Consider the following 144179-nt stretch of genomic DNA (forward strand, 5'->3'; position numbering starts at 1 on the left):
TTTTTTAGGACTTGTTTTCTTCAGTGTACTTTTTCCCCAGTTGGCCAATTGTAGTTTTTAATGACTTGTTTTCTTTGGTAACTTTTTGTCCTTCCTTTTCCAAGCTATTGATTCTCTCTTGCATACCTCTCATTTCTTTTCCCATTTTTTCTTCTACCTCTCTCATTTGACTTTTACAATTCTTTTTGAGCTCTTCTAAGAAAGCTTTTTGGGCTTCAGACCAGTTCATATTCCCTTTTGAGGTTCCAGATGTCAGTTTGTTGACAATGTTGTCCTCTTCATAATTTCTGCCTTGATCTTCTCTCTTCCCATAATAAGAATCTATCCTAAGTTTCTTTTTGCTTATGGTGTTTGCTTATTTCCTGACCTTTAAAGAGATTGAGCTCTCCTGCTGGGGAGCAGAGACACTGACCCAGCCTTCTTGTGTTGGGAGCCTAGGGCCTGGTCACTGGCAATATTGTAATCAGCCAGAAAGAAACAATTTAAATATCATGGAACCACTGTCAGGATTACACAGGACCTTGCAGCTTCTACATTAAAAGACCATAGGGCGTGGAATATGATATTCCATAAGGCAAAGGAGCTTGGATTATAACCAAAGATCAACTACCCAGAGAAAATGAGCGTGATCTTTCAGGCGAGGAGAAGGATATTCAACGAAATAGGGGATTTTCAAACCTTCCTGATAAAAAGACCAGAGCTCAACAGAAAATTTGATCTTCAAATACAAGACTCAAGAGAGACATAAAAAGGTAAATGGGACAGAAAGAAACAACACGTTATTAATAAGGGCAAACTGTTTGTATCCCTACAAGGGAAGATGACACTTGAGAACTGCATTGTTATTACACCATGTTAAATCAAGACATCTCCAAAGGCCTCATGATGGAAAATGCTATCCACATCTAAAGAAAGAAATATGGAGTCTGAATGCATATGGAAGCATACTTTTCCTTTTCCTTTGTTGCTTTATTGCTTAATTCTCATGGATTCTCCCATTAGTTCTAATTGTTCTTTACATCATGACTAACAGGAAATATGCTTAATATGAATGTATAAGTAGAGCCTATATCAGATTGCACGCCATCTTGGGGAGGGAGGTGAGGAGTGAGGAGGAGAAAAATTTAAAACTCAAAAGCTTATGGAAGTGATTGTTGATAAATCAAAATAAATTAATTTTTAAAAAGTGAGCTGCATGTAATCAAGATTTGTATAACCATATTCAATCATATTTTCCTGATCTACTTTGTATATGGAAATGCTTTTTTTTTTGTGTTTAAGTGTAGAATAAAAATTAAATTAAATTAGAAAAGAAAAAGACCAAAAAAAAAAAAGGAAGAATGACATCGGGAGAAGCTTGATTCTACACCTTCCAGCTCCAGGAGAGGAGGCGAGAGGGGGTGGTGTCAATTAAGCTTTGAGTTAGCATAGGGGAGATGAGATCAGAAGTGATGAGCTTGTCTTGGAAAGGGTATCCCGTTCCCTGGGGTAAAACCAGGCAGAGCAATAGATGCAAAGTGAGTAAGTTTCTCTCTCCAGTCCCACGTCACCAATTGTCTCTATAATATTTGGAACTAGATTTTCCATAGGTATCTAAGACTCAACATGTTCTGGACAGAACTTACTATCTCCCCTTCTCTTTATCCCACCCCACTTTTGAACTTCTCTGTTTCAGTCACTCAGCTTTACAATCTTGAGGTCATCCCAGAGTCCTCACTCCTCTACATAGGTAGCACAATGCATACAGTACTGGACTTGGAGTTAGGAGGACCTGAGTTTGAATCTTGCCTCAGACACTGACTAGCTGTGTGATGCTGGATGAGTCACTACACTTCTTTGTGCCTCAATTTTCTCATCTGTAAAATGGGGATAATAATAGCACCTATCTCCCAAGGTGGTTATGAGGATTAAAATGAGATACTTGTAAAGTGCTTTGCAAATTGTAAAGTGCTATGTAAATGCTATTATTATCACTATATTCAATCAGTTGTCAAATGTCATTGTTTCTTCTCCCATATCTCTCACATCTGTCCCCTTTTCTCTACCTACACAGCTATCTACTTCAAGGATTTATCATCTCTTGTCTTCACTACTAAAGTAGCATTCTAATTGGTCTCATGCCGAAAATTTCTCCTTGTTCCAGTCCATTCTCCAAAGAGATCCAAATATCTGCCAAAGTAATCTTCCTAAACCACAACTCTGACCTCTACTCAATGAACTCCAGTGGTTACCTATTACATCCAGAATCAAATATGAAATGCTCTCTATGGTATTTAAAGCCCTATACAATCCCTACCTTTCCAGCCCTATTATACTATTTTTCATGAAATGTACTGTCCAATCAATCTGGCTTTCTTCCTGGTCCTCACATAGGGCACCATATTTTTTAGTCTCTATGCCTTTGCAATGGATTTTTTTTTAATTAAAAAAAATTCTTATTTAGTATTTCCCCCCAATTACATGCAAAAACAATTTTTAACATTCGTTCTTAAAACTTTGAGTTCCAAATTCTCTCCCTTCTTTATGGCTGTTCTTCATGCCTGGAATGCACCCCTTCATTGCCCCTGACTTTTGGGATCCCTGCTTTCTTCTTTCTTTTTTGGTGAGGCAATTGGGATTAAGTGACTTGCCCAGAGTCACACAGCTAGTGAGTGTTATGTGTCTGCGGCCGGATATGAACTCAGGTCCTCCTGACTCCAGGGCCGGTGCTATATCCACTGTGCCTACTCAGCTCATGTGCCACCTTCTAAATGATGCCTCTTCTGATCCCCCAGCTATATTCTCCTCCTCACTTCTTCCTTCGTTACCTTCCATCTATTTTGTACGTACCTATATATGTATAGGTAGGGTAGCTAGCTGGCAAAGTGCAAAGAGCACAGGGCTTGGAATCTTCCTGATCCATTTCCTGAGTTCAAATCTGGCCTTAGACACATACTAGCTGTGAGACCCTGGGCAAGTCACTTAACCCTGTTTGCCTCAGTTTCCTCATCTATAAAATGAGCTGGAGAAGGAAATGGCAAATCACTCCAGTATCTTTGCCAAGAAAACCCCAAATGGGGTTATGAAGAGTCAGATATGACTGAAATAACTGAACAAGGACAACAAAAGTATGTATACCTGTGGTTCCCTCTGAGATGTAAGTTCGAGGGTAGGGACTGTTTTTCTTTGTTGTCATTGTATCCCCAAGCACCTCCCACAGCCTAGTCATAGTAGGTGCTTCATAAATGCTTGGTTGAATTCACCTCTAACCTTCTGTAATTCCTCTTTGGGAATATTCTTCTGACAAGACTACCTGAGAAACAGAATAGATTCAAATCGATAACTGTGATGATGTTACTTTGTCCTTTCAAACCCTTCCATAGTACTCCAAGGGTATTCTAACGCTATGTCTTATTGATGACTCATTTTCACCTATGTGGAGCTCCCATTTTACAGATGAGGAAACTTTGACATGTAGGAGGTATTGGCTGCTGGTCCAAAGCCTCCCATGGCTCGCAGGGTACGGCCAAGACTAGAACCTGACAGTCACGACAACAAGGTGCCATGACAGGGCAGAAACAGAAATCCTGCAGCTTGGACGGGATGTCATGGAGGCAGGCCTTGGGAAGTGGGCCACCATGTCCTTTTTTTCTTCCCCTTACCTCCTCCTTTCCCCCTCCCCCCTTTTACCATCTCCTTTCCCCCTCTCTTCTCATTCCCCCCTCCCTTCTTTCCCCCTTCCCGGAGCAGCTTGTGGCTCCGCCCCTTCATCTGACTCAGCTCGCGCTCCGTCCTCTCTCCCCTCACCCCCGCCCGCCGCCACGCCCGTCTCGCTGCTGCCATGGTAACCATACGCGCACTTCACGGACTAACGGAATCGTCGTAATCGTTGGTACCGACCTGCGGCCCCTCACATCACCCGGACCAAGGCACGTACTGTTCTCCGGGCGCGACGTTTAGGTAAAGAGACTAGGGGAGTTTGAGGACTACTGGGAAAGAGAGGGGGTGGAGTGAGGGTGGGGAGGAAAAGGTTGACCCTCCCTCGCCTCATCATCGCCCGGGCTTGGGCTCTGGGCACACAGTCCGAGGGTGCTGCGGGGTTCGGGGCTCGGCTTTGCGGGAGAGAGAGGGAAGCCCAACGGCATCGTACTGCATCATGGGAAATGTAGTTCGGCCTTTCTTCCGTCTCGCGCTCTTTTGCTGGGGGCGCTGAAGGCAGAGGACTACAAACCCCAGCGGGCATGCCAGGGCGGGGGGCAGCCGACGGGGAGATGGCTATGTAGGGATAAGCATTCCCATTTTCTTTTTTATCCACCTTCCTAGTGGCTATTTGGGTGGTCATCTAATACTGTAAAAAGGGAATGGAGGGGAAGTGGGACCTGGGTTGCTCCTTAACCCCTACTCCGCCATCCCTCCATCCTCCCATTCCACCGCAGTTGTTCTGCAGCCTCCCCCGGCCACCGCCCTCCACACTACTAAATGAACCTTCTCCCTCCTCCTTCCCCACGCCCCCAAGTGCACGCCCTTGGGTCTGCCAAGAGGCAGTGACCCCTTTTTCTGTTTGCAGAGCCTTAAGTGTGTTTCTTGTTGGAGGATAGGGGAAGACAGGATATATTTAAGGAGGCTTTTTTCTGATATTGCAACAGTTTAGTAGCTTACATTTGTTCCCGATTGCTTAAAGCTTTTCTAAGTATTGGTTTATAAGATTTAATAATAATCCACTTAACTCGTGCCAGTCCCCGTGCCCAGACGTGGGAACAAAAGCAAAGACAAAAACAAACAAAAAATAATAATAGCTTTTATGTAGTGCCTACTATTTGCCCGACAATTTACATATATCATCTCATATCCCAACAACTCTGGGAGCTACATGCTGTTATCCTTATCTTACAGTTGAGGAAACTGAGGCAAACAGAGGTTAAGTGGCTTGCTCAAGGTCACACAGCTTGTAAGTGTCTGAGGCTGAATTTGAACCCTTGTCTGCTTCATTCTAGGCCCATCCATTCTACTGTGTGCCCTAGCTGTTCACCAAAACATTTCCTAGCTCTCAAAAGGAGTACAGTCTAAGACAACATGCAGACACCACGTACAAACAAGATAATATGTACAATATAAATTGGAGATAATCTACAGAAGGAAGATACAAGCAGTAAGGAAGGTAGAGAAATTTCAGAGCTGGAAAGGCTTTGTAGGTCATCTAGTCCAACCCCCCTCATTTAAAAGATAAGAAAACTTAGATCTGACAAGTGACTTGCCCAGGTCACATGGCTAGTAGGTGGCAGGTTTGGTACTAGACTTTGTCTTTCCTGACTTCTTGTCCCATCCTCTTTCCACGCTTAACTTTATTCCTACCAAAAATAATCATTGCTAGAGTAGGAAAGCTTAAGAGTTACTGAGTTTTCCAGGTGGTGGAATACACAAAAGATAGAATAATCTGGTTATTAAATAGTGCATTGGTATTTTCCATCACTTCATAGTAAATGAGATCAGGGAGCCAGTCAGGGAGTCAGGAGAAATAACACAAAGCTATTCAGGGAGTGTCTGAACCTGTCACATGTTTTACCTACTTCTGGAGCTTGTGTTGGTGGAGATTTAGGACTGGAAGTCAGGAGTCTAGATTACAGCCCTAACTCTTGGAACTAATAATAAAAGTAACAGCAACACTGATAATTAGTAGTAGCAGCAGCAGTAGTTATGAGATAGTGCTTGACATTTACAATATGTTTTAAATGCATGATTTCATTTGAGCTTCAAGGGTCCTGTGACATAGGTACTACAGATATTATCAGCTCTATTTTACAGATAAGGAATAAATGAAAAAGCATTTATTAAACTCTTACTATGTGCACTGTACTAAGTAAATGCTGGAGATATAAAAGAAAGGCAACCTCTGCTCTCAAGGAGTTTACATTTTAATGGGGTAGACAACGCGCAAAGGGAGAGTGGTGGTAAGTTAGAGGCATTTTGGTTTAGAAAGTTACTGGGTGATGATTGAGATCACGGGGGAGTAAATTACAAAAATCACAGAAGTTTAGAGGTGATAAAGAACTCAGAGGCAATCCAAGCCAACTCATATATGATAGGAATACTCCTCACTATGAAAATTGGACAAGTTTTTTCAAGCCTCTGCTTTAAGACCTTTGAGGATGGCCTCCCTAGTCAGCCTATTCCACTTTGCGACAGCTTTATTAGGAAGCCTCAAATTCCTTCTTTGCAACTTCCACTTGCTCCTGGTTCTGCCCTCTGGGGCCAAAAAGAACAATTACAGGCGCTTTTCCACATGATAGCCCTTCACATACTTGAGCAATTGTTATAACTGCTTAGTGTTCTCCTCTCCCAGAGAAACATTCCCAGTTCTTTCAACCAATGCTCATATGACATGGGCTCAAGGCCTTTTACTCTCTTGGTTGCCTCCTCTGGACATTCTTTAGTTTATAAATATTTTTCTTAAACTTTGGTGCCTAGAATGCAGTATTCTAGATAAGCTACAGGGCAGAGTAGAGTACAGAGTACAGTACAGGATAGATCTTTAAGAGTGGAGTCAGAAAGACCAGAGTTCAAGTGCTGTTTTAGATGCTTATTAGATGTGTGGCCCATGGCAAGTTACTTAAGTCTGTCTGCCTTGGCTTTCTCATCGGTGAAATGGAGATATTAATAGCACCTACCTCGCAGGGTTTTTGCCACATTATCAAATGAAATAATATTTACTAAGGGCTTAGCATAATAATAGGTACTTAAAAGCTTGTTCCTTTCCTTGACCTCATTTCTAGAAGTTCTGCCTCTCTCTTTTTTGTTTTTTGGCTAGGCAATGGGGTTAAGTGACTTGCCCAGAGTCACACAGCTTAGAGAGTGTTATGTGTCTGAGGTCAGATTTGAACTCAGGTCCTCCTGAATCCAGGGCTGGTGCTCTATTTACTGAGTCACCTAGCTGCCCCGAAGTTCTGCCTCTCTTAATGCAGCCAAAGATCTCATTAGCTTCTTTGGCTACCACATCACACTGCTGATTCATACTGAGTTTGTAGTCCACTAAAACCTCCATGTCTGTTGCAGAACTGTTGCTGCCTCCTGCATCTTGTACTTGTCAGGTTGATTTTTTTTGTACCCAATTTCAAGACTTAGATTTACTTCTATTGAATTTCATCTTATTAGAGTCAGCCCAATGCTCTAGTCTGTCAAAATACTTTTGGATCCTGACTGTCATTTATTGTGTTAGCTGTTCCTACTAGCTTTGTGTCATTTGCAAATTTGATGAACCATTATTCGAGTCATTGATGAATTTAAATAGCACAGGGCCAAGTACTAATTTCTAGGGTACTCTCCTGGAGATCCCTTCCAATGTTGGTATTGAACACATCAGTAGCTGCTTTTTGAGTCTAGCCATCTAATCAGCTCTGAGTCCATCTAATTGTATTATTATATTATTATATCTTATTGTAGTCTAGTCTAAATCTCTCCATCTTCTCTACAATAATAGTGTATGAAATACTTTATCAAAAACTTTGCTAAAATCTAAGTAAAATCTATTTACAGTATTTTTCTTCTTTATTAGTTAGTAATCCTGTCAAAAAAGAGCATGAGATTAGCCTGGCTTGATATGTCAGAGGCAGCTAGGTGGTGCAGTGAATCACTATTCACTGGGCCTGGAGTCAGAAAGAGCCTAGGTCAAATCTGGCCTCAGACATTTACTAGCTGTGTGAGCCTGGTCAAGTCACTTAATCGCTGTTTGCCTCAGTTTCCTCTTCTGTGAAATGGGGATAATAATAGCACTTACCTTCCGGGGTTGTTGTAAGGATAAAATGGAATAAGAGTTGGAAAGTGCTTAGTGCAGGGCCTAGTACATAGTAGGCATGATGTAAGTATTATTATTATTATTATTATTATTATTGTTATTATATATTCTTGGTGAAGCCATGCTGACTTTTTCTAGTCACTATTTCGCTTTGTACATGTTTGCCAGCCATTTCTTCAGCACAGGTGTTCTTAATATGGGGTCTTTAAACTTGGATGGAAAAAAAATACATATTTATTTTTTCTCAGCTGAAATTTAGTATTTCCTTCAGGTAAGGTTAAAAAAAGTATATTCTGAGAAGGGTTTCGTAGGTTTTACCAGACTGCCAAAAGGTCTGTGGATGACAAAAAAAGTTAAGAATCCCTGCTTTAATGATTGAAACAGGTGTCCAGTAACGATGGTAGAGTTGATTTGATCATGGTTCATGGTTCCGAAAATGTGGGGTGAGGAGAGGGCAGGAGGAAAGGGTCGATGGAAGTGTCTAAGACGTTTTGGTGAGGCTGTGGAGGATATGGCCAGAGAGTAAAGAGTGAAGAGAATCAAGATATCTGGTGCTTTCTTGAAGTATTCCCTGTGTGTGTTCTCATGTAGAGAGGGGGCATGCACAGAGTAGTGATAAGCTGATAGACGCTCAGCTATTCTTGGTCCCTTAGAATAATGGAATCCTAGAGTTTAAAGTTACCATTCCTCTCCTGCAGTGCCCTGTCTGCTAGGACACCCTGTTTGGGGATCACATGCGTAAAAGATACACGCAAATGTGTAGGTTACTTTTTCTCCTTTATTGGGAACTCTTAGATCTTGTCATCAGGTCAGAATAGGAATTACAGTAAAAGTATGGATATGAAATTTAATTTCTAAATATTGCATACTCTTTTGGACATAGCATCAGTTCAGTATTTTGAAACATATCATCTGTTACTGAGCATACTAATGTCCATTCACATTTTGTTGAAATTTGCAGAATGTTAGCATGCACAAATGTCATACATACCAGGGGCCACGTTCCAATTTCTGTGAAAGAAAATTGTTGTGCTTTTGCAGAATATTTCTGGCTTATTTGGGCAGAAAGGAGGCAATTAAACATTCTATCATAATAACAGTTCTTTTCATCCGTGGTGGAATGTCAGCAAGTATATCTGTGACTTCTTCAAAATCAATTTTCTCCTGCTTTCTAAGACCATATTAGATAATGTATGCTGATAAGGATTTTCTTTTTGGACAAATATCTGGCTTGACTAAGAGGTTGTTAATCCATGGGATAGTTTTTCAAGGCAGGCTGTATAACTTCCTTTGATAGTATTTAAGATTCCATGTCCAAAAATAGGGAGGTGGACTAAAAAACCTTTTTAAAGCACATTTCCAACTTTGTAATTCTGCACGTTTTTAATTGTTTACCAAAAGTTCCTCTTAAGAAGCCAATTGAAATATAAACCCTAACTTGAAAGCTTTGTTTACATTAAACCTTTTCTTTGATTCCTTTTGGTATTCTCCATATACACTTTCTCTTTATGGTTGCCAAACACTATTTAGGTGCAAGGAAGTAAGCCTTTTCGTCATTGCTACTTAATGCTTAGTTACTAAATGTTGACTAAGATTCACTTCCAGATTAGGGTTTCTTAAGGGCACATACCCAAGGCCCTTAGCATATGAGAATAAACCAGACTCAGTTAAAATTTGTTTTCAGTTCCCTTCAACAGACTTCAACACAAGGTAAATATAAACACAGAAATGAGAAGTGTTTGTTTTGCTCTGAAAGAGTAATGCTTTATCTCATTTAAGCCTCGCAGCAACCCTGTGAGGTGTATACTACAGATGGGCAAACTGAGGCTTACAGAAGTTAAGGTCTTGCTCATGGTTGCATAACTAGTAAGTATCATCGTTAGAAGCTGAATGCAGGCTTTCCTAATTCCTGCACCCTGTCCGCTATGAGACAGAACACTACAACACACTGTCTCTCTAAGAAACCTTGGTGAATGATACATATGGAATGGTACATAACTTTAGAGGGGGAAAGGATTGTGGAGATCATCAGATGTAACAGCTTCATTTAGTGTGTCAAACAGGTCACTCAGTACAAGGTAAGGCAACCTAAATGTTAGAGACTATGTTCTTATTACTGGTAGAAGGAAATACAATAATTTTTCCAAATCAATTGCTTCTGTGATGATGACTGAAATAGACTAATTCTGATGAACTCTAGTATACGCTACAGGGTATCGAGATAGAATTTCCTTTAAGATATATCTGTGATCCTATCTATATAGATGTATATAAATCCAACTTTAGCTCGTGCTGTCATCTTGAAGATCTATCTGATTGTACATTCTAACAGCCATTTCTCATTTGGGATCTTTCTATAATGTTTGATAGTCTCGACCACTTTCTTTAATTCTGGATACTCTGCTGCCTTGACTACTGTGACAAAGCCACTTCTTCTTGGTTCCTTTCCTGGTGGTTGTCTCCTAAATCTGTTCTGCTGTCTTCTCTTTCTGCACGGTCTTCCTTGGCGATATCTTCCACTCATATTTCTTAAATTATTATCTTTATGGAGATGATTATAAAATCTGTAAATCCAGTTCTAGCCTCTAGCCCAGGCTCCATTCCCACAACTCCAACTGGTTATTAGAAATATCAACCTGAATGCAAACTTAGGAGACCATTGACAGATGTTTATTAAGCACCTACTGTGAGACAAGGGCAGGGGTGGGGAACTTGGGGCCTCGAGGCCACAGTGTGGCCCTCTAGGTCCTCAAGTGCAGCCTTTGACTGAATCCAAACTTCACAGAACAGATCCCCTCAATAAAAGGATTTGTTCTGTAAAACTTGGACTCAGTCAAAAGGCTGTACCCAAGGACCTAGAGGGCTACATGTGGCCTTGGGGCCATAAGTTCCCTACCCCTTAGCCAGGCACTGTGCTAAGCTCTGGGTAAAGAAAGGCAAAAGAGAGTCCTTGTTCTCAAGGAACTCAGTCTAATGGGAGAGACACCATACATACATATACACACACATATATGTTAAGTTGGAGATAACAGAGGGAAGGCATTAGAATTAAGGGGAATTGGTATAGGTTTCTTATAGAAGATGAGATTTTCGCTGGGACATGAAAGAAGCCAGGGAAGTAAGGAGGTGGGGATGAGCAGAGAGAGCACTCCAGGCACGGGGGCAGCCGGTGACAATGATATAAGTTTAGAGATGGAATATCTAGTGTGAGAAATAACAAGGAGGCCAAGTCACTGGAATGCAGAGTACGTAGGGTGGAAGCAAGAGCGGTGTACAGGGTAAGAAGACTGACGCAGTAGGAAGGAGCCAAGTTGTGAAGACCTTTGAATGCCAAACAAAGGATTTTATATTTGATCCTGGTGGTGATAGGGAGCTATTGGATTTTGTTGGGTAGGAGGGGAGATGACATAGTCAGACCTGTACTTAGGAAGGTTAATTTGACTGCTGAGGAGAGGATAGATTGGAGTAGGGTGAGACTTGAGGCTGAGAGACTAACCAGAAGGCTGCTGCAGTAGTTCAGGGGTGAGGTGATTAGGATTGTCACCAGAGTGATGGAAGTGTGAGAGTAGAGAACTGGAAAGAAATGTTACAAAGGTGATGCAATTGACAGGCCTTGGTAACTGATTGGGTATGGGGAGTGAGAGAGTGAGGAGTCAAGGATGATGCCTAGCTTGTGAGCCTGGGGGCCCAGAAGCATGGTGGTGCCCTAGACAATAATAGGGAAGTTTGGAAGGGGGAAGGTTTGGGAGGAAAGTAGTAAGTTCAGTTCTGGAGGTATTGAGTTTAAGATGTCTGTAGGACATGGAGTTTGAGATGGTCAGTAGACAGAGATGTGATATTGGAGGTTAGGACTGGATAAATAGATCAGAGAATCACTAACTGAAGGCTAGGAGAAGAGAAGAGGGTCCAGGACAGAGGTCTAGGGGATACTCATGGTTAGCAGGCATGATGCAGACAAAGATCTAGCCAGAGGGACGAAGGAGTGGTCAGACAGATCGGGAAAACCTAGAGAGAAGAGAGATTCAAGGAGAAAAGGGGGATTAGCAGTGTCAAAGGCTGCAGAGGGGACAGGAAAGATGAGGATTGAGAAAAGCCATTGGATTTGGCAATCAAGAGATCCGTTGGTAACTTTACAGGGATCTATTTCAATTGAATGATGAAGTCTGAAAGCCAGACTGCAGAGAGTTAAGAAGAAAGTGAGAGGAATGGAAGATGGCCTTCTAAGGAGTTTAGCCACAAAAAGGAGGAGAGATAAGAGATTAGTGGGGATGGGCAGATCAAGTGAACATTTTTGAGAATGGGGGAGACATGGACATATTTGTAGGCAGTAGGGAAGTAGCCACTAGACAGGGAGAGATTGAAGATAAGTGAGAGAGTGGGGATGATGGAGGGAAATGGGCAATCTGTTGGAGAAGTGCTGTCAAAACTGAATTCCCCATTGCCTTTAGGGTAAAATGCAAACCCGCATTTAAAGTCTTCAGCTGACTGGCTCCTATCAGTCCTTCCAGCTTGATGTCATACTACTCTCCTTCATGAGCTCTCTGTCCCATGCACACTGAACTACTATTTGTTTCTGAACCTGAGTGTTTATCTGTTACCTCTGTGCATTCATACAGCTGTCCCTGATGCATAGAATTCATTCTCTCCTCATCTACACTTTTAAAAATCCTGGACTTTTTTCAGAGTTCAGCTCAGGGGCTACCTTCTCTGGGAAGCCTTACTTCAGTCTTCCATTTAGTGCCCCTTTCCTTAATTACTTTGTCTTCTACTTAATTTTTGTAAATGGGTGCCTTTAGTAGAACTTATATTCTTTGAAGGTAGGGGTTTTTGTTTTTTCCTTAAAATTCTTGGTAGTTAGGTCGGTGCCTTTCATGTAGTAGGCAAAACAAATATTTATTGACTTGAACTTACCGTCTCCCCTAACTCCAGAAAACAACTTGGCCTGTCCTCTAACTCTTCAAAAGAGGGAAGAGTACAGCCTACAAACTCTAGGCCAGTGAGCTTGAATTGGATTCCTAGGAGTAGATCATCAAAAAGAGGATTGGTGAACATCTTAGAAAAAGAAGTGGTGATCACAGAGACCCCAGCAGAGCTTCTTTAAGAATAGGGCATCACAAACTGACCTCATTTCTCTCTCCTTCCTTCCTTCCTTCCTTCCTTCCTTCCTTCCTTCCTTCCTTCCTTCCTTCCTTCCTTCCTTCCTTCCTTTCTTCCTTTTTCAGGATTACTAAATGAGTAGATGGGGGGAATGTTGTGGATATAGTTTGCCTAGATGTTACCACTATTCTCATGGAGAAAAGAGGTGGGGAGGCATCATACAATTGGATGGTTTCAGAACTGGTTGGAGGACTAGTGGAGTACTCTAGAGATCTGGGCTTCGAACTGTTTTTTTTTTTTCCAGTGATTTGAATAAAGGCACAGATGACATGCTCATCTATTTCCAGATGACACAAAGCTGAGAGGGATGGGTAACACAATGGATGACAGAGTCAGGATCTAAAAAGATCTTGATCATTAGGCTGCATCTAATGAAATGAAATGCAACAAAGATAATGTAAAGCCTGATACTTGATTATAAAAAGCTTCACAAGTACAAGATCAGGGAGGTGTGGTTAGAGAGCAGTTCTAAACAGGACTGGAGTTTTTAGTGCATCTGCAAGCTTAGTATAGATCAGCAAAACTGATGAGGTCCTGGGCTATGTTAAAAAACCACTAGATTCAGGGGCAGCAAGGTGGCGCCATGGATAGAGCACCGGCCCTGAAGTCAGGAGGACCTGTGTTCAAATACGGCCTCAGACCAAACACTTGATGCATACTAGCTGTGTGACCCTGGGCAAAGTTACTTAACCCCAATTGCAAAAAAAAAAAAAAGGCATAACTTCCTGGAGGTGATGGCTTCAGTGTATTCTGCTATTGTGCTATTGTGAGACCTTGTATGGAGTAGTACTGTGTTGAGCTCTGAACACTATGGTTTAAGAAAGACATGATAAATTGAAGAGTGTCCAGAGGAGAACCATCAGGATGGTGAGGGCCTTGAGCCCATGTCATATGAGCATTGGTTGAAAGAACTTGGGGATGTTTCTTCTGGAGAGGAGAAAACTCATGGGGTTTATAGCAATTGTCCTTGAATATGTGAAGAGCTGTCATGGGGAGGAGTGCCTGTACTTGTTCAGTTTGGCTCTAGAGGGCAGAACCAGGAGCAGGTGGAAGTTGCAAAGAAGGAGATTTGGACTTGATGGCAGGAAAAACTTTCTTACCATTTAGAGCTGTCCCAAAGTGGAATGGGCTGTGTAGAGAGGCATTGGGTGGAGGCTGTCAGCTTTGTTATACTACACATTTGTTCCATCATATTGGATTAGATCTCCATTGAGGTTCCAACCACCTCCCAGATTTTATGATTCCTCTCAGTCATTCAGGCAGGGCATTGAACCCTCATGCTTGAAAGGAAAAAAATTAGGAAGGTTAATTTGACTAAATTTAAAAAGATGAAAGAAATTTCATCCTCTCCATAACCTCCACATCCAGGCATTTACTAAAGCTTGACATCAGACTTAATTCTTTCTTCTCTTACCCTAATCACTCTAGGATAAGTCCTTAGTTCTTTTTGCCTAAGCTATTATAACTTCCTAAATGATTTCACTTGCCAGCCTTTACACATTTGTTTGTCAAAATTATTTTCCAATGTAAAGACCTCTGTGTATCACTTCCTGCTCAAAAATCTTCACTTTTCACTGTTGACTTTGGTAATGGTTTCTAATATGTACTATGGTCCTCTGAGGGACTGAAAAATCTTTTTTTTTATAAGGTCTAGGATAGGGATAGTAGAACTGTGATTTCATTAGTATGTGAAATAACCAGGAGTCTCCCTTGTCAGTGTAGGTTAGCACCTTCTCTGAAATTTACTCTTAGAGAGCTCCCTGTAACATTGAGAAGTTAAGTGAGTTACTTTAGGTCTCCCAGCTAGCGTGTGTCAGAATCAAGACTTGAGCTGAAGACTTCTTGGCTTTGAAGCCAGCTCTATTCATTGTATCACACTGCTTCTCTTTGTAAGGAGGCTGTGAATCCACAAATACGTAAATGTATTTTTGTGGACTAAATAAATAACACATCTGTGCTATTGAGATGAGTAAGATATATTAAATATTTATGTAAGTCAGTTCATTTGTAAGTGCTAATGTATTCATAGTAGCTTTTTGTCATGATTTTTTTAATCGTTGGATATTACTAATAGGACGATTACTATGGGGTTCTAAACTTTTTTTAATATGAAAAAGATTGGGAGCTACTGGGATCTAATATCACCTTTACCATGCCATTTAAGGAGCCTACACAGTCAGCTTTTTAAAATAATATTTTATATTTTTTTCCCAATTACCTGTAAAAATAACTTTTAGCATTTGCTGTTGGGGTTTTTTAAGTTTTGAGTTCCAAATTCTATCCCTCCTTCCCTCTTCTCCCCCCTCCCTGAGATGGTAAGCAGTCTTTATACACGTGCAATAATGTAAAACATTTCCATATTGGTCGTTTTGTGCAAGAAGATTCGAACAAAAAAGAAAGAAAGTGAAAAATATCATGCTTCAGTATGTATTCAGACAACATCATCTCTTTCTCTGGAGGCAGATAGCATCTTTCATCATGAGTCCTTTGGTGTCTTGAATCATTGTACAGTTATCCCTTCATTTTGTGGGGGTTGGGGGTATGGTGCCCCTTCAATCTGGAAAATCCATGTAAATTTTTTTGGCCCAGAGAACAAGTCTGAATTTTTTCATTTTCTTTTGTGGGGTGTTTACAGTACTTCATTGTAAAATTTAGGTTGATAATATGCATATATATGTATATTTTATGCATTTCTGAGTTTCTAAACTTTTTCTGTGTCATCTGCTGGCCTTCACGTGTTGCCTGTGGCTTCTGCAAAACTCCCCCAGAATGCTCATCTGCTTTCTTATGCTGACCTGTGACATGTCAAAACTGAGATGGGGAAAGTCGCAATATGGAAGGGTTAACTGTATTGTTGAGAATAGCTAGGTCATTCACAGTTCTTCATTGTACAGTATTGCTGTTACTGTATACAATGTTCTGGTTCTGTCACTTCACTTTGTATCAGTTCATATAAGTCTTTCCAGGTTTTTCTGAAATCATCCTGCTTGTCCTTTCTTATAGCACAATGATATTTTATTACAGTCATATAACACAACTTATTCAGCCATTCCCCAATTGATAGCATCTCCTTGATTTCCAATTCTTAGCCACCACAAAAAGAGCTTCTTTAGATATTTTTGTACAAATAGGTTTTTATCCCCCTTTTAAAAATCTCTTTGGCCTTAGCAGTGGTATTGCTGGATCAAAGGGTATGCTTGGTTCTAAACTGTAGAGCAGTTCACAACTCTACTAGCAGAGTATTCATGTCCCAGTTTTCCCACATCCCCTCCAACATTTATTATTTTCCTGTTTTTGTCATATTAGCCAATCTGATAGGTGTGAGATTGTACCTCAGAGTTGTTTTAATTTGCATTTCTCTAATCAGTAGTGATTTAGAACATTTTTTCATCTGATTATAGATAGCTTTGATTTCTTTGTCTGAAAACCACCTGTTCATATCCTTTGACTATCAGTTGGTGAATGACTTGTATTCTTATAAATATGATTCAGTTCTCAATATATTTGAGAAATGAGGCCTTTATCAGAGATACTTGCTGTAAAATTTCCCCCTAGTTCTCTGCTTTCCTTCCAATTTTGGTGGCATTTGTTTTGTTAGTGCAAAAAATTTTTAATTTTATATAATCAAAATTATCCATTTTGCATTTCATAACACTATCTCTTATTTGGTCCTAAGTTCTTTCCTTATCCATAGATCTGACAGGTAAACTATTCCATGTTCTCCTAATTTGCTTATGGTATCACCCTGTATATGTAAAACATGTACCCATTTTGACCATATCTTGATATATGGTCTGAAATGTTGCTCTATACCTAGTTCCTGCCATGCTGTTTTCCAGGTTTACCAGCATTTTTTGTCAAATAATGAATTTTTGATCCAAAGGCTTGAATCTTTGGGTTTATTAAACACTAGATTACTATAGTCATTTACTGCAATGTGTTGTGTATCTAATCTATTACACTGATCCACCATTCTATTTCTGTATTGTTTTGATGATTACTGTTTTATAATACAATTTGAGATCTGGTTAAGGCAAGACTGTCAGTCTGATTTTTGTATTCTGTCCATGTAGATGACAGGCTCTTCCCTGCAGTCTTTCCTTCTTCCCACTTTGTGTTCCTGCACAGGCTGTGCCCTCTGCCTAGAATTCACTCCCTTTTCCTCTCTAGCACCCTCCTTTTTTCGCCTCACCTGAAAGTGATGTCTTTTCCCTCAAATATTCCTAGAGCACTTAGGAGCTTTCCTTCTAATGGAATTGTAGAAAGAGCACTGATCCTGGAGTCAGAAAGAATGATGAAAACATAATTTCTATGTGCTAAGAGCTGTGCTGGGGATTCAAATAAAAAAAGTGAAACTTAAAAAAATTAACAAAGGAATATTTACTTTGAAGGCATAATGGATGGAGTACTGGGCCTGGAGTCAGGAAGACACCTCTTCATAAGTTCAAATCTGGCCTCAGACACTTATTTGCTATGTGACCCTGGGCAAGTCACTTAACCCTGTTTGCCTCAGTTTGCCTCAGTAAAATAAGCAGGAGAAGGAAATGGTAAACTACTCCAATATTTTTGCCAAGAACACCCCAAATGGGATCACAAAGAATTGGACACAACTGAAAGGACTGAACCACAATAATAGCACTCTAAAGTGAACAGTGACATGGTACTTGCATGTACCTGTACTACTTGGTAACCAAAAAATTGAACATGATCTTAGGATGCATTAATAAATTCAGAGTGGTTAGAATAAAGAAGGGGCAGTCTTGTGGTACCCAAAGTATGATGCTTAAATGTAAGTGCTATACTTTAGGAAGTGACAAACTGGAGAACATCCAAAGGATGGTAACCACAGGGGACTTGAAACCATTCTGTAGGAGGAACAGTTAAGTTAGCCTGGAGAAGGAAAGATTTGGGCACAATGTGACGGCTGTGTTGAAGGATTTGAAGGTTTGCCGTGTATTAGAATCATTGGGCTTTATCTTAGAGCTCAGAACCAGGAATAGCAGATGCAGTCATGGTGCCAGTTTGAACCTAGCTGGGTTAGAAAATAAGGCCTGCTGTGTTAATGAATGTGTAACTGGTGTTATTGATTATTGCTCACACCAGAAACCTTAGGGACTTGTACAACTGTATATTTTCAATACAAATAGCTTCTATTCAGATGGGACTGGTTTTTTTTCTTCTGTTCTTTGGTGGTAGGGTGTGGGAAGCTTTTTCTAGTAGCTACTGTGTTAGATGGTAAACAGTTACCTTCGTTGCTTCTGTGTCTGACCGTTCCTTCCTTGGCACCTTACTCTTCACAGACCACAAACGTTTTAATTCAGGTATTCGATCTCTTTCAGCTAGACAAGTGTAATAGATACCTAAATTAATCTTCCCGGCATAAGTCTCTCCCCTCTCCACCAAAGTGATCTTCCTAAAGCACAGGTCTAACTGTTATGCCTCTCTTCAAGAAGCTGCTTTGGCTCCCTCATTTCCTTGGAGTAAAATATACGTTTGACTTTTAAAGCTTTTCAAAATATTATTCCATGCCAACCTTTTCAGGCTTATTGCATATTATTCTTCTGTAGGTATTTTATGTTCTAGGCGTATTGTTCTCCTTGCTGTCTCACACATGACATCCATTGCCCTGTCTCCGTGCCTTTGCATAGGCTGTTCCCCATGCCTAAAATTTCCTCTTTATCTCTGACTCTTAGAATACCTCATTTCCTTCAAAGCTCAACTCAGGTACCACCAGTTATACTAGGCCTTCCTTCATCCTCCTAGTTACTTGTTTGAGACCTAGGAAAGACCTTAGCTTGAAAAGGCCAAGGCTTGTCACTGCATCTGGGGCCATCTCCAGTCATTCTGATGTATACTTTGCTGCTGGACTCAGATGGCTCCTGAGGAGAAAGTGAGGCTGGTGACTTCACACAGCCCTGCCTCACTTAAATCCAGTTCACCTGCAAGTCAAGACCTCACCTTCCTGATGTCATTGGTCCTCTTCGAGAATGAAGGACAAACAACGACAAGAAATTACTAGTACCGGTCCCCAAATTACTTTGTATTTATTTTATAATACTTATTTGTTTACAAGCCGCCTCCCACTATTGACTATAAGTTCCTTAAGGGCAGGGCTGGTTGATTTATGTCTTTGTATCCCCCGAGCCGACCATAATGCCTGGCACGTGCTAGATACTTAATGAATGCCTATTGACTGATTATTTTGATGGCTTACAGCCACGTAGTTAATGTCAGCAATAACGTCATCTCGTTCACATTATACACAGTAAAGAAGATCAAAAAGGATTTAGGAGAATTAGAATACTATGGGTACTACTACTTTAAAGTCAATATGCAAATCTTTTGGTGGTAAGGTTTATAATCAGTAAACAAGGGAATTTGGGGACACACTATAATTACTGAAAATGCATTTGTTGGTTTCAGCTTATGTGCTTTTTAAATTCTCTTTTTCATATGTTTGAATAACTATACTAATCAATGGGAGTCAAAATAAATTTTACATGAAAAATGTTTAATAAAATTCTCTTATAAATCAGTTTGGATTTAGAGTTGTTTTTCTTTTTCCCTTCCTTTACTTTCTTCATTTAAGGTCATAAATACATAACAAAACCACTCCTATATTCTCTGTCTTCTTGAACTCCTTCCATGATGATTTTAGAATTTTGAGGGAACACTTGTATGATCTTCTCTTGATAGAATATAAACTTTATCTTTGTATAGTCTTTTCACATTGCTTACTTAACTTTACCTTTTTGTGTTTCTCTTGACTCCTGTTTTTATATTTCAGAGTTTATACTTGGCCCTGGTATTTTCATCAGGAAGTTCTCTATTTCATCAAAGGTCAATTTTTTCCTCTATAAGATTATATTCAGTTTTGTTGTGGGCAAGTTATTCTTCATTGTAAGCCTTTCTCTTTTGCCTTTTGGAATATTGTCTTCCAAGTCGACTGCTCATTTATGATGACAGTTGCCAAATCTTACGTAATCCTGACTGTGGCCCTTAGTTCTTAATTCTTTCTTTTTTGGTACTTAAAAATATTTTTTCTTCAACCCAGAACTTCTGGATTTTGTCAGTGGCATTCTTGGGAGTTCTCATTTGGGGATTTCTTTCAGGAGGTAACCAGTGGGTTCTATTTTCACATTTCCTACTGGTATTAATAGACCTGGGGAAGTTTTCCTTTATGCTGTCTAGGGTCTTTTAAGTATGACTTTTAGGTAGTCCAGTGATTCTCAAATTATCTTTCCTTGACTTGTTTTGCAGGCCAATTTAAAATTGTGAAATACCTTATATTTTCCCATTTTTTAAATTCAAAAGGATTTCTTGTCTCGTAATTAACTTATGTTTGGTTCATTCTGATTTTTAGGGTGTCTGTTTCTTGGATAAGGTTTTGTATCTCTTTTGCTAAGCTTCTAACTCTCCTTTCAAGTCTTTCCTTCAGTGCTCTGATTTCTTTTTAATTTTTCTTTCTTTTAGACTTATCATTTCATTTCTATTATAATTTTTAACTCTTAATAATTTTTGCTCCTTTCAGGAATTCTAATTGACCTTGTGGACAAGCTTTGTTTTTCTGTGAGACTTGGCTTGTAGGTATTTTGGAGTTATTTTCTACTTCTGGGTTTGTCTTGGTCATGCCTGTCTCCATAATAATTCTTTATCATCTGTATTTTTTCCTGGTTACTCATTTTTCTAGTTTTTCTGAATTTGAATTTTGTGATAGGGCCAGGCTGTGCACACTTCTGAAGGGAATGTTGGGGCCTTGTATGGCCCTGGTCTATATTATCTGGGATCCTCTTGCAGTATTCTTCCAGTACAGAGTGCTTCATCCTTTAAGGATTTCAGGGGTGGCTCAGGCCAAGGAGCTGCAAACTTTCAGTGTGCTCTGAGTGGTTTAATCTCTGGCAGTCTGATTACTGCCTTCCTGGTCTGAACTTTTTAGGCTTTTGACCCCAGTTTGGGTTTGGACAACACAACTGCAAATATGCCCGAGGGAAGAGCCCCATTAGGCAATTCCTGGCCCCCGCCACCATCAGTGAAGCTGGAATACTGTACTAGTTTAATCAGCTGTGGTGTAGATCTGATCTGGCTCTGGTGTCAGAGTGACAATGCTACATACAAACCCTCCTGGTTTGTGCCAGTCAGTTGAATTTGAGATCCTCCTCCAAGGTCAGAATAACAACAGTGAGGAGACCTGCCCCTGCTCCTCAGTTCCTGTCCTGGTCACTTGCCTGTGAGCTGAATTTGTGATCTTTGGCTAGAAAAAAGATCCACTGTGGTTTCTCCTTGGATATTCCCATCACTACTTTACATGGTACTCTTCCTAGATCTTTGTTAGAATCATTGTGGGAGAGAGCTGAGCTGTTCTGTTCTTTCCTTCTTTACTGTATTTACTGGACTGGAGTTATTTTCCATAGAGGTTAATTTATAGCTTGTCCAGTTTCTTTCTTTGAGGTTAGAATAAAAGGATCATAGATTTAGAAATAGAAGGTACTTCAGAGGCTATCTAGTCCAACTGATTTTGTAGAGGAAATTGAGACCCAGGGAAGTTAAGTGGCATGCCCAAAGATTACCCAGCAGTAAACAAAGGTCATGTTTGAATCCGAGGCTCCTGAATTCAGAGCCAGAGCCTTTTTCCATGGTTGTCTATAAGTTATTTCCTATCTTGTTAACTTTGTATTATACATATTTATATCCCTTTTAAAAAATATATATACACACACACAAATATACACACACATGTATATGTGTGTGTGTGTGTATATATATAAAATAGAAGCTATTGAACATTAGTATGAAATAGAAGCTATTGAACATTAGTATAACTAATTAAACTCTCCAACTATTTACATTTAAATAAATTTCTACCCATGACATATAACCTTTCAGTCACTCCATGAAAATCTTCGTCAGGATTTTATATTTATTTTTGTTTTTTATAACAAGTTCAGGATATATTATCAACAGGTATTGGGATCAAAGGATATGATTATTTTTGTTGCTATTGCTATGTGTTGTCACATTGCTACTTAATTAAATTTCATAATGAGAAATTTTTGGTTACATTAGGCCTAAATAATTCTCGTATTTCATTGCAATTTCATTCAATCCACAGTCATTTATTAAATGCTTATTATGTGCTAGGCACTGAAGCTGGAGATACAAATACAAAAATGAGACAGTACCTGGCCTCAAGAAGCTTCTGTTCTGCTAGGAGATACAGCATATTCACAAATGTAATGAATGTCCCCTCTAGGCGAAACCCCTTCCCGCGCTTTGTAAGTTAGGTCCCCTGGGGAATGGTGACCCCAGGTTCAAAGTCCTTTGTGGGTCCATATTCTTAAAACTATAGCTCATCAGCTCCCTATTTATTCAACTTTAATAGCAAGTTGACATAGCCCAAAGCAAAAATATTCAATTACTTGGCACAGCATCATCACTAGTAACAAAATATGCCCCCCCCCAAATCTGGGGTATGCTTTCCTACAAATACAGTGTGAGAGGGAAGAGGGACACGGATATAAACTGCAGCAGCTAGCAAGGCACACACGTGTGGAACATGACAGTTCATACCTCTGCTATTGCAGAGCCTGGTATCTTTTCCCGTATTGTCTTCATATTACTCCTCTTAGGCATAACATCTTTATTGTCAGGTCACCCGTCTGGGCTGTGTAACCAAATCACTTAACAAATATGTTCCTGAGTTTCCTTACCTATAAAATGGGAAGAACACTGCTTCATAGGGACGCTTAAGGAAAATACTTCATAAACCTTGAAACAACACTATGTTAATGTGTTATTGTTAGGTATGATTTTGTTTTTGAACGTTGAGATCATGTGCTTTTAGTGGAAACTCATCTTTGGAAATTATAATGGGAGTCAGTGAGAAAATTTAATTTGATAACTTATTTTACCACTTATGCCAATCTTTGATCTTCTTGATGTGAGTACTCCTTCCAGTACTTCAGACAATTTATCTGTTCCTTCTAATCCTGTCTAATTCTTGCCACTCTTTTTCCATAGATTCTTTGTTGAGGTATTATTGCTAGGTCTTTTGAACATTTTATGGGTATCTCTTATCCGTTGCCTAGATTAACAGAATAAGAATAAGAAGTCAAGAATTTAAATAATGCAGTCTCAGAAAAAGCAATTGAACAAACCATAAATGAGAGTCCAGAGGGAAAAAAGATCCAGTACCAGCTGGATTTACAAGCAAATTCTATCAAACATTCAAAGCACAATGAATTTCAGTATTATATAAATTGTTTGCAAAAATGAGAAAAAAGAAATTCTTCCATACTCTTTCTATGATACACATATGATTTGATACTTAAACTAGAAAGAAACCAAACAGAGAAAGAAAACTGTAGACCAATATCCCAAATGAACTTGTCTCAAAAATATTAAATAAAATATTAGCAAAGAAAGCATAATAGCACATTTAAGAGACTGTACATGATGACCAGGTTGGATTTATACTAGAAATTCAGAGTTGTTTCAATATAAGAAAGCTATAAAAATAGATTATATTAATAACAAAAATAATTTAAAAGTGATTATATTGATAAAAGCTGAAAAAGCTTTTGACAAAATCCAACATTTATTTTTGTTTAAAATACTAGAAAAGGGGAATAAATGAGCATTTTCCTTATGATAAATAGTATCTATGTAGAATCAAGAGCCAACATTTTCAGGCTCTTCAGGGAAGCTAGATACTTTTCTTGTAAGAGTAGAGGTAAAGCAAGGACATACACTATCTACCATTGCAATTAGTTCTAGAAATGCTAGAGGCATTCTAGAAATTGAGGCAGTATGCATAGGTAAAGAGGAAACAACTCTCACTTTCTGTAAATGATCTGATGATGTATCTAGAGAAACTAAGAGAGTTAACTATAAAAAGTTAATGGAAACAATCACACTAAAGTTGCAGAAAATAAATTCACATAAATCACCAGCATTTCTGTATATTATCAAGAAAATCCAACAGAGAGAGATTGGAAGAAAAATTCCTTTCATAACTATAGAATTTACTAAATATTTGGGAGTCTATCTGCCAAGACACAGGAGCTATATGACTACAATTACACAATATTCTTTACAGAAATAAAGACAGATATAAATAATTGAAGTATTTGTTGCTCATAAATAGGCTATATCTATATAATAAATATGTCAATAATTAATTTACTTATTCAGTACTATACAGGTCACACTATCAAACAATTACTTTATATAGTTAGAAAAAAATAATATTGAAAATTATCTGTAGTAATAAAAGGTTAAGAATCTCAAGGGAAGTAATGAAAAGAAAGATGGTGCTCTAACAGTACCTGATAACTTCGTACTCAAAGAAGACCAATGACATCACGATGTTGGGGTCAAGGTGCATTGTGTTCGACTGTGGCTGATCAGTCCAATACAAGCTTGGAAGGCTCTATCACAGGTTAGGCACAAATAGTTCATTTTAAAATTTGGGATGGACATGTTTCTAGATTTGTGCATCTTACGTTGCCTTTTGCTATTGCAGTTTGGCTTTGCTCATAGAGCACAGTGCCTTCTTTGATGAGGGCATGCTATGCTGGGCAGTCCTGTGCCAGTGTCTCTCATGTCTCACAATTGATACTAAAGTTCTTCAAAGAGACCTTGAGAGTGTCCTTGTATCACTTCTTCTGACCTCTGTGTGAGTGCTTGTCTTGTGTTCCATAAAATAATTTTTTAGATAAACATCTGTTTGGCATTTGGGCTATATGGGTAGCCCTTTGGAGTTGCACTTTCTACAGCAGAGTTGGAATACTTGGCAGTTCAGCTCAAGAGGACCTTAGGGTCCAGTACCTTAACTTGCCAAATTATCTTCAGAATCTTCTTAAGACATTTCGACAGGAAGTGGTTCGATTTTCTGGCATGGCATTGATAGATTGTCCAGGTTTCACAGACATACAGCACTGAAGTCAGCACGGTGGCTCTGTTAGACTTTCAGTTTGGTGGGCAGCTTAATACCTCTTCTCTTCTACACTTTCTTTTGCATCGTCCCAAACACTGAGCTAGCTTTGGCAATGCATGTGTTAACCAAACCAGCCAGCATGCACCATCTTTTTGTGGAATCTTGGTTACAGCAAATGGAGAAATTTTGAATGCTATGAATAAATTCACTTACTGTGGCAGCATATTTTCCAGAGATTTCTACATACATCTCAAAATATACTACAGAGCCATAATCATCCAAACTATTTGGTATGGGTTTAAAAAATAGAGAAGTTAATCAGTGATCAGATTAGGTATACAACATACAGAAACGTCAGACATAGTCCAAAAAACCTCAGCTCTTGGGGTAAGGACAAAAACTTCTCAGAAAACTGGAAATTAATCTGGCAGAACTTAGGTAAAAACCAGTATCTCACATGGTATATAGAAATAGACCCCATTGATAACATGGCTTTGATATAAAAGTCATATCATAAACACAGTAGAGGAGCAAAGAAGAAAGCCTTTTGCAGAGTATCACAGAAGTTAAAATGGACTTTTATTACATAAAATTTAAAAAGTTTTTGCAAAAACAAAATCAGTGCTGTCAAAATTATAAAGGATACAGTTAACTGGGGGATAATCTTTGTAGCAGGTTACTTTGATAAAGATCTCATATATAAGTCATATAAGGAACTGATTGGGATTTATAAAAACAAGAGCATTCCCTAATGTCAAAGGATATGAACTGGAAGTTTTCAAAAGAAAAAAAACCCCAAACTATCTATATATGAATATGAATATATGAAAAATTTCCAAAGTAATTGCTAATTTGAGAAATGCAAATTAACCCTGAAGTTCCATCCCACACCCATCATATTGACAAAGATGGCAAGTGAAAATGACAGTTGTTGGAGAGGCTGCAGGAAAATAGGTACACTGTTGATAGTTGTGAATTAGTCTAGCTATTCTAGAAAACAATTTGGATTAATTCCCTCCAACCACTAAACTCTGCAAACCTTTTTATCCAGTATAAGTCTATTAGGTCTCTAACCCCAAAGAGATTAAAAAAAGAGGAACCACATGTACAAAAATATTTTTATCATTTTTTTTTGTTGTAACAAAGAACTGGAAACTAAAGGGGTGCCCATCAATTGGGGATGACTGAAGAAATTATGCTACGTAGATACAATGTTATATTATTATGATATAAGAAATGATGAAAGAAATGGTTTCAGGGAAACATAGAAAGACTTGTAAGGCCTGATGTAGAGTGAAGTGAGAAGAACCAGTGAAACAATTTACATAGGAACAACAGTGTTATAAAGAAAAGCACCCTTGAATTTTGCTCATTGCAGTGACCACCCACAATTCCTCAAGAGCTGATGCTGAAACATGGTACCCACTTCTTGATAGAGAGATGGTGAACTTAAGCAAAATAAGACATATTTTTGGATACAGCCAATGTGTGGATTTGTTTTGCTTGACTATATATGTTTGTTACCGGTTTTACAGGTTTTTTTTCCCAGCTGAGAGTAGGGGGAGAGTGTGCTATTGTATATACGGGAGTGCCCATTTTATTTGGTGTTTGTTAAGTTCAGAATAAAAAAAAAGGTGATTTTTTTTTTAAATAAGGGAAATACTGTTTGTTCTAAAGCATGCAAACAGTTAACTGCCAGAAGTGGAAAATACATATTTTGGGCTTAAAATTTTAAGTTAATGTCTAAAATCTAGATGTCTAAATAAATGTCTAAAAAGAATAGAAATTAGCACAATTTTTTTGTCACTAAAATCTTTCTTATTTAATTATTTTTTCTTTCAGATCTGTGAACAAAGATGAATTTGGCTGAGATTTGTGACAATGCAAAGAAAGGGAGAGAATATGCACTTCTTGGAAATTATGACTCTTCAATGGTATATTATCAGGGGGTAATACAGCAGATTCAGAGACATTGTCAGTCAGTCAGAGACCCAGCTGTCAAAGGCAAATGGCAACAGGTATGATAATATGCTAGTAATAGTCTTTTCTACACTGTAGACTTTAATTCAAAAATTTAAATGATGTTTTATAGCAAATTGGTATAAATATAAAATGTTTACATTTATTTTTAAAATGTCCTTTGAATTTTTTTCATAGCATGCAAGTTGTTGCTATATAATTGATATTTATGATAATATATTTTATGAGACATACTTGAGAGATTTTTAGTTGTGATCAAATTTACTTTCTTCTCTTGTTATTTCTTTTTAATTAGCTTAATTGTATGTGACTATATATTTTGGAAGTATATGCAGTTAAAAATTATTTTCACATGCAGCATCAGAATTGATGGTATTGTTTGTCCAAATGATTGTCATAGGTGGATTTAATTAGGAAGCATTAGTTCATTATTACTTTTGTGCTTTTAAAAGGAAAGATAAGACATTTAGTTAATTGGTTTTAAAAAGTTACTGTATTTTCATTTTCGGTCTTTTAATGTATAACAGTAGTTTATCTTTCACTCCTCTTTTGCAAAAAAGGTAACTTGGACCAAAAAAATCCATATCATAGATGCAGTATATATAGTTACAGTGCAATTTTTATGAGACGTGCCCCCTTGAGAAATTTTTCTAGTCTTGTGAAAGATTTCATACAAATACAGTGAATGAGACTGTAATCTAATAAAGGAATTGCAGTCTATTTGTTTTGTCTATTGATTGTACAATAGTACAAAATTAATCAAAATTTGGTCTTTAATTTTTCCACTAATCCTTACCATTTAAAACCTTTTAAAGTTAAAAGAACAAAGTCAAGAATTTTAAAACATTTTCCATTAAAAATAATGACAACAGTACAAAATTAATTAAAATTTAGTTTTTAATTTTTCCATTCTTACCACTTAAAAGCTTTTAAAACTAAAAGAACAAAGTCAAGAATTTTAAAATATTTTCCATTAAAAATAATGTGACTTTCAAGCTTTTTTCCTAATTTTTCCATGTGGCAGAAATGGATCCTTTGAGTTATGGTAGTACTTCATTGGGCCAAATTATTTTGGCCGGAGTAGCTTTAGTCAAATTAGATTTCTGTTGTTTATACTTTGAATACTTTATCTGTATATTATTGATTGTATGGTAAAATGGCCCTTCTACCTTTTTGAAAGAATTGTTATTTTTTAGTCATGTCTGACTTTTCATGTCCCTATTTGGTGTTTTCTTGGCAAAGATGCAGGAGTGGTTTGCCATGTCTTTTTCCAGCTCATTTTCCAGATGAGGGAACCAAGACAAACGGGGTTAAGTGACTTACCGAGATCATATAGCTAGTAAGTGTCTGAGGCCGGATTTGAACTCAGGAAGATGAGTTTTGCTGACTTCAGGCCTGGCCTGGTACCCACTGAGCCCCCTACCTACCCCTAGAGTTAGTAAGACCTGAATTCATATCCAGTCTCAGACATGTGTTACCTGTGTGACCCTGGGCAAGTCACCTAACCCTGTTTGCTTCAGTTCCTCATCCATAAAATGAGCTGGAGAAGGAAATACTAAACTGTTCCAGTATCTCTTCCAAGAAAACTCCAAGAGTCAGACACAACTGAAATCACTGAACATCTACTACTCTTGAATTTCACCCTTGTCCTATTGCCAGTCATCCTATGCCAAACTTCAGGCCTGGATTGCTCATTCTGTTCGTGCATCCTTTGTTCTTAACCACACATTGCTGAACAGAACTGGAGGAAGCCACATAGCCATGCTGAATGTGTACATTATAAGTTTATGTTCTCTAATTTCAACTAAATCTTAACTGCAGCAAGACAATCTTTTGTTCCCTCTCTTAATTGATTCCCTATCTCATTCTTCATAGAGAATTTTTTCAAACCTTGTCTTCTGTCCTTAAGCCTCCCTAACTTCCCATATCCCTTCTCAGCTGAATACTTCACTTTTTACTTTACTGAAAAAAACTGAAGATTTTCTTCCTTCCATGTCTCTGACAAGTAAGGTAGCCCTTCTGGTCAAGGTCAGCCCCTCTGCTTGTGTGCTTGAATGTATCTCCTTTCGTCTTTTCCATCCATCTGAAATCTGGGTATACATTTCCCCATCCCCTTAACCTTAAAAGAAACAACCTTCACTAGATCTGACCATTCCCTCAGGTTATCCTTCTGTATTTAGTTTCTCAGTTAAACTCTTAAAATTAGCTTTCTATGCCGATTATGTCCTTTTCCTCCCCTCCCACTCATTCCTTACCCTTTGGAAATTTGTCTTCTTACCTCATAACTCAACTGAAACTATTCTCTCCCAAATTATAGCAACAGTCTCTTAATTGCCAAATCTCATAGTCTTTCCTGGAGCAGCTAGGTGGCACAGTGGATAAAGTGTCTGGTCTGGAGTCAGGAAGACTCATTTTCCTGAATTCAAAACTGACTTCATACACTTATGAGCTGTTTGGCCCTGGGCAAGTTGCTGTTGTTTGCCTCAGTTTCCTCTTCTGTAAAATAAGCTGGAGAAGGAAATGACCAACCACTCCAGTGTCTTTGCCAAGAAAACCCCAAATGAGATCACAAAGAGTTGGACATGACTGAATTGGCTGAACAACAATAGTCATTCCTCAGTTCTCATCCTTCTTGATCCAGTGCTGGATTTCAGGTTAGAAGATCTTGTTCTACCACTTAATAGTTCAAAAAAACCCTTTTAATAATGCTTTGTTAATTTTTTATATAACTCTTACTTGCCAGTGACTTCTTACATAGAACTCTCCCTTGGAACCACAGGTATGCTGGCAGATGTTTAATTATCAGCTCTCCAGAAAAAAATGTGCTTATTACACCCTTTTAAGTTTAATCTGTATTATTAACATTTTCTCTATCGCTTTCTTCAGTATAGTATAGACACTCAACAAAACAGTAACTCAAACTGTGATTACCATATGATACAATACATTACACATTTTCAAAGTATCTATTATGTGCCAGGCACCATGCTGAGCACTGGGCATACAAATAGGAAAAAGAAAGGCAGGCCCTGTCTTCAAGGAGCTTACAATCTGTTGGGGGAAGACAACACACAAAAGGAGGCAAGAAAGTGGAGGTGAGGGGGATGAGGGCATCAGAGGGTACCTGGCATGGGGACATAATGTTCTGTGGAGTTGAGACCAAGCAGAGCTGCAGGTGGAAAGTAGAGTGTACTGCCAAGTCCAGATCCAGCCCTCTATAAAGGAAAGCTTTGAGTGGATTTTAGTGCTCCACCCTCCAGCCCTCTACAGAGGGGAGAGGAGGCTGAGGCAGGTGGGAAGGCATTGAATATGCGGCTGAATTAAAACGCATGATGAGGAGATTAGAGCATTTGTAGATTTCCAGTGTGAGAGTGCTCACACTGAAAATTTAACTGTGATTGGTTGGAGTTGACTCAAGAACACCCTTGCTGGTAACCAGTAAGTACAATCATTGACATTAATTTTTGTATCACTTGCTAGTATTGTTTCCTTAGCCAAGTCATTTACTTCTCAGTTTGTTTCCTTATCTATAAAATGAGGGAATTAGATTAGATTATCTCTAAGGTCTTTTCTAGCTCCCCTTAGGATGTTAAAGGGAGCTGATTTCAACTAGTTTAGAAATCATTTTATTATTGTGTTCCCAAAGCTAGTCTATTTCCAGCCAAAATAATGGTAAAGAACCAGCCAAGCTCTTGGACCAACTTGGACAAGCCATGTTTTAAGGACCTTGAAGATTGGTTTAGATAGCTTAGTTTAGAGTCTTCATCTCAAATGCAGCCTTTCCTCTCCCCCAGATCTCTGAAGATTCAGAATTATTGTTTGGTGGATCTTGAATGGTCTCAGGGTGTCTCAGAATATGAACTACAACCCTGGGGTCTGTAGGGTAGCAAGTATGTACACACGTTGAGGGTGCTACATTTAAAATAGTTTCCTTAGGAGATTCTACTGCTAAACCCTATACTCTAGAGCCTATACAAAATAAGTACAAGGTGATGGGGGAGTGGTCAGGAAGGGCTTCATGTAGAAGGTAGTACTTGAGTCATATCTTAAAAGACACTAGGAATTCTAAGAGGCAGGGATCAAGAGGAAGTGCCTTGCAGGGATGGAGGGACAGCAAGTGCTTCAGTATCCCTGTATTATCATTGCCTAGGATAAAGGCACAGATGGCATGGTTTTCTAATTTGCGTATGACACAAAACTGGGAAGATTAATGAGCCAAATGGATGAGAAAGTCTGGATCCAGGCATCTAGACAGGCTAAAACATCAGCTGAATCTAATAAAATGTAGTTTAACAGGGATAAATGTAAAATCTTCTACTTTAGTTTAAAAATCAACTATACAAATGCAAGACAAGAAAGACACAGCTGCACAGCAATTCATCTGAAATAGGTCTGGGTTTTTTTTTTTAATACTTCAAGCTCAATATAAGTCAAATAATACAGTATTGCTTTCATTTGTACGGGGTGTTCAGGGAGGACTAGCATCTCTGATGTGAGGACTTGCTGAGCCCTTTCAGGGCTGCTTATCCAGTTTTGGTATCCACCTCCACCCCAACTCTCACCTCTGGCTTCAGGGAGCCGTAGCATGTGCAGTGGCCGTACTCTGATAAGAGCGTCTTGGCAGGGAGGCTAGACCAGATTGAGGGTAACTGACAGGCCTCAAACATGTTGGTGATTTAAGGGATGTCTGCCCGGAGCATGTGAAGCTGTCCCCCAGGGGAATGAGTGGATGAGCGGCTAAAGCAGGCCTGTGGAACTGTCAGAGCTTGGTCAGATGTCAAAGATGCCAAGGTCATCCGTTGCATCCTGGGCCATTGCCGGTTGTCCTGACTTTTGTCTTGCCATTGGACTTTGATGACTCCAGAAGAGGGAGTGAGGCTGGTGACTTTGTGTAGCTCTGACTCACTTCAGTCCAACTCATGTGCAAGTCAAGACATCACCCCATGATGTTATTGTCCTCTTTGAAGATGAAGGATGAATAGCAGCAAAGAGAGGAAAGTGAGACCACAGTAGTGCTGATGAACTCTGAGAGCAGGGAAGCGTGAAGTGTCTTCCTCTTTATCTGTTTCTGTTGAATGTACGACCGTCTTTCCAGTCACTTAGGTTGGCAGTCTGGGAGTCCTCCCCCACTCTTCTGTCTTTCTCACTTCTTATGTCCATTGTTTGCCATGTCATATCTCTTTTGCCTCCAAAATATATCTCTTCATTGGTTCCCTTCTGTCTACAAGCACTCTAGTTCGAGCTCTTTATGTCTTTCCCAGACTATTGTAATAGACTTTTAATTGGTCTCCTACCTAGTCTTTTTCCTTTCTCATCTGGCCTTCAAAGAGGAACTAAATTGACAATCCTAAAGCACAGATCCAGCCTGTTACTTCCATGCTCAGGAATCTGCAGCTTCCTATTTCTTTTTAAGATCAAGTACAAACTCATCAACAGCATTTAAAGCCAATCACAGTCTGACTCCTGACCTATCTTCTTGGGTTTATTGTACTGACTGTTCTTCATGCCTTCGTTGTTCTAGTCAGACTGGCCCTTTCCATTATGTCGCTTGATTCTCTTCTGGAATAAATTACCTCTTCACTTATTATTAGGAGAATTCCCAGTTTCTTTCAAAGCTCAGTTCAAGTGCTATCTCCTGCATTCTGACACCAGTGCCCCTCTCTCCTGCAATCATTTTGTTCTTACTTTACATCTATTTTACATTTACTTTTTTGGTTCATGTTGTCTCAACACCTCCTGCCCTACTAGAACATAAACTTCTTGAGAGCAGGGTCTTTTTTTTCTTCTTGTCTTTGTATCCTCACCACATAGCACAGTACATAGGATTATGGATCTTGTGTTAGAAGTGACCTCAAGGACCATTTAGTCCAACCCCTTCATTTTATTTATTGATGAGGAAACTGAGGCCCAGAGAGTTTAAGTGACTTCCTGAAGGTCACACAGGTAGGATAGGTCCTCTGACTGCAGAGCCACTACTGTTTTCACTATAGCACAGTGCTGTGATAGCAGGTAGTTAACAAAAGCTTGTGGAATAAATGAATTACAGGTTTAGGAAAGGTGAGTGAGAGATGGAAAAATAGGAGATTGTGGAAAGAGGAATTCCAGAGTTTTCAGTCTTGAAGTGGGGACAGTTATGGGTGAGAGTCATAGCGAGGGTGTTCCCCACCATCTCTGTGTATGGTGCAGGTAGAATACAAGTATAGGTTTTGAGAGCTGAGGAGGCTGATGAATTGGAAGATGAGGGTGTACATTGTGTACATTGAAGTCCTTAAGTATGAGGCCAAGAGCTGGAGTGGAGAAGAAGACTGTGAGCCCTGAGTATTAAGCTTTTTGAGAACAGAAAGGGAATGATCTTGGGGATGGTAAATAACTGCACCAAGGTGATATAGAGGAAGAGAATGAACCTCAAACACGGAGAGGGTGCTGAGTGATGATGGCAGAGTATAGTGGGTGGGAGAGCAGTAGCCGTGAGGAAGGAGCAAAAGGTATGCTTGCTTCTCCTAATGGCCCACTGTGTAAGGGCACTTGAAACATCGTTTTTCCAGTCTGTGAGCAAAAAGACAAAAGAGTGTGAGAACAAAAATGAAGGGAACTGTGTTAATAATAGAAGAGGAAAAATTTAATTTTTCATCATATTTTGTAGGTACATATTCATCCAGTTTGATCTCTGCTGTAAGATCATTTTGGTTTCTAAACTACTTTTATGATTCCATTCCTGTGGAAACTAGCCTGTGTCTTCATTTACAGATGACTGACCTTCTAGGTGGCACAGTGGATAGAGTTTTGGACTTGGAAGCCAGGAAGACTGAAGTTCCAAAACCATCCCAGACCCTGGCAAGTCTCAGCCTTAGTTTCCTCATGTGTAAAATGGGGATAATAATAGCACCCTCCTCCCAGGCTTGTTTCAAGGATTAAGTGAAATAACATGTGTAAAGTGCTTTGTAACCTTAAAGTACTATATAGCTAGCTAGTTATTATTCCTGTATAATAGCATCCGCTGTAGTAAAAATTAATCCGTAAATAGTATGTCTTGTGAAATATCTTTGAAGACAGTGAGCCTGGAGTTCAAAAGAAATCATAGTGAGTTTTGAAGGCTGTTAGAGTATGCCTTAAAGAAATGACCTGGGGAGGCAGAGCCAAGATTGTGGAGAAAAGGCAGGGACTCATTGAGCTTTCCCAAATGCCCTTCCAAATAACTTTAAATGATGCCTCAAGATGAATTCTAGAGTGGCAGAACTCACAAAAGGATGGGGTGAAACACTGGTCCAACCCAAGATACCTTAGAAGGTTGGCAGAAAAGGTCTGTTGCACCAGGGTGCGAGCTCAGGCAATGCTCCCAGAAAGGTAGTAGCAGGCCTGGGGGCAGTTGAATTTGTAGTAGTGGCTTTCAGAATCCTCGGCCCACAGACGGTAAGTGGTTCAGACAACTGGTCAGAAGGAGATTACAGGGGTCCCATTGCTGGCCCTAGGTGTGGGACTCTGTTGCATTGCCCATATGGGTCTGGGTTGCAATCCCAGGGTGAGGAGGAGCATTAGTACACCAGAACTTGCTCAGCAGGGGAGCAGAGAGCCTGATCACAGTTCCAGGATTGAAAAGAGTGCTTCTGGTCCCTCATAGACCAGAGTATAGGCCAGTAAAGTAGTAAACACACCTCTCCTTGGATCATACCACTTTGGAAGAACTGAAAACTTACAAACCCTCCCCTCCCCACAGAACTATCTCAGAAAACAGCTGCACAAAAACACTGAAGCTTGGGACAGTGCCCTCTCTACTCCAAGAGCAGAGCCTAATTTAAACGTAAAATTAACACTCAGGAAATAGGCTGAAAAATGAGCAAACAACAAAAAAAATAACTTGTCCATAGAAAGTTACCTTGGTGATAGGGAAGATCAAAATGCAAACTCAGAAGACAACAACAAAGTCAAACCTGCTATATCCAAAGCCTCAAAGAAAAATGTAAATTTGTCTTAGGCTCAAAAAGAATTCCTTGGAAGAGGAAAAATTGGGAAAAGAAATGAGAGTGATGTAAGAAAATCATGAAAAAAGTCAACAGCATGATAAAGGAGGCACAAAAAATACTGAAGAAAATAACATCTTAAAAAACAGAATAGGCTAAATGGTAAAAGAGGCACAAAAATCCCTCCCCCCCTCCCCCCAGCCTTTTTGAGAGAAGTTTAAATATTTTACAGTTTGGGCAATCAGTTTTTAAACCTGACTTGGTGGCAATGTCACAGCTATTTATAAAATGAGGCTAGCCATATTTAGGAAAACAGAAGAAAAGCTGGAAAAGGAAAAGCCAACAAGCAGACTTGAACACTGAAGCAAACCTCAAGCATCTCTTTATTTTGATTTTTTAAAATAAGGTTAACTACTCAGATGATCAGGAATGTATGTAATTGAATGAAATTAAGCAAAAGAAATGACTATGCATTTATAAAGGACAACATGAAAGGAATTTGGTAGCAGCATTTTGGATGAGGCTAAAGGAAGTAAAAAAAATGTAGCAAAGGGCAAGAGATAAAGTAGACTGTCATCCACAGTAAACATTTTCGAGTGGACATTTTAAAACAGAACAGGATTATTACAAGCAGTCTAAGTGAATGCAAAAGCCTTGGCTTTGAGGGCTTTGTATTTGGTAGATGGGACAAAATATGACAATCCCAAGTAATTAGGCAGAAGAACCAAATCACTTGCATTTGATGCATTTTGTTTTTAAAATGAGGCCTTGTTTTTTTCAGCTTCATCTACAGTTCTATGTGAAGATCGATAAATTAGTTTTTACCTGTTTTATTAATAAAACCTAGGTTTGATATCTTGAGTTGATGGCTTAGTGATTTAGATGGGCAAAATGTCTGTGTAACAGATAAGTTATTTATAAAAATTTTTTAAAGTTTTATTCTAAAAAAAAGAGGCATAAAAATCCACTGAAGAGAAGAACTCCTTAAAAAGAAGAATTGGCCACATGGAAAGAGATTTGCAAAAATTCACTGAAGAAAAGAATTCCTTAAAAAGCAGATAGAAAAGTAGGTACAAAAAGTACCTTAAATAGTTCCTTAAAAATTAGAATTGGGCAAGTGGAAGCTAATGACTCCACGAGACATCAAGAAACAATAGAACAAAAGGAAAAAATGAAAAAATCAAAGAAAATGTGGAATATCTCACTGGAAAAAAATAATTGATCTAAAAAATAGATTAAGGAGTGATAATTTAAGAATTATTGGAGTACTTGAAAGCCATAATAAAAAAAAGGAGCCTAGACATCATCTTTCAAGAAATCATCAAGGAAAACTGCCTCAATATCTTAGGTCTAGAGAGTAGAGTAGAAATTGAAAGAATCCACCCATCACCTCCTGATAGAGATCCTCAAAAGAAAACTCCCAGGAATTTTACAGCCAAATTCCAGAGCTCCTAGGTCAAGGAGAAAATATTGCAAGCAGCTAGAATGAAATAATTCAAACCTCATGAAGCCACAATCATAATAACATAAGATTTAGCAGCTTCTACATTAAAGGGCTTGCAATATGGTATTCTGGAGGGCAAAAGAACTAGGATTACAACCAAGAATAATCTACCCAGCAAAAATGAATATAAATCTTCAGCATTGAAAAAATAGATATTTAATGAAATAGAGGACTTTCAAGCATATATGATGAAAAGACTAGAGCAGAATAGAATTTTTTTTTAAGGCAACTGGGGTTAAGTGACTTGCCCAGGGTCACACAGCTAGTATGTGTCAAGAGTTTGGTCTGAGGCCGGATTTGAACTCAGATCTTCCTGACTTCAGGGCTGGTGCTCTATCCATTTCACCACCTTGCTACCCCTTCTAAATAGAAAATTTGACTTTCAGATAACAAGACTCAAGGGAAGGATAAAAAGGTAAACAGGAAAGAGAAATCATAAGGGATTCAGTAAGGTTAAAGTCCAGGCTACAGGTTCCCACCCTTGAGGTAAACCATTTACATTCCTATTGTTGTTGTTGTTGTTATTTGTCCTTTGTTGTCAAAGAAGACCAAAGATGTCAGGAAGGTGGGAGACCTTGGCATTTTTAAGCTAAGGTTTTTCCTAGGTCTCAGTTGGTCTGAGGCAATACCTGTTCAGTGAATTAAGGCTAGGTAAGAAATGATGCAAAAGATGGACTAGTTTGGCTACTCAAAAAAAAAAATCTATCTGGGAGGGGAAGACCTTCAGGGTTTCTGTGGGTAGATGATACATGTAACTCCTAAGAACTTTATTATCATCATGATGGCAATTAAAAGGAGTTTACATAGACAGAGGGGCATGGATGTGAGTTGAATATGATAGAACATTATCTAAAAAAATAAAATTAAGGGATGAGAAAGAGGAATGTATTGGGAGAAAGGAAGAAGGAGAAGTAGAATGTGGTAAATTATCTCACATAAAAGAGGTGCAAAGGAGCTTTTACATGGAGGGGAAGAAGGAGATGTGGATCAAAGAGGGAATAACATACATACTCAGTTGGGTATAGAAATCTATCTTACCCTACAGAAAAGTAGGAGGGGAAGAAGATAAGAGAAAGGTGGGGTGCTAATACAAGGAAAGATGGATTGAGGGAGATGGTAAAATAACAGCCATTCCCCAGTTGATAAATGGTCAATGGATGTGAACAGGCAGTTTTCAGATGAAGTAATCAAAACTAGAGTAATATGAAAACATGCTCGAAATCACTATTAATTACAGAAATGCAGATTAAAACAACTGAGGTACCATACACACTTAACAGATTAGCTAATATGACAGAAAAAGAAAATGATAAATGTTGGAAGATGTGGGAACATTGAGACATGACTGCATCATTGGTGGAGTTGTGAACTGCTTCAGCCATTCTGGAAAGCAATTTGGAACTATTCCCAAAGAACTGTAAAACCATGCATACCTTTTGACCCAGCAATACCACTACCAGGTCTGTATCCCAAAAAGATAAAAAACAAAAAGGAAAAGGACATATGTATATAAAAATAATTATAGCAGGTTCTTTGCACGGTGGCAAAGAATTGGAAATTGAGGAAATGTCCATCAGTTGGAGAAGGACTGAACAAGTTATGGTATATGATTGTGATGGAATACTATTGTAGTGTAAGAAATGACAAATAGGAGGCTCTCAGAAAAACCTGGAAAGACTTACATGAACTGATGCACAGTGAAATGAGCAGAACCAGGAGAACATATTTAACAGCAATATTTTATGATGATCTACTGTGAATGACTTAGCTATTCTTAGCAATACAGTGATCCAAGGCATTTTTGAAGGATTTATGGTGAAAAAATGCTATCCATGTTAGAGAAGAACTGATGGAGTCTGAAAGCAGATTGAAGCATAGAAAAAACTTATTTTTTTGGGGGGGGGTTCTGTGTGTTCTTTCATAATATGACTAATATGGAAATACATTTTGCATGACTGCACATGTGTAACCTATATCAAATTGCTTGTCTTCTCAGTAAGGGGGAAGGAGAAGGAAGGAGAAAATTTGGAATTCAGAATTTTAAAAAATGGATGTTAAAAATTGTTTTTATGTGTAATTGGAAAAAATAAAATATTAAATAAAAAAGAAATGACCAAATTAAAGGTAAAGTTAGATTAAATTAAAAATTGAAAATGTAATTCATAAGTGCTAAAATTTGGGGTCAACAAAATTTTTTTTCCATACAAAGTTTATTTAAAAGGTTTGCAAAGTTTTAAAAAACAAATTTCTTATTTCACTGGAAATTGTTTATCATTGCTCAATTATTTACTTTTATTAAGTTGTACTTTATATTGAATTGTATATTAGTGGTTATTATATCCTTTGGTAGGTAATGAAGGCATTAAATTTGCTCTTCAAAGTGTATTACTACAATATGACTCCCGTTGCAAAGTTGCACAATTTGTTTTACTGATGTTTAATTTTCATCAGTGATGAAAATAAATGTTTATTTTCATCTTGATTTATTTTTAAACTGTTTCTGTGGACTACTATCTTATTTTAATGTTAATTTGTGTTTTTCTTTTATTTATTTTAGTTTTCAGCATTCACTTTTATAAGATTTTGGTTTCTAAATTTTCTTCCCCTCCCTCCCTTTTCCCCTCCCCAAGACAACAAGGCTATACATATATAATCTTATTAAATATTATTCCACATTAGTCATGTTGTGAAAGAAGAATCAGAACAAAAGGGAAAAATCACTAAGAAGAAACAACAAAACAACAACAAAAAAAGAAAATAGTATACTTCGATCTGCATTCAAACTCTATAGTTCTTTCTCTGAATGTGGATAGCATTTTCCATCATGAGTCTTTTGGAATTGTCTTATGTCATTGCATTGCTAAAAAGAGCTAAGTCTATCAAAGTTGGTTGTCACACAGTGTTGCTGTTATTGTGTACAGTGTTCTCCTGGTTCTGCTCCCTTCACTCAGCATCAGTTTATATAAGTCTTTCCAGGTTTTTCTGAAATCTGCCTGCTTATCATTTCTTATAGAACAATGTATTCCATTACATTCATGTACCACAACTTATTCAGCCATTCCGCAATTGATAGCCATCTCCTCAATTTCCAATTTTTTGCCACCCCAGAAAGAACTGCTATAAATATTTTTGTACATGTGGGTCCTTTTCCCTTTTTTATGATCTCTTTGGGATACAGACCTAGTGGTATTTCTGGGTCAAAGGGTATGCACATTTTTATAGCCCTTTGGGCATAGTTCCAAATTGCTCTCCAGAATGGTCGATCAGTTCACAACTCCCCCAACAATGCATTAGTGTTTCAATTTTCCCACATCTTCTCCAACATTTATTTTCCTGTTTTGTCATGTTAACCAATCTGATAGGTGTGAGTTGTTTTAATTTGCATTTTTCTAATCAGTAGTGGTTTAGAGCATTTTTTCATATGACTATAGATCGCTTTCATTTCTTCATCTGAAAACTGCCTATATTCATATCTTTTGACCATTTATCAATTGGGGCATGGCTTGTATTCTCAATAATTTACTCAATTCTCTATATATTTTAGAAATGAGGCCTTTATCAGAGACACTGGCTGTAAAGATTGTTTCCTAGCTTTCTGTTTCTCTTCTAATCTTGGTTGCATTGGCTTTGTTTGTGCAAAACTTTTTAAATTTAATCAAAATTGTGTGGATTACTATCTTAACTGAGAAGCATGATGGAGTAGTGTAATGATCAGAATGTGGAACTGGAGTCAGGAAAACCTAGGGTTAAAATCTTTCCTCTTGATGCCTATTAGCCTACTAGTTGCCTAGTGGAGAATTTAAAATTAGCCAATATTTTTGAGCTCTAGATAACTCTTAAATTAGGGAAAAGTTGGGAAATTACAGATCTTGATATATTGGTTGTCTGAATTAGACAAAAATATTTTCTAGGGCTTTTGAATATGTCACAATGATTTATTTAATGCAATTTTATTTTTTAAATTAACAGAAATCTTTTCTCTTGCTCCTTGTTGAGTTGTTTCAGTCATGTCCAACTCTTCATGACTCCATTTGGGGTTTTCTTGGCAAAGATACTGGGTTGGTTTGCCATTTCCTTCTCCAGCTAACTTTACAGATGAGGAACAAAGGCAAACAGGGCTAAATGACTTGCCCATACAGCTAGTAAGTGTCTGAGGCTGAATTTGAACTCAGGTTCTCCTGACTTTAGGGCTGGTGCTCTATCCACTGTGCCACTTAGCTGGTCTGTCTCCTTCCTACCCCCAACCCATTGTGGGGGAAAAAAAGAAAAAATATAACAAATGTGCAGAGACAAGTAAGATAAGCTCTCTCATTGGATGGTTTCAAAAAATATGTCTTATTCTGTACCCCTGAGTCCATTTCCTCTCTGTCAAGAGGTGGGTAGAAAGTTTCATCAGTCATTTGAAATCATGGAGGATCATTGCATTGGTTTAAGTTCTTACAGCTTTAAAAGTTATTTGTAAACCATTTTCCTGGTTCTGCTCTTTTCATTCCTCATCAGTTAACAAAAGTCTTCAAAATTGTTTTTCAAATATTGATATTATAATATAAATTGTTTTGGTTCTTACTTTAATCTGTCAATTCATACAGATCTTCCTATGTCTCTCTTTTAAATTACCTGTTTCTTCATTTCTTTCATAAAATAATACTCTATTACACTTGTTTAGCCTTTGCAAAAAAAAATCAACTCTAATAGAACTGCACTTTTAGAAGTTTTGTAAATTTTAACATGTATCAAGTCTTATAAAATAAATGTTGTTTGTTTTTTTTTTAAGGTTCGACAGGAGTTGCTAGAAGAATATGAACAAGTCAAGAGTATTGTCAATACCTTAGAAAGTTTTAAGATAGACAAGCCCCAAGATTTTCCTGTGTCATATCAAGATGAACCATTCCGAGATCCTGCGGTTTGGCCTCCTCCCGTTCCAGCAGAACACAGGTAGCCTGCGGAGTGTTAATTCTATGCTTTTCTGATTCTTGTTATGATTAATGACTGCTTTTAAGAATGAAAAGAATATATGCCTAAAAAAAGAATGGAGTAATATTTTTTGATTTTATTGTTAGCAAAAATGCCTTTTTTTGGTTAGCAATTTCATATATTCATATGTGTATATGTGTGTATATACATATATGTATATATATTTATCATATTTACATATGTATATATTTATGTTTATCAGTTTGCTGATTTTAAAAAGATCCTGGTAAGAAGGTGTGTTAATCATATAAAAATGTTATACTGTTTATATTACATACTTTTATAGGTGGTCCTTTTGTAAAGCAAATCTTGCTTTGAGTATAGTCACAGCCTTATTTCCGCTGTATTTATGTGATAAAGAACTATGCTGAGACAATTTGCTTATCTGATTATCTTACTTTGAGTACTGCCTCTTTTTTTGACTTGGAGATCCTCAGCCATAAGGTTCCTGTGTTATGGAATAAGCAAGCCAGAGTCTTCAAAGATCAATGATAATGCAGCCTGAAAAAAAATCACTTAATAAATGTCACTCTTTCTTTTTCATAGATTTTTATGAAATATCTTTCAAATGCCTTGATGCAATCCAGACCTAATGTGTGTATGGTATTCTCCAATCTGCTAGTCTTGTGGCCCTATCAAAAAGGGAAATTCTGTCATATTGGTATGACTTAATAAGCTCATAGTGTCATCTTTTTCTCTAACCGTTCAAAAACCATCCCTTTATTTTTTAAATTCAGTTTTATTTTCAGTTCCATACTCTCTCCCTCTTCTAGCACCCTCCCCTATCCATTGAGGAGGCAAAAAATAAAAAACTCATTACAAGTATGAAGTCCTACAAAATAAATTTCTGTATTAGCATGTTCAGGAAAAAGTAAGAAAAAGAACAAAATATGCTCCAGTCTGTAGTCTGAGTCAGTCAGCTGTCCATCTGGAGGTAGATAGTGTGTTTTATCATGAGTCCTTTGGAATTGTGGTGGGTTATTGTATTGATGAGAGTTACTAAGTCTTTCATAATTGATTATCTTTACAGTATTGCTGTTACTGTGTAAATTGTGCTTCTGGTTCTGCTTACTTCACTCTACATCAGTTCATACAAATATTCCTAGGTTTTTCTGAAACCATCTCCTTCATCATTTCTTACAACCCAACAGTATTCCATCACAATTATATAACACAGAGTTTTCAACCATTCCACAATTGATGGATAGCCTTTCAGTTTCCAATTCCTTACCACAGAAAAGGCTGCTGTAAATATTTTTGAACACGTGGGTCATCCCTTTAATAATGCGTTCTCCAATGTTTTAAACCAGAAGTTTATATCCAGCCTACCAGTCTATGGATTACAGCACCTGCCTTTTTCTTCCCTTTAAAAACTGGGACATTTTCTCACCTCTAGTTGCTTGGAACCTATTTCATTCACTGTATCTTAAGGTCACCAGTGTTTAGCAGTTAGATCTGGAATGTAGTTTGTTCAGGCCAAGATGATTAGAATTCCTTTCTGGGTACCATTTTCTCAGTTACCTTGGTTTTCAAATCTTATGAGGTATTTTCATTTTGTTTTTCAGTCTGAAGGTTATTTTTGGTAGATGAAACAGAAGTAAAATTAGAGTTGAATATTTATGCGCCTCTCTCTCTCTCTCTCTGTTGCATAGTCCATTCTCATCTCATCTGTAACAAGCAAAGGTTCCGTCTATTCTTTTTCCCTCCAACATAACTCAAACCCAAACTAAACAGACCCTTTTTTTATTGTCCTATTTCTGATGTGTCCTTGTGGCATGAAAGTGACCCTGGGTTCCTGCAGGTTATGCCAGTAGAACACAAGCTCATATGCTCAGACTTTGAACACAGTCCTGGAGACAGTCTGAGTATGCTGTCTAAGAACTGCCTTAGTTAAGACAAGAGAGACTTGTAGGTTGGTTTCTGGGTGAGAAATTGGCGATGGTATGCTTCCCCAGTAGTGGTGGTAGAATTATGGAAAAGTGAGAAGGGGCTACTAAAAATAATATTTTTTTGGTTGATCTGTAAACATTACTTTAGTTGTAGAGACTCTAAACGTGACATCTTTGTTCAATGACCATTGAATTGATGCACTTTAGAAAGAACAGAACAGTAGCAGTCATAACACTTGTGATCAACAAAACCAAAAGATGAAGGAAATTGCAGCCATTTGGGAGGTGAGCTCCTAGGCTATCCTTGGAAAAGGGAACAAAGAAATTGGTGGAGTTGTTCTTATTGTAGAACAAAAAGCATCATTTCATGGGATATATGGTCACCTTAACCTGTAGTACTCATGGAAATCATAGACAAGAAAGCACCGTGAAGATACTCATAACTAATATACCGGTATCTACTGTAGAGGATAAAGTAGAAAAAGTCTGCTAACAATTTGACAAGATCCTTCAAACCAAGTCAGCACACACTTTTTTCTTTTAAAAAATATTTTGTATTCTTCCATTATAGTCATTTCCCATTATATCATTCTTCTCAATTGAACTCTCCCTTTTAACTAAAAAACCAGATAAATAAAACTTGCTGACACAGTGATGGCATTTAACAATGTTTAAACTTGGTAACTTTGATTAGAACGCTGGCACAGAGGAAATGATGGAAAATATTTTGGAAGTTTCTCGAGTTTGAGAAATAAATGAGGCCTACTCAATAGCTTCTCCAGTTCAGTCATTTTTCATTCGTGTCCAACTCTTTGAGACCCCATTTGGGGTTTTTTTTTGCAAAGATACTGGAGTGGTTTGTCATTTCCTTTTCCAGCTCACTTCACAGATGAGGAAACTGAGGCTAATGGGGTTAAGTGGCTTGACAGGGTCACACAGGTAGTAAGTGTTTGAGGCCAGATTTGAACTGAGGAAGACGAGTCTTCCTGGCTCCAGGCCCAGCACTGTATCCATTGCACCCCCTAGTTGCCCCTATATATTCTAGCTTCTCACCTATGTATCGTAAATACTTTCTTCTAGACAGGAGTTGAAAAATTGTGGACATGGTAAGCACCAAACAACCTCATAAATAATAAAATGGACTTTATATTAATAGGAAAAAATGATTCCTCATCTAAACATTATATCTGAAGCAGATGCTTGAGGGTACATTAGATTATCATTTGGTTTAGGAGAAAGTAAAAATCAACATTGAATTAAAAGAAAGCTTAGCAGATGAAGAAGATACTGTGAACATAGATTGTTCTGTAGATTGAACTGATTTATTAAACTTTCATAATTGGGAACAGCAAGAAATGGAGTAAGACAAAAATATTGATCATCACCATTTCCTGAAAAAGTATAGCTTTTGCATTTGCCATAAGGAAGATGCCAAATCAGCCAAAGCATCATAGCCAAGAATTTCCTTATCACAGTGCCCGCTGCAGAGAGATGGAAGCTGGGGCAATACTGATTTATAATGCAAATTTATATGAAAAGCATTTCAGAAGAAGGTGACAACAGATTATGCATTGTATTTCTTCACATAACAAGAAAAAAAAAGAGAGCAAAAATAAGTCTAAAGAAAGGTTGATGTGAGACCCAGGTGAGACACATCATACCAAGAACACTTGTAAATAAAACTGACAGATTGAGTAATAGGTGCTAAATGGATCCAAGTTGTCAGTGTTTCTTTAATGATATATTTTTATGATCAGTGATGGGAACTGCCACATTTGAACTCTAGCACCTCATTCTTAGAAGTGGTTCTTAGGAAGGTGGGAAGAGTAGCCAGACCATGCCAAACTTATATGGAAGAAATTTGTGCTGAAGGTGGCACAACTCTTAAAGAATCAAGAGGTCTTGTTACAAGATATCTCAGAGAGTGGAGAAGATACCAAAAGAAGAATACAAAACCATGGATGATAGTAATACCCAAACAAGGCAATTGATAGAATGTCAGTAATTGACATTCTACATATCATAAATATGTATCATAGATAAAATATATCTATTTTCTTATTTTCATGAAAATGATCCTTCATTAAGGGATATCCTTAATGAAGGTGCCCAAAGGGAACAGGCAGATTTCAACACCCATTTTCTACATCAGTCCACTTCTTTGAAGACACACAGGTGACTGGTATAAAACATACATGATCCCACTGTGCTCATTGTTTGTTGATTAACTACCCTCCCCCCCAAAAAAAAGAAAAAATTAAATCAGTGGAATAAAATGTAGCTTTGAATGCTTACTTCCAACAAGGAGTCTCTTTTGAATATACATTAAATTCCCTGGTAGTCATGGAGATAACTTTTTAGTGATTCACTGATTTTTTTTATGTCAATCAAGGCTTCAAATAGAAATGTGTGTTTACCAAAGATGTTTACCATTGTCATAGAGGATGTTCTATAGAAGTTGTAAATGGAATAATAACTCCCTATAGGTGTCAGGGTTCTTCAGATGTCTATGCCTAAAGATGACATATTATTTAATGTTACAGTGCTTCTTTAGTGAGATAAGCGATTACTCGAAAGATAATTGACCTAATAATCCATATTAAAAAAAACTAGATGGGTAAAAATGTGTTTTCTCTTGATTATGAAATGCAGCTGGATGGCTGATGCACTGTATCTGTATATCAGTGTGTATATTTGGGATAGGCACTGTAGAGGGGCAGGGAGTTGGGTCAAGAATTGAATAAGAAAGAGAGCTTAGATTTGATTTAGTTTTTTGTAAATTGGTTAGTATTTTTAATGATGCCAAGCTGCTTTTTGGTATAAAGACCTGTCTTTTTAACATAAATGTTCTGTGATTATAGATCTTGGAACACCAGTTTTTGATACCTTACAGGTGCAAGTGATCTGCAGCATATTTTCAGTAATAACCCACATGCAAGAAGTATAAGGATATGTTTTACGAAGTACAAAACTGGAAGAGGAAGCAGATAGTCACATGGAATGAAAGAGATGACAGATGTGTAACCTAGGTACTCCATTAGTAGGTGCCCTGAAAAAGTAAGGGTTCTAGCATGTTGGGTGCAACCTGCACAGGAAGTATAGAGAGTGAAGGAGCAGACACAGTCAGCGTACAGCCTTTGGCCCTAGAGGGAATACCCACAGTGATGGGGTCACAGACTGAGTACAGTTTTGAAGTAGAATTTCTTACAAGTCATACCTTTTGGTGGGCTTAAGCTTCCCTGATCCTGTTCTTAAAAGACTTTGTTCTTATTCCTCTTTTGTATCCATTTTCACTCACGTGTGTGCTCTCACATCCATGTTTTTGCTTTGTCCTTTTGAAAGCTGATTTCTTGATGAGCTTTCTGTGTAGCCATATTGATTGGTCTTTTAGACACCTTCCATTTTTTTCCTCCTTGGAACTGATTGCAACTCCGTCACTGGAGTTTAATTTGTGGGCACCTTTCATCTTTCTTGAGCTGACAATATTTTTTAGAATTCTGTGAGCTGCTTAGTTCTGAGTTCTTTGAAATGAAGTTTAAAAGAGCTGCTATAAATATTTTTATACCTGTAGGTTCCTTTCCTTTTTCTTTCATCTCTTTGGAATACAGATGTAGTGGTGGTATTGCTAAGTTATAGGTTATGCATGTTTTTGTTTTTGTTTTTTTGTTTTTTGTTTTTTAGCTCTTTGGACAAAGTTCCAAATTATTCTCCAGAATGGTTGGCTCAGTTCACAACTCCGCCAGCAGTGCGTTAGTGTCCCAATTTTCCCACATCTCCCCAACATTTATCATTTTCCTTTTCTATCATGGTAGCTGATAAATGTGAGGTAGTACCCCAGAGTTGTTTTAATTGTATTTCTCTGACCAGTAGTGATTTAGAACATTTTTTATATGACTATTGATAGCTTTGATTTCTTCTTCTGAATACTGCCTGTTCATATCCTTTGGCCATTTATCAATTAGGGCATATCTAATGGCTTTTGAAAAGGGTAAAAAATTCTGTGTTTATGCAGATCAGTAAAATAGTAGGTGAAAGTAAATACTTGCGACTTGAAGTGGATTTTAAACATTCAATTACAGGCTTTAGGTCCTATTTTAATTCTTTATTTACACTTTTCTCCCTTAATTTCTGGTTGTATTATCAGAACATTTTAAGTTTTAAGACTAACTGGATGGCAAAAATGACAAAATATTACCTGTAATGAAATTGATCATTTTCTTTTGCTGTTTAGAAACTGACTTAAACTCTGTCATATGTTGTGGGCATTATCTGTTCAAAGTGGCATTGCTTTAATATCAGAGGTAGAATGCAATGCATTGTCAAAGAACTCACAGGAGAGAAACATTAAGCCATAGGGAAAAAAAAGCTGAGAGGACCGGAGAAAGCCTAGTTGATAAGAATCTTTTGAAGAAATATTGAGCATGGAGCTAATAGAGAGATGTATTGGGAAAATTGTGCTGGAAACTCAGTTCCTTATTTTCTGCAATGCTTTGATTGATGTGAAGGCTGCTTCTTTGACAGAAGTCTGTTTTGACTCCTAGAATTGTGGAAGTACAGTGTGCCATCCATGACACCAACTCCTTTTGTTGTTCAGCGTTTCAGAAGAGGCTGAATGTGTACAACGAATTTCATCACTATATGTTTTCAGAAAATGCCAAGAAGTTTGGCTTCTTAATAGTGTTATCTCTTCATTATCCAAACACTCATTCTTTTAACTTTTGGCCCCAAGCACAGCTTGGGAAGAAGAGAAGAAAAAGTACCACATTTTTGGGAAAAATTAGACTTTAAAATACTGTTATTTAAATGTAGTAGCTTTAAGTGGATAGTTCCATTTTTTTCCTTAGTGGAAAATTTTCTTATGTTTAGAAACTTACTTCTCCAGCAGCCTAAAATTTGTAGTGATATATTCCTTGATTATATGTTACCTCATTAGAAACTTTTATCCTTTTAATGAAAAATTACTTTAAAATGTGGTACATAGTTTGTATACCTCTAGAATATTTAGATTATTTAGAACTTAAGGTTTGTTTTAAAATGTTAAATTACCTTATAAGCATTAGTTATTTTAAAAAAGACATAAAACTCCTCTAGTCACCAATATACCTTGCTGGTACCATAACCTTGCAATAGACTCCTTTCTTTTTCCCTTGTTTATTAACTCAAATTTTTGTAAGTTGATACAGTTTCTACCCTAATGTCTAAGTGACTTCATTCTTGCAGTTGCTATTTCATCTTATTGACAGCTGTTGATAGAAGTTATTTGGTGAGTATACTGTGTATCCCTGGCTCACAGGTTCATACTGGATCACAGAACTAGAGCAAGAAGGAAACTTAGAGGTCTAAGAGGTCAGCCTTCTCATACTACAGTTAAAGAGGCCCAGAGATGTTAAGTGACTTGCTCAAGCAGATTCATGATTTGAATTCAGATCCTTGGAACACCAAGTTCATTGGTCCTTTGTACCATAATGCGTATTGATGGTCATCTTTAGTAGCAAGAAACTTTCCTAGGGAACACTTAAAACTATTTTGCATACACATCTGAAAGCTGTCACTCAGTTCTTAATTAATACTTTGTCCAGTGATCCACTGATAAACAAAAGAGATAAAGAACTGAACCAAGAAGGCCACACAGCCTCTGGGAAGCTGACAGGAGCTGGTGGGTGTGTGATCAGTATCTACCTTCAGCCAGATTGAACCAGAGGTTTACAGATTTGACATGTTCTCACGGTTCAGCAACCTGAGACACCAATGGATGAGATATCTATTTGCCCATTTAATACAGTTTAACTCATATAGAGCAGGATCTTAGATATTCACCCCCTGAAGAGGAAACTGAGATTGAGAGAGATTACCCCTGGTCTTGTGGTAGTAGGTAGTATTCATTTATTTGAGTTCAGGTTCTATGGCTTCAAGTCCAATTTTCTTTCCACAACATCACCCTGATGAACATTAAGTGGCAAGATAGGCTCACCTGACAGAAATAGAGTCTGTCTGTGATAGCATTGAAGCAGTGCTTATCACAGCCGGGCTCTGTTGGTGTGAAGAAGAGATGGAGCAGTATATTTAACCAGTTATTTTATAATTCCATGAGGTGGGACAGCCACAGGTGGAGAGAGCAGAAGAATTTCTGGATTTCACCGAAACACATCTTTAAGCAATAGGGCAAGTCTGCTGACCGCTGGGATAGCATGGCTGCTGACAGGCCAGTCTAGCACATAACTCTATGGAATAGAGTCTCCCCTTTAGAGCAGACTTGAGCTTGGCTGTGAAACTAAAAGAAGGGGGAGGATTCCTTAAGAATCTGGCCTGCTTTTGTTGGCATTACAAATATGGCAGGCTCACTAGGAGTCTGGCCCACTTCTGTTGATGTTACAATAAATTCGCTACTTGGACTGAAAGAAGGCTTGAGTGGTCGACTTCTTTCAAGGCAAACTCCCACCCTGTGTCCATGCATTTCAGGGTTCCTAGCACCCCTAGACTGCAACAGTACGGAGTAAGTTTGATCCAAGATCAAACTATGGCCTACAATTGTCCAGACATAAAATTGATTCGTAACAACTTAAGAACAACATCTAACAGATGTTGTCACACCAAATATCTAGAATCTTCAAGCTACATGGAATAAAATGTTCCCACAACAGAGAACCAGTGAATATATCAAAAGAATATACAAATAGGATGAGATGCCTGTTGTCCTGTCTACTCTCAGAGTTATTACAAGGATGCTTTTGGTGATGTTGAGGTTAAGGGGTTCAGGGATACTGGGACCCCAATATTACAACACACAGATCCTGCCTGAAAGAATTTGACCCAAGCCTTCTTTCAGGTGGGGCAGCTAGGTGGCACAGGGAATAGAGCTCTGGCCTTGGAGTCAGGAGGACCTGAGTTCAAATCCAGCCTCAGACACTTAACACTTACTAGCTGTGTGACCCTGGGCAAGTCACGTAACCCCATTGCCTAACCCAAAAAATAAAAATTTATATTGAAGTTCTCTAGTAATGAGGACAGGAGTTGAGGCAGAAAGACTGTGAGCCAGTCATTGAGCTCATTCAGGAAAGAAGGGACATATCCTGGAGGTTGGTAGACAACAGCTACCAGAATTTTTTTGGGGGTGAACTTTAAAGGAGGAGAGGACACTGAGTGATGATGTTAGAGAGTCTGGAAGTAGTGACAAGGAGCAAGGAGTATTGTTTGACCTTGACTTTGACCAGAGAGTTGGGGGAAATGAGTGAAAGCATAACCAGTGCTGGAAAGGATGACCAGGGAGACTGTGTCATCAGGAGGGACACAAGTCTCAGTGAGAGCTTGAGCAAAAGAGTGTGAAAGGAAAAGCCAGGTTTGTTTCCTATAGAGCAAGTATTCCGGAGAACATAGTGGGAGGAATGGGTAGCTTGAGAGTACAACACTGGTGGGAAGAGGATGGGAATAAGGGATCAGTGAGTGAGTAAGAGAATAAGGTCTGAATAATGACAGTTGGGAATTCAGTATCCCTGCTATGGTGAAAGTATCACCTGGTAGGAATTTGTTAATCTGGATTAGCTAGCTAGATCTAATTTACTTTAAATTGTTTACTTTAAATTATTGAAATCCCTTATATTCACTAGATAGATTCCACCCCAAGCCATTAGATTTTTACTAGTGCATACAGTATTCACTACTTTATTAAAAAACGGTTTTGGGGTGGGGCAGCTAGGTGGTGCAGTGGATGCAGCACTGGCCCTGGGGTCAGGAGGACCTGAGTTCAAATGTGGTCTCAGACCAGACACCTGACACTTACTAGCTGTGTGACCCTGGGCAAGTCACTTAACCCCAATTGCCTAACCAAAAAAAAAATTGTTTGGGGAGAGAGGATTCTGGGAAGACGGCAGAGTAGGTCAGAAAATTCTAAGCTCTGCAGATTTTCCGCACAAGAAGACAAAATAGCACCTCAGGACAAACATAGAGTGGTAAAAATAAACAAGAGTTGAGGGAGAACAGTAGTTCTCCTCGGACAACTGGAGGAGAAGAGAAGAAAAATCCCAGGTCTGAGGTTTGGTTTCTATGTAAACACCTCCAGGCTAGTTCTAGGAAACTGGGAGTTGTGAGCCCTGGGGCTAGCTGGGTTGGGAGGTAGCCTCTGCCCTAGCCATGGAAATTTTCAACTCCTGGACATTGTGGGGAGTCGGGTATCTGAGCAGGGGAAGATTGAGGGAACCTCTGCTGATAAGGTTCTCCAGGCCCAGCTGTGCTGCCAAGAAGGAACCAGCACATCCTAGTGAATGCAGAAGCTGTGGGGCAGGGACACTTTGTTGTGGACACTTACAAGAGGGCAGAGTTCTTAGTTTTGGTTCCAGGCCAGAGGGGAGAACTGGAGGAGGACTTGAGGCCAGATGCACCATTCCTCATACCCCAGGACTAGAAGCGATTACAAGAAGTTGCTATATAAAACAAAAATAAATGAGCAGGAAAAGGAGCAAGAATGCAACCATAGAAAGTTACTTTGGGAATAGAGAAGACTGGGGTTTGTCTTTAGAGGAGGGTACTGAAGCAAAAAAAAGCCTCTCCCACCCCAAAGAGTAATGTCAGATGTTCATTTGCCCCAAAGGAATTCATTGAAGAAATTTAAAAAAGACTTTAAAAATCAAATGAGAGAGATGGAGGAAAAATAAAGAAAAGAACAATCCAAGAAAAACAAGAAGATTATGAAAAGAAAGTTAACCAACTAGAATTGGAGATCCAGAATTTTAAGGAAGAAAACAACTCCTTAAAAATTAGAATTGGGAAAGGGGAAGCCATCGAAGTTCTAAGAGACCAAGAAATAATAAAACAAAATGTAAAGAATAAAAAATAGAAGAGAATGTGAAACATCTCATAAGAAAAACAGCTGATCTGGAGAACAGATCACGAAGAGGAAATGTAAGAGTAATTGAACTACCTGAAAGCTATAATCAAAAAAAGAATCGTGATGCAGTAATACCAGAAGTAATTAAAGAAAATTGTCCTGAAGTGTTAGAACAAGAGGGGAAAGTAGAAATAGAAAAAATACACCAATCATCACCTGAAAGAGATCCTGTGGGGAAAACCTACAGGAATATCATAGCTAAATTCTGAAACCCCCAACTTAAGGAGAAAATATGAGAAACAGGAAAAAAATAATTTACTTATGACAGAATCACAATTGGAATCACAGAAGACCTAGCAGTGGCTACACTGAAAGACCACAGATCTTGGAACACTATATATATTGAAGAGCAAAAGAACTGAGATTACAGCAGAAAATATCATACCCAGTAAAGTTGAGCATAATCCTGAATGAAAAAATGGACATTCAATAAATTGCCAGACTTTCAGGACAAAAAGACTTGAACTTAATAGAAAATTTGACCTACAAAATCCAAGAGAAACATCGAGGTAAACATCAAAGGTAAACATCAAAGCCTAATTACAAGGGACTGAAAAAGAACAGACTGTTTACTTTTTATATGAAGAAATGTAAACTGTCTCTAAGATTGTAATTAGTAATTGGGTAGTTTGAAAGAAAGATTGGAGTAGAGCTGACTATGATGTGATTTTAAAAAGTAATACTGTCTAGGAAAAGGTAAAAAGAGTGATTATCTTATACAAACCAGGTGTGAGAGGAAGAACTGACACAGAGGAATTAAGTGGGGGAGGAGGGCTAGTAGTTTTGGAACCCTACCCTACTCTTACTGGTAATGGGTTAAAGAGGGAGCAATACATATATATATATCTAGAAGGTTGTAAAGTCTTTTAAATTCGGAAAGAAGTAAAAGGCTAAGGTGATGGGGGGATTTTTAGAGGGAACCCTGCTCACATCAGATCTAGGTTAAAGAGAGAACAATATATACATACGAGATATATATTTGGAAGGCTATAAAAGTCTTATAAATTCAGTTAGAAATGAGGGCAAGGGGAAGGAGGGGGAAGAGGATGAGGTTGAATGATATGAGGGCAAGATAGTGGGTAGAAGTAAAGTAGAGGAGTCAGGAGGGATAGGAAATAAGAGATACACAAATATAAAATAAAGATCAGGAGTAGAATTTATTAGGGAAAAAAAGCAGGGCTAGTAATCATAATCTCAGACAAAGTTAAAGTTAAAATGGATTTAATCAAAGGAAAAATAGGGAAACTACACCAAATGTCAGCCACATTAATCAATATTGGTTTTGACTCTTTAAAGTAACTAGACAGTATAAGGTTGGAATATTGCTCTGGTGTACGAAATGATGGATCAGTGGATTTAGAAAAATGTGGAAAGACTTGGACTTATAAAGGAAGATGTTATCCACCTTCAGAGAAACAGCACAAACAAGTATAGTATGATCTTACATAGATACATACGAATGTATATGTGTATGTATGTATGTATATCTATATGTATGTCTTTATGTGTTTGTGTGTATATATATGAATGTGTGTGTGTGTGTCTTCACTTAATTGTAAACTTCTTGGGGGAGGGGAAGAGGAAGGGGGGAAAAAAGGACAAAGTAAAAAGTGTGTAGCAGAGAACAAAATAAAACCTTCAAGGAAGTAAAGAAAAGATGGACAGCTCTGAACGTCATGTGTAGTATTTATGCTATAGGCTTTCTTGAAATGGAAATTTATTACTTTATATTTTGAATCCTCTCTTATGTTCTGCTGTGCACATGGCAATTTTTTTTCCTTTTCTTATTTTGTATTAAGTTTTAGTGTTTAAGTTTTTTTCCTTTTTTATGTTGCATTTAAGTTTAAAATAAAAAAAAAATTAACAAAAACGGTTTGGTTTGTGGCAGTGGGCTTTAGTAATATGTTGGTGTCTTGGGTCAGTTTGTCATATATTTTATGTATATTTTGCTCCAAGGATGTGCCTTTTATAAACTTCTCATCTGTTCCTCTTGCTCCGTTCATTGAAGAGTGGCATGTTTGTACTCACATTCCAAGCCTGAGGCAGAGAAATGCTCTGATGTTTCTACAAGTGAATTAAAGCCCCTGGCTAAAACAGGGGTACCAAGGGCTAGTGCATGAGGATGAAGTGGATACACATGGGATCAAAAAAACATAGAGGCAGAGGCAACAAAGAGGTACTGATGATAGATGTACTCAAAGAGAAACACAGGCAGAGACACAGAGAAAGGCAGAACCAAGATAGAGTAGAACAGAGAAACAGATTCATTACTGAGAGACTAGGCCTCATGATCATACTTATTAGACTTGTAGAGATGTATCAGAGATGTATTTCACATTACACAAAATAAAATTTGCTTTTTTGTACCATTGGTTATTAAAATTCTTGGTTTAGGTTGAGAATTTGTGTTAATTTGAGGGGTGGATGTGCTTTGATTTTTACAAGTGATAAATACGTGTATTTGACTGTTCTAACTTCCCAAAACCTCAGAATGTGAATTTTATTTATTTTCCATTTTTTATTTTAATTTTAATGTTTTTAATTAATTTTAATGTTCCCTTAATGTCAATTCTCATATCTAATCAGTTGCAAAATGTTGTTTATCCTTCATTGACTACATATCTTCTATCAGTCACATTCTTTCTATTCACACAAGCCCTTATCACCTCACCTTTGGATTTAAAAAAAAAATTATTTTTAACATTCATTTAAAAAAATTTGAGTTCCAAATTCTTTCCTTCCCTCTAGCCTCTTCCCTACCAATTGAGAATGCAAACAATATGGTATCAGTTATACATGTGGAATCACAAAAGACAACTTTCCATAATAGCCATGTTGCAAAAAAGCAAGAAAAAGAAAAATTTATACTTCAATTTGCACTCAGAGTTCATCAATTCTTTGTCTACAGATGGATAGCATTTTTCATCATGAGTCTTTTGGAATCGAGTTGGATCATTTCATTGCTCATAGCATAGTTCTCTTCACTCTGTGTCAATTTATATGTAGTTTTTCCTAGGTTTTTCTGAAACCAGTCCCCTTGTCTTTTCTTATATCACAATAATGTTCCATCACAATAATATAACAAAACTTGTTCGGCTGTTTCCCAGCTGATGGGCATCTCTTCAGTTGCCAATTCTTTGCCACCATAAAAAGAACTGCTGTAAATACTCTTGTACATATGGGTCCTTTTCCTTTTTCTTTGATCTTTTGGGGAAACAAACCTAGTAGCTGGGGTCAAGGGTATGCACAGTTTTATAGTCTTGGGCATAGTTCCAAATTGTTCTCCAGAATCATTTCACCTTTGGATTTTTGCAGTAGCTTCTTAATTGATCATCTTGTATCCAGTTTCTCCCCTTTACAATCCATTGACCCAAGTCCACTACTGCAAAATGTTCAATGGCTCCTTTTTTTCTTCAGGACAAAATGTAGAATCCTCAGCTTGGCATTAAAAACCTTGCACAATATAACTCCTTTCTTCCTTTGCATTCTCCATTACAGTCAAACTGGCCTGCTAGCACTTCTACATTGTACCATTGCTACTTGGTATCTTTGGACAAGTGATGTCCCATCCCTATGTCTAAAGTGAACTCTCCTCCTCTCCACTTCTTAGAAGCTCAAATTACTTGATATTTATTTACTTGTGTACATGGCATGTGAACCCTAGGACAATTTGTAAGTGCCTTGAGAATAGGGCTGTTTTCTTTTTGCTGTGTTCCTTTTCATTATGTAGCACAGTGCATTGTACACAGTGGAGACGTAAAACATATTTGTTGAATGAATTCAATAGAAATGCCACCATTTGGCATTTGACTAAGGAAATTTCTGGGCTACTCTTAGCAGTGGAGAAGAAAATCACCTACTTTTAGTTATTGGTAAGAGTAAATGCGTAAATTTTTCGTTGATAGTTTCCTACTTCTTGTCCTTCTACAGTTTTTAAAGCATTCTTTTAGGTTACATACTGTTGGTTTAGGAAAAGACTGAATAAAATAGGCTTCCATAGAGCCATTAAGATTATTTAATAGGGGAGAGTTAACTTTGTCCTCAATAATACTATGATTATAAATTAGGTAATTGTCTTCTGTTGGTCTGTCTAATGAAGGTAGCTGTTTGTATTGAAAGGATTTGAACTTTTAAACTTTTAAGACTTTTAAGTTTAAACTTTTAAGTTTTTTAAAAAATTCATATGCCTGACAGGTATGTACATGGCTTAATAAAAGAGAAAGACATAGCTAAGGTATTGAGTGTATTTAGTAGTTTTATTAAGATAACATCAAAGATGCTTTAAAAAAATATGTATATATATATATATATATAAAATATATTTTACTTTTACTAATGCTTGTTTTTCTCTTTGTCAGGGCTCCACCTCAGATAAGGCGCCCAAATCGAGAAGTGAGACCCCTGAGGAAAGAAATACCAGGAGTAGGGCCTCGGGGACCTGTAGGCAGAGCACACCCTATATCAAAGAGCGAAAAACCCACCTCCAGTAGGGACAAGGATTTTAGAGCAAGAGGGAGAGACGACAAGGCAAGAATATATTTTTCTAGTCATCTCACTGAAAGCTTGTGTCTTTTGGCAGATTAGAATTTACTTTTATTAGCTTCTTATGGTTCTCATAGGTTCTCGTGTTGTTGCTTTTGTATAGGTCAAGTAAAAAATGTGGTTTGATTATAAGCCCCAAGAGGGCATTGTAATTTGAATACTGAGTTATATTTTAAGCACTTGAAAATTCAGTGAAAATATCTTGAAATGGAATCCAAAGAATAGAATTATACATGGGGAAAACAAATTTTCCAAGCTTCTGTTGAATATGGATTATTTTTCAGCATATACTTAACATAAAGGAGAAAATGGATTTTTGAAAAATATTTGCAGAAAAAAAGTATTCTGAATTACAGTGAGTTGTAAGTGAAAAATAATTGTAGGAAAATAATTTTTAGGAAGAAATTCATCTATATAAAGAATAATATGAGGAAGATGCTTAACAGATTTTCATAGCAAAACCAGGAATTTTTTTTCCTAGTTGAAGGAATTTTACTTGTTTGAAGCTGGTTTTATGCATTTATTTACATGAGAAATCACTAGTAAATAGACTGCTTCAGAGCAGCTTTTATTGTCCTGAAAATGAACTTGTGAAACCTAATTCTAATGGGAGGCAGAACAAAATGATCCATTTATTTCTATTTCATCACAAATATCAATAATTCTATATTTAAAAAAACCAAAAATATTAAGTAACAACAGTCTTTATTGTCATTTGTTATTTATTTAGTCTTGTAATAATTTAAGGAGGTGATAAGAAAAATTTAAGCAAACTTCCAAGGGACTTCAGATTAGCTGTAGTTACCATATTTTTTAGTTAGGATTTATTTTTTCAGTGGGGTAGTAAAATCCCCCTGTGGAAACAGTACCTTTCCATGATTCAGCTGAGCAGTTGATTTGGGATTTAAAGTCTTTAAAAGTTGCCTTGGATCGGAGATATTAAATGACCTACCTGTGTCACATAACCAAGGCATATCAGAGGAGGCAGTTGAACTCATGTCTTTTGATTTCAAGGCCTGGCTTTTCTTCAACATGCTATACTATCTTTCAGTAATGCTTATCTATGGAGAAAGAATTAATTGAATTTTTTTTTTTAACTAGGCAGTGGAGTTAAGTGACTTGCTCAGGGTCACACAGCTAGTTAAATGTCAAGTGTCTGAGTCCAGATTTGAACTCATGTCCTCCTGACTTCAGGGCCGGTACTCTATCCACTACACCACCTAGCTGCTCCTGAATTTTTGATACATCAAAAGTTTTCATGAATGCTAACAGTGAGGCAAAAGACCAAAGTTGGTTAATATATGTATTGACAAGAAGTGTTAGCAAATTCATCAGTTATGATCCCTTTTTACATTTCTTATCAAGAGGAATTATTGACTTATTTTTTCTGCCTTAATTGTAATTTTACTTGTATGGATGTATATTGTCTTATATCATGTTCATTTCTTAATATATTCTGTACATAAAAATACTACTATTTCCCCCTCTTAGCCAGCAAGTCTTTCCTTGTTTGCAGTAAAGATAAAAAAACAAGTTCAGCCAAACCCTCCTGCATATCTGACATCATCTATTCTGCCTCCATTTAAATCCTTGTTACCCATAAGTAAATGATAATGTATTTGAGTCATCACAGATATGCTTGATTTTCTTAGCTTGCTAATAATAGTAAATATTCAGGATCAGTGTCACTTCCATGTGCCTACACTGCTAGAGAAAGTATAGCTTATTTATATGAACAAATAACTAGCTTTCATAATTGAAGTATAAATAACACCTTAATTCATAAATCTGTTCATTGTTTGTTTCTCCTGCTGGTCAGTATTCAAGCTCTTATTTTATATTTTTACATATGAAGAATGGTAGGGACTGGACCAATGATTTCATTGGTTTAGAGAACGTCCAGGTGAGGAAGCTCCCTCTATACAATGCAAGTCAGCACCTTTTCTACAGCATTTTTGTCTGAAGTTATTTTTAGGAACAATATTGATAAAAATAATATTCTAAAATTTGCTTCAGTGCCTCACTGGGATACTGAAAATAAATGAAATAATACTGTTTATATGCTTGTAAAACACTGTGTTCAATCTGTTGTACTCCATGATAATGATTAGTATTATTATTATTATGCCCATGTCTCCCTTTTGAGGCAAAAGTCTCATAAATAAAGATATACATAACTTCCTTGTTCCACCTAATTTTTCTCCATGTTCTCTAGGGGTCATACAACTGGCCTTTGCAGCTGGGAAAATACAAAGGGGCCTAAAGTTAGACTTGCCTCTGCTAGTCATGTTTTGGGCAAAAGGGAAGGCCTTGTAGCAAGACTGGCTTTAGAGCCCTCCAGTCTTCACCTTAATTTCATCCAACTTGAGCCAAGTATGAATATGCAAACCCCTTTAAATTCCTTGGACAAGTGAAAATAAAATAAATTAAGTTTTCCACTCCAGACCCTAAGGACCTTAAAAAGCTGATGTGAACAGAGAAAGCCAAATTCACTTGGAAGCTCAGATATTTTAAGCTTCTCTCAATTATGATTAACTTTTCCTGCCCAGCCATTAGTTCAGATTTTGAGAGTTACCAAATATCATCATTTACTACTGTGGGACTAAGTCCAAGCTTACTTTCAGTACAATTTTTCAGTGGGTAAAATTTCCTTGTTCTAAGCAGCTTTTGTATATGAACTAGAAAGCTTCAGTTACATCATGTATTGATCTATGGTTTCTCCTAGTGTCATAGAACCAACCATACAGCCAATTTACATTTACAACACTTATGAATCTATTTTATTTTTATGTTCCTGGGAGATTTGTGTTCATTATTTTTTTAAATTAATGTTTGGAAGCCAGTAGAGAAATATACTTAGAAATAATACACTCTATTACTTTTCTGAGATAGTTAAACTGTAGGAAAAAATCAGATGGTAGGTGGCATAAGGAAAAATGATTACTAGATTCTTGGAATAAATGATACTGTATTATAAATATAAAAATTAAAATGATTATTTATGGTACCCATGTTGGTTTTGTGCTGTTTATTGCTTTGTGATTAATTAAATCTTTGACATTTTATGGTAAAATGGGTGGCATTTCAATTATAATATGGTGATTGAAACTCCTATATGATTTAAAATAAATTTCATAGTATAGTTTACTGATAATGTACAGTTATGTTTGGAAGGATCCTGAACTACTCAGCGTTAAAGACCATATTTCATTGGATTATCCTCAAGTGGTTATTTGTGAATACATGTTTGTCTAAAGTAGTATTTTTTAGTGGTAAGTATGCTTAAACTGGAGGAGTTCTTTTGGCTAGATTGGAGATCTTTTCCAAGAGTGGAAGATTAGTGCCATTCTAGGACATGTACAGACTAGGCATGTCTTTTTATCTATTCCTAGAAAGACCTTATTTCATACATTTAGTCTTAAATTGCCCTCAAGATTTTATCACTGGTAGAAGTCTTTCAAGTATCTATTCTGATTTGCATTCCTTTTGGCATTGATGTTTAGGTCAGATAGTTTCTATGTTCAAATAGCCTTCTGATTAAATTTCTGATTTTTTTCTTAGTAGACTTAAGTATAGGATATATTGGAGTGAGGAGAGACTTGAGGCAGGGAGACATGAAGAAGACTCTTGCAGTAGTCCATGCAAAAGAGAGCTTACGAGAGCCTGAACTCGGAGAGAAGGGGACAGATCTGAGAGATGCTGTGAAGTTAGAAACAATATTTAGCCGTGCGTTATATACGTAGAGAGAGAGCAAATGAAGTCAAGGATAGTACTAGGGATGTGGGCTTGGGTAACTATGAGAATAATGGTGTTCATGACAGTGATAGGTAAGTTGGGAAAAGGGTTGGTTTAGAGGAAAAGATAAGAGTTCTCTTTTAGACATTTCAGGTAGGAGATGCCTCTAGTACATCCACTTTGAGATTTCTAAAAGGCAGTTGGTGATATGAGACAGTACGGGGGGTGGGGCATTAGGGCTAGATGTCTAGATCTGGAAATCATCTGCATAAAGATGGTAATTGAACCTTTGGGAGCTGATGGCATCACCACTTGAGATAGTATAGAGGGAAAAGAGAACAGGTCTGGATAGAACCTTAGGTGATTTCCATGGTGGCTGGGTGTGACATTGATGAAGAGCCAGGAAGGAGACCGAGGAGTGGTCAGACAGATATAAGGAGAAGCAGGAGAGCGTAGTGTCATAAAACCAAGAGAGGAGAGAGTGCCCAGGAAGGGAAGGTGATCAAAAAGCATCAGATGCTGCAGAAAGGTCAAGAAGGCTGACTCCAAATAAGACTCAGATGAGACTGCAGTCTTGCACCATGAAGCATGTAAGAGAAAACATAGCCCTGAAAAGTTTTTAGAGGTATATATAACTAATAAGCTACCTCCACCACACGCCAGTGGAGCACAATATGTACCCCTAATGAATTGACCTATTATATGAGATTGTTTGTAATATCTATTTAAATATTGGCAAATGTCTGCCAAGTATACGCATTTTCATTTTATTAGACTCTATATACTAAGCTGCTCTTGCTGGCAATAATTAGCCAGCAGGTTGCTGCTTCCTTTGAGATAAAGTGTATTCATCAGCATAGAGAAGGATGCTTATCTTTCTATTGTTTATGGCTAGAGGATTCCATTTAATCATCTAATGGCTGACTCATGTTATTTAAATGCCAGTTAGAAAGAAGAAGGGTAGGTGGTGCCATAGCCCAGTTTTACTCCATTTACAAATGGAATTTCATCTGACAAAACACAATTCTGTCTACTGTAAAGTGCTGGTAGCTGTGTTGAGATGGACTTTGAAGAAAGGATCTGTATTGAATTATTCAACTTGATTCATATTCTGTTTTTAAAGCTGCTGAGAACATCGAATGCTGTGAAAATCTTGTATTTTTAACGTGATTTCTTGGGGAGATTAAAGGAATTATAGCTATAATTAGTAGAGTGGTTATTCTTAAAGCATTCTTGCTCCTTATTCAGTGGAGGAGCTGAGAGTTACAATTTGCTGAGAAGAAATCTGTTGATAGAGTTTTGAAGGAATGTCCACCTGACTAAAAGGTTTGTAGTTTTGAGATAATAGTGTTTCCTTTTTTGAAGATGAAGGAATGCTATCTGAGGACTTAGTTACAGTGAAAAGTTTGACAGGGTTTGGGGCCTTCCTATTCAGAACAAAATTGAATCAATTTTGATAACAAAAGACAAATAAGTTTCTTTTGTCCTTTCCCTTATTCGTTTCTTTCCAGCTGTGACATCTATCCCCCATTTCTCTCCCTTCCCCCTCCCTTATCTGACTTTCCCTTCCTCCTCCCTTAGGCTATTCCTTTTTCCTCCATTCCTCCCTCTATGACTATATTTCCCATTGTTTAGCTCTTGAAAATCTAAGGTTATTATACTAGATGTACTTGGGCTCCCTAAGTTCAAGTTGTGTCAGTTTCTATTGCCGTTCCTCATTGGCTCCTTTTCCAAAAGAATTTTAAAATTGTTATAGAGTATCCTTTGAGTCTTTGCTTCAGTGTGACTCTGTAGTATAACTTTGTACTGATTATCATTACTACAAAATCTGATTTCAGAGAGCATCTAGACATATTTGGTACACAAACATACCTGAAATATCTTTTCAAAATAGTATTTTATTTTTTTTCCAATTGCATGTAAAGATAGTTTTCAACATTCATTTTTATAAGATTTTGAGTTCTATATTTCGCTCCCTCCCTTTCTTCCCTCCCCCCACCCCAAGATGGCAAGCAATCTGATGTAGATTATACATGTACAGTCATGGAAACATATTTCCACATTAGTCATATTGTGAAAGAAGAAACAACAAAAGAAAAAAACCACAGAAAACAACAACAAAAAAAGTGAAAATAGTATGCTTTCAGACCCCATAGTTCTTTCTCTGGATGTGAATAGCATTTTGCATTGTGAGACTTTTGGAGATTTCTTAGATCCTTGCATTGCTGAGAAGAGTTAAGTCTATCAAAGTTAGTCATTGCACAGTTACTGTTACTGTACAGTGTTTTGGTTCTGCTCACTTCACTCAGCATCAATTCATGTAAGTCTTTCTAGGTTTTTCTGAAATCCACCTGCTCATCATTTCTTATAGCACAATAGTATTCCATTATGTTCATATACTACAACTTGCTCAGTCATTCCCCAGTTGATGGGCATCCTCTCAGTTTCCAATTCTTTGCCACCACAAAAAGAGCTGCTATAAATATTTTTGTGCATTTCCCCTTTTTAATGATCTCTTTGGGATACAGACCTAGTAGTGGTATTGCTGAATCAAAGGGTGTGCACAGTTTGATTGCCTTTTGGGCACATAGCTGAAATGTCTTTAACTCTTTGTTATTGTTGACATGTCACCTTTGGAGACAAGAAACTTGTTGAAAGTTGGACCTGATTCTATTGCATTACTTCAGAGAAACAGTAAATTGCTCACTTTTGGATTCCAGCCTCCAAGGTACTGTTTAGTGGTGGCAGAGGTCATTTACTAAATCAAACCCTAGTGGCTCGGAAAAAAAAGCTGAAGTATTTCTCCCAAAGGAACAGTTTATTCCCTTCTTACCAATTAGGATCAGATCTGTTGTTTATCTCAGAAGATGTACTTGTGGAGTAGGCTCACACTGTCCTATTCTTTTTCTGCTAAGAATTGAAACTTTGTGGGGTTGAGTCCCTTTGAATATTTTCTTTCCTTTTAATATTAAAAATAAGCAAAGAACTGAAGTCCCAGGGAGGCACTTGGTTCTGCCTACTGAAAAGGTTCCACATTTTGAGCTGTCTTTGGGAATTTAATACAATACTTTTAAACTCTTTCATGGACTTTATTAAATCTTATAGAATACAGTAAAATTGGGCATATAGTATGTAATTAAAAAAAAATCATTTATTGAATAAAAAATTTGGTATGTCATTTTGTTTCTACTTAACTTTAGAAAAAGCGATTTTGATAACATAATTCCATAGGAACAGTGTGGTGGCTTTTTGACATGGCTCAAGACATTCATTACCCTGATTGTTGAGGTCATTTTCTAGGTTCTAGGAGCTTGTGGCCCCTTTCTGGTGTTAACCAAAAACAGTATCACAAATCCATGAGACATTGCATTGCAACTAGATTTATTACAAGAGAAATAAACATGCATGTGGAGCCCTAAGCCAGGGCAAAGAGTTCACAATCCAAACAGAAGCTTGCATATTTGTGAAATTGCTACAAGGAGAAGAGGAGAAACAGAAATCTCCGCCTAAATGGGAGGGGTGGGGGAAGAGAAATCATGAATAATTAAGATAGCAAAAGCAGCATTCTTTTCCCTTGGGAACTGCTAGCCTATGAAGGTATGATGGTCTGCTTATCTTCAAAGGTCCCAGCTGCACAAGCACTTTCCTAGCCTAGTGTAGACTGACTGGTGCATGTCTTGACTCCCAAGGACAGAGATTCCAGCTTGGGGTGCAAACAACAAATTACGTCAGGTCGGGGAGGGGATGGGGCTTCGTCCTTGACACGGTCAGGGCCTCCTGCATATTCTGGGTCCAGTGTTTCTGGAAAATATGGCAACTCAAAAAGACAAGTTCAGGGGACCCCTTAACACTGGGGATGGTGGTATATGGGGCAGATATAAGGCCACTCTCTTCAATATGCAGCAGCCAGCTCATAAATTTTTTAACTGGTTCTTTAAAATTTGGACAGCCTTCTCCATGATAAAATTGATACAGAATATGTTCATAGTTCATTCACAACTATGAGTGTGATGAAAATCTCATGCTCCAATAAAGCCAGAGCTAGGCTTCTAAAGACCTCTGGAATGATGGAGGGAACCTCTTAACTCTAGAAGCAGATGACCTCCAAAAATATGAGGCTGAAGAAGTCCTTAAAAAGATTGAGTAGGTTTTTCTGTTTTTCTTGAATTAATTTATCAGGACTGTTTGGAAGTTGAGCATGAGTTACCATAATGTGATAGAAATTGGGTTCAATAGGTTATGTTTCAGTATTATGTTATTTTGTTCAGTATTATGGTTATTTAATTCTTAATTGTTGATTTTATTTAAATTTTTTTCTTTATGTACGTAGGGAAGGAAGAATCTGCCAGATGGTGCAGGTGATGGGGAAATTCAAAAGTTTGATGGTGCTGGATATGATAAAGACCTAGTTGAAGCTCTTGAAAGGGACATAGTATCCAGAAATCCTAGCATTCATTGGTATGAGTATTTTTACCTATTGTAAGCTTTTTTTATATATGGATGATTTGCTATGACTTCGACATTTGTAAGAAAAAATGTTCATAAGTTTAATAGGTTTCAGATTATAAATTCATCCATAACAAATAGAATGTACCTTTATAAATACTTTTTGTAGTACATATAACTCTAATCAATACAATTTAAAATATTACTTTAATACTGATGACAGTGTTTTATTAAATAATTTTTGACTTTAGCTATAAAATCTTTTCATTGTTCTTCCACTAAAAATTAGTGTAGGCAATAGAATTTAAAAGTGGGCTGGTGTTAACTGTGAAAGCGAAAACAGGTGTAAATGTTTTGTAAAATCCTTCTATTTTTTTTTTGCAAAGGGATGACATAGCTGATTTAGAAGAAGCAAAAAAATTATTAAGGGAGGCTGTTGTTCTCCCAATGTGGATGCCTGACTTTTTCAAAGGAATAAGACGGCCTTGGAAGGTGAGAGAATTCAAGTAATGCTCTTTTCATGTGGGTACCAGTGGTTAATGGGTATGATGTGGGTATTGAGAGGCAGCATGATGGAATAGTGAGCGCAGAAAGGCAAGGATATCAGGAAGTTCCCTTCTTTCCCTAGCCATCAAATGAGGCTGATAAGTAGTCAGACAGAAGGAGAACCAGAGAGAGCAGTATCATGAAAATCCAGAGAGGAGAGAGTATTCAAGAGGAGAGGGTGATCATTAGTATTAAATGCTGCAGAAAGGTCAAGAAGGCTGAGGACTGAGAAAAGGCCGTTTGATTTTGCAGTTAAGAAATCATGGGTAACTTTGCAGAGAACAGTTCCAGTTTTGTGTCATGAAGCCTTTTGGCAGTCTAGTAAAGCCTATGCATCCTTTCCCAGAATGTTTTTAAATGCATAAAATAAAATACATAGGATTATAGAGAAAACCATTTATAAAGAAGTAAAATTCTCTCTCTCTCTCTCTGTGTGTATATATATATATATATATATATATATATGTATATATATATATATATACATACACACACACACACACAATATATATTATATATATAGGGAAAGGAAGTGGAGTCACTTAATGTAGACAGTTTTCTTTTTCTATAATTAATTAATTTTTAGTTTTCAACTTTTACTTCCATAACATTTTGAGTTTTAAATTTTCTCCTTCTCCCTCTCCTCTGCCTTCCCTAAGATGGCATGCAATTTGATATAGGCTTTACTTATACATTCATATTAAATGTATTTTCACACTAGTCATGATGTGAAGAAGAATTAGAACTAAGGGGAGGAACCATGAGAAAGAAGAGATAAAACAGCAAAAGAAAAGGAGAGCAAATAGTATGCTTCCATCTGCATTCAGACTCCAAAGTTCTTTCTCTGGATGTGGATAGCATTTTCCATCGTGAGTCTTTTGGAGTTGTGTAGACAGCTTTCTTAAGGAGTTTAGTCACAAAGGGGATGAAGATATGATAGGACAATAACTGGGTGGCCTCAAAGGATCAAGTGAGAGGTTTTTTAAGGATAGAGAGATACAGACGAGTTTGTTCAGGAAAGGAGTGATTAAAACGGAAGGAGAATAGGGATAGTGGAGGCTAGCATCCTCATTTCCAAGTATATTTCTCTCACCTCTCTTTACTTTCCCTACCCAGTGAAACACTTCTAGTAACAAAAAGTGAAAAAGAAAGTTCAGCAAAACCAGCCCGTGAACTATTTAAGCGCATATGCAGGCTTCCACAACCCTAGTCTCTTACTACTGCAAAGAAAAGAGGGTGATGCATTTATGAAACCTTTTTCTGGGACCAGGCTTAGTTGTTATATGTATACATAGTTCAGTTTCAGGGTTTTTGTTCTTTCCATTTAAATTCTTGTAATCATTGTATTATTTCTGTTATTTCACTGTGCATCACTTAATATGTCTTCCCATGCTTTTCTGTTTTTTAGGTTCCTAATCTCTTATAGTACATGAATATGCCATTATATTCATGTATCACAATTTGTTCAGCCATTGTCCAATAGCAGTACCTACTTTATTTCCAGTTGTTTGTTGCCACAGATGTAATGCATCTTACTGTATACATGGGTCCTTTCTGTCTTTGATTTCCTTGGAGTATATGCTTAGCAGTGGGATCTCTGAGTCAAAGGCTGTGAACAATTTGGTCACTTTTTAAAGCATAATTTCAAATTGTGTTCTAGAATGAGGGACCAATTCACAGTACCACCAACAATGTATTTCTATTCTTGTCTTTCTATAGCCCCTCCAACATTCACTATTCCTGTCTTTTGTCAGTCTTTCCAATTTGCTGAATGTGAGATGAAGCCTCTAAATTGATTTTGTCATTTATCATATAGTTAGTGATTTGGAGTAACTTTTCATCTGGTTTCCTCTTGGCACCTTCTTTGATTTCCTGCGATTCCACCTCCACTAGTCCCTCACCCAAACCTAGTGGATAAGGAGGGAAATTCTTGCTAGGGAAGGAAGGGAACTTACTAATATTCTTGCTGTTCTGGGCCCACCATTCCTTTGTGCACTTTCCCGGTACCTCCTACACTCTGTTTTTACTCCACCCTTACCAATCCCTTACTTGAACTTTGCTCGTCCCCCCCCCCCCAACTAAGATTTCTAGGTACATTCTGCTGCCTGATTTCTTAGGAAGACACTGTACTGAGGCTGAACCTCAAGGGATGATGACAACCTACTTGAACTCATTCCTTAATGTTTAACGAACTAGAACCCCTTCATACCCTTACCATCCCCCAGGGAGCCTCCAGCTGTCATTGTTCAGACACCATTCTTGCACTCTAAATCAACCCATCTCTTCCATTGTTTTCTTTGGAGTGTCTGTTCCATAGGTAACAAACTTACTTGCATCCTGAACCTTTTCCTTTTTCACGCCTTTCAACTTTTTGCACTCATTGAGACCTAGCTCCTTCCTAATGACACAACTTTATTGGCCATCCACTCAAGATTCTGATAGCTGCTATCTACCAAACGCTAGGACACTCTCCTTTTTTCCTCAGTGAGTTCAGTGCCTGGCTCATGGTCTTCCTCTCCTCCCTAATTCCTGCCCTCATCCTAGGAGACTTCAACATATATTTTGATACTCTTTCTAACACCTTCACTTCCTAGTTCCTCACTTTATTTCCCATTTTCCATGTTCATGAACTATGGAATTCCCTTATATGACCACTATTGTTGTTTCACCTTTTCCTCTGCCTTTGCATCCTCTACCCTCGTTCTTCATCCTCTCCTTGACCTCTAATCCCTCAACCTCTCAGTTTTTTTTTTCCCTAAGCTGTCACCCCTGAAGTGGCTACATTCTCCTCCATTTCTTTCTAACTAGTCTTGAATCTATCTTGAAGTTATCTTGAAGAATCTTCTCTCAGGACTTCAAGTCATCTTGGCTTCAAGAGCCCTTTGAGTTTTTCACAGTTGCTTGAGGCTTTTCTTTGAGCCACAGGCAGTCTGTTTATTCACATAGTCTGTTTTGAACTAAATAAAAAGACATTATTTTCTGCCAAGTTATTTTTTCAGCTGTTCTCCTTGACTTCCTCTTCTGTCCTTACATGGTTAAAACAGAAGAAGCCACATGTATGCTATCTACCTTGATACCTGAGTGTATAAGATTATCTTTCCCTAAGGACAAGAACTATTTTTTTCCCTTTTTAAAAAATCCCTTGTACTTTGAACAGGGCCTGGCACATAGTAGGCAATTAATAAATGCCTGTTGATTTGACTTGCTTCAAACCACTTATAGTCGAGTAGATTTCCATTTTCTTTCATATACCATTCTCTACTTTTTCATTTAGCTACAAGATAATAGGAAAGCATTGTAGACCATCTGTTATTCCTCAGAGGGACCATGTAGTCCATGATATTCAGATTTGTCTTGTTTTCCTAGAGCTGTTGAGGTTAATTAATTTGAAATAAAAAATAGAAAACGTTTTACTATTTTTGGGCAGCTACTATAGCTTAATGGTTATTTTATTGGCATGATATAGAAGAAGCAATCTCAGAAAATAATTAAAAATTTTTTTTCTGGTTTTACATGTAAAAAGAAAAAATGAATGAGGATGGCTTTTGTAGTCAGTTATCTAGTTTTTGATTTGGGATTTATATTTAGTTATTTTGGGGGTCACTTGTCATAATTATGGGTGTGCTACTTGAGAATTATGATTATGTCCTTCCTTCTGAAACTCTCAGAAGATATAATTCCTTAGCTGTCATCAGCTGTCTCTGCTTTCAAAGTGGACACATAGAATGTGACTTATCACAGATAATTATAATTATAAATTTATCATAGTTATCGAACCTCCAAGAGGTTAAGACACTTGTTTTCTGAATAGGTTTTTTTTTTGCCAATAAATCAGTAGTTTCCCTGTTTTTCACTACTTCCCAAATCAAGGTTACAATAACATAATAAAACCCTGTAGTGACTTTGTCAAAATATTTGTTTCCTACGGTGCTTCTTAATATTTGTTAGCAAATAGCATTAGTGGAAAGGGAAAGAAATGCAATTTTGTATAAGTATTATGTAAAGAAAATTTAGATACCCAGAAATTACGAATTATATCAAACTTATTTAAGTCAATCGTTGTCCTTCCTTCCTTGCTGGATTCAAGCATGGAAGACTGGAAAACTCATGATACCATTAATAGAAACTGGAGACTCAAGAGGAGGACTGATTTGAGGCCTGGAAGGGGTCCAGATTGGGAGCATGATGAATTTGTGTTTTTGTATGTTGTATTTGAGTAGGAGAATGGATTGTTGACAGCCTGCCTGGCAGGCTGTTGGAAATGTGGGAGTGGAACTCAGATGATAGGGTCAGGTCAAAATAGGTAGATTGGAGAATTGTCTAAATAGATAGAGTAATTATATTTGAAGTGACTACATCCTTTTAGCTAATAGAAAGCTCTCCTTGTTTCTTCTTAGGTCCATCTTGATTTTCTTTTAGGTCCTAGGAATATGTTAATTTAAATTTGCATAACTGGTGAAGGGTTCCAAATAATAATTGATAAATTGATAATAATAATTGATGAAGTTCAACGCTTTGAAAAGGCAAGCAATTCAGTTATACAGGTGAAGTCATGCAAAGCATATCCATAATAGTGATGTTGTAAAAGAAAACATAGACCAAAAAAAAAACCTGAAGAAAAATAAAGTTAAAAAAAAAGTATGTTTCAGTCTGTATTTGGATACAGACTAGGAATGGGTAGCATTTTTCATCATAAGTCCTTCAGAGTTGTCTTGGATTGTTGTATTGCTGAGAATAGCTAAGTCTTTCACAGCTGATCATCTTACAATATTGCTGTTACTTTGTACACAGTACATTTCACTTTGCATCAGCCCATGCAGGTCTTTTCAGGTTTTTCTGAGAGCATCCTGCTCATTATTTCTTATAGTACAATAATATTCCATCATAATCTCATACCACAACTTGTTCAGTCATTCCCCAATTGATGGGCATCCCCTCAATTTCTAATTCTTTGCTAGGGACCAAATTTTTACAGGTTAAAAAGATAAATTAGCCACTTCTGTAGGTTCTCTTCCTGATGTGTAATAATAGAAAGAACTGGAAGGGGTTATATATTGAAATGTTCATATTTGTCAAGTTCGTAATTAAAAATACTACTTAAATGACAAAAAAAATCCCAACTGACATGACTTTGAAAAGGGAGAGTTGTGGAAATATATATTGTATATTTGTTGCATTGACTGCATATGACCTTAATTATTTGTGTCTGTACAGTACATTATTAGTATTCAGAATTAGGAAATCCTTAATCACTTATCTTTTGTGTATAAATAGTATTTATAATATAGCTGACATTCATAAAGTGTTTTAAATTTGTCAAAGTACTGTACATTTGTAATCCTATTTGATCTTCACACAGCCTTTTGAGTTAGGCATTACCCATCATTGAGGAAACTGACATTCAGATAACCTAAGCTGTTTGCCCAGAATCACACTGTTCAGATCAGAGATGGAGTTTAAACCCAGTTTTCCCCTAATTTCAAACCTTTTTTTTTTTTTGGCAGTTGGGGTTAAGTGATTTGCCCAGGGTCACACAGCTAGTTCAAATCTTATCTAATAAATCACACTGCCTCCATTGTAAAAGAAATCTTTATATGAAAACTAGTATTTCCAAGCCTTAGGTAATGGTCAAGAATTACAGCAGCAATCAATTCAACCAAATTCCATTATAGGAAGGGAAAATTTGAATACCCGCTTAAATTGACTGGAATGGAATTTGACCTTGATATGACTTTCAAGCATAATCCAAACTATATTGAAAGAAATTAGGTAGTAAACAAAAAAAAAGTATAAATTCCTTATTGGAAATCCCTGAAATTTTACATGTCAGATCTTACAATAAACATATATCTAATTCCACATAAAGAAGTGTCTGACAGAAATAAGAACATTAACATCAAATTAAAGAATCAGTAAGCTGTCATTTGAAAAGCTGGAGAAAACAAAAATTTTGAACAGTGATATTCCCAGTGTTTTGTTTCAATAGATAGCTTTACCTGTTAATTTCAAAGGTAAGGAATAACTGAAGTGATGTTTACAGCAGAGATCATATTCAATAGCTCTTTCATTGCTAGTAGTATTTCATGTAAGTTACTGATTTACTAGCATATTATATTGTAATCAAATTAAAATTAATTTCATTGTGTTTGAAATACAGCATAATTTTCCGTTACTGATGCCTTCTAAATTCTTAAAGAGTTTGTATTTTAATAGAAGCTGTATGTAGTATGAACATTTTTGTGGACAGTATGTTTTCTTTCTTCTAAAAGGGATAGATACTTAACATATTAGTGAAAAGTGCATAAATCTGAAATGTTATTGAAATGGTCTGATTATTTTCATTAAATTATTAAACAATAATCATTCATAAGTAGCACTCAAGAATAAAAGGTTATTTTTGTTGTTCAGTCATTTCCGACTCTTCATGTATCCATTTGAGGTTTTCTTGGCAAAGATAATGGAGTGGTTTGCCATTTCCTTCTCCAACGGATTTTATAGATGAGAAAACCAAGGGATACAGGGTTAAGTGATGTGCCCAGGGTCACATAGCCAGTAAATGTCTGAGGCTGGATTTGAACTTGGGAAGAGGAGTCTTCCTCCATACCTAGCACTCCATGCATCCACTGTGCCTACCTATTATTATTCTGTGAAGATTGAATTTAATCTTTTAGTGAAAAATTGTGTAAGATAAATTAATTCTTGGCAGTACTGTGATCAAGCATTTTATGGTGTGATAAATAGTAATATTTCTTGTGGAATTTTAGGGTGTGTTGATGGTTGGACCCCCTGGCACTGGTAAAACTATGCTTGCAAAAGCTGTTGCAACTGAATGTGGCACAACATTCTTCAATGTTTCCTCCTCTACTTTGACATCTAAATATAGGGGTGAATCTGAGAAGTTGGTCCGCCTGTTGTTTGAAATGGTGAGTACAGAGTGATATTTTCAAATTTGTGTCATTTACATTGCAGAGAATGATAGCCAGTTTTTAAATTTCATTTAATTTCATTCTTCCTAAAATTTGTGTGTCCCCCTCCCCCGACTTCTTCATAGATGAATCTTCATAGTGAATCACTAATATTGATAATTTTAAAACATGTCAAATGAAGTCATATTTTAACGCTTAAAACCCTGGAATGATTGTGTTTGAGGTGGAGGGGAATGTATTATGCCTTCATATTCTATCTTAAAAGAAAGCTTTTGATGATACCAAACAAAAAACCCAACCACCACTTTACATTTATATAACATTTTACAGTGTAAAAAATGCTTTCACATCTCCTGTGCCTTTTGATGTCCACAACAACACCGTGAGGGACCTCGGGTAGGTATAGTCTCCATTTTATAGCTGAAGAAACTGGGACTCAGACAGTTCAGGTTCATGCCCAGGAAGTAAATGGTAGGAGTAGTCTTTGGACACAGTTCTTTCTGACTCTTCCGACAAGGGCTCTTTCCCCTGCTCTCTCATGCAGTGCAGGCTAGAGAAGAGCTCTTGTTATTTGTCTGGTAGATGGATGACTGCAATTTTTTGCCTTTGCTGCTTTAGGGATGTTGTTGTTGGAGACTTAGTGGATGAGGAGCCACACTTGAAGTTCACAAGACCTGGGTTTAAATTCTGCTTCAGACTCTTATTGGTTTTGTGATCCTAGGCAAGTCACTTAATAATGCTGTGGTCTTCAATTTTCTAATTTGTAAAATGAAGGGGTTGAACTCGATTACCTTTAAGGTCTCTTTCAGCTTTAAATGTGTGATTCTTTTCCATGATCAGAACAATAATTTTTTAAATTCATAAAACCAAATAAAAATTTATAACATTGATCATTTTTAGCTAACAAAAAATTTGAAAAACACCTTTTAAAATTAAATTATGTTTTATTTTAAAGATTTACAATGTAACTTTAATTTCAGAAATTGTCATTTCCCAGTGTTAATAACTAGTGCATACTATGCAGTATAACATTAAAAGCATTACAATAGGGAATGTATCTAATCCATCTTCTCAAACAACTAAAGGGCTATGAAATAGCTGTTTCTGAACCTTTCCTGCCTCTTTCCAATTTTTAACTTTTCTAAAATATTTCATCTGTTCTTTCTACAACAATTTTAAAACTATTTTTTCAAAGGCAAGGTTTTATGCTCCTACAACAATCTTCATTGATGAGATTGATTCCATCTGTAGCCGCAGAGGCACTTCTGATGAACATGAGGCAAGTCGAAGAGTCAAGTCTGAACTACTCATTCAGATGGATGGTAATTAATATTTAAGTGTTTCCTTAAGCCTAGTTAGGTTTTATATTGAAGGCAGCTTTTATTTTTATTCTTTTGTTGAAATACTATCCAAAGAGCTTTGTTAAACAACTATACAAGCAGGTACTATTTATATGTTCTCTGTGTGCTTTGCAGTATTGGGCACTATAAAGTATACAGAAGTTTAAGACTTGATCCTTGTCCACAAAAAGCTTACTAATTTCCTCTTTGTTCAGATGTTGAAGGAAGTAGAGACCCAGGATATATTTTTCTTAAAAATCAATACAGCTGCTTTCTCATTTGCCCTGGCATGTTTCATGCTGGTAACAGATGGTGCAGTGGTAGAGCCCAAACCACATTGGAAGCTTTTTGATTTAAAAAAAAAATCACCAGCTGTAAATTGATTTAGTCTTTTATTGAGCAGGTGAATTGTTGAATGGGGAATTAAAAAAACCCTATTGTGCTATTTGACTATTTGTAGTTTCCAGGGATGTAGAAGCTTGATAACACATAGTTATTTTGAGTTTTGATTGTGCATTTTTTGAGTAGTATTGCTGGTACTAAAGCTGTTTTGTTAAAAAAAAATCTTATTCCTGAAAATCAAATGCCATAAGCATACAATTAGTCTAACCTTGCCAGAAAATGACATAATGGTTCAATTAATGAATAACCACTAGGTTCATTTTTAACATGTTAAGGTTTTGGAATTCATAAGAAATTTAAAGAGTTTCCTGGAGGGAAAAAAAAGAAAAGAAAGAAGAAGAAATAGAAACATTTAGAACATCTCCCTTGTTGATCACTCTCCACTCCCTACCTCTTTTCTTCTGGTTAACATTTACTGTGGAGAAAATATAAATGATACTTCATTTTTCTTCCAATATGAGTCTTATGATAACAAGTTGCATCTTTATTAATTATCAGTAGCTGATGTAAGCAGTAGTCCTGCTTCTGCTCCATGTGCAGTGGAATCCTATCCTAGTGTAGTTTACAATACAAATGATAAAGGACAGAATAAAGCATACTATTTTATTTTTTGCTAGGTTACTAAAATTTTAAAAACTTTTCTTTTAAAAAAAATACAACAGGGGTTGGAGGAGCTTTAGAAAATGATGACCCTTCTAAAATAGTTATGGTGTTGGCTGCTACCAACTTCCCGTGGGACATTGATGAAGCTTTGCGAAGGAGACTAGAAAAAAGAATTTATATACCTCTACCGACAGGTATGATTCCTGTCTTTTGCTACGCTTTGAGCTTTTCCTATGTTCTTTCTTGCAGCTTTGTTAAGATAGCATCTCCTTAATTATCTTTCTTCATTTCTAATGTTACTGCTTTTGAAAAAAATCTATATACTTTACTATGTTAATGTGCTATAGATGGAACCTACCATGCTGGATATTTTTAATTGAATTCTCACAAATTTAAGACAGTTATAATATTAATATGCTTGGCAAGAAATTTCACATTTAATATTTAGTTCTTTCTTTGAACTTCATTTGAGTGATAATTATACATTTTCTTGTAATGTTTTCTGAAATATGCTGTTGTGGAAAATGAAGTTTCATCATGCATATGATGAAATATTCATCTCATTTCTTGAGTTTTGAAACTTAATTATTGTAATATGCTATTTACTTAATTTTATTACAACTTCAGGACTTTAGAACAGAACTCATTGCTTTCTAACTTGAAGATATACTCATTATACCATCTTTCCTGTTTTCTAGTTCATTAATCTTCTTAACTTCGTTATCCTTGATATTTGAAGTTTGTGTGGCTTTATCTTTCTCTTGGAGTAGTATAACACTTAATTCATTCTTTGCTCTCTGAGGGTAATATAGTAGTTATTATACCCTAGCATTTATAGAGTTTTTAAAAGTTTTAAACACTTCATGTGTTGTCTCATTTGATCCTTAGAAAACCATATGAAATAGGTGCTATTTTTTGTATCCATTTTACAGAGGAGGAAATTGAGGCTGGGAGAAGGTAAGTGACTTGTACAGGGTCACTCATTAGGGAGTGTCTGAGGCTAGATGTGCTTGTTTGCATTCGTCTAGTGATCAGAACTAAAACTGCATGTCATGTTGCTTAATTGTGTACCTCACAGAAAGAGTTTCTCACTTGCTAGCTATATTTTAGACCATTTGCAACAAAATTTGATTGGTTTACTTTTGTTTTAAATATTTAGTAGAAATTTATTTCTAGTAGAGACAGCTAGTTGGAATAGTGGATAGAGCAGTAGATCTGGAGTCAGGAAAGCCTGAGGTCACATTTAACTTTAAACATTTATGAGCTTGTGTGACCCTGGGCAAGACATTTAACCCCTGTCTGCCTCAGTGTTCTCACCTCTAAAATGGGGATAATAATAGTACCTACTTCCCAGGGTTGTTGAAGATAAGATGAAATATTTCTAAAGTGCTTTGCAAACCTTAAATTGCTATATAAATGCATTTATTATTATTGATGGTTATTGTTGTCATGATTTTAAAGTTGTGAAACAGTGGTTCCTAATAGGAAAGTTGAGTTGATTAAAAAAAATCTACCTGGGAAAATCTGTACTTTTAGAGTTTGAAACTTCATTTCATTGTAGTGGTAAAACTAAAAAGTAACTGGAAGAGAAAATATCTTTGGAATGTAGTTGGTGCCAGTAGTATGAACAGCTAAGAGAATCTTAGATACTAGGAAAGAAACAAGTACTACCTACAGCATAATAAAAAAGGAATTTAGAGTGCCAGCACCTTTGGAAACCAGGAAAGAAATTATACTTACTATTAGACAGTGAGTTCCTGGAGAGCAGGCATCATTTTTGGGTTGTTTTTTGGTGGTCTGGGGATCTCTTCTTTGTATCTGTAGCACTTAGGACAGTGACTGACATGCAGTAGGTGCTTAATATATGCTTGTTAACTGACTGACATTTGGTTGACCCACAGGTATCTTTGTATGCATGTATTCACATAGTCAGAGTGCCTGAAGTTCATTTCAGTTGATCACAAAGATTTGAAGCAGCATAGCTTAGAGCTATGCAGACTTGAGAATTTCATTTGGAAAATGTTTGAAAAATCTTCTCCTAAAATGGTGGTTCCCAAAGGGTGGTCTGAGGACCTTGTGGTCAAAGAGAAGATTGTTCAGTCCCTCTTCTGTGTAACAGCCCTTAACACACCTAAAGACAGCTCTCATGTTCCTCTCTCCCTGCTCCTCTGAGTCTTCTCGTCTCTCGACTGAATGTCCCGAGGCCCTTCACTCGTCTTCATGAGGGATGAGCTTGAAGCTCTTCATCATTCTGTTTGCACTTACTTGGACACTGTCTGCCTAGTAGATATCCTTCCTTAAATGTTAATGATCATCCTGAAAAGAAAGCGGTGATCTCCAAGAACCAAATTGGTGTCATTAAGAATAGGTCATGCCAAAGTAATATTATTTCCTTTTTGACAGATTTTATAATTTAGTAGATCAGGGAAATGCTGTAGTTTACCTGAATTTGATAAATTTTCTTGATAAAATATCTAATGTTATTCTGAAAAAAAATGATTAGTTGCGTTTAGAGCTGTCTGAATGCCAGATCCAATGTCATGAATAGTTTGCTGTTATTTTGTAAGGTGGTATGTAATGGAGAGTTCCTGAGACTTGTGCTTGGCCTTGTGCTGATTGATAGTTTTATCAGTGACATAGATAAAGGCATAGGGGACACGTTAGTCAGATTTGCAGATGAAAAAGTTGGGAAGAGATTGCTAACACTCTGGTGGACAAAGTCCATATCAGGAAAGATCGGAGATGCAGCAATATTGTATTGAATCAAAAAAGATGAAATTTAATGGGAATGAATGTAAAAGTATTGCACTTAGATTTAAAAAAAACCCCACAATCATAAATACAAGATGGGGAAAGCATGATTAGGCAGCAGTTTATCTTAAAAGGTTCTGGATGTTCTAGTGAACTGCAGGTTCACTATGAATCAGCATAGTGTGGTTATAGCCAAAAAAGTGAATGCAATCACTGCATGAAGAGTGTTTAGCACCAGAAGGGCAATAGTCTTATTTGTTGTGGTCAGACCAGATCTAGAGCAGTACTCTTGGTTGGATATCACATTTTAGAAGAACATCAATAATCTGGATAGAGTCTAGAAGACAGTAACCAAGATGATGAAAGACCTTGAACATGTACACAATGAAGATATATTAGGGATATATTGTTGAAAAGAAGGCTCAGGAGGTAGATGATGGCTTTTTTCAAGTGACTAATGTGCTGTCATGTATAAGAGGAATAAGTCTTCTCTGCTTGTCTCTAGGGTGAAAACTACTTGTGATGGGTAGAAGGTACAAATTGAAGATTAATGCCAGGAATAACTATCTCTTAGACTAGAGCTTTACATATGTGTAAGTGGGCTCCTTCAATAGAGGTCTTCCACCAACTATTAGGGCAACATTTGTCAGCATTTTATAAAGCACATTGTTCAGAATCTTATTGGACTTGGTGGCTTCTGAGATCCCTTCTAGCCCTGAGATTTTATGATTCTGTAAAGGAGAGAGCTAAAAAGAGAAGGTAGTACATGGGAAAAAAAGGAAAGGAAAAGTTGGAGAAAGACTAGGTGGTGAAAGGGAGACTGAAAGAAGGGAACAGTGTTATTTGATAAAGGTAGGGACTAGAAATATGGAAAGGGGAAGAGTCTGGAAGGAACCAGAAAAACAAGAATGACCACATGGAGAATGTCATTTTACCCAGAGAGATTAATGAAAATTTCCCAGAAGAAAAGAGAAAATTCAGGAATGGTAGAAAGGTCAACAGAAGTCAAAATGTTGAACACAGGAGTAAAATGAACTTTTAGTTTTCAATAGTCTAACTTTACAATTATGATAACTTGGTTTTTTCCTCTCTGTTTCCATAGATACTAATCTAGTCTAGGCCTTCGTTACCTCACATTTGGTTAACCGCATCAGGCGCCTATCTTACCTGCTTGATTACAAGGATTTTATCTCCTCTTATCCCCTCTACCCACAGACACTCCTAAAATCCTGCACAAAAACCTTCACTGGTTTTATTTCTTATTGCATCAGATCCAGACTCCTTTGCATTGCATTCAAGATTCTGCATGATCTGGTCTCACCTTATCTATACATGCCTGCATTTCCCATAGCTCCCCAACCCGTACCCCCTCTGAACTTCCCCTATCTCTCCTACACACTAGGTACATGCCTGCCTCCATATCTTTTTCCCTCCGCTATTGCTTGAAATATCCTCTTTCTTACCCTCTACTTATCTAAGTCAAGCTTAGTTTAAGTCTTATCTTTTCCCTGAAACATAAGTTTGCTTTAGTGATAATTTGTTTTGAATACCTGCTGCACAAATGGTGCTATATGTTTATCATTGCTCTCTCCCCTCCTTATTCTCACGTGTTAGTTTTCTTTTCCTAACTGTAAACTTCTTGAGGGCAGGAACCTTGGAGTTGCTGCCTGTGTATTCCCTCATAGTGTCAAGTAGACCTGTAAATAATAGCGGAGGCTTAACATTTATTGATAGATTAGTTCATTGATGCTGTATGAATACCAATGATCAATAAGCATGGATGTTAATTAAAATTTTGTATCTTTATAAATGAAATAGCTAAATGTGAATCATCACATTATATTAGTAGAGCCTTTAAATGTGAACTCACTGATCTTCATAGAACACACCTGGGAGTTTATTAAATACCCCTAATCCATTTGTATAAAGGTGATAGGTTTCCTATTTGCTGTCTCCCAACAATCGTTGATAGAACCATGAGTACAAATTAAATGCCTTAGAATCCTAGTTATATACTTGAACCTTTGAATGAGTTAATGTGGAAAGGAAATGTCAAAGGACATAAGAAACAGCATGCTTCCCTCGAAACTTCTCTATAGCTCAGTAGACTCAACTTAAGTAAATACTGTTGTTACATTCAACTAGATATGTAATTTTACAGTCACCCAACTACATACCTCTCAGCTTTTTAAGGCATAAAACAAAATGCAGAGTGCTTTGAATTGCCTGGCTATGGCTGTTTACTGAGGTAGCACTTCTGGAACTAATACAGCTTTTACAAAAGTAGTTAACCCTCAGATTTCTCATAACATTTGTTTGGACCCTTCTCACACCGTAATGCTAAGTGTGTGTCTTATCACCTCTCCCATTACATTGTGAGTTCCTTGAAGACAAGTTCTGTTCTTTGTTTCATCTGTGTGTACCCTGCAGGTGACACAATATTGAATATGTTAGGCACTTCATGTGTTTGTGGAATTAATTTTAAAGTGGGTGACATGGCAAGGGGAAAACTTGGAAAACTAAGAATTTAAAAATACTTTCAAGATTACATTTTATTTTGGGAAATAGTTTTATATTTGGATCTTAGTTATCATGAGAAAGAAGGCTTTTTATACTTAAGTGTGAAATTTGTGGAGTGCTCTGCTACTGTGCCCTGTGACCATGGCAGTGCCACAAGGAGGGTAGTTTCCATATACACTTCTGTTGCTACAGAGACTTGGGCCTCTGAATCTTCTTCTCTAGGAAACTTAATTTTGACCCTCCTGTATTGTTGTTTTCTAGAAAAAAAAATTGATTGATTGAATGAATGAAAAAGCATTTATTAAACTCTTAGTATGTGCCCTGGGTATGCCAGCAGAAAAGCAGAGGCAGGCCCTGACCTCACGGAGCTCCTCTTCTAATGGGGGAGGCAACAGAAAATTTTAATTCAGATGGAAAAGCCCTAGGATCCTTTGGCTGTAGCATCAAAGCAGATGATAATGCATCTTTTAAAATGTTATTCCACTGACAAAATCGTGCAAGTTTCTGATGTTGAACAGTGTGGCGGGACCAAGGATTTTGGTGGCAATGACATTGTTTTCCAGGTCTTTAGTAGCTGTGACTGCAGTGCCTGCAGAAGCAGTGGCTAGGCCGCAACTACACACGAAGCTGAGTGTTTTCTTCTGTCATGTTTCTGACAGCGCTGTTATGCCTCTTCTAAAGCCCTGCTCCACTAACTCAGTGTGGCATGAAGGTAGCTTTTAGCTCCAGTGTCACTCTCTGCAGCAAGCCTTTCCTCAGCTGCCACTGCCTTCTCTCTCATGATACTTTCCCTCTGCTTTATATGGATCTTATTTATACTTAATTATTTAGGTCTTGTCTCCCCCAGTAGGATGTGAACTCTTTGAAAAAAGAGAGTATTTGTGCCCTTCTTTGTATGCCCAGTGCTTAGCAGAGTAACTGGCCCGTAGTAAACACTTAATAAACACCCATTGATTGTGATTCTTTTGGCTATATCTACATTGGAGTAAAAAAAGTGAACTCAGATTCCCAAGTCTTTTGGGAACAAAGAAATAGAACTCTTTAGATACTATTAAATTCAAAGTGTTTGATTATAAGTCCTGTTGATGAGCTATGTATATCTAGGGACCAGACTAAACTCTGAGAAGCTTATCACCAAAATTGAGCTGCCAAGTGATTTTTTTTTGGCCAAGGCAAGTCATGCAGCCATCTGTCATGGCACAGAGGTCATGATTTTCATTAGTGGAGGGAGAATTTACATGGATAAAATAATGGATCAGAAGGAGAAAGAGCATAGAGAAAGAAGAGGTCCTAAGACAGAACTTTAGGGGACACTCACAGTTAGGGGGTAGGATATCCAGTAAAGGAGACTGAGAAGGAATAGTAGACAGGTAAGAGGAGAACCAGGGGGGAGCAGTGTCACAAAAACTAAGAGAGGAAGGAGTGAGTGGTCGATAGTATTACATACTGCAGATATATTAAGAAGAATGAGAACTGAATAAAGATTTTCATATTGCTTGGTTTTGTAAAATTGTATTTTTTTTTAGCAAAGACCTATTATTTTCATTGCTCTCCAAAAGCCCAGGTAGCATTTCATATTTTTTTTACTAATATTTACATTTTTATAGAATAGTTTGAAAGTTCTTTAAAAAAAACTAAACAGTTTCCTTTAAGCCTGTGCTGTCTCACATTGAGGCTATTCACCTTGAGCTACCTCTTTCCCCCTCTTCCTGATCTTTTAGCACTCAGGCATCTTTTGCTATTATTTCTTCCTTCACCTGTACCACATGATGAATTGGCCTTCCTCTATACCAGGGTTAAACCTTTTACCTGTTCAAACCTCATTTCCTACTGCCTAGAAACCTGCCCATGTCTCATCCTCAAAAACTCTCACTTGATCCTTCCATCCCTGCTAACTATCATCCTATACATCTTCTAGCCTTAGTGGCTAAACTCCTCTCAAAGGCCTTCTGCGATAGGTGCCTTCACTTTCTCCTCTCCCTCACTCTCCTGCCACTCTCTTCTCCCCCCCCTTACTTATCATTCCACTAAAGCTTCTCTTTCCAAAGTTACCAGTGATCCCCTTGGTCCCTTCGACACTGTTGATCACTCTCTCCTCCTTCATACTCTCTTCTCACTAGGTTTTTGGGATACCACTCTTTCTTGGTTCTCCTCCTACCTATCTACCTGTCTGCTCCTTCTCTTTTCCCAGATCACACCCTTTAACCACAGGTGTACCTCAGAGTTCTGTCCTGGGCCCTCTTCTCTTCTTCCTTTATGCTACTTCATTTGGTGATCTCATCAGCTCCCATGGGTCTAATTACCATCTGGGTACTGATGGTGCTGTAATCGGAACCTTTCCTGTTCTAGTCTTTCTGCTGACCTTCACTCTTGCATCTCCACCTGTTTTTCAGAAATCTCAAACTGGGTGTCCACTAGGCATCTTCAATTCAGTATATCCAAAGCAGAACTCGTGATTTTCCTCCCTAAACTTTCTCTTACTCCTAATTTCCCTGTTATTGTTGAGGACAACACTATCCCCACCCTCGTTCAGTCTGTTGCCAAGGCTTGTTGATTTCACCTTTGTAACATCTCTTGAATATGTCCCCATTTCTCCTCTGACATTGCCACCACTCTAGTGCGGGTCCTTGTAACCTCACACTTGGACTATTGCAATAGCCTGCTGGTGGGTCTGCCTGCCTCAAGCCTTTCCCCACTCTAATCCCTCTTCCATTCAGCCACCAAAGTGATTTTCCTAAAACTCAGGTCTTATCATGTGACCTTACTACTCAGTAATAATCTCTAGTGGCTCCCTGTTGCCTCCAGGAGCAAATACACAATCCTCTTTGCTTGGTATTCAAAGCACAACCTTCATAACCTAGCCTTCTCCCCTCTTTCTAGTCTTCTTATACCTTGTGCTTCAACATATACTCTTTAATCCAGTGACATTGGCCTCCTGGCTGTTCCACAGACAAGATACTCCATCTCTCAGCTCCAGGCACATCTCCGCCTGTCCCCTATGCCTGGAATGCTCTATCTCCTCTGCTCCCATTACTGACCTCTTTGGCTTCCTTTAAGTCTCAATTAAAATTTCACTTCTACAGGATGTCTTCACCAACCCCTCTTCCAATCAGTGCCTTCCCTCTCTTTTATTTCCTATTTATTCTGTATATAGCTTGCTTTGTATGTATTTGTTTGTATGTTGTCTGCTCCATTAAATTATAAGTTCCTTGAGGGTAGGATCTGTCTCTTGACTCTTTTTGTCAGTGCCTAGCATTGTGCCTGGCATGTGGTAAACATTTGACAAATGTTTATTGATTAATTGATAACTTATGGGTATATTGCCCATGAATCTGGCAATCACCAGGAATTAGTTAAGTGCTCACATGGTGTCAGGCACTGTTATTAAAGTTCTGCATCTACGTGTTGTGAGGTGTCACGCAGTAGCACCGTTTCAGATATAGAAGCCACAGCAGTGAGTGTGGGTTCCTGAGTCATGATTTTGTGAGTCAGAGCCACCGAATTGATTGTTCTCTGCACTGCACTTCCTTCTTTCTTTTCCCAGGGTTTTGTGATAGCGCCAGAGTAAAAAGGTTTGTAAAATCTCTAACCAGAAATTTTCTTTCAGCAAAAGGTAGAGCAGAGCTACTTAAGATCAATCTTCGTGAAGTTGAATTAGATCCTGACATTCAGTTAGACGAGATAGCGGAGAAGATTGAAGGCTATTCTGGGGCTGACATAACGAATGTTTGCAGGTATTTCTTTAATTTAAAAAAAAACCTTAGTAATTATTTTTTTAAAATCTAGAAAATCTAAAGTAAAAAAGTTTGTGAGTTAAATATAATTATCAATGTAATGTCATGATACTGTTTTCAGATGAATACCTTGTTTGTATCAGTTGTTTACAACTTAGTGTCATTGTCCATAATTAGAATATTCTTCTGTTAGCCATATGGCTTCCTGCCTGCTGGAGCTTCTGGGCTTCATAGTGACAGAAAAAACTCTGGACTCTGAGGGGCTGCATGCTAATCCAGTGTTTGCTACAGTTTGGTCACTTGCACTTTCCCTACTTACACTTAAATGATGTTACTTAATAATCTTAATGGCTATATGAACCCTAAGTGAGGAAATTAAAGCCGGCATAGCACTTTGAAACAAATGAACAGAAATTTTGTTTTATGAGTTTTTTTTTCCCTATAGGCTTCCCATTGTTTTAGAGACATAAAGGTTTCAGAGGCATAAAGGTCTCTGAACCATTTTGTATCAATCGGTGATAATAAAGATTTTCCTGTTTAAAAAAAAACACCTTAAGTAATGTGCCTATATTGATTTCAATGTCAATACAATAATTACTTAGTATGTATATTGTAATATTAAAACACAGAGGTTTAGATGGCAGCATGGAGGCATAGTGGATAGAATCCTGGACTTGGAGTCAAGATGTGTGTCCAAGACCCACTTAACACACAGCTTACCTGGGTGACCTTTGCCAAATCATTTCACCTCAATTGACCTCAGTTTTTTCATCTTCACTTGTATAGTCTCCTATAGAGGTGTGGTAGAGATAAGTGTTTCTAAAATACTATTGCCAAGGATTTCTTTTGGCATCTGTTTAAATTTGGTGAAGGTCTTTCCTCCCAATCAGTGCTCTTACTTTCCACATCAAAGATGCCTGTTCTTTTTTCTCTTTCTCCCTTCAGCCAGTTGTTGCCAGGTCTAGTTTTTCTTCTACTCAGAATATCCATTGTGACCCACATTCTTTTGGGGCTTGGTGATTAAAGTAACACTCTGAGCAGCCAGTTCACAGATATAATTGGGGTTGAGAGAGAAGCTAGCCCCTTTACCTTTACCTTAGTTCTAGAGATTCTGCCATGAGGACATTCACAAGGTTGGAGAGTGCTTTGGCTTTTTTTCCTGGTTGGATTTATGTTACAAATAAAGAAGGAGCTGGCTTTACCCCTTCTGGTTAAGTTAAGTCATAGACAGGTACTTTATGAATTCCCATAATTTCAGTGTCCTTTAGATATGGATTATTTAAAGCTTAGCTCAGAGTGGGAGAAAAGGAGTATTTCTCAAGATTCCTGCCATAGAAAGTAAGGCTGTCCAGAGCATGCACTTTGGGTTACTTTCATCACATTTCTGTTTTGCTGATCTGGAAGATGCTCCATAGTTCAGGCAGTGTGGGAAGAGCATTAGACATAGAGGAGCCCCTGGGTTTGAGTACTTGATGCCTTGATCGATTTGAGCCTATTCCCTCTGTGATCCAGGGCAAGTGACTAATATCTCTGAACCTTTGTCTCCTCCTCTGTTAGTGAGGATCCTGTTTACATGAACTGTCTCACTGGAGTGTTGTGAGGAACAAACGAGGGGGTATTATATAAATGGCTTTTTAAAAAATTAAAATAAATAACCCCCTCCCTCCCCAAGATAGTGCACAATCTGATATAGACTATACATATACATTGCTGTTAAACATATTTTCACATTAGTGATGTTTTAAGGAAGAATTAGAACCAATAGGAGGAACCACAAGAAAGAGAAAACAAAACAAAATGGAAGAAAACAAAATAGCAGAGAGTATGCTTCGATCTGCATTTAAACTCCATAGCTCTTTCTTTAGATGTGGATAGCATTTTCCATCATGAGACCTTTGGAGATGTTTTAGATCCCTGCATTGCTGAGAAGGGCTAAGTTCATCAGTGTTAGTTGTTAGCAGATGAAGACATTAAAGCCATCTATAGTCATATGAAAAAATGCTCTAAATCACTATTGATTAGAGAAATGCAAATCAAAACAGCTCTGAGGTACCACATCACACCTATCAGACTCTCCAACATGACAAAACAGGAAAGTGATAAATGTTGGAAAAGATGTGGGAAAATTGGAACAGTAATGCTTTGTTGATGGAGTTGTGAAATGATCCAACCATTTTGGAGAACAATTTGGTGCTGTGCCCAAAGGGCTATAAAAATGTGCATCCCTTTGACTCAGCAATAGCACTTCTAGGGCTGTATCCCAAAGAGATCATAAAAATGGGAAAAGAACCCACATGTACAAAAATATTTATAACAGCTCTTTCTGTGGTGGCAAAGAATTGGAAATTGAGAGGATGCCCATCAATTGGGAAATGGCTGAACAAGTTGTGGTATATGAATATATTGAAATACTATTGTGCTATAAGAAATGACGAGCAGGCAGACTTAAGAAAAACCTGGAAAGACTTCTATGGACTGATGCTGAGTGAAGTGAGCAGAACCAAGAGAACACTGTGCACAATAACAGCTACATTATGCAATGACTAACGTATAAATTATTTTTTAAACTGCACAGTTACATAAAAGTAGGGTATAGGGATCATCACTGGACCTGTGATTTCATTAATCTAAGGAGCCCCTAGATAAGGACACTCCCTCTACCAATGCAGGTTGGCACCTTCTCTGCAGCTCAATCCTAGAGGGTTGCATGGAGCACTGAGAGGCCAAGTGATGTGCCCAAGGTCACATAGCCAACATAGAGTTGGGGTCAGGCCTTGAACCCATGTCTTCTGTCATAGAGACCAGTTCTCTATCCACTATGCCATGGTTGCTTCCATTTATAAATGAATGCCATTATTACTTTAAGATCATAGGATTTAGAGTTAGAGAGACTTTCTAGATCAAATATAAATTTTGAGTTGGAAGGAATCTTAGCAGTTACCTGGATCAGCATTCTTATTGTATAGGGAACCAAGTCCGAGAGATGGAGTGACTTCCCAGCCTCACGTAGATAGATAGTGCCAAATGTCAGAGCTGAGCCTTGGCTCTTCAAGGCCAAATTCAGTGCTCTTTCCACGACATCCTGTGCTTCTCTCTGTTCATTCCTATTATTATTATTGTTATTGTTATGAACCCCTATCCTGATACTTGTAGAAAATACTCCTTAGTCTTATAAAACAGGTACTTTCTTGAATGTTCTTAGCACAGTCATTCATTTTTCTTTCTTTCTTTCTTTCTTTCTTTCTTTCTTTCTTTCTTTCTTTCTTTCTTTCTTTCTTTCTTTCTTTCTTTCTTTCTTTCTTTCTTGTGAGGCAATCAGGGTTAAGTGACTTGCCCAGGGTCACACAGTAAGTGCCAAGTGCCTGAGGCCAGATTTGAACTCAGGTCCTCCTGGACTCCAAGGCCAGAGCTCTATCCATTGCACCACCTAGCTGTTCCCATTCATTTTGTTTTTACCATGTGCAGCGGTTGTTTTGATGTATTTTTATGTATCCCCAGGGATGCTTCTCTAATGGCAATGAGACGGCGCATCCATGGCTTAAGCCCAGAAGAGATACGAGCCCTTTCTAAGGAAGAGCTGCAGATGCCTGTTACAAAAGGGGATTTTGAGTTGGCGCTGAAGAAAATCTCTAAGTCTGTGTCTGCTGCAGACCTAGAGAAGTATGAAAAGTGGATGCTTGAGTTTGGGTCTGCTTAATTTTAATGTTGTTTTCTCTTTGTTCTGTTAAGGATCATATTTTGTTTGTAAAATGCAAAAGGAATTACTAGAAATTTTTTAAAAGATTTGAATTTTTCATAGGCGAGATTCCTCTTTCAACATCTTTTCATTCAAAGGCAAAAAACACAAACTGTGAAGAATAGAAGATGCAGTTGAGGGAAAAGAAGAACTTCTGGAGAAAGTGAGATCCTCTGGTGTGGTTGGGCCCTGGGCGGGTGTTCCCAGCTTTTATTCCATGACTTTCGCATTGCTGGTCAGCTTGTCAAGGAGGGTGAGGTGGTTAAAGAATTAACAAAGTATTCTGTCTTGGAAGAAAACTGTTTACACTTAATGTAGAGGCAACTGTCTTTCTAATTCATTTCTCTATGCCTCATGGAACTTAGGCATTTCTCTTAACTACTTTAAAAGTACATAGGGAACTAATCTAACAAGTTAGTTTTTAAAATAAGAAAGGTGTATCAAGGTAGGCAATCCATATTTTGTTGCTGAAAGAAGTTTCTGAGTCAGTTTTTGGTGGAAGCAGTGTGTTTCAATCTCTATCTTTGTTATCTCTCCAATGTAGGCTTCCCCTTTTTCTCAGAGCTTCTAAGTACCACAGCTATAGCTTTGTTGGCTGTCCCTGCCAGAACAATTTAACCATTTTTAGGTCTGTTTTAGGTCTTTAGTTAGAAATATCTCTCCACACCCTGGTCTTTGATTCGTCAGATCAAGGGCACATTCTCATGTGCCCTTTTTTTGCTGGGGCTTATCAAATTGAATATGGAAAGGATATGAAGGAAATTTTGAATCCTTCAAACATAATATGCAGTTATTCTTAATATCTAGATTTATTTTTATTTTCGTTTCTTTCATTGTATTTAGACAAATACATCCTTCATTTTCCTCACTCCTACCATTGTTTGAATTCTGATGTTAGATTTTGTTTGGCAGTCTAAACTATTCCATCATTTTCATGAATTGCCCACGTACATTTGTGGCTAAAGCAAAAGTATTACCTACCTCAAAGGGTTCTTGTGCTTTGTTAAGCCTTAATGCTTTGTATACATGCGAGTTGTTATTGGGAGTTTTTTTCTTTGCGGGGGAAGGGAAAGATAACAATTAATACCTGTGTTTTTATTGATGTAGGGAACTTCTGGTGAGGAAATTGCCTCTTCCAGTGCAGATCTGCCTATGTTTTCTAATTTATGGTTAGAAAGGTGCCGGGAGTCTCTGAGACATTAAGTTAGTTTCCTAGGGTCATAGAGCTGGTATGTGTCAGAGACAGGAATTGAACCCAGGGCTTCTTGGCTCTGTGTTTGGCTCTTTATTCACTACACTATGCTGATTTTGACTTTTTTTTTTTGATGCTAGCCCTACTCAAATCATCAAGGTATAGAGGTGACCCTGATTTTTCCCAGGCTATGCTGGCAGAATGGGGGCTATGGCTATTTGTTTCAAACTGGAAAGGCTTCAGGTACGGTCCCAGTGAGAGGCTTGACCTGCTGTCAAAGGCCACCCCAGCTCGGTGGAGATAAGAATTGTTTGGTTATGGTGAATCATGGAGAAGATTGACATACAAAATGGCTGTCAGGCCTGTGTGGCTCCCTTCTGCCTTTCTGATCAGATTAGTGGAAAACAGGGCAGAGAGTGCCAAGGATCACATAATTCTTAGACTGTCTATGCATAATCATTTCACTCATCAGTTGTTTTCATCTGCAATCCCTGCAGATGACAAAGCAGTTGTTAGACTCCTACAAGAATGGAACCACATCCATATTGACATTCTCACTGGCAGAAGGAAGTCGCATCTGAATGAAGGAGGAACTTGAGGTTCTTCTTGGATTGTTCTTCAAGGGAGTTGACAGATTTGGCTTTATTTTTTGCCCAGGTAATAAGAAATGTAATTTTGTGGAACACTTGGGTTTCTCACTTATAAATAATACTCATAATAAACATAAACAAGTAGACCACCATGAAGTGATAGAGAGATTTCATAAGGAACTTGACAAGATTCTCCACATTAAGTCAGTGTCCCTCTTGTTTCTTGGTAACTTCCGTGCAAAAGTAGGTATAGGGGAAGATGATTAAAAGTGCTGGAAAATATGATTCAGATTCAAGAAATGAAAGAGACCAACAATCGATAACTGATTGGAATCCTTGTGTTTCCACTTCATGAATATATTCTTCAAGAAGAGAGATGTAACATGACACATGATGCACACCAAAGAACCTGGAAAAAATAAGATTGACTATCTCGTTTAACAGACAGAAAATGCCTAGTTACTTGTCAGTCACTTTAGAATCCCTTGTCTGTGAATCAGCAATAATATCAGCTAGTTAGAGGAAAGGAAAAAATCAACAAGAAATTAGAAAAATGACAAGGATGAAAAGGTATAATATACAATTCTAGTAGCTCCAACCTGAGTTGTTTAAACAGACTGTTGCCTGAAAATAAAAAGGGCAGTGGTAAAAACTAAAGACATTTACTCTGTTACCATTCATTGCAGAAGATTAACTGATACAAAATAGTCACCATAATAAGAAAAACAAAAGAACCCAGAAATAGTCTCAGCCAGGAAAAACTTATCTCTTCGCTAAGTTGGGGGAATATGGCAGCTAAAGGCAACACCATTTAGTGTATTAGCCTGTCTGTAAAACACAGTGGAGATGATGATGAAAGAACCTGAGTTGTTTAAACAAACTGTTACTTGAAAATAAAAAGGGCAGTGGTAAAAACTAAAGACGTTTACTCTGTATCACTTCAAAATATACCAAAAATCATTTGAATTGGAAAAGGAGCCCATGGGGAGCATGGCATTAGACCAAACTATGCCAAAGAAATCATTTAAAAAGCATTTGTTGATGAAAATGGAAGAACAATAAATAAATGTGAATTCAGAGATCTACCAGTGTTTTAATGTTCAGTCTATTCTCTTTAGGAATAGTAGTGGTACCATTGCATTTGGATTCCGCCACCTTGGTGCCTCGTATATTATGTTAGTAGCATTTGAGACTAAAGAAGATAAAGCTGGGAAGAGCAAGTACATAGAGAATAAATTTGTGCTATGGTAGCATAGTATTGAAGACACTAACGTATCAATTTGCAAGATACAAGATATCTCAGAAGAGGGGAAGATGCATAAAGAACGGAAAAACATAATGTTACTGCCATTGAAGGGAAGACATCTATAACTACCAGCATGCCTACTCTTTTATCTGTGTGAATTCTCTGTTAGAATGGTCTGTGCATGAATTGCGCATTCCCTTGACAAGAACAAGAGAGAGGAAGAGGCAAGTTATTTTGCAGACATTTTCCACAGTAGAGTATATTTTCACAGTTAACAAAATTGACTCAGATGTAGGAAATGTAAAATCCCATGGTGTTAGTTGCTTGTTAATTATAAAAATTTTTACTTTTGAGGGAAATTTTGAGCAAGTACAATATTAAAGGGCCTCCTCAAATGAATTTCTCTGTATATGTTAAGATCATATAAAATTCCACATCAGATATGGCCACAAAAATAACTTTGTTCACTGATGTGCTAAGTTTCAGTGTCAAGTGAGGCACAAAATAAGGAGCCAGCTGCACACAAAAGACATCGTGGAGTAAATCATGTACAAATTCCCATAAAAGAGATTGTCTTTTCATTGGAGAGGTTTTCTCCATCTTCCTCTTTGGAACTGACATTGTGCTGATTGCATGGAGTTATGATAGGACCTTCTCAGGGAGGTCTGTATTTACTCCGAAATATCAGCCTGACTGTCCACTCTGGCAAAACACAGTGATGAGGACCACAAATTGTTCCTCTTGGCCATCCATTTTGATAGGTGGCTCAAAGGCATAGTTGATAGATACTAGGGCCAGAACTGTGAAGGAGAACAGATTGGGCTGAGTCACGTATAGAAACTGTGCAATGCTTTTAGTGATCCCAAGCTGCTCACTGCTACAAAAGCTCATTTTTAAATACTAGTATTCATACAATAATTCTATATGGCTCAAAGTCCTAAAACCCTGTGATTTTGGAAGGATAAAAATTGCTGGCAAGCAAGGGTCAATGTAAAGATGTAAATAGTTTGCAGCGCATTATCAACAACAACATATATGAGGCTTGGTGAAAAAGACACTAACAAGTACTCATACTGAAAAGAGAGGGGGGCCAGTCATGTAGCAGAGATGAGAGAAGGGCTGGGTACTGCATTGTTATAAACAAGGTTTTAAAAAACTGTAGGAAAACCTCTAGCATATGGGATAGATCCTTCATGGAGGATTTATGGAAAGCTACAGACAAGAAGATCTTAGAGTAAAAAGGTATGAGTGTTGTTATCTGTACCATGGAGAACTACAGTGACAGTTATTATTCTCAATGTGAGAGAACAGCTTACTTTTGGAAATCACAACGGTCTACATAAGGAACGTAAGTTTGTTTGAAAAGTTAATCTATAACTTCTTTTGAATTAGAAATTGAATAGAAGTCTTAATTTTCCTCAGTTTAACAAGATGCCTAAAATAGAGAAAGTAGCGAGTAGAAGGATTAGCCTAGACATATCTAGGTAGATATGTAGATATAGTTAGATAACATAGTTTTTTGTGTGGATTACTTTATCCAATTTTCGTTAGGTAACCAGTGCTTTTCTCATATTTACATCTGATGATAAATTTATATTTAATGTTGGGTGGTACATCTTGGTTAAAAGCTAAAACCAAAAAGCAGTACAACTTCAAAAGCACTTACTTATTTTTATATATACATACATACATGTATATATAACACACACGTAACTTGTACATATATATAATATGTATATGTATTTATAGAAAGAGACAGACAGACAGACAGACACACATACACACACACACACACACACACACACACACACTCGTAGAGAGAAAAAGCTCTGAGTACTTTGCTGGGTGAGGAGAGACTTCATTTTTTTCTCCTTACCATCAGCTACAAAGTCCACATGCTCTTTTTGGACATTCTTTCTGAGGCTACTCGATCATCAGTATTGATCATTTGATGCTCAATTTTTGTATTTTTTCCTTTGCTTTATCATTATCTACGGCCCTGTGAATTTTGCTTCTGTGAGGTACAAATATTACAGGAGTCCAAATCACAAGGGGTCACGATTTTATTACATTTGAATTCAACCTAAATTTTTTTGTCCTGACACTTTCTTATTCTCAATGACATTGATTTTTTCTTAAAGAATTGTATAGGCCCCCTTGGGTATCCTGCTGTTGATATCCAGTTAATTGTTTCTCTTCTTCCCTTCTAAATAACTTGAGGTGATCACTAAAACTTGTTAGTATTTTGATTCTCAAAACCTTTATGTGAAATTTCAGTTGTGCCAGATAGCTTGGTAGGATTAATTTTAATTAGAGCTTATGCTACCCTTAGCCTTTTGTAGATTAATTCTCTGTGTTAGTTCTTACATGTTAGAATTCTTTTTCACAATTCTAGGTGGATAATATTATTGATTCTGATTTTTCTTTATTAGTCAAGCAGTATTTGGAGTCTTGTTCCCTTGCTTCCTAGAAGCTTTTCTTTCATATCTTACCCAAGTCAGTTGTCCTCATTTATATATCATTTCCTCACATTTTGTTCCATCAATTCATGGTGACCCATACATTTATCTTGACCCCAGTCAGGATATGGAAGAGAACTCTAACCACTCTTCCTCACCCTTGGTTGCAAATTGCAGATAAATTCATCTAATCACAGTTTACATTTTTCCTGGGATCAGACTACAATGAGATACTGAGATGAGATAGGGTTATTTTTACTGTATTCTAGCAGCAGATGCATCAAAAAGTTGTGAGGATTTGGATCCTTTCATTCATCTTAAACTGTTAACAAGAATTACAGGTTCTACAATATATTGGCTTTAGAATTATATTTTAATAGGTTCTCTTTTTAAGTTCCAAGCTATTTTTCCATTTATTCCTTCAATAAATATTTATTGAACACAAGGTAAGGCACTTTATTAGGCACTGTGGGTAGTAACAGAGTTATATGAGAGAGAGTCCTTGTCCTTTCTTGCACTCTTTCCACTTGCACTTTGTAAACTTCTGGCTTTTAATTCTTTAAGAAGCTTTCAATCACCAACTTAACTTTGTCCATTTTCTACATTACAGAAAATAAAGGGTAGAGTCAGTAGATAACTAATAAAGTTGACCAAGGTAGATGACTAGATTAGATAACTCAGAGAAGACTGAATCTATAGCTTAAATTTAACAAATAATTGTCACTCTCTTCCTGGGCACCTGGTCGATGCCAGGGTAATCTAAACTTTATATTCTGAACGACCTGGATCAATTTGTATAATTTCCTTAAGTGTCTCTATATAACATTGCCCATCTGCTAAGTCAAATAAGTCTTCAACCATTTCGCTGTCTGAAAATGAAGAGAGTTATAAAGGAATAACTAGCTAATAGAAATATGTTTTTGCTTTCCCCCACATTAACCTAGAAGACTGGTGTAGTCTGTTGCTGGTATGACTAGGCTTTTCCTGCCCTTATTTGAAGTTGTTACTGCTAATAACTTTCTTTGTATAGTGATAGATTCTCTCTCCTACCTCTTCATCCTAGCAGTATCATCTTAGAATATGCCCTGAATTAAAAGTGCTGCAGACAATGTTATGTTGCTGAGAGTTTTCAGAAAAGACTGAATAGAAAGAAGAACACAGGGTTATCTTTTATCTTATACCAGCCTTAGGAGCACTCGTGTGTGCGTGCCAGTGCATGCGCGCGTGAGCGTGTGTGTGTGTGTATGCGCGCTCTTTTAAAAAGTTCTTTAACTTTGGTTTGTTTTTATTCTGTAGTTCAGGATTTATTTTCTGCAAACTACAAAAATGGTAATGACACATTAATGTATATGTGAGTCTGAGCTTCTGTAACAGGAGAAAAAGACATATTTGAGTTATTGGAAAGCTGAAGATCAGGAAGATAAAAATACTCGAACAAAAGTTTAATCCTGATCACCAGTAAATATTAATGAGGATATACATCTTTTTGGGTACTGTGAGTTGATTTACATGCATTTTAAATCCTCAGACTTTTCATACTTTTCTCTTTACCTGAGGCATATGTTTTTCATCTTGTTCCCTAAAATATATCCCCTTATGAGTCTTGTAAGAATAATACATCTTTGGGTGCTGCTTATGGCAAACAGGGTATTGTTTTTAAATTTTTCCCTCCTTAGTCTATAGTTTTTTGCCTTTTATTGGTTTTTAGAATAACCCATTGCTTCAAAAATGTTATTAAATGACAAGGTGTCTTGTCAGCTAAATGGAGAAATCCTGATGTTAGGAAATTGATATGTTGCTTTTCTTATGTATACCTGTTTCCTTGAACCTGGCCCTGTAATTACCCTAATATTTCTTCACCATGACTGTTAGTTATTTGAGTCAACAGATACCTACAGGATTCCTTTGTCAGTAACATTTAATAATTTGGCAGAACAGATGGTGAGGAAGTACAAGACCTTTCCATTGTTACCATCAGCCTCAAAGCAATTCATTCCTCCAACAGCCACCCAGTTTGCCCATTGCTTCAGAACTCCAAAATGCATATGACTTTCATGTTATAATCTGAAGTGACTATAGATGGCTTTTTACAAAAGTGTGAACCTTTGCACATTTTATGCCCAAAGTCTACCTCAGTTAAACTAGGCCTAGATTTAAAGGGAGAAAGATGGGAGAATTGTAGAACATGTAATATTGAATGTCCAAGGAATTACAGCACCATATATGCAGATTTATTTCCATAGAGCCTTCCCCTTCCCATTGTGCCCAATTTATTTTAAAAAATCCAGATTCTCCTATTTACCTTGGGTTCTACCATTTCTCCTAGCCGTTGGTCTCGGAGATTACAACTTAAGCCTACATAGAACGTCAGCAATAACCTGACCCTCTTTTTTGTGGGGATAACTCATTTCAGTTAGGCTGAGACTTTATGTTTAGGAACAGTTGGATAGCTAGGTTTGTGTATATATGTATATATGTATATATGTATATATGTATACACACCCTTGATATTCATTGTACTGACTACATAAACGATAATACTAATTATTGCTGTCTGCTATGCTCAGACCCATTGGTAGTCTGGCAATTGGGGGCAGCCTTCCATTAGCAGTGTGATAGGCTCTATGATGGGGCAGCTGTAGTCTACTGAGATAGTCTGTAAGTGTATTTTCAAGAATTTTTGTTTCAGTGTTTGTCTCTCAGTATTTTGTACCTAATTTAAAGGAAAAGATGTCTCTAAATTGTATTTATTAAATGTGTCTTTCCTAATATTTGTATGCTGCTACTTTGTTAGTCTCATGAGTTTTGTTGTGTTTGCTCTCAGGTTGTATTTTGCTAATAAATTTCGAGAGAGTTCTTTGGTTGTCTGTCTTTTTCTTCTGGTTGATCCTGGATGTACAGTCAGGTGCCAAAGCCCCTTTGGGAATAAGGAATGTATATTAGAGAATTTTCACTCCAGGTATAATCACATATTTTAAACTTGACATTTTTTACCTCCCTCTTATTGGGACTGTATCCTGCAGGAGACAAAAAACATGCAATTTGCATCACTGATGCAGGTAAGCCAAGAGTAGCTTTTCAATTAAATTACACTAAATCTTTAAAGAAATTCAGTAACACCTTATTTGAATAGCACCATCCAGGAATGAATGAACTGTTCCATGTAAATGAATTTTCCAGATGACTGAAACTTATCCTTTTAGCACTGTTTTTAAAAATTAACCACTTTTGATAGGAATCTTTCTGAAGTATATCACACACTTCCTTGTCTTCTTGAACAGATCATACTGAACATAATTTAAGCCTTTCTTGATGATTCAAGGTTATCATTATGAATATCACTGTATATATCACTGTGTTATAATACCCAGATGCCTTCTGGATGTATTGAAGAAAGGACTATTTGCTTTTATGCTAAATGACTCTAGACTGCTATGCCTTTGGAGATATATGACTTTCTGTAGTTTTCCTATTACTTTTCCTACAGCTGTACTATCACCTGTCAATTCTTGCAGATGTCAGTTCAGAAAGCCATATGCCTCCACTTGCCTTCTAATTTGCTGCTTCTTAAGGGAGGGATCACGGTTGTAGGGAATAGAACACTGAACCAGGAACCTGGGGATCCGAGTTCTTGTGTCAGCTCTGATACTAATGATACTATGATCACTCAATAACTTCGTGTCTCCATTTGCTCAACTGTAAAATGAGGTGGTTGGACTGAAGATTTATAAGGGTCTCTTGAAGCACTGATATTCTGTGCTACGGACTAGGAAACCAGATAACCAAGGTTGTTAGAATTCTGTTTATAAGCAAAGTAGAATTTGTGAGAGATCCTTATGAGCTTCTCTGTGAGTAAACTTTATGGGCATTTGTGCTTGAACTTTGTAATACCTCTTTTGGCTGTTTGGGAATGTGATACAAGGGAAGGAGTTCTGGGCTTGGAATCCAGAGAGCCAGATTTGAATCCTGACTCTAACCCCTACTACCTGTGTGGCCTTGAGCAAATGACTTCATCTCTCTCAGTCTCTGTTTCTATAAGATGGGGAGGATAACATTCGTACTAGCTCTACTGTAGGCTCTTGCAGAAAGCACTTGGTGAGCCTCAGAAGCGCTATATAGATGTGTGTTACTATCTTCTTGCTTCCTGCTCTCACTTGTGTTTCAGGTATTAAAGTTGCTGGATAAGTAAAATATTACTACTAGAAATATGATCATGATTATGCAGTCATAATCAAATTATAATTATGAAACCGTGCAATTGTAGAGTTAGAAGATGTCTTCTAAGAGGATCTAAGTGAAATATTGGAAGAAGTGTTTGAGGAGAGTGGCTTTCTGCTTCCCTTGAAATCACCTGTGGAGGGGGATCCTCCTACTTTGCCTAAATAGAGATGACTCTTGTTGCCTTCATGCCGCCTTCATTTAGCTCGATGTTTGGAATTCGGGAGATGAGGGAACTAGAAGCTTTTACGTGAAGAAGCCTATCACTCTTGGGCTAGGGCCATTTAAGTAGGCTTGGGATGGGGCGGTGGGGATTCTTAACTCAAACTCAGGTGCTACCCTTTCCTTCCCCATTACTAATATGGGGAAATGTGACTAGTCGCCTAAGAGATATGAAGTTATATCCCCTTAGCCTTGGTTGGGAAAGGGAGAAGATTTAGAGTTTGCCTGCCTTTCCCACTACTCGCATCCCTCTTCTTTTGTCCTTCCTCTCATTCTCTCACTTTCCTACAGCTCACTCCAGATTCAGTGCCTCAGTTGTTCCCCCCCTGCCCTCCCCTCCCCCCGCATAATTTGGATGTGGTCTTGGAGGTACCTGCAGTGGGCATGAGTTCTAGACTATCTCCTCTCTGTTACATAGGACAATGATTTCACTAGTTCTGTCAGTTTAAGGGGGCAGCTAGGTTGCACAGTGAATAGAGCACTGGACTTGGAATCAGGAAGACTCCTCTTGATATGTTCAAATCTGGCCTCAGATACTTACTAGCTGTGTTGTGATCCTGGGCAAGTCACTTCACCCTGTTTACTTCAGTTCCTCATCTGTAAAATGAGCTGGGGAAGGGAATGGCAAACCACTCCAATGTCTTTGCCAAGAAAACCCCAAATGGGGTCACAGAGAAGTGGGCATGACTGAAACAACTGAACAACGACAGCAATAATCAATTTAAGCCAAGACCCAAAAGGCATTGCCTGCTTAGCAGACAGTCCTTTCCTTAAGGAGAGCTCATTCTAGGGCTTACTGTGACGGTGATACATTTGCCTAGGCCCTATTGTTCACATAATTGGGGAAAGGTTAAGGCCAGAGGCCTCTATGATACATACCCATTTCATGGATTTGACCCAGCAAGGACTCCTCTAGTTATATGCTAAGGTGTTCTCCTTGAGCTTTTTCAGAGGAATTTCCGCATCTCTTTTGTTAATCCTTACAATTTTTCCCCAACCTTAATTTAGGGGTCAGTTTGAGTTTGGGAACACTATAACGAGCTAGGATAATTTTATAGGTAAGGAAATTGAGGCCTAGAGAGACTTCGGCATAACATGTCAGGGCCTGGAGTAGAACCTAAGTCTCATTCTAATTCAGTGGTCTTGCAACATAAATAGTGTTTATTAAAGGCCTACTCTGCTAAGTACTGTTGGAGAGGAAAAAGTTTGGATGAGACACAGACCCGCTCTTGAGTACTTTATGGTCTAGCAGAGAGATACAATATAAACATAGATTGCTATAATACATGTTACATGATAACGTGTATTAGAATTTCACAACATGCTATGTGAGAGGAAAATCCTCATTATCAGTCAGAATGGGTTCAGGGAAGGCTTCCTATAGGAGGTGACAGAAATTTAACTGATGAAGAAGAGGAGGGGGCATTCCAGACATGAAGATAGCCTAAGCAAAGGCCAGCAGATAGGAGAGTACAGTGCATGTGGGGCTTGTTTGACTCTTTGGGCTGTAGAGCAATAAGACACAAGGTTAGAGTAAAGGCAGAAAAGCACATAAGGGGACTATTGCAGTAGTATCCTGGTGGTGTCAGTTGGAATGGACAAAAGGCAATGGTCTTGAGAGATGGGAGATTAAGACCTCCTGGAGACATGTTTAAAGAAACTGCCAATGAGTCAGCCAGTATTTATTGTTAACAGAAGTCTCAACTCTTCAGACTAATGCAGAATATCTATGCAGTTTAATTACAGTTGAGAACCAAGAAGAATAATTTTATGTGCAAGGTGATCGATATGTAAGAAAATATTTTGGAATATGTTGACTATACAACCCATTTTCTGAGCTTGAGAGTCACTCATGCTTTTTATTTTGGTCACTATGAACTCTTTTGCTATGCTACTTAATTTTGATGACTCCCTCTCTTTCATCAAAAAGATAGTACTTGTTTATAAATAAGGGCTATATGGAAAGTGGGAATATTACTGCTCTCCCTTCCCCAGAATTAGTCAGTACCGAGTTTCTTTTACAAAAGAAGGTATAATAAAGTGAACCACGCTTTGTGAGTGCCTTAGATAAGTGTGAACAATCCATCTGAATCAGAAGTATGGCCCCAATAGTTGCTTATTTGTTCATGTTTAATTGCCAGCGGGGTGTTAATAAACCAGATGACAGCTCTCCTAGCCATTTAGATGTAGCCTCATTCTTTGTTAATAGTTATTGAGGCTCTCTGTACAGGGTAAGGATATTTGAAGTGCTACCCAGAGATCACAGTTATATGCCTTGGCTTTGTTCTGTTCGAAGTGTTTGAAATGTCTTTCAATATGGTAGAACTTAATTCATTTTTTTATACAAGTAATTCATCATGGCATGACTAGTGTTTCATAGCATAAATCCTGCACTACAGTGCTAGTGATTCTCTGTTATTGTAATGCAATTAGAAATGGGCAAACACAACCCGCAATTTGGGGGTTGTGGATTATCTCAGTCTATTTTTCAAACATTTTGAAACATATTTTGTAACTTTTTTTCAAACGTATTTTACCAAGCACATTTCCCCTTAATTTTAAAACCCTTGTGTATTTCAAGGGAAATTTAATCCGTATGTTTCTAATTCATTGGCACTTGATTCATCTAAGTTGTTTTGTAAGAACGATTTTGAAGCCTTAGGAACCTTTCTCATGAATTCTGTCTGCCTTTAAGTGGCCCTGCCCTTCCAAAAACAAAAACAAAAAAACCCAAAACCTTGAAGTCACTACTTTTCTCCTCAAGTTAAAGGAACATAGGTAAAACCTCTTAGCTTGGCTTGAAACTCAAGAGTCCATTTTTCTAAACCTGAGCAAGCACTGAATTTGGCATAATCAATTCTCATGCCTTAAGGAAGATCTCTCTTCAAAGCTAATATGAAAAAGCTAGCTGGGCTAGCAACAGTTTGCTCCTTTGAGAGCATAGGATACAGACAATTTCATAAGTTTTGAAGCTAGATGGGAAATTAAAGATAAACTGATCTGTCCTTACCCCAACTCGGATTTGGCAAGTCTGGGAATGGAGGTAAATAACTTGTTAGCCCAAGGACCCACAGACCATGGTTTGAAACTGCCCTCTGATTCCATATCCAAGACTCCTGTTATATCAGATTGATATAATTATACCATTTCCCCAAATTGGGATAACAAATTGAGGGGGCTGATTGATAAGATACCAAATTCAGAAATAAATGGGAAAATCAAGCCAACAACTATTTGCTGCCTGTTGCGTATCTTTAGTGTGCTAGGTGCTATTTAAAAAAAATACAATTTTTTGGTACAAAACACTAAAAGAAAGCATTTATCAATGGGGGTTAACATTTTATTTCTTTTCATCTACTATATGCAAATTGTAATAACACATCACTGGTTTATGTAATTTATTTTGAAGTGACTGTAGTTTTCATGTCACATCAAAAATATTTTTTTCTATAGAAGGTATGGTTCAGTCGGTTTCTGTTGCTTAGCACTGGGTTTGTATGGATTTCATAGAACAAGTTGATCATGTGTTATCTTCTTAGTAAAACTTAAGGTCATTACAGTGAAGGTGAAAGGAACTATATTAAAATCCAGTTGGGCACAAAACCATAGAGACTTTGGGAAGTCTTTCTTTGCAAATATCCAGAAACAAAAGCAGAGACTCCTTGGCGTTGGGAAGAATCAGGTTCAGAAATGTTTCAGGTTATAATCAGTGCTGTGTTTGATGCCTGCCTTAAATAAGAGATGTAAAAAATACATATGTTCTAATCAAATGAAATAAATCCTCAGTCTCTCCCTTTAAAGGAAAATACATTTTCTTCTGGATCTTCAAGTGTGCAATTATCGCAGAAAACCTGTTTTACTGCTCTTTGTCATCAAAAGAAACCTATTTCTTTTGCTTGTTTTATATACATTTTGGAGGAATTTAGTATTTTCACATTTATATGCATTTATACATGTGTATGTACATTACATACATACACACATGCATATTAATACATACACACATATATCTCACCTTTCTTTTAAGAGCACATGGCCCTTAAATTTTACCTGACCCCTGGAGTAAAGTGATCTGGTGATAGTGGCAGGACCCTCCATGTGTCTCTGTGGCTATTCCATTCAGAATGACCCTTCTGATAGCCAAAGATAACGTTCAATTAAAGATCTATTGGCAAGGTTAATTTGCTAATTTGCATTTCATTTGACAGGAACAAAAGGTAATAGTAATAGTAACACATTTTATGGTATTCAAAAACATTCAAAACAATTGTGAATAGTGTACTAATTGCAAATATCACCATTTTACAGATGAGCAAACTGAGGTTGTAACTTGTTCAGTTGTGTTGCTTTATATCTAAGTCTTACATAGCCTGCTATAAATTCCAAGCCTAGTGTCCTTTTCATTATACTACTATATCTTTCAGAGTGAGAATACTCTGAAACCCACAATCCAAGTAAATCAGGTTTGACAAGATGAGTTTGCCTAACAAAAACTGCTTTCTCTTGTTCTCTTGTTGACTGACCCACTAACTGGTGGGCCATAGAACCTTAGAGTTAGAAGGCATCTTAGAGATGATCTAATCCAACTCCTCTCCATCCCCTTATCCCTTAACCCCCTCCCATTTTATAGTTGAAGAAATAGCCAAAGTGGCATCTCTAAGGTAGCACTGTGGGGCAATAGGGAATTGCCTAGATGCTGTGGAACTTTGAACTCTTGAATGTACCTTAACTCCACAGTACTGTCTCTCACCCATTTGAGTTTATCCTGTCTCTCCTTAAATGTCATTTTGCCTCTGACCACTGTCTCCCTTAATCCACTCTCCCTCTTACCGACACCCCTTTCTTTTATCCCCTTCCCTTAGCAGGGCTGTAAACTCAATGGCCAAGGCTGTATTTCTTTTGGGCCTCCTCCACTGTCTTTGCATATGCCCCTATTCTCATCCCACTCAGTTATTTTCTGACTTTGAACAGTCAAGACTTTGAGACTAACTTGACTTCTCTTTCCCATTTCTACCCCAGTTGGGACCTTACATTTCTCCTTCCTCCTCACCCTCAAACACTTCTCGTTTACCTCTCTACATATTATATGAATATTTTTCTGTTCGTTTGTACAGCAGCTTGACGCTTAAATTCTTTTGTCTGCATGTCTATGTGTATGTATACATATATACATATATACATATATGTATATATGGCGTCTGTTATAAGCACCTCTTGGGTAGGTGGTAGGCCAATGCAATTTTCTGGGTTTAGTGCCTAGCAGAGTGCTATGCACAATTAAGCAATTAATCATGTTAATTCTGGCTGACAGATTCTGTCCACATAGCCAATCCATTCAAAAGCACAGGCTGCAGGGCTTCTTTTGGAGATACGCAGTGCCAAATATGGCTCATCTAACTGAAGTTTCAAGATCACGTGATTGGAATAAATCATTTAACCAAAATGGAGCTAGATGCAAAGACAAAGGATAACTAGGCTCCACTTATTAAAGGAATAAGACTCAAAGTATAAGAGACATAGTAGATGGGAAAACAAAGGGAAATGGATATTGGTTGATCAAAGGTGAACACTGGCACAAGCTAAGTGATGGGCTGTATGTCGTTCATCTGAGGCCCCGCTTGCCTAGGTTTGGAGATTGTCACCACCATATTGGCCTCAGGGAAATAGCAACTCTTAAAACCATCTGCTAAGCTATAGAGGGGTTAAGACCTTCATTGGTGGAAGTAGGGTTCACACCAAGATAATCATAGATCCTTGAAGAATTAAAATATAATCATTAGCATCCTTCAAAAATTACATTGTCAAAGCAAGTTAATAACTTTTGAATTTCATGTTGACCAACCCATTACTTTCCAAGAATCAAGATAAAGCATTTATTGAGTATTTCCTATGTAATAGGCACTATGCTAAATACTGGGACTATCAACACAAGCAAAGAAGACAGTTCCTATCTTTAAGGAACTTTTGCTCTAATTGGGGAAGATAATATATAAAAGGAATCTGGATTGGGAGTGGGGAGGGGGCTTAGGGGGTAGGTGTTGAGAAAGATGGAATTGAGGCTATTGAGAAAGTGGAAAAATCCAGAGTGAAGAATGGAGCTAGGAGTGAAATGAACGTGTCCTGGGCACCCCATAAAATGGTGGTTTGAAGCAGAGACCAATCAGAAAAGATAATAGAAGAGAGTGGAAGCATCTCCAAGGGTAGGAAGAATGTTAGTAGGAGGTTTAAGAGTCCAACTATTGAAGAATGAAGCTAGACTTTCTGGTTAGGAGCTTATTAAATATTCAGAATCAGAATTCATTTTTTTTTGGAGGAAGAGATATGCTTTAAATTTTCACCCACAAATAATAAAGGTTCAAATTGTGACTACAATTGGAAGCTAAGGCAGCTGATCAGTAGGAGCAGGAAGGTAGCAGCTGCTATCAGTGACCTTACTGAGGGCATCAGCTTCTCTGACCTTCTGAAGCTGCATTTAGGTAGTAGATACAAGAAGCAGGGGAAACTAGGTCAGGTATCTCTAAATTGGCTATTGCACCCTGGCTGAAGAGCTGATTATGTTGACAGGAAAGAGACTAAAGCAATGTCTGGGGAGCGGGGAACAGAGTCCAGTGTTACAGAGTGACTTTTCTGTGTCAGAGGGAAGGAAGGGAACAAGTTATTGTTATTGTTATTATTAGTATTATTATTTCTCTTACTCCCTTATAAATATTATACAAAATAGATCCAAGTAGGATACTAGGAACAATTTATCTTAATGGCCATAAATGCACCCTCTTAATACTCCTTAATTATTATGTACAGGGTTGGATGGACTTTATATCTTCCCTCCCCCACTCCCTTTTCAGCTTCCCTTTATGGATTGTCTTTCCCATTGGATTGTAAGCTCCGTGAGGGCAGGGACTATCTTTTCTCTTTGTCTCTCCAGAGTTCAGCACAGATTCGGGCAAGTGGAGGCTGCTTAATACATTTTTATTAACTGACCAAAGCCAGAAGATTTTTTCCCTCCCTTTTTTAAAAAGAGTGGATGAAGATGGCTTTCTGTCGGGTTACTCTACAGGTGCATGTTGTTTTCCCACCCAATCCATTGGACAGATACGTTCTTTTAGATCAGGAGTTAATAAACTCATGCACCTTCAGTAGCATAGGCTACAAGCATAAGTGCATTTGATGTTCCTACTCTAGGCCTTGGTCTTTGACGTTTTTCACCTCCTTTAATGCACTCAAAATTTTTTTTCCCTCTCTCCCTGGTTGTTTAGGCTTCCCTATAAAAGAAAAGAACCTGAGCCTGCCCTCCAGAGGCAAGTTTTCCATACTCCAGACTATTCCTTTGGCTTTCTCCCAATCAAAGCTTGTTCTTTGTCCCATTCTCTCAAGGAAGATCATTGCATAGCTATTAATTTGTTAAACTCATTCATTCCAAGCGATAATGGGTAATAAAGGCTTCATGTTATTTCTCCTCGCTTAACATTTTTGCATATTTTTTTCTGATGATACAGTGTGTTAGTCAAATCAAGTGATCCTAATGGTTCCATTGAAGGCTGGTAAGGAAAGTAATTTTAGCAGGAAGACTTTTCAAATCATCCCACAAAGCTGACTATTTAGGCTTACTGTACTCTGAACCAGTGGTGTCTAATTCAAATAGAAATGGGACCACCAATCCTTACACAGGGATCCCTGCAGGCCACATACTGACTTAGAAAACCACAGACCGACATTATCTCTGTTCTATTACATTTTTATTTATTTTGTTAAATATTTCCTAATTACATTTTTGGCTCAGTGATAGAGTGCTGGGTATGGAATCAGGAAGACCTGAGTTTAAATCTAGCCTCAGACACTCATTAGCTCTGGGACTCTGCACGAGTCACTTACCCTCTGTCTGCTTCTGTTTCCTCAGTTGTAAAATGGTGATCCCAGGGTTGTTGGGAAGATCAAATGAGATTATATTTGTAAAATACTCTTAGCATAGTGCCTGGCAGATAACAGGTGCTGTGTAAATGCATATTTCCTTCCTGATTTCCTTCTGCTTTACAAACCACAGGGCCTTTCGTCTGATTTACAGCTGTGTTGTCTCCTCCGTTAGAACACAAACTTCTTGAGGGGAGGGACTTTGTTCCTTTTCTGGTTGTATTGCCAGTGCTGAGCACAGTGTTTTGTGTGTAATAAGTGCTTAATAAATGTGTGTTCATTTGGCAGCCATTTTCATTTAAGGGGCAGATATTTCTGCGTGTGGCTTTGTTCCTAGATACAATAGAAGATTATATGTTGATACACTATCTTTTTGCACGTCCAAGAATTTAATTCCAACTTACTGTGCCCAAGTACAATCTGTTAGCTCATCTCAAGGCTGTCTATAGGGTAATTTTTTTTCCACTTGTGAAGTAAACCTACTTTGTAAATCAAAAGGGCTTCTTAATTTACAGTTGTATATTAAATTCACACATTTCAGATTGAAATTCACACCTTCTATTTTTCATTACTCCCACTTAATAGCAATTTCTTTTGGCTAGTGCCCTCAAGCTGTAGAGGGATGAAAAAATAGATTTGGACTTTTTATTTTGACTACATTCACAAATTGCAAACTAATTAGTTCTATGAGCCTTGCTCTTGAAATAACATCCATACTGCTCTCTGAACAAGGACCACTAAGTAGGGGCAGGTTTGGCTTACCATGTTTATTTTACCTAAGTTCTCTTATCATTCCTTGTATGTAACATCTCTTTTCCTCTTCTAATTTGCTGCCTAGAGTTGGTGTGTCCACCTATCAGATATTGTATTCTATCTTAGAAGGGCAGCTAGGTGGCAGAGTGGATAGAGCTCCGGGCCTGGAGTCAGGAAGACTCATCTTTTTGAGTTCAAATCTGGCCTCAGACACTAGCTGTATGACTCTGGGCAAGTCACTGAACCCAGTTTGCCTCAGTTTGCTCATCTGTAAAACCAGCTGGAGAAGGAAATGACAAACCGCTCCAGGATCTACCAAGAAAACCCCAGATGTGGTCACAGAGAGTCAGAAACAACTGAAACAAATGAACAACAAAATTCTATGTTAGAAGTGGCTATCCTGTGGGGTGTAGTGCCTTCAGATTAAGTACTAGGCAAGTTTGTAAAATGGATTCAGGAGTGAGAGCACACGCCAATTGTGGCCGCATAAGAAGTCATCCCATGCACAAGCAGGACCCCCGGAAGGTAGTAGGGTTTGAAATGAGAATCTTAAGCACCTGATGATGAAGATCTCATTCCCTTGACCACTTACCCTCCTCTGGTTCAAATCTTGATTTGGAGGTAACCCTCTAGGTCCTTGGGTGTGGCCTTTTGACTGAGTCCAAGTTTTATAGAACAAATCCTTTTATTAGAGGGTTTGTTCTGTGAAGTTTGGATTCAGTCAAAGGGCCACACTTGAGGACCTAGAGGGCCACAGGTTCCCCACCCCTGTCCTAGCCCCAAAGCTCTGGGCTATGCTAAGATGACTAGGCAATTCTATTACAGCTCAGGTCATTGAGGGGTGGTGGGGTCATAAGTACTCACATCCTTGCTAAGGTTTGATGTTTCCTGAATGAGAGTATTTTTCCCCTTTAGATTGGCATCATGAGACTATCTGATCTATGGACTAGGGTCTTGACCATCCACCTGCAAGGGGTGACCATAGTGACTGCTTTCTATTACTATCAGCCAGTCAGTAAACATTTGTTAAGTGCCTACTACGTGCAAGACATTGGAAATACAAAGGTGAAAGACAGTCCTTTTTCTCAAGGACTTCTCAGCTAACTGGATAGAGAGAGTGTTGGGCCTGGAATCTGGGAGCCCTGAGTTGAAATCCAGCCTCAGGGGCAGCTAGGTGGTGCAGCGGATAGAGCACTAGCCCTGAAGTCAGGAGGACCTGAGTTCAAATCTGGCCTCAGACCAAACACTTGTCACTTACTAGCTGTGTGACCCTGGGCAAGTCACTTAACCCCAATTGCCTTAAAAAACAAATAATCAAATCCAGCCACAGACACTTATTAGCTATGTGACCCTGGACAGGTTATTTAAACTTTGCTTGCCTCAATTGTAAAATGAGGATAATAGCAGCATCTACCTCTCAGGGTTGTTGTGAGGATCAAATGAGATAATATTTGTAAAACGCCTGGCGTACGGTAGGCTCTGTATAAATGCTTATTCCTTCCTTCTAATTGTGTGAGAAACAACATACAGATGAGCTATATACAGGATAAATTGGCAAATAATCCACAGAAGGTAGGTAATAACATTAAAAGGGATCTGCAAAGGCTTCATGAACAAGATGGGATTTAAGCTGTTCCTTGATGGAAGTGAGGAGCTCGAGCCTTTTGAACACGGGGGCCAGCCAGGGAAAAAAGCCCAGTCTTGGGCAGTAAGTGTGTCTTCTTTGAGGAACAGTAAAGAGGCCTGTGTCACTGAATCACAGAGTATGTGGTGGAGTGTGAGGTCTAAGAAGACTGAAAAGGTGAGGGAATGGGGCAGCCTAGGAAAGGCATGTCATGAATGCCAAACCGAGGATTTTATGTTTGATCCTGGAGGTGATAGGGAGCCATTGAAGTTTAGCACACCTGTGCTGTAGGAAGATCACTTTGACACCTGAGTGGAGGATGGATTGGAGTGGGGAGGGACCTGATTCCAGAGGCAGACCCACCATCGTGCTATTGCAATAATCCAGGTATGAGGTGATGAGGGCCTGCACCAGAGTGGTGGTGGTGTCAGAGAAGAGAAAAAAGGGCATATCCAAGAGATGTTTTGAAGGTAAAATTGACAGGTCTTGGCAACAGATTGGATTTGGGGGGTGAGAGATAATGAGAAATCCAAGATGGCTTCCAGCTTGCCAACCCAAGCGATTGGCAGAATGGCAGTGTCCTTGAGAGTAATAGGGAAGTTCATAAGTGGGGGAAGATTTTTGGGAGAAAAATAATGAGTTCAGTTGTCTCTCTCCTGAGACTGTATCAATGTTAGTCATTCACAGTTGTTTTTTAAATATAACTACAATCCACAATATGCTAATCATTATGTAGAAGGCCCTCTACAATCTGCCAGCCACCTGCCTCTCTGGCTCAGTCTCCTCTGTCTCCTCCATACACTTTACTACTCCTGTTTGCCCAAAAACACTTACACTTTCCCATCTCTATTCCTTTGCTTATCCCTTTCCCTGTACCTGTAGGCCATTTCCCTCCAATTCTTTCTTAGCCTTCCTCAGATCTATTTTTTTAAGAGGTCATTCTTTGCTTCATTTCTTATTAAGCCTTAATCACTAAACAGTCAAACTGAGACCTGTTAAAGACCTTAGCTTAAAAAAGGTCAAGGTCTCCCACTGCATCCTGGGCCATCTCCAGTTGTCCTGATCTATATCTGGCCACTGGACCCAGATGACTCTGAAGGAGAAAGTGAGGCTGGTGGCCGTGCACAGCCCTTCCTCACTTAAATCCAGTTCCTTTGCATGTCATGGCATCACCTCCCTGATGTCACGGTCCTCTTTGATAATGAAGGGCAAGCAGCAATCATTCTTTACTGGTGTGGAAACAAATTCCTTCAAACACACATAGGCATCTTTTGTGCAATATGTATTCTTAGAAAGTTGCCTGGGCATTGAGAGGTTGTGACTTGTCTAAGGTCAAATAGCCAGTATATGTCAGAGGTGGGATTTGAACCCAGATCTCCCTGACTCTGAGGTCAGCTCTTTAACCACTTTTCAACACAGCTGATTTTATATATAGCATCCATGACTATTTGCTGAATCACAAGCAGCTGATGGTGGCTGTGAGTCATGTAGCCAGAGGCAAGATGAACAGCCCTCTCTACTTCCTAGGCAGAAAGGGAAGGGGGAGTGATGGGAGCCCTGTGAATTTGAGTTTGATATATTCCTTCTCTTTTGTGTTGGAGACTCGGGGGAATTGAATGAGGTTTGGCTCACAGTTGGTCTTCAAGGCATGGGAATTGGTTGCTACTTGAGGATGGGTGCCAACGACATTTAATACCTGATCCCCTTCCTTGTTACAATCTTGTTATTACTGTCTAATTAAATGCCTTTTCACTTTGAATTTATGTATCACCTGAGACATTTAGGTACAGGTTTATAGCTGCTGAATCAAAACAATACATGGGCCTGGGAAGTAGCACAGGGACCCTGTCTGAGAAAATCATGTAACATGAAGGGGTGGGGCAGATAATGTCTAAACTGTCTTCCGCATCTAAATTCCATGATCTGTCACCAGAACATGTATGTGTGTATGTGTGTGTGTGTGTTTGTGTGTATATCACTGGTTCCAACTTGTGAGAGCATATATTTTAAGAGGGGCTATGAATACATAGGGTAGCTAGGTGGCAGAGTAGATAGGGTGCTGGGCCTGGAGTCAGAAAGACTCATTTTCCTGAGTTCAAAACTGCCTCAGGTACTTACTAGCTGGGTGACCCTAGGCAAGTCACTTTACCCTGTTTGCCTCAGTTTCCTCATCTGTAAAATGATCTGGAGAAACAAATGTCAAGCCATTCCAGTATCTCTGCCAAGAAATGGGGTCTTGAGGAGTCAGACACAACTGAAACCACTCAACAACAACAGGAAAACATGTGGTCACTCTCTTTCTGCCCATGCACACACATAAACATCACACAGACACGTACTCGCTATTCTCTGTTTAGTTTTAGCTATTCGATTTGGTTTTCTGTTCTTAATTTCCATCGTCTTGTGGACTTGTGGGCCTGTGGGAAAGGACAATCATTATTTTGCTAATGATGAAAAAACATGCTTTGATTGTTCCTGAGCGTCCCAGGCCTGGGAGAGAGATGGAAAGCTGGCCTGGAGTGAAGGATGCCTCAAATTTACATCAGATTTTCAGCCCTATTCTCATTAGTGGGAACTTGTTTGGCTTTATTATTGCAGCATCAATGGGGCTCCAGGAGCTACTAAATCCTACGGAGAAGTCAAAGTTGCTGCCCAGGAAAATTACATTTCTATTTTATACATCTGCAGTCTGGATTATTTGATTTAAAATATAACCTGTATGGAGTCATTGGGTATAGAGCACATTTCAATTTCATCCTCCATTTGGAAGAAGAAAAGTATATGAACTTGCAGACTGGAGAAGTAATTTAGGTGGGAGGGACTGTGACTCGGTCCTCAATTCTGGTCCTGATGGATTTCTGGTGCTCAGTTGATGCCAAATAACAAAACTGAACAAGTTTCCTCCCATGAGGAGGCAGGCAAAAGAAGAGCTCGGTATTTGGTCTTAATAAGAGACTGACTTTCCCCTGCTTTCCTTCTCCGTCTCTTTTACAGTCTGCTGTAGTTCTGAGTCCTGCCAGGAAGTTGGGGGCAGGGAAGGAAAGGGGAAGAAATGATCAGGGTCATGAGAAACTACATAGTTCAATGGAAAGAGCACGGGTTCTAGAGTCAAGAGACATGGGTTCAAATCTCATGTTGGATATCACCTGTGTCACTCTGGGCAAGTCCCTTAACTTCTGTCTACCTCAGTTTCCTTATCTGTAAAATTGGTGTGTGTATAAAGCATTTACCTCCTAGGGTTGTTGCATGGATAAAATGTGGTATTTGTAACGCACTTTGTAAGTCTTAAGGTAAGATGTAAATGCTAGTTTTATTATCATCATTATCATCATCCTTATCATCCTCATCATTATCTACTATAGCAGGGTACCATTTAAACTTACAGTTGTTTTCTGAATAATGCTATGTTTCTTTTAACCTCCTGGCCTTAGTTTCCTAGTCTAGCCTTAGATACTTACTAGCTGTGTGACCCTGAGTGAGTCACTTAACCCTGTTTGCCTCAGTTTCCTCATCTGTAAAATGAGCTGGAGAAGGAAATAGCAAACACTCTAGTATCTCTGCCAAGAAAACCCCAAATAGGGTCATGAAGAGTCAGACGCGACTGAAATGATCAAACGAAAACAACAAAATAAGGAGGCTGTACTAGATGGTCCCAGAGGTTGCCTCTGTCTCTAGATCTAAAATAATAAGTTTCTGGGAGAGTGTCACAGTGAGAAGAGTTAAGGAAGATAGGGTAGAGATAGTTTACTGTGGAAGAAACCAGAGGTTGCATTAAGAAAATAGTTATCCCTTCCACATTGTGACTTTCCCCATCATAATTTCAATGTATCATGGGTCAGCATAAGAAATTAAATGGGAATTTTTGGGGAGTTTTGCAGAAGTCTCAGATGACACGAGAAGGCCAGCAGATGACACAAAGCCTATGACCAAATACTTAACCCAAATTTTACGATAAGGTACTGTAAACACCCCATAAAAGAAAAAGAAAAAAAAAATCAGACTTCTTCTCTGGGATGAAGGGATGACCAAAAATTTTTACGTGGATTTTTCACATCGTGGGGGCCATGCCCCTAACCTCCATGATGTAGAAGGGACCCTGTACTGAATTTGAATTGAAGGACCTGGGTTCAACCCTTAGGCACAATGTCTAATAGCTGTGTAACATGGTATAGCCACTAAATGTCTTTGTGCCTCAGTTTTCTTATCTGCAAAATCGGGGGGTGGTTTTAGACAGGTTAATCATAAGTCCAGCTTAGCATTCCTCTAAGGAGCTCATGAAAATGGAGTCAAAGAAGAGGGGGATTCACAGGGCCGGTGGGCAGGCAGTCTGGTGATGTGCCCCAATTATAGCACTAGGTTTTAGCTGCAAAGTGACACTTTTCCTTATCCCCTTTTCTTTCAGCTGGGAAGTTAGCAACTGGCTGTCTATTAATAACAAACTGCATGAATCTGGGCTAATGATCACACTTTTTACTTTTAGTCTCCCTTTCATCTGATTTCAGAATGATTTTGAAGATGTGGCTGCATTCATCATCATTATCAGTGTGGTAGGCACATAGGTGTCAGTTGTGGGGATCATTGTTGGAGACTGGTAGCCTATTTACCAATGAGCTTCTCATAGGTGGGGGCTAAGGCCTCCTGCCTCCCCATCCCCATCCTTCAGCACTGCTCCTGCTGCAGTGACAACAGCCAGTCCAGGACACACATCACTGAAGAGGTGGGTCGCTTCTGACCTCCTTGAGCCCCTGGTCAATACTCTTGGCAGAGACAGGTGGAGAGATTGGAGATCTGTTCAAGGACGTATATGTTGGCCTCTACAAGCAAAAGGAAGCCTGGATTAGTCCTGACTCCAGAAATACTAGATGTGGTTGTGTAAAAATAAAATTATTTCCATTTATGTGAATGGTTTGCCATTTGGCATGGTTTAAGCAATGGGGGGAAAGGTAAGCAGTGTATGTCCTAAGCCTGGTTCTGCTACCCTAAAGTAGTATAATTTTGAACAAATTACTTAATGATACTGTTCCTATTTCCTTGTTAATAAAATTGAATTAATAATGAATACCTGCCTTATCCATGTCACTGGGATGTTCTGGAGGTCAGATTTGAAAATGGTTATGAAAGCATCTTGTGAAGTACAAAAAATGTAAGGAATTAAGTATGGCTTCTTAAGCTGGGGGTCCATGAACTTGTTTTAAAAATATTTTAATACCTGTAGTTCAATATAATTGGTTTCCTTTGAACTCTTATGTCTTTTATTTTATGCATTTAAAAACAGGATTCTAGAAGGGGTCCACAGGCTTCACCAGACTGCCAAAAGGGGCCATGACACAAAACCCCCCTGGCTTAAGGGTTAATTGTCATGGAAAAACAAATACTATGTATAACAGGAATCACACTCCACTTTGGAATCCCTTATTACCTCAACATCACTGTGTGATGTTTTAGGTGATCATAATAACCAGACAGGAACTACAATTAGGACAGGTAAGAAATCAATCAACCAGTTGACCAATCAGCATTTATTAAACATCTCCTATGTGCCAGGCATGGTGGTAGATAACTGGGGATACAAAGACAAATGAAATAGTCTCTGCCCTCAAGGAGCTTCCATTCTCTCAGGGAAGACAACACGTACACATAAAATAGGTTCAAATTGTATGTGGAATAATTATAAGGTTAGTTTTGGGAGGGAGAACCCTAGCAGCTTGGGGGGATCTAGAAAGGTTTCATGTTGGAGGTGATAGTGGAGCTGATTCTTGAAGGGATTCTGAGAGCTGGAGGTAAGGAATGAATTCCTGGCATGCAGGAGGGACAGTCAGAACTAAAGCACAGAGAGCAGAAACAAAGTGCCACATGTGAAAAACAGAAGTAAGGCCACTTTGGTTGGATAAGTTGAGTGTATGAAGGAAAGCAATGCATGTAAACTAAACCTGGAAAGGTAGATTGGGGCCAAGCTGTGAAGTGCTTTAAATACAAACAGAGGAGTTTATATTTAATTCTAGGGAGCCACCAGAATTTATAGAGTAGGGAAGTTTCACGGTCGAAATCAGTGCTTACAGATAATTACCTTCATAATTCATGTGGTGGATGAATTACAGAGGGGAGAGGTCGGAGTTGAGGGAATCATTAGGAGGCTATTTGCTGTAGGCTGGGTTAAAAGAGGTTGAGGACCTAAACTGCAATATTGGCTGTATGAGTAGTGAGAAAGAGTTGGATGCAAGAAGTTTTGTGGAGGAAGAAATGACAAGATTTGGCAATTGATAGGTGTGTGGGGTAAGGGAGAGTGTGGAGGTAAGCATAATCTTGAGTTTGTGAAACTGGGAAACTAGAAGCATGGTTGTTCCTTTACCTCAGGCAGCTAGGTGGCATAGTGAATAAAATTCTGAGTCTGGAGTCAGGAAGGCTCATCTTCCTTCGTTCAAATCTGGCCTCAGATTTACTAGCTGAGTGACCCTGGGCAAGTCACTTGACCCTGTTTGCTTCAGTTTCCTCATCTGTAAAAATGAGCCGGAGAAGGAAATGGCAGCCACTCCAGTATCTCTGCCAAGAAAACCCCAAATGGGGTCATGAAGAGTTGGACTTGACTGAACAACACCCTTCACAGAAGTAAGAAAGTTTAGAAGAGGGGTAATTTTTTTTTTTGGATAGGCAATGGGATTAAGTGACTTGCCCAGGGTCACACAGATAGTAAGTGTTATGTGTCTGAGGGCGGATTTGAACTCAGGTCCTCCTGAATCCAGGGCTGGTGCTTTGTGCACTGTGCCACCTAGCTGCCCCAAAGAGGGGTATTTTTTGAGGGCAGGATCATAAGATCTGTTTTTGGTATGTTGAATCTGAGATGCTTATAGGACATCTTGTTGCATATATCTAATAGGCAGTTGGTGATGCTGGACTGGGGCTTAGTCGAGAGACAAGGACTGGAGATATCCATCTGCCAGTCATTTGTATGGAGATGCTGACTAAGCTCTTTGGAGCTGATGAAGTCTTCAAGTGAAAGAATAAAGGGAAGAGAAGAGGGCCCCTGGACAGAGCCTTTATTTAGGACATCATAGGCATCCTGAGCCAGCAAAGGAGATAGAGAAGGAGCAATTGGATAGATAGGAAGAGAACTAGGAGAAATCAATGCCCTGAAAACCTAGAAGAGAGAATATCCAAGAAAAGATGGTGGTCAACGATGTTAAATATAGCAGAGAGGTCAGGAAGGATGAAGATCGAGAAGAGGGCATCAAGAGCTGACAATTAAGTGAACACTAGAAACTTTGGAGAGGAGAGTAAATAATAATGAAAATAAACAGAAGTATTCTTAGCCTTTTCCCTCCATGCACAAATGGGTATAATCTTCCTAAGATTCCCATGCTGGTGGGGAAGGGAATATTTCCTAGAAAACATCTAGGTGAGATAGCATTGTGTGGCTTCTCAACCCTACCCCTCCAGCTCTCTTGCTGTTGCAACTTGATTCATTTCACCGTCATCATCTTCGAAAGCTCCACTCTGCCTCCAAAGCTTCTATTTGCTGCTTCTCCGCTGAGTTCTCACTACCATATGTTGGTGCTGTCATTTTCTGCTGTGACATCTTTGTTTACAGAGGAAGTATTATTACTTTTTTGTGAGACTGTTCTAGACCAACCTGTCTTAGGGGCTAGTCACCATATTTTTAGCTTTTTAAATAAAAATTTTTAATAGAGGAATGTTTACTTCAAAGATATAGACAGAACAAAATACAAACTTCTCTCTGCCCCACCCCCTACCCCATTCCTCAGGGGCGTCATCCCTGAGCGCCATCCTGGTCACTGGAGGTGAAGGGGATTGGCTTTACAATTTAGCTTAGTTACTATATAACATTAGTCCTACCAAATTCCTCCTCCCCTTGGTCTTGAAGTATCCTGGGACCATGGCTTCTTAAAGCTGCCCTGATGGGCCAGATGTAATATCTTTCCTGGAATCCTGGGTTCCAAGATTTTTGAGTCTCTAGTCCCTGGGTCAAGGACTCCCCTTGGATTCGAGAAGACAAACAAAATAAGAATAAAACCCCAAGCCTGTTTCTCGTGGCCACCTGGCCCCAGAAGAAGGAGATGGTGACTCTCAGGCCCTTCTGCCCCAGCTTAGTGACCCATTCATTCACTTCCCCCCTCTCTCCTTTTTTTGAAGTAATTATTTTTTATTAGAAAACAAATATACAGCTTGGAATGGATTCAAGGCAAATTGCGCCATAAGCAGATTTAAAAAAAAATAAATTTAAATAGCAAGAAACCACAGAAGAAAATGTTTTCTGGTACAAGACCGGCAGTACAAAAAAATAGTGTAATCAGCACCTGGCGAATACACCCATTTTGCAATGGCACAACTTTTAAGTTCATATTGTTGACTGTCCATGGTCCACGAAGAGGTTCAACTACACATTTCAACAACACGCTGATAACTCCCAAAGAAAACTAATTCTTTAAACAAAAGAAAGGCATAACCCAAATGTTCCCTCATTTGACCAACTCTATCTAAGGTTAGAAATGCAGAAGGGCTTAGACGTACCCAGAATAAGACACGTTCAATATGTTTCTTGATAGATTTTCCAAAATAAAGTTTTGGGACAATGACAGTAAGATAAAGGAAAGAAAAACATGGAGTAATGAAGCCTTAATTACTAGACATGTGTATTCTTTTGATGGTAGGACACCTCCAGACACCATTGGAAAGATATAACTCAGATTTCAAGATACAGGCAGTTCTAGCTATACAACTGATGGAAAGAGGTTGTTCCCAATTATGTCCTAGGACAAGGTGGAAGAACTTTCACATTACTTCCAGGTCTCCTACCTCAGAAGCAGATCTCCCACATGGATACCTTTGTCTTAGATGATGCAAGTTTTCTCCAACTTCCATTACACTTCCATTTGAAAAATTTGCTCTCCCCAGAAAGTGAGGGGAGGGGGCATTTTGAACATAAGTCTGTATTACCAGTTCAGAATAGTCCTCTGGGGTCTCTAGGGAGGTATCAGCATTGCCTTTTCACTTATTTCTCTAGTGCCATACAGGAAAGAGTATAAAAACAGTCAATGTTGCATGTTCCTATATGATAAAAATCACAACATCCCGAATACAAGGTTTTGTAGATTGAACAAACAAGCAACATTTCACAAGGCTTATCAAGTATTTTGTTTGTTTAGTACTCAACAGTCATCTTACTTGATGCTCAAATGACCTTTCCCAACCTTCAAGCAAAGAAAAAAAGCTAAAACAAAGAAAACTGGCTTCCTGTCTCAGACAGAAATCTAGTACACTGTTGGCTTTCCGAACCATGTGGAGTGCTCTCTGTAAAAATTTAGGACCTGGGGCCAATTAGGCATCAACCCTTTCTAAGAGGAGAAAATTATCCTGGGTAGAAATTTTTTCTTGATTCCCTCAGTGCAAAAGGCCATTCAATTGGGGTTTGGACAAAATTCTCAAATATCCCTTTCTACACACCAACATTTTCCAGGGGTTTCTGCTCACAGCCAATTCCCTTTGAGTACCAGGCAAATTTCCCCGGGGCCTTTATTCCAAAGGGCACCAAAATTTTCTCTCACTGGATCCCTGTCACAGCCAGGGCAATCCATATGGAATTGTAAACTTACTCAACAAGACAAGAAAATCAGTGGGTTCAGTTAGCAAGAAAGTAAAGAAAGTTAACTTCTTGCAAATTCTAGGCATCCTTTTCCTAAGAAGTGACTTTCACAATAAGACATGTAGTCTAGGTCTGTTTATATAAAGAAAAAAATGAATATTTCTCTAGGCTATATTATTTTGATGATTCAAACTTCTTATTTCTCACATTATACTTGATATCAATACTTATACAAGGGTCAGTAATGCAGTAAGTAAAGTTTCTAAATATTTAAAGAATCAACAAATGGTCAAAGGGCACGAAAATGCAATTTTCTTTATTTTATTTTTTAATTTATGGAATAAAACAAGCATTTCCATAATATAGTATAATAAAAAAAAGATGATTGCACACAAAACTGCAGATCTGCTATACACAACTTGCTATTCCTTTAAAATACACAACAAAATTATTATGTAAATTTATTTTTTTCTCCCCTCACCCTAGAAATGGCTACCATTAGATACAAATGGGTATGCGCGCGCACACACACACACACACACACACACACACATATATGTATATATATGTAAACTTATTCTATGCATACTTCTATTTATCAATTCTTTCTCTGGATGCAGATAGTATCTTTCTTCATATGTCTTTATGGTTAATTTGGGTATTTATAATAGACAAAATAACTTATTTGCTCAAAGTCATTCTTCAAACAATATTGCTGTTACTGTATACAGTGTTCTCTTGGTTCTGCTCATTTTGCTCTTCCATTATTTCATGCAAGTCTTTCCATGTTTTTTCTAAAATCATTAAGCTCATCATTTCTTACAGCACAATTGTATTCCATCACAATCATATACCACATGCAATTTTCAAAGAAATAAATCAAAGCCATCAATAACATGAAGAAGTGCTCTAAATCACCAATAATTAGAGAAATGAAAATTAAAGCAACTTTGAGGTTCTATCTCATATCTATCAGACTGGCAACATTGACAAAACAGGAAAATGACAAATGTAGGGAGGGCTATGAGAAAATAGGCACACTAATGTGCTGCTGGGGTAACTGTGAATTGGTCTAGCCATTCTGAAAAGCAATTTGGAACTATGCCCAGAAAGTTATCAAAGTTACCTGTAACTCAGCTATATAACCTCACTAAGCCTATATCTTAAAGAAATCAAAGAAAGAGTAAAAGGCTTTCTATGTATAAAAAATATTTTAAGCAGCTCTTTCTGTGGAAGCCAAAAATTGGAAACTAAGGGGGTATCCTGTTGGGGCATGGCTAAACAAAAACTGATGCCGAGTGAAGTGAGAAGAACTAATTGAGGGGTGGGGAACCTGTGGTCCTCAAGTGAAGCTCTTTGACACAATTCAGTGAACATGAGTGGGGCTATAACCTCTAATGGTCTACCAGCACTTCTTAAACTGTGGGTCGAGACTGCAGGGTCTCAACTCCACAGTTTAAGAAGTGCTGAAGGGGTCATGAGTGGAAAAAGTTTAAGAAGCTCTGATCTAGACAATACAAGCTATAGGTCAATGATTTTTATGATCGTGACTTCTCTTTCTAAATGCTCACAAACCATATCTTTAATAATGCGTTCTAGGATTTTGCCAGGAATTGATGTCAAGATCATTGATCTATAACTCATAGATTCTACTTCCTTCCAGTTTAAAAAAAATGGAAACAAGCTGTACTGTTCTTCACTCTTCTTCAGTCCTCCAGCACTCCACACCCCTCACCTCTTCCACGGCATTGCAGTAATCATGGCTCAGTAATCAAATTGGCACATATGCCAATTTTGGTACTTGGAGATGTAGTTTGCCTAGGCTGCTTGAAGTCCTCAAGGACTTATTATCTCTCTTATTATCTCCTTATCATGTGTTTCAACATCCTATTTATATTTCCCTTGTGTAGCCACACAAAACACACAAAGTACCTCTTCTGGACACTGACCCTTCACATACTTGAAGACAGTTATTATCTTCCCTCTTTTTTTATCTTCCCCCTGAGTCTTTTTTTTTCCAGTCTAACCAAACCTGGTTCCTCATGTGACATATTTTTTAATCTTTCCCACTATTCTGATGGCCCTCCCATAAAAATACTGGACCTTGTTAACTTCCCTCTTAAATGTAGCATTCAGATGGTCTGGCCATGGCAAAGTACAGTGGAGCTTGTCTCCCTCCTGCATCCTTCCCTTTTACTGAGTGTCATATTTTTATTTCTACTAATGCTGCTCAAGGTTGCCTTTGCCTTTTTGGCAGCCACGACACACCATTGACTCATAAAGGGGCTATTGTTAAGACCTATTGTTAAGCCTGGGTCTCTTACAACATATATTTGTCTAGTTGATTTTCTTGAACTCAAATGCAGGACATTGCATTTATCACTATCCATGTTTGTGTTGTTGATTTCGGCTTATGTTTACAGCTAATTGTGATGCCTTTAGGTGCTGACATTTTCATTTCACATATTATTAGCTCCCTCTCCCCGTGTGGTGTCTTCGATAGCTTTGATAGGTATCCTGCCTATGCCTTCATGCAGAATCACAGAATCATTGATATCAGTAACAGAAAGGATCTCAGCAGGCCAGGTTGTTCTGAATTCTTCTTGGGGTTTCCAGTGATCTCAAAAGGTTCCTGAACCAAACTGGGAACACCATTCTCACAACTCAGATATAGATAGTGTGCTTATCAAATCTTTGAATGATATAAAAGTGTGAGGGGTAATTAATACACCTCATAACAGAGTCAGGATCCAAAAGATGTCAAGAAGCTAAAACAATGAACTAAATGTAATAAAATACAGTTGAATAGCGACAAGTATCAATTTTGATGTTTGGGAAAAGAAAAAACAGAGGAGATAAGTGTAACGGGGTGGGGGGTGGTCACGTCTAGCCCTTATGAGTATGTGCAGTGTGCCTAGCTAACAGAATTCCCACATGACCTTCAGAACATTGTCCATGCATTGTTTATTATATAACTGTTCTGGTCCACTAATAACATAGGGAAGAAAAAGACTCTCCACCCCCTTTTCCTCCTACCTCCTTACTTCCATGTCTCCCTCCCTCTCTGTCTCTCTCAACTCCTCAGGAACCCTCTAGAACCTTAAGGGTAGAGTTGCAACCAGCCTTGTTTTGCGGAGACCCAGCTTATCAGTGTGAGTTGAGATAGGGATTCTCCTGAGCTTATAAAGGGTACCTGTAGAACATGAATTTGATATATTACATTTAGCCATAGGCAGACTAGGCAGATTTTAGCTCAATACAAGCAAATATCCCCTTAAAATTTGGACTTTAAGTCACCTATTCAAGGTAACATCAATGTCTTCCTGAAAAAGAGCTCAACTATTCTTTCACCCAATGAAAACAAGGAAGGATGGAATTTTAGATTCTTAGCTCTCTATCCCTGAGGAGACTGAATTCTATCAATCAATGTACTCCCCCCCGCCCCGCCGCAGTCTGAAGTTAAGGGAATAGAGGAGCCAAAACCATACATGTGAGAACCCAACAATTTGCTTCTTGATGAATTCACATTTATTAGCTATTTTTATTTGGCCGTTTACATAAGGTTCCTTAATAACATGGCCGATATGGAATAGCCAGGAAGTCAGCACCAGGGTTTGGGTCAAGCTAATATGGTTATGATACTGACTAACCTAAATTCATCTTCTATCTAGTTTAAGCCCATTTCTGTTTGTCTTGGCCCCACAGTAACCACTGTGAAGTAGGAAGACTTGGATTTTAATCCCTCCTTTGACCCTTACTAGCTCTCTAGCCATGGACAAGTCATTTGACCTCTCTGGGCCTCAGTTCATTTTAAAACTAGGGATAATAATACCTATAGTGCCTGTCTTTTTGGACAGGTGAGATAATGTATGTAAAGCAGTCTGCAAACTTGAAAGTAGAATATAAATGTCAGTTATGATGACTGTGACCTCTGGATTCAATTGCTGGTTTTATTCAGGAGACTCTGAAGTATAAACGGTCTAAACGTTATCTTGAAAGAAGCTTATCAGACCTAAAGAACTCACTATACTTCACCATAGTCCCTGGCTCACAGGGAAGCAAGGAAGGGGTGGTCGAATTGAGAATTTCTGGGGAAAATGAGGAAATCTTGCCTGAAAATGCCAGCTTTAAGAAAGAAAAATTAGGAATACTAGGGCATGTCTTCAAGGTTTAATCCTTTTGTATAATACAACACCTGTTCCTATTAAGACTAGTAAGCTGGATGGGGGAGGAGGGAGGATGGGGGGCTGCACAGTGCAAAAGGAGTTTCTGGTCTCTATGGTAACAGCACATTAGATTCTGAGGCCTGGCACACCTGGTATTCTCAGGCTGCTCTACCATATGGTGCCTCACTTTTCATTAAACACACACTCTCTCACACACATAGACACATATCCACATCAACCCCACTCTCAATATCCCCATCTCTGGAAGCAATTGGAACGTCTGCTATGGAGATTGGTAGTGCTTCTCTGAAAGCTGCCTCATCAGATGAAAGGCAGGCTGGAACAACAGCCCTTGCATCAGAGAAACACCTGATGAGCACATTTGCAATTTGTCTCTTCTGGCTGCCTGGCACAGGGATGTGTTTTTTTCCAGTGGGTTGTTAAACCAGCAGCCCCATTCATCACCATACCCAGAGTCAGGCAGCATCCTTTCCTTGACCATGACTCATCTCCTGATGCCATTTATAAAAGTGGCTTTGAGAATTCTCCCTACAGAAAGATGGCTATAAATGCCCTGCTTTGAACTAGTTATGGGAAGAAGGGGGGGGGCGGAGAGTATGCAGGGGTAGTTGGAGGGGGAGGGGGAGATTTCCTGGTAGGATTTTTTACAAAGTCAGACAGCCTGTAGCTGCCACATGACAGAACCAAAGCGCTAAAGCCGCTCAGAGATTTCCTGCTCTGCTTTAGAAACAGATGCTTAAGAACTTAATGTTAAAAGAGATGTCAGGAATTCAGGAGAAAAGTCACCATTCTTTTCTGTTCAGCACATCAAAGCTCTCTTTTTCCATAGACACCTTATTGATCTGATTTCTTCACACCAAATTCCAGGCACACCTGCCTAAACCAACCCAGAGGACTATTTGGTAAGAGTCTTGTAGAGACATAAGCATAATTCCTAGTGTTGTATGTGTGTGTGTGTGTGTGTGTGTGTGTGTGTGTGTGTGTGTGTGTATACATGCTTTACAAATATTATCTAATTTTGATCTCCTCATCAAAATCTAAGTATTAAACAATATATGTGAATATCTGTGTATATATGTATACATACACACATATATACTAGCTCTGTGTATGTATATATACATACTTTACAACTATTATCTAATTTTAATCTCCATCAAAATCTGAGTATTAAATAGTTTATGTGTGTTTATATGTACATACACCCATGTATCTATATCTATATCTATCTATATACTAGCTGTGTGTATATGTGCGTATGTATACCAACCAAGCAACCATCTATATGTATGATATACATATATATCTTAATATTTGGATTTTGATAGGTAGATCAAAATTAGACAGTATTTGTAAGTCCCGGTACATAGTAGACACTTGATAAATGCTTATTTCCTTCCTTACTCCTTCCAAGGAGAACTTGACCTATGGAAGAGAGAAAAACAGTGCTAGATGAGCTCTGGACACATTAGACTGAGGTGTTCATGCCTGGTGAGAGGTTGGGGACTCTGGAGGAGAACAAAGAAAGAAGGAAGGAGAGGAGGCAGCAGCCATGTGGCCGGGACAGCATCTGGTGCATGCCACATACATATCTCCCTAAAAACCACAAGAGATGACCTCTGTCTAATGGATGAGCCACCAGGTGTGTGTGTCCGAGCGCTTTATCTCCGCTGCGGGTCTGAGGCAAACAAGCCAGTCAGAGAGATGAGCCAGACCTAGCACGTCCCAACCTTAGCGCTGTTTATGTTTTTCTTAAATTTATTCTGTTAGTACATTTGCTGAGTTTAATGTTATTTCTCATAAACACTTGTGGTTGACCTTGCCCTTATGTTGCCAGGTGTCCTTTGGTCTGAGGCTTGAGGGCACGGTGGCAGCCACATTAGAGGGAGAGAGAGAGAGAGAGACCTTTCCTAGCGCAGGGCTGGCTGAGAGCTCCACCCAGAGCCCACTGTCAAAGAGTGCTGTTCTCTAATGGTGGTGGGGGGTTATAAGTGGGAGCCATTTTATAACTAACCTTTTAAATGCAGAATCACTTATGAATGCAGGGCACAGTGGCTAGAGCACTGGGCCTGGAGTCAGGAAGATCTGAGTTTAAATCTAGCCACAGACACTTACTAGCTGTGTGAACCTGGGCAAGTCACTTAATCTCTGTCTGCCTCAGTTTCTTCATCTGTGAAATGGGGATAATAATATCACCTATTCTGCAAGGTTGTCATCAGGATCAAATGAGACAATATTTGTAAAGCACCTAGCACAATGACTGGCACATAATAAGTGCTATATAAGTATTAGCTATTTTATTATCATTATTATTATTATTTAGCCTCTTTTGCCTCAGTTTCCTCAACTGTAAAATGGGGATAATAACAACCCCTAATTCATAGGGTTGTTGTGAGGATCAAATGAGATAATATTTGTAAAGTGCTTAGATAAATGCTTCTTCTCTTCCCTTCTGCTCTTCTTCTTTGAATATTATCACCGGAAATACTGGCACTGGTCAGCTCCATCCCTACCTCTGTTGGCAATAAAGCCGCCCAAAAAGGGGAAACCTGCATCCTGGGAGCTTTGGATTTTGGACTGGAAATGGGACCCTCACCTCCACCATGTTTAGAATTTTGTTTGTGCAACTTAAAAAAATGTGAAGATGTCTAGAATAATTGAAAACAAATTTCTAAAGCACATTTTTATATAACTATTTTTGTACAGATAGGTCCCTTTCCTCTGTCTTTCATCTCTTTGGGGTATAGGCCTGGTAGTGGTATCAAAAGATCAAAGGCAGAAGTGATAGACTCAAGATGCAGGACAAAAACTTTTTGTACATGGTCAGTTTGTTTTGCTTGACTTTAAATATTTGTGTATTTGGTATCAGGATTTTGTCTTTTTTTTTTTTCTTCCTAGTAATGGTGGGGAGAGAGGAGTGAAAGGAAGACAAAAATAAATGCTTATTAACTAAGAAAATAAAATCTTTTTAAAGATTTTCTGAGAACTCTGAAAGACAGTGCCTGATGAAGAAAGACAACCTGATGATTTTCCTAAGGGCTTATCAGCAAGTCAAAGTGTGGAGGAAGCTAGGATGAAAGTTGTCTTCCAGCTTTCTAGATAATGCTTGCTATTGAATTGGATGCAACAACAAGGCAATTTGATCTACTCTTGATCAAATATATTCCTGAAAAAATGTCAAGGTTGTCAGATATAACCATGTATCTTTCCACCATAATCAATCTTATGCCTACTGCCTTGAGGCATAAGCCTGTGAAATCCTTTCTAGTGAAGTTACATTTAATTAATGTGCCCATGTTAGAATTTGAGTATGGCCATCATCCTTTAAAATGTTGAAACCATGCTTAAAAGACTAACAATAACCAGTAAAACCAGTGAATGCACTTGATATGTTTGCAATATTTTTATTTTATACAATAGACAGGTAGTGTGTGGTAGCAGGTAGAACACTAGACCTGGTATCCAAAGTCCTACATCTGGGCCCTGACTTTGCCATTTCCTAGTTATGTGACCTTGGACAAGTCACTAGCTCACTGGACCTCGGTTTCTTCTTGCATCTAATGATGAATAATATAAAAATATAATAATAAGAATGAAATATAAAAAGAATAAAAATAAGAAATATACTACCTTCCTCATAAGGCTATTGTGACAATAATAATAATAATTAACATTTATATAGAGGTATGTGATTTGCAATGTGCTTTACACATATTCTCTCCTTTTAGCTTCACCAAAGCCCTCTTAGGTAGGTGTTGTTATTATTATCCCCTTTTAAAAATGAGAAAATTGAGACTGAGAAAGGCTAAAAGATTTTCTCAAAGTCATCCAGCTAATAAATGTCTGAGATGAGATCAGAACTTAGGTCTTTCCATTTCCAAATCCAGTATACCTATTCATTAGACCAGTTCTCAAACTTTTTGGTCTCAGGACTCCTTCACACTGTTCTTTTTTCCTTTTTTTTTCTTTTTTTCTTTTTGGTAAGGCAATTGGGGTTAAGTGACTTGCCCAGGGTCACACAGCTAGTAAGTGTTAAGTGTCTGAGGCTGGATTTGCACTCAGGTTCTCCTGACTCCAAGGCCAGAGCTCTATTCACTGCTCCACCTAACTGCCTCTGTTCTTTTTTCTTATAGGAAAAAAAGTCTAGCTGTGTTTCTTTTTAAAAAAGAACTTATTATTTATTTTTAACATTTGTTTAAAAATTTTTTTGAGTTCCTAATTCTCTCCCTCCTTCTTGCCCCTCACCTACCCAATGAGAGGGCAAGAAATGTGATATTAATTATAAATGTAAAATCACCCAAGAAATATTTCTATATTAGCCACGTTGCAGAAAAATAGCAAGAAAGATGAAGAAAGTGAAAAAATTCTGCCTCAATCTGCGCTTAGGTTTCAGGTAGATAACATTTTTCATCATAAGTCTTTTGGAATTGTCCTAGATCATTGTGGTGCTTAGGATAGCTCAGTCATTCATAGTTGATTACTGTACAATATTGCTGTTGCCGTGTACAATATTCTCTTGGTTCTACTTTCATTTTGCCTCAGTTCATGTAAGTCTTCCCAGGTTTTTCTGAAACCATCCTGCTCATCATTTAAGAAATGCTGTATTCTCTCATAATCATATACCACAACTTGTTCAGTCACTCCACAATTGGTGGGCATCTCTTCAATTTCCAGTTCCTTGCCACCACAAAAAGGGCTGCTATAAATATTTTTGTACATATGGTGGTGATAATGGGCATCCTTGCTTCACCCCTGATCTTATTGGGAAGGCTTCTAGCTTATCCCCATTATAGATAATACTTGCTGATGGTTTTAGATAGATACCACTTATCATTTTAAGGAAAACTCCATTTACTATGCTTTCTAGTGTTTTTAATAGGAATGAGTGTAAGATTTTGTCAAAAACATTTTCTATTACTATTGGGATAATCATGATTTTTGTCGGTTTTATTATTGATGTGGTCAATTATGCTAATAGTTTGCCAAATATTGAACCCTACATTCCTAGTATAAATCCTACCTGATATAGTATATGATCCTGATGATATATTGCTATAATCTCCTTGCTAGTATTTTATTTAAATTTTTTTTGTATCAATGTTCAGTAGGGTAATTGATCTATAGTTTTGTTCTTCTGCTTTTGCTCTTTCTGATTTAGGTATCAGAACCTCCTTTACACTCTTAAAGATTATTGAGGAATTGTTTACACTTGTAACCCCAATTCCAAAGCCCATTGGTATAGGACTCTCTCCTTATTGGTGGAGACCAGTACCATGCACTTGAGTGCAGCAGAGTTGCTAAGAGTGAGAGAAAGGAGAACTCTTCCATCTTTGGGTTAGATTTGAGTTCTCTCCAAGTTTTTCTTAGAGATGAGTCTCTTCAGACTCTACAGTCACTTTGGGCACTTCTGGCTTCCAGCTTCAACAGAGAAGACCAATGATGCCAACCCTACTTCAGGTTGCTGAAGGAAAAGACTTTGGAAAGAAGCCAACTTGAGTCATCATGATCCTATCCCCAGCTTGTTACACTAGATAACTCAGGGAACTTCCACTTGGGTAAAATCTAGGACTCTCTTAGCTGAGCTGAGTTACCTCTGTCCTAGTAGGAGAGATCCTTCACTCTAAGTTGTCTGGTATATATTCTCACACTTATTCTGATTTCTGTTTTTGCTATTCAATTTGGATAACTGTGTTTCTTAGCTACCTGCTATGTGTGTTCATTGTGGAACTAGAATTAGGTGGGATAAAGGCCAAATGTTGGGGGTTGATATATCAAAAGTATATATCAAAAGTACAATGTCTTGTTTTCCCTTAATTAACAAAATGGTGACCAGAAGTTAGACAGAACCTGAAAATCATACCCCCTAAACTAATAACATTTCAGGGATCAGAGCAATTTAATTCTAATAATTTCTCTCAGAGCAAATTGGTGGCCTCTGGCCTCAACTTCTTTCTTCCCCTCCTTGCGGGTATTAAAGTCTCCCTTGAAGACTTTCTCCTTGGAGAAAGGTTGGGGAAGAAAAGGCTAGAGATGTCTATTCTGTCTCCCAGCCACACAATGACACTCTCATACTGAGTTTGGGGGATATCCCTCACAAAATTATTAAGAACCCCCAAAGAATTTTGTTTATGTAGGTGATAGCTACTGATATTTACTATATTAGAAATTTAAATGGGTGATTTAAATATATATATTAATTCATTTAAAAACAATATATGAACATATATATTGTATATTATACACATATACATAATATGATATACAAAATCATGTATGAACACAAACAAATTTTTATGAAAAACACATTTTTCAAAAGAAAAATTAGTATGAAGAGTGGCATTCTTTTACATATTTCTGTAAATCTCTTTAATGTCTGGCTTAATAGAAGGCAGTTGGATTCTCATAGCTACTTGTGCATTCAATCTATTGTATGTGATATGTTGTTTTGGTTCAAGTATCTGAAGAAAATCTAGCCTTACACAGCTATGTAGTTGGAAAAGGGAAGAGTATATTAATAGACAAATAAGATCTCAGCATTATTATGAGAATACTTTTGACCTGAAGGACCCTGAATGGGCCTTGGGGATTTCCAAGGCTCTAGGCTCATGCTTTGAGAACTGTTCCAGTAGGCTGAGCTATCTCTTGTGAGATAATGTATATTAAAAGCTCCACATGCACTGCTATTATCCTTAAAGCTTCTTTGTGTAGGAGCACATCATTTTAAAATATATTCTATTCAAAAAGCCCACATATAAGAAACCACATCCATAATTAATTAATGTGTTGAAACCTAATCAAGTCAATTAGAACGTTACTGATGAGGTAAAGTTTTAGAATGAAAGGATAAGATCATCTCTGGCATTAGAGATATGAGTTTAGGAGGCACAGAAGCTCCTGTAGTTTAACATTTGTCATGCAAATTATTTATTTAATGAATCTTGAGCGTATTCATAAAAAGATCACTGGCTTTTTTATTATGCTTTTTGTCTGTTACATCATAGTAACTTCGGAATTCTTTCCTCCTTTCTTTGTCCAGACTCTTCTATTATAGCAAAAAGCAACAATTAGGCAAAACTGATCTAGAAACCAAGTGTCTGCCAATGTAATTAATAATGATAATAACAATAACTAGCATTTACATAGGATTTAAGGTTTGATACACTTTACATATTATCCCATTTGAACCTCACAAGAACCCCATTACAGGTGCTATTATCACCCCCATTTTACAGATAAGGAAAGTTAAATCTGAGAGGTTAGGTGACTGACCCAGGGCCACATAGCTAATAAGTATCAAAGATTCAGATACTTATCAGATATAGATTCAGACTTGGGCCTTCATGATTCCAACTCCAATGTGCTAACCGCTGTACTACCTAACTGCCTGATAGATGCAACATCCCACATTTATAGTGCTCCGCCTCTCTGGGAAAAAGAGTAAGGAACATTTTCTCATCTCCTCTCAGATTCCCCAAGATTCCCCCAAGAATCTCCCCAAGATTCATTGGTACAGTTATGATGTTTAATTTTGTTTTACTGGTCTTCTCATTTATATTATTGTGGTCATTTCATATATTTTTCTGGTTATGTTGCCATTACTCTGCATCAGTTCATACAATTCTTCCCATGTTTCTCTGAATTCCTCATGCTTGTCATTTCTTATGGTGCAGTAATATTCCATCACATGCATATAACAAATTTGTTTAGCCATTCCTCAATCTATAGACACCTGTTTTGTTTTTAGTTTATTTGACGTTACAAAAAATACTACTATGAATATTTTGATATACATGGGACCTTTTTATTTGTCTTTGACATGTTTAGGGATATATGTCCAGCAGTGAGATCTCTGGGCCAAAGGATATAAAACAACTTAGTCATTTTTTAAAATGTAATTCCAAGTTAATTTCCAGAATGTTGGGCCAATTCATAGCTCCACTAAGAGAATATTAGCACACTCCTCCAGCATGGACTATCCTCATCTTTTTTTTTTAATTAAAAAATTTTTTTAAATTTTGCTAGGCAATGGGGTTAAGTGACTTGCCCAGGGTCACGCAGCTATTAAGTGTTATGTGTCTGAGGCCGGATTTGAACTCAGGTCCTCCTGACTCCAAAGCCGGAGCTCTATCCACTGTGCCACATAGCTACCCCAACTATCTTCATCTTTTAGCATCTTTGTCCATTTGCTAGCTGTGAAATGAAACTACGGAGTTAATTTAATTTTCATGCCTCTTTTTATTACTGATTTGGAGAAATCTTTCATATGGATATTAGTAGCTTACAGTTCTTTTGAGAACTATTTGTTCCTATCTGCAGACCAGCTATCTCTAGGGTGATGTGTGTTAGATGTTTGTGTTAATTCCTAAAATATCTTGGATATCAGACCATTGTTAGAGATATTTGATGCAAAGATTTCTTTCATAGTTTCTACTGGCATACAATTAATGATTCCTGTTCTTTCTATTTTAATGTTTCTTGAGTGCTCAGATTTAAGTCTATTGAATTCAACAAGCATTTATTAAGCACCTACTATGTACCAGGCACTCTGCTTGGTGCTAGGGATATAAAGACAAAAGGAGATAATCCCTGGTCTCAAGGAACTTATAAGCTACTTCATAATGACTTGAGTAAGGTTTGCAATGGGTCATTCACAGACTTTGGCTGACTATCACTTTTGACTCAAGTCATGCATTTGTGACACTGCTGATGAGGTTTAGAAGTAGAGTTAAAGACAAAATTTTTGCTTTGGGCAAACTGGCCACTGTAGGGATAAAAGCTACATCTCTGGTCTCATAATGTAGTTCTAACTCAGTGTTTCCCAAACACTTTTGCTCATGCATCCCTATTAATAAGATAATTTTTAGCGTGCATCTTAAATATGTGCGTATTTACTCACAAATTATGTACATATACTCTCTTTAATAGTAATCATAAATCCTTACACAAAAATAGAAAATAAAAACTGATGAGATAAAATGAAATAACATTTGATCCTAGAGGAAAGAGTGAGCCACTGGAATTCACTGAGTAGGGGAGTAAAATAATCAGATATTTAGGAAAATCACTTTTGGCAGCTGTGAGGAGGATGGACTGATGTGATGAGGTGGGGAGATCAGTCATTGCAATAGTCTAGGTGAGACAAGGGGCTGAACTAGGGTGGTGAGTAGAGAGATTGTTGTTTGTCCTTTTTTCTCAAAGGGTGACATCTTGACTTGCAAATGCAGTAAGGCATCAGCCTTGCTCTCTCCTCCACAGTCATCAGAGTCTAGTGGCAAAACATAGGTCAAGACAACTTGCAATGGCCCCTGAGTAGAGAGAAGGGAACAGAAGAAAAAGATATTGTGGAGGTAGAAATTATAAGATTTGGCACTATGGGGTATGATTGAAGAAGGGAGTGTGAGGAATTGAGGCTAATACTGGTGATGACTAGAAGGGTAATAATGAGAGAGATGTTTGGAAGAGGGGTGGGTTTTGGAGAAAAGTTAATATAATGAGATTTCATATAGTCACAACTCATCCACGTCTATTTTGTCTGTCAACCAACAAGCATGTGGTAAGTAGTTATGTGCTAGAGACTCTGCTAGGCACTGAGGATACAAAGAAAGGCAGTAGGGTCTCTACCCTTAAGAAATTTAAATTCTAATAAGAGAGCAACATGCAAACAACTATGTACATAGAATATATATGCAGGGTAGAAGGATAATCTGAGGGAATGTGTTAGCAATGGAGGAGCGAGGAGCTGTGTGTGTGCTTGGGGACTAAGAAGGGCTGTGGGTGCTATCTCCAGTCATCCTGATCTATATCTTGCCACTGGACCCAAATGGCTCCAGAGGAGAGAATGAGGCTGGTGACTTTGCACAGTCCTGCCTCACTTAAATCTAATTCACTTGCAAGTCATGACATCACCTTTCTGATGTTGTGGTCTTCTTCGAGAATGAAAGACAAACAATAACAGGAAAGGTTGACTTCAGAAGGTGGTTGAGTCTTGAAGGAGGCTGGGGAAGTCAATAGTCAGAAGGGAGAAACAAGAGCATTCCAGGTACGTGGGGGACAACCAATGACAAGCCATGGAGTTGGGAGATGGAGGGCTGTATTGGAGAAACTGCAAGGTCAGTATAACTGGATTGTAGAGGATATGGAGATGAGAAAGTTATAAGAAAATTGGAAAGCTAGGAAATTAATTTCGAAGAATTCTGAAATGCTTAACAGTACATTTTATATTTGATTATGGAGGAAATAGGGAAACACTTTAATTTACTGAATAGGGAGTTGTGTATGATTAGAGCTGAACTTTAGGAAGATCACCTTGGTAGCTGAGGAGAGGATGGACTGGAGTGGGGAGAGACTTGTGGCAGGCAGACCAAACATCGAGCTATTAACAATGGTCTAAGTGTGTGGCGATGAGGGCTTGCACCAAGATGGTGTCAGTGTGAGTGGAGATAAGGAAGCATATTATAGAGATGAAGTGAAGGTAGAAAAGACAGGATTTCACAACAGAATGGATATATAGAGTGAATGAGAGAGAGTAGAGGAAAAGGACCCTGAAGTTGTAAGTCTGGATGACTGGGAAGATGATGGTGCCCTCTAGAATAATAGCAGAGTTTAGAAGAGGGGAGAGGTTATGAATGGGGTTCCCAGAATGTACTCATTCTTTATCAGTGGATATCAGTGATATATAGGAATTAGTGATTCTCTATCTATCTATCTATCTATCTAGTCTGTGTTGTGAAGTAAGCACTCACAAGAAGGTTAGAAAAAGTAGTACAAGGACACTCTTTTTTTATTTTATTAATTTATTTTGATTTATCAACAATCACTTCCATATGCTTTTGAGTTTAAAATTTTTCTCCCCTTTCCTCCTCACCACCCTCCCTGAGATGGTGCACAATCTGATATACGCTATACATTTACATTCCTATTAAACATATTTTCACATTAGTGAAGTTGTAGGTACAAATTCTCATTAGTGTTTTGCTTTTGACCATCACCTCCCTCAGTCCCTCCCTCCCTTTCCCTTTTCTTCCCCTTTAGCCTTACTGCTTCTTCCCTCCCTTTATTCCTCCCTCCCTTTTCTTTCACCTTTTCCCTCCTACTGCCTATAGGGCAAGTTAGATTTCTATACCTAACTGATTATGTTATTCCCTTCTTGAGTCAAATCTGATGAGATTTAGGTTCAAACAATGCTCACCTCTCCCTCCTTTCCCTGTGCTGGAATAGGATTTTCTGTCTTTTCCTGTAATGTAATTTACCCTTGTCTGCCTCCTCCTTTCTCAGTACATTTTCTAAGATCAGACTAATCCACTTACTTGGATCCATTTAACCTACTTGATTAGATTTCTTTTTTTTTATCATTACATCAAAGTCAACTAATATCCACCCCTTTTATGTATACTCCTTTAACATGGTGTAATAACAATACAGTTCTCAAGAGTTGCAAGTGTCATCTTCCCTTGTAGGGAAACATGTTTTAACAATTGTATCTTTCTGTCCCATTTACCTTTTTATGTCTTTCTTGAATCTTGTACTTGAAGATCAAATTTTTTGTTGAGCTCTGGTCTTTTTATCAGGAAGGTTTGGAAGTCCCCTATTTCATTGAATATCCATTCCTCCTTGAAAAATCATGCTCATTTTTGCAGGGTAGTTGATCCTTGGCTGCAATCCAAGCTCCTTTGCCTTAGAATATCATGTTCCACACCTGCGGTCTTTTAATGTAGAAGCTGCAAGGTCCTGTGTAATCCTGACTGTGGTTCCATGATATTTAAATTGTTTCTTTCTGGCTGCTTGCAGCACCTTCTCTTTCATCTGGTAATTTTGGAATTTTGCTATTATATTCCTTGGCGTTGTCAATTTGGGATCTCTTTCAGGTGGTGACAGTGTGTTTCTTGGTTATTTTACCTTCTGGTTCTAGGACCTCAGGGCAGTTTTCCTTTATGATTTCCTGAAAGATACTGTCCAGGCTCTTTTTTTCATCATGATTTTCAGGTAGTCCAATAATTTTTAAATTGTCTCTCCTGGATCGATTTTCCAGGTTGGTTGTTTTACCGATGAGGTATTTTATGTTTTCATCTATTTTTTCATTTTTTTGTTTCTGTTTGACTGATTCTTGCTCTCATAGAGTCATTAGTTTCCATTTGTCCAATTCTAGTTTTTAACAGATTGTTTTCTTCTGTTAGTTTTTGTACTTCCTTCTCCAATTGGCCAATTGTATTTTTAAGGGATTTGTTTTCTTCAGTGTACTTTTTTTCCAGTTTGCCAATTGTGTTTTTTAGGGACTTGTTTTCTTCAGTGTACTTTTTTTTCCAATTGGCCAATTGTATTTTTTAAGGACTCTTCTACCTCTCTCATTAGACTTTTAAAATCCTTCTCTTCTAAGAAGGCTTTTTGGGCTTCAGACCAGTTCATATTCCCTTTATGTTGCAGATGTGGGTTTGTTGACAATGTTGTCCTCTTCAGAATTTCTATCTTGATCTTCACTCTTCTCATAATAGTCATGGTGTTCTTTATTCCCTGGCCTTTAATGAGATTGAGCTCTCCTGCTGGGGAAGAGGGCACTGACCCAAGCTTCTTGTGTTGGGAGCCTAGGTCTTGGTCACTGGCTTTGTGTGCTGGGGCCTCTTATGTTGGCAATTGGAGGCTGTAGGTTCTGGCAGCTTACCTGGTGTTGGGCTGGAATCAGCAAGGCTGGAACTTTCAGGCAATTCTAGGTTGCCTGCTTTTCCTTTCCTTTAGCTTTCTTCAGCTCCTTTCAGATGGGTGCTGCAGGGTGTTTATCTGTCTGGGGCCCCTTGCGGTGCTGTCTCCCTCATTTCTGCTAATGCACTGGGAGATTCCTTTGTGGTTTTCTGAGCTGGTTTCCACCAGCTCCCCCCACCCTCACTGAGGCACTCAGAGGTCCAGGTGTTGGTGTTTGCCTGCTCTACCACCTGGGCTTCAGGATCTCTTCCTGGTTGACAGTTGGAGGTTCTGACAGCTTTTACCTGGTGGTGGGCTGGAATCAGCAAGGCTCAGACTTTAGGAAGAATTTAGGTTGCTTTCTCCATCTCATTTCAGATGAATGCTGCAGGGTGCTTATCCACCTGGGGCCCTTTGTTTTTGCTGAGGCACTGGGAGACCCGGTTGCTGGGCTGCTGCACTGCTGTTCCCCGTCTTTCTTCTAGTTCAGCTGTTCCAGGTTTTTTTTTTTTTCCGGGGTGATATTTTCTGGATTTTCAAAGGTTGATAGGGGAGGGTGAGAGTGACTACCTTTTTATTCCGCCATCTTGACTCCCAGAAGTGGAAGCCACAAGGACACTCTCAAGGTCTCTCTGAAGAACTTTAAATCAATTGCATGACATGGTCAATGTTGCACAGGACTGCCCAGCATGGTGTGCCCCACATCAAAGAAGTTGCTGTGCTTTATGAACAAAGCAGAATTGCAGTAGCCCAAAAGAAACATGGGAAGTGCAAATTTAGAGACATCTCCACTGAAATGCTCACATGTATTATTTGTGCCCGACCTGTGGTAGAGCCTTCCAAATGCCACAACCTGATACATTGTACCTTGATCCCAACATAATGATGTCATTTTGGTCCTCTTCAAGAATGGAGAACAACTAGTATAGCACAGTATAGTATAATATGGTCTGTTCAACCACAGTTGGAAACACTATATCTTGACTCCAGCACTATGATGCCATTTTGATCCTTTTCCAGAATGGACAACAACCACCATGTACACTTACATATATCTGCATGTCTGTATATTCACACATATCTGTATATATCCTTTAAAGTTTGTAAAGCACTTTACATTGATTCTCAATTGAGTCTTAGCACCCTCTAGGGTACTAAGGGAATAGGTACTACAGGTATTATTATCTCCACTATACTGATGAGGAAACCAATGCTAAGAGAGCTTAAGTGATCTTCCCATGCTCACACAGTTAGCTGGTAAATATGCTAGCATTAATGCCAGTTGAAGCTCAGGTTCTCAAGTGATATTCCATTCCATTCTCTCAAGCACAAGACAGTAAGACAACAGTTCTTGATTTGTTGCATGCGTTCCCATGCTGGTATGGTTATCACATAGAGGAGCTTTGGAATCCATTGGCCTTAGAAATAGCAGCAACAGAATAGGCAACCATGTTTTCAAATAGCATTCAATAGCCTGCATGTTTCTAGTAAATCACTATTTTGACAATTTATTCAAAGTTTTATTACTCCCCTTTTACTAAAGAGGAAACTGAGGTTCAAAGAGGTTAGGTGACTTGCCCATTGTCATGCATCTAGTAAGTACCTGAAGCAGGATTTGAACACATGGTATTCCTGACTCAAGTCCAATACTTTAATTATTACATCATGCTGCCTCTTCAAGACTCAGTCACCTCTGTGAAAACTTCCCTGATCTCCCCATCTGTTAGTGCTTTCTCTTTCCTCAAATTACTTTTGTGTTGATGTGTGTGTACATGTTAGAATGTTATCTCTTTGAGAAAATGGATTGCTATTGCTTTCTTTGTATCCCCAATGCCTATCACAGTGACACCTAGGTAGCAGTTACTTAATGAATATTTGATGAGTTGAGACTAAAGCTATACTCCTGAGGGTACTCGCTTAACCTGTCTCTCCTATCCTTCCCCATTCCACATGCTTAGGCTTCATGCTTTCTTTGCCACTTATTCTTCAATCTAGTTAAACCAGCTATCTTTTTAATCTTATAGGTGACTTAAGCCTTAATGTTTAGGCAGTTAGAGGTTGAATCTGCAAAACTGAAATGAGAATAGCTGTCATAGCATAGTCTCTTAGCTGCTTTAGGCAAGAACTTTGACTTGATTAAAGTTATAGTCAATTAGAATTGGTTTTAAAAGATGGATAGGAATTCAGCCCTCAGAAGCCTGAAATCTTAGGCATAGAGAACAGTGTAAGAGCAAAGATAAGGGGGTGAGAAAGCGTAGGACAAGCATATGTGATTGTGAATACTCTGTTTTGGCTACAAGAGAAACATGGTTTGCTGTGGGAGATAAGGCTGAAGAAGTAGAAGGAACTAGATTGTGGAGGACTTTGGAGGGTTAAGAAGTTTGAACTTTGCATATTAAGGAAATAAGGAAGCATTGAACTTTTAATTTTAAAGAGTAGTGATCTTTCTTTGCCTCAAATGCCTCTTCACCATGGCCCTGATTAGTAGGGGAAGGGCCGGTGATTATTTTGTAGGCTACAGATAATATTTTTAAGCATGGAGGTTTTTCAAAATCCCAGCCGGTTGTCCCATTTTCATTTCAATGGCTATTACCCCAATCCCCAAATGTGTTACTTTAATCCAGCTTCCCAGCACAACCAATAAAGTTGCTGGAAGCCAGGCTCTGCTCCTGGGCAAATGCCCAGTTCCTTTAACCTAACTCATCTCCAGACCTCAGATTTCCAGTTATCTACAGCTAAGGAACTTGACAATGGGTGGCCCTTCAAGGACTAAAGACACATTTGTAAACATATGTGTTTCTCCTGAGCTGAAAGTTTGGTTTTAATTTGGGGCTAATGCTGAGATGTGTTTAGCCATCCTAAAATCTAATTGTCTTTTTAGGCTCACATAAGCTATTTCCTTCAGAGATCTAAGAGCACTCTAGCTTTGAAGATAAAAGGACATAGTGTTTTGCTGCTGAAAACTTTCCATGACAAGTTGCTGAGAGAGATAGAGAATCTGAAATTCTGTAAGTGTCCTGAGAAGCTGATTGGAGAGGAAGGTGCCTGATTTCTCCTTGGAACATGAAGTAGATAGCCCGCCACATGTAAGCCTGAAAGCTGTATATGCCCAGAAAAATTGCATCCAGCGCAAACTCAGCCGCCTACCACCTGTGTAAACCAGTAACTTGATTCAGAATGACTGCTGGAAGGGTTCTTATCGAGCTAATACTTTCCAGGAAAAAAAAATGCCATTATGGGGGGTTGAGAAATGTGAGCCTTATGTTGGAGGAATCCCCTGATCTAAATAGAAGGGCCTCTTCTGAAAGCAGTTGATGGTTGAAATAGTCAGTGTAATTGTGTATGTTTGATCTTTCCAGTGAGAACAGAAGAGTAATAGTCCACACATTTGTTCTTCTTAATAGAGCCTTAAGGGAGATTAGTGGGAACAGTAAACCCGCATCCCAGTAGAGAATGAAAATTCACAAATCAAGCGAAAAAGGAAAAAAGAAAGCAACAAACAAAGGATGTTATTCTTTTTCCTATTTTATTGTCATGTGTAAACTATGCTATTACTTAGAGGAACAAAAAGACAAGGTTCGTAGTCTCAGCTCTTAAAATTTGGGATTTAATAGAACTATTGCCTCTTGCGAAAGACTCTTTTAAGTTTGTCTGTTCTGGAGCTAGGTCAGAACACTACTTTAGAATTATGCAACGAATTGAATTCCCCCGATGTTAAGCTACGTCCTCCTTATGAATTAGGGACTTTCAGAATCTGAATTAACCTAGTAGCCATGAAGGGATTATTCAATACGTGTTACATGCCCATAAAATGAAGCCTGGCTCTGCTTTGGAATGACTCGGGGAATTACACCTAGGTAGGATTGCTGAAGGTGAGAGACTAGAGACAGGGGGATTGATTGGAAGGTTGTTACAATAGCAAGGGTGTGTAGAGATGGTGGTACAGTGGGTAGAGCACTGGACTTGGAATCGAGAAGACCTGGGTTCAAATCTGACCTCAGCTACTTACTGTCACTTAAGTCTGTCTGCCTCATCTATAAAATGGGGATAATTATGGAACCCACCCCACAGGGTTATTGTGAGGATTAAATGAGATAAATTATGTAAAGTGCTTTGCAAAATTTAAATTATTATTGTTATTATTATCATACTGAACAATGGTAGTAATAGAAAGTCTTATCTTCCAGTTGGGTTGTAAGCACCTCTTCGACAAGAACTACACCGGCAGGTTTCTTCAAAAGAGCTCTATTAGCTATTACCTCCAAAACATCAGGTATCAATTCAAGAAAGTTTCCTTGAAAACCACCTAGAAAGTAACGGGAAGCACCAGGGCATAGCGGATGGAGAGCCGCCTGCACAGCCAGCACGAACTGGGTTCAAGTCCCACCTCTAAGATCAGAGACTGAATGCTTCTACCAAGCCCCAAATTATCTTCTGAGTGTGTCTCAACCCTGGCCTCGTGGTTTGAGTGTCTAGAATGTGCACTGGGTGTGGGGTGCGAGTTTGGCCAGCCCCCAGGCACCTAGTCACTTCACACTTGTTTTACTGCAATAGCCTCCCCTCTCTAATCCATCCTCTCTCTACAGCTGCCAAATTGATATTTCTCAAACGGGTCTGACCATGTCAAAGACCTGCCGTGATTCCTCTAGAATAAAATACAAAATCCTTAGCTTAGCAGCTTCAGCTGTCTGCATTCTGGCTCCCATGTACCTTTCTGGCAATTCATTATTTCCTATTCCTATGCCAATATTTTCTTATTTCTCATTATTCCCTTTCAGGAACTTTTGGTTCCGGTTGCATAGGCTTGGAAGCTGTTCTTGGTATCTCTCCCATGTGTGAAATGCACTCCCTTCTCACTTTCACTTCTTGAAATCCCTAGCTTCCTATAAGCCACAGGTGCTGCATTCTACACTAGACCTTTCCTGATCTCCTTAGTCGTCAGTCTTCTCTCCCTCTTTAAATCACCATCTCCTTCATTAAATTACAACTAAATGCAATTTAATGTAACTTAAATTACATTATTTTGTATATACTCTGTGTTTATTTATCTGTGTAACTATCTTCTCCTTTTTCCCAGTAGAATGTAAGCTCCTGGAGGGTAGGCCCTGTTTCATTTTTGTCTTTGTATTCCCACCACCTACCAAAGTGCCTGGCACAAGGCAGGCCCTTAATTAATGCTTGTTTAATTAAATTAAATTCGTGGGTGAGGGTGCTCCCTCTTCTGGCGTGAATCACAACTTCTGCTCCCCTTAGTAGCTGATTTCATGAGTTCTTTCGGCCCAAAACACCCATCACCTGGTGTCCATCCTTCTGGTGGTGAACCTCTTCAAGCTTAGCAGATCTACTCCTTGGACTGAAGACACATAGTCTATCCTTGGGCCTGTACTTTCTGGTGGTAGGTAGGATTTGTCATAGTTCCAACTCTGCCAGCATGACTTTCAAGAGTGTAAAGTTAGCTATCTTAGCAGATATGAGGAATCATAACAGGATTTTAGTGGAGGTAATAAAAACAATTATAATTTTTAGAAAGTGTTGGCACTTCAAGGGCAAGCTTTAATTACCTGGAACTTTCATGGAATACTGCATTCCATGCATGTAGCTGACTCAAAGAGGAATTTGTGTATTATTGGATAATGATGGGCACAGTCTATTGGCACATTGACAGAATACCCAATTGGCACATTGGCAGAATACCCAATCAATCATATGTTAAAGGGGAAAGGAACCAAGATGGTAGAGAAGAGGCAGCAACTCAGCTGAACTCTCCCAATATTTCCCTCTAAACATCTTTAAAATAACTACTCAAATCTGGAGTGGCAGAGTCTTCAAAAGGTTAGAGTGAGACATTTTCCTAGCCCAAGACATCTTAGGAGGTTGGCAAGAGAGTCTGTGACATCAAGATTGGAGCTGGCCTGGAGCATAGCACATGCAATAGCAATACCAGCAGTGGGCCTTGGAGGAGTCTACAGGAGCTCTTGGCCCAGAAACCATAAGAGAGTTGGAAATCAGAAAGAGATTACAGGGTACCCTTTGTTGGCACGGGGTACAGGGCCCTGTTGCATTGCCTATATGCAGTTCTAGGTTGCAGTTACAAGGTGAAGAGGAGCACTTGTACCTGTGGCTATAGGATAGTAGGGGTCCTGGCCACAATTGCATGGTGGAGAAGAGTGTTTGTGGTCACTCATAAGGGATCAGGGTCCTTGTCTCAGTTCTAGGACCTAGAGGAGGGCTAGCATCTGCAGCTGCAGGGGAGAACGGGCCCTGGTCACAGTTCCAGGGCCAAGAGTGGCTGTGGGAAGCAAAGTCCCTTCCAGGGCAAAGACCAGAGCCCAGGCCAGAAGAGCGGTGACCACACCTCTCCTTGGATCATACCATCTTGGAAACATGAAAACTTACAGACCCCCAGAACTAGCAAGGGAAAACAGCAGGATAAAAAACCTGAAGCTTGGGATAGCGTTCTCCCCACCCACTTCGGGAGCAGAGCCCAACTTTAACATAAATTTAAAAGTCAAGAAATGGGGTGTGTGGGGGGAAATGAGCAAGCAACAGAAAAAGAACTTGACCATAAGAAGCTACTCTGGTGACAGGGAAGGTCAAGAGCAAATTCAGAAGATGACAATGACGTCAAAACAGCTGTACCAAAGCCTCAAAGAAAAATTGAAAATTGGACACAAGCCCAGAAAAAAATTCCTGGAAGGGTTTAAAAAAGGATTTTAAAAATCAAATAAGTGAGGTAGTTGGAAAAAGAAATGCGTGATGTGAAAAATTATGAAAAGAGAGTCAACAGTTTGGTAAAAGAGGCACAAAAGATGCTGAAGAAAATAATACCTCAAAAAAGTGAATTGGCCAGATAGAAAAAGAGGTATAAAAGCTCACTGAGGAAAATAATTTCTTAAAAAATCAGAATTGTTGAAATGGAAGCTAATGACTCCACAAGACATCAAGAAACAATAAAATAAAATCAAAAGAATGAAAAAATAGAAGAAAATGTGAAATATTTCATTGGAAAAAACAACTGACCTGGAAAATAGATCAAGGAGAGATAATCCAGGATAATCCATGATAAAAAAAAAAGAGAGAGAGAGAGAGCCTAGACATCATCTTTCAAGAAATTATCAAGGAAAGCTGCCCTGATATTCTAGAATCAGAGAATAAAATAGAAATTGAAAGAACCCATTGGTCACCTCTTGAAAGAGGTCCCAAAATGAAAACTCCCAGGAATATCATAGCCAAATTCCCAAGCCCCCAGGTCAAGGAGAAAATATTGTAAGCAGCCAGAAAGAAACAATTCAAATATCCTGGAACCACAGTCAGGATCACACAAAATTTAACAGCTTCCACATTAAAGGCTTAGAGTATGATATTCTAGAAGGCAAAGGAGCTAAGATTACAACCAAGAATAACCTACCTAGCAAAACTAAGTTTAATCTTTCAGGTGAAAAGAAATGGATATTTAATGAAATAGAGGACTTCCAAGCATTCCTGATGAAAAGACCAGAGCTGAATAGAAAATTTCACATTCAAACACAAGACTTGAGAGAAGAATGAAAGGGTAAGCATGAAAGAGAAATCATAAAGGATTTAATATCCTATATGGGTACATCTACAATCCTATATGGAAAGATGATACATGTAATTTATAAGAATTTTATCATTATTAGAGCAGATAGGAGTATACATAGAGGGCATGGTTGTCAGTTGACTATGATGGGATGATCTCAAAAAAATTGAGTAAGAAGCATGCACTGAGAGAAGGGGGAAGAGAGAAGATGAATGGGGGAAATTATATCACATAAAAGAGGCACACAAGGAAGACCTTTTATGGTAGAGGAGATAATGAGGATGGCAGGCAACATTTGAACCTTACTTCATCTAAATTGGTTCAAAGAGGGAATAACACACACAGTCAGCTGGTATATCCATCTTACTTAACAGGGAAGTAGGAGGGGAAAAGGATAAGAGAATGGGGAGGGGTGATAGAAGGGAGGATGGATTAAGGAAGCCAGTGGTCAGAAGACAAACAGACTTCCAAGGAGGGACAAGGTAAAAAGAAAGAGAGAAAAACAAACAGGAAAAAAAATAGGATGGAAGGAAGCACATAGCAATTATAACTGTGAATGTTATTAGGATGAACTCACCCAAGAAATAGAAGCAGATAGCAGAATGAATTAGAGACCAGAATCTAGCAATATATTATTTACAAGAAACACACTTGAAACAGAAAGAAACATGCAGAGTGAAAAAAGGGGCTAGAGCAGAATCTATTCCAATTCCCCTTAGATAAAACAAGGTAGGAGTAGTATGGGTAAAATTGTTGGTGTCAGAAGAAACCCAGATTAGAACTAATACCAAAACTCAAACCAAACCAAAATTCAAACCCAATATTTAGGAACCAATGAGAGTTTATTGAATTTGCCAGCAAGGGAGTCCCACTCACATGGGCAGAGACTCTCTGAAGGAACAAAAGGATAAAGCTTATATAGGTTTCAGTTTAGGCAGGAAGTCAATTGGGTATGCAGTACCTCAGGATTGGACTTAGGGGCTTTCAGGGTAGGAATAGGGGATGTGTTATCCCTTGATTGGACAGGGCCTGTTTCAGGGGCTAGTAACAGGAAATGTTCTTCTAAAGGTTAGCTATCTCTTGTAACCCCACCTAAATAAACAGAGTTGTCCGTGCTATTTCAGCAGTAAAGAAAGTTTCAGACAGGGTAGATGCTGCAATACAGAGCCAGGGGCAAGAGAGAGGAACTGCAGACAAAATGGAGTTAGTTGCATTAGTCTTTCTGGCTACCTGCAGTAGCAATCATGCTTTCCAGACAAAGCAAAACCAAAACAGACCTAATTAAAAGAGATAAGCAGAGAAACTTCATTTTGCTAAAAGGTACCATAGACAATGAAGTAATACCAATATTAAACATATATGTACCAAATGGCTTAGCATCCAAATTCTTAAAGGCAAAGTTAAATGAATTACAGGGGGAAATAGACAGTAAAACTATGCCAGTGGGGGATTTTAAATTTCCCCTCTCAGAATTAGATAAATCTAACCATAAAATAAATAAGAAAGAAGTTAAGAAAATAAATAGAATTTAGAAGAGGTAGCTATGATAGACCTCTAGAGAAAATTAAATGCGAATAGAAAATAGTATACCTTTTTCAAGGCTGTACATGGCACCTTCACAAAAATTGACCGTATATTAGGGCATAAAAACAAATGCAGAAAACCAGAAATATGAAATGTATCCTTTCCAAGACCATAATGCAATAAAAATTACACTCAGTAAAGGGCTATAAAACATAGATTAAAAATTAATTTGAAACAAAATAGTCTAATCCTAAAGAATGAGTTGGTCAAAGAACAAATCATAGAAACAATCAGTAATTTCATTAAAGAGCATGACAGCAATAAGACAACACATCAAAATTTGCAGGATACAGCAGTAGTTAGGGGAAAATTTATATCTCTAAATGTTTTATACCAACAAAATAGAGAAAGAACAGATCAATGAATTGTACATGCAATTAAAAAATAGAAAAAGAACAAATTAAACGTCTCCAATTAAACAGCAAAATAAAAATGCTGAAAATCAAAGGAGAGATTAATAAAATTCAAAGAAAAAACCCTACTGAACAAATAAATAAAACCAGGAGGTGGTTTTTTTTTAAAACAAAACCCAATAAAGTAGATAAACCATTGGTTAATTTGATTTTAAAAAAAGAAAGAAGAAAACCAAATTACCATGCTTAAAAATACAAATGCACCACCAATGAAGATGAAAGTGAAGCGAATATTAGGAGATATTTTACCCAATTATATGCCAATAAGTCTGACAATCTGAGTGAAATGGATAAACATTTACAAAAATATAAATTGTCTAGATTAACAGAAGAGGAAATAGAATACTTAAATAACCCTCTTTTAGAAAAAACACATTGAGCAAGGCATACAGGAGCTCTTAAGAGAAAATCCCCAGGACTAGATGGATTCACAAGTTAATTTTACCAAACAATTAAAGAACAAATAATTCAAATACTGTATAAACTATTTGGAAAAATAGACAAAGGAAGAGTCCTACCCAAATTCCTTTTATGACACAATTGTGGTGCTGATATCTAAACCAGGGAGAGCAAAAACAGAGAAAGAAGACTGCAGGCCAATTTCCCTAATGAATATTGGTGCAAA

General features: G+C 38.1%; 1 protein-coding gene across 1 annotated transcript; it reads left to right on the forward strand.

The window, feature by feature from the left end:
* The first annotated feature begins 3775 nt into the window (after positions 1 to 3775).
* Positions 3776 to 95670, forward strand: KATNAL1 (katanin catalytic subunit A1 like 1). Its single transcript, XM_020997124.2, has 11 exons — positions 3776 to 3939; positions 26703 to 26878; positions 41077 to 41237; positions 56405 to 56573; positions 64654 to 64781; positions 65156 to 65261; positions 72080 to 72238; positions 73437 to 73563; positions 74646 to 74780; positions 83465 to 83591; positions 87090 to 95670. The coding sequence occupies exons 2-11, from the start codon at positions 26717 to 26719 to the stop codon at positions 87286 to 87288; spliced, it is 1473 nt and encodes a 490-aa protein (XP_020852783.1). The 5' UTR covers positions 3776 to 3939; positions 26703 to 26716; the 3' UTR covers positions 87289 to 95670.
* Positions 95671 to 144179: the final 48509 nt, after the last annotated feature.

The sequence above is a fragment of the Phascolarctos cinereus genome, unplaced genomic scaffold (genome assembly GCF_003287225.1).
Source record: "Phascolarctos cinereus isolate Bilbo 61053 unplaced genomic scaffold, phaCin_HiC Scaffold_726;HRSCAF=1367, whole genome shotgun sequence".
In the NCBI taxonomy this organism is placed as follows: domain Eukaryota; kingdom Metazoa; phylum Chordata; class Mammalia; order Diprotodontia; family Phascolarctidae; genus Phascolarctos; species Phascolarctos cinereus.

Coding starts and splice junctions, on each gene's coding strand:
- KATNAL1 (XM_020997124.2), top strand. CDS start 26,717: ATGAATTTGGCTGAGATTTGTGACAATGCAAAGAAAGGGAGAGAATAT. Junction 72,239..73,436: donor TCCGCCTGTTGTTTGAAATG/GTGAGTACAGAG, acceptor ATTTTTTCAAAG/GCAAGGTTTTATGCTCCTAC. Junction 73,564..74,645: donor ACTACTCATTCAGATGGATG/GTAATTAATATT, acceptor AAAATACAACAG/GGGTTGGAGGAGCTTTAGAA.